Below are 116,712 nucleotides of genomic sequence, written 5' to 3'. Positions count from 1 at the left end.
CTAGTGGTACTTCCTCATTTAAAAATATAACTGAATTCATGTTCACGAACGAGAAAATAAGAGAATGACGGGGGACAAAATGAAAATTCACCCCATCAGCATTTTTCCTCCCACATACATAAAATGGTTATTGAAAAGAATGCTAATTCAGGAACACAAAGCTATTCAAGGCAGCACCTAACTTTGTAATTAGCTTGCATTAAAGTCAATGGCATTCTAAATGTCACGCAAGAAAAAAATCCCTGTTTAGCCTGCTGGAAATAATGACAAGAAAAAATCACTTTATATTTACTGTTGAATGGAAAAAAAATTTTTTTAGGACATATATGTTTAGAAATCAAATGCACTAGTAAAATTTCATTTCCAGAATGTTGGGAAGAGTAAGAATTTGTCCTTCATGGCCCTCAATTCTGACTAGTTTTAGATGAAGACGGATTGCCAGCTTCTAGCTCCATCTACTGTGTCAAACTGAAATAACAGAAAGATTGATCTTTCCTCTTTTTTTAAAAAACCGTATCCCAACCTCCCCCTAAAACAGGAGATCAGGAATCAGCAATATACAGCTGTTGAAAGGAAATGCATTGAAGCGAAGACAAAAAGGCAAATAACCTGAGCCGGTAAGTAGAATAGCACACAGTAAACAAGGTAGGGAAGGTTCTGTTTTGAAAAACAGAGGCTCCACAGGATCCTGGGAGGGTTAGATAATTTTAGACGACTGAGGGCTTTTCGACATTTTTTTCTAGTTATCGCCTGAACTCTGCGAAAAATGTTTTTCTTCCACTTTACATACCTTTTTGAGATACCAAAGAAATTTCTTACATGGCCTTCACTGAAACCAAGGTCTTAAGAAGTTTTACACGGAGATTCTCACCCCCTTTCTTGCCCAGAGATAAACTAGCCCGGTAGTATAAATATTTTCTAGGCACGCTTTGTATGAAGATAGAAAAGCAACAGCTTGAACCTTGTTGTTCTGCATGCCAGCAGAAGGCTGCTTGCATTAAGATCTCCTGAGCCGCACAAAGAGAAGCAATTTCAAGGACTAATTTCAGAATTAATCAATTGTTTACTTAAAAAGTGGTTACTATAGAAATTATCATTATGGACTGGCAGGGCTCAAGCAAAACAGAAAATGTAAGAAATGTTTAACCTCCTAGCTGAATCTTGTGGAGTCCATAGTTGATGCTACCTTAAACATCAGTAATAAAAAAAACCCCAAACAAAAAACCATTACTTTGACAAGTACACTTTGATATTCAAATACAGGTGGTTTTGGCTTGAGAGGTCTCACTCACAGTTTTGGATTACAGATCCGTTATACATAAAATACACAAAACCTTCTCCTTATCTTACGATTTGGCTTGTTTTTAATTTATTTTTATCTTCTACAGCACTTGAAGACAATCAGAAAGAAATCTAGAATCTCAGCCAGATGCTACTTGCCTCAATTTGTCACGGTATTTTTCAATTTTTATACTCACAAAGGGGGAACATTTTGAAAGCATGTGAAGCAAATCAGGAACCTGAAACCTACTTTCAAAAATCATTTATGCATGTAAAAATGTAAGTCTCACAGAGTACTGATAAGTTTTAGGATTGCAAGTGCTTAAGCCATTTCTTTAAATAAGGTACAGACTCCGAAAGTACTAAAGATATTACAGAATAAACGTCTTTCTAGCTTAACACTTTAGGTCAATTGTTAGCTAATCGTCCCTTTAGAATTTCAAGTTCAAAATCCTGTTAAATGCTGGGTAGTACTGGGACTATAGAGAAGGGTATAAAGTAGCGAGTAGTTTGTAAAGCTCCTCATAAAAAATACAAAGTACAAAAATTACATCAGAACCTTAATTTTAATACCAAAGGTATCGCTTCCCTTTGCCTCACCAGGCTTAGGATGCCTGCCTAACGTCTGTCCGGGGCCATCAGTGTTTCAGCTCAGTCTTCTGTCAGAGTCAATCATCTTGTATCACCTACGCTGTACCCAGATTTCTCAAGTGCTATCTTAAATTGTAGTCTTTTGCTTGCAGGACTTTTACAGCAAGACTGTTTCCAAGTCTCATATCTCTAACTAGAACTCTGAATTTCCAGCCCCAAAATAGTAGCGGTGTACTACGCATCACTACTTACTCTTGTGCCATTAATGTATTTTTAACGCTTGCCAGGTTCTTTGAAGAAACGAGGCCAGCATGGCCACAACTAGCTAGCTCACTGTTCTGTTAACATGCATGCCTCTGCCCAAACACTCGAGCTACTGCACCCCAAACTTGGGAGTGCTTTCCCTCAAAACCACACCAGAAGCAGCAGTAGGTCCCACTGAACTATCTGAGCCAACTCCAAGGGTATTGGTAGACACCATCGCCTTCAGACCCAAACCAGAACTACCCCGTGCCATTGAAAGTCTCCAGCACTCCTACTGGCCTCCCAGCAAGTGCCCTGGTATCAAACACCACTCTGGACTTTGATGGCTTGTGGGTGGATGAATGTGACTGGCAACACTCCTTGAGATCTAGCTGATAGCTTCTAGCGATGACATCATGAAGGAACAAGGAGAAGGTTAGTCTTTGTTAGCAAAGACTCAACTGGATGGAATGCCATCATCTCCTGCAGAACAACTGCGCTTTTTCTTTTTTAACAGAACACTTGCATATTTCTTCGGCGAATCAATCTTTGAAAGGTTTTGCTTTCTGGACTTGTTTTTACTTTCCCAGTGCTCCCTGTGAGGAAGTGGTCAAAGCTGGCACGATGTCGCATTAAGGTTTAAGGGCAACTATCAGAACACGTAATACCAGTATCTGAGATGGAATACAAATAATTTTGAAGACACTCAAGCAGGATATATATGTATTTCAAACTGACACCGATGATGGATAAGCGTAGCAAATGGCAAAATCACCTGGCTTACCATGCCGAATGTAGGCAGAAGTCAATCCCAAATGGGCCTTCATACGGGGTGTCTCTGAGTGTTAGCATTAACGTAAATGCTTTACCTTCTGCACGTATAGAGGTGCGGTCCCTTGATGAACGGGGCTGCTGTAACTCTAAGCAGTTCTTCCAGGCTAGCACCGCTCTTGTTAAATTCTGAATCTGTCTGGATTTTCTTTACTTTCTTTACTCACGAGGCCACACCGATTGAGATGCTCACAGGAAACTCGCTGTAATGGAGACAGACAGATATTAAAAAAATGTAATTTCAAGTAAATGCCTCAGCTGCATAAAAACAATTTTTAATCATTCTTTTCCACGTGTAATTTACGGTTATTAAAACTGAGTGTTTTAGACAAACCGTAAAATATATATCACAGAAAACAGTACTTCTCTGAACGTGGGGACATTTGTGTTCTTTTCATTCCTTCTCCCTCTGACTTGGTCAGCAGTAACTGCATAATTGCTGAACTACTTCAATTTTATTATTTCCGTTTAAAATAATTAATGATGGTCTAATTTTAGTTTACCTTGTCTCCCATTTCAGATGGGTCTTCCTTTTTTTTTTTGAGACAATGCTATGCATCAAGGAGTGATGCAAGGAGCGATCAGTGAGCCAGTCCTTTTGGTACGTGTGTTGAAGGAATACAATCCTTTGGGGTTCACAATTCCCGGAATGATAGGAATAAAAACATTGCAGCCCATACAGAAGCTGCAACAACCGCAAAACTGTCTGCATCAAAGATAACCAATGAATTCACTCATTCTATAACCAGTGAGAACGGCACAATTTGGTTTCTGGATTAATTTCACTGCTCGTTTGGATAACCATCTCATCTGGAGATGTATAACTTCTGTGCTCCTCCTATGTTCCTCCTGCTGTGACAAATATTAAAACTAGACATATTCAGTCTTGACGGGAAGAGACAAAAACGTGGTGAGTGTGGTTTTAGCCTGACAGCATTCACCCTTTTTAAAAGGCAGTCGCTCTTTAGCACTTACAGGAGCTCAACTGAAGCAGCCGTGTTCACAAAAAGAGGAAAATTGATACTGAAACTGCTAGAGTGAGACAATGGGCAAAGGCAGCCCGGTGGCAGTTGTAGCAGTCCTGAGTTTGGGTTAAAAATTCAAGAAGTTTTCACAAAAACAAATACAGAGAGAAAATACGTTCACCCTTTCCCGAAAAGAAAACTGTTTCAGCGATTCAGAAGGGCCATTTCAGTGCATTTACAATAAAAGTTATCAAAGTTAAAAGCTAGATTATTTAATCTTTGCACATCAAGAATGAGACATCTTTTTCCACCCTTTTTTCTCTCCAGCCCTCAGGTGATCATTTCAGAAGTTCTGATCGTCGTTCAGGAGCTCCTAGCGTGAAAAAATACCAAAGGAATAAGAGCTGAGTGTGAAGGGAGCGTGTGTAGGACTGCTGGATGGCATGGCACAGAGCACTGGTGGGCTGAAGTAGCTGACCCGTGTACCAGCTGGGAGGGAGAGGGTGCAGATGTGAAATCAAGGCAGACGGGCAGGTGGAGGCAAAAGTCAGACTTACGGGGTGTGAAAATATGCGTGTTAGGTGCGTGTGCGTGTGTTGGAGGGCTTACTAAAACTCAAACCAGGAATAACTTTTTTCAGTTCCTGTACTAGTTATAATCGCAAACAGAACTCAATATCCCTGCTTCCTGACTTTGATGATGGTAGTGCTTCCAGCAGTTATAAACGAAACTGAAAGCAGATCCGTACAGATACTTACACCACAGCATAGGTTTAAAAATGTGAGTTGTCTCATAGAACTTTTGAAAGAATCTGGCACACACGAGACAGTTCCTGAAAGCATTCACTGAATTCAAACCTCGGGTTTTCCCACCATTCATACGGAGTGTTTGGTGGACTGAGCAATAACCGGAAGGGAATTGAATAAATACCGAAGTTGAAGTCGCAGATCAAAGGGATAACGAAGGATTATTATTTTTCTCAAGACTTCCTGCAGCTTTATGCTAGCAACAAACCCAAACGTCCAAAGTTAATCAACCTCTCAGACTCACAAAAGGAAACGTATTTGTTAGGTATTACTTCCCCGATTAGGGCTTATACTGACTTTCCATTGCTATGTGATCCATTACCTAAGAACCCTAAGAACAGGAAACATAGCTTTGGGTCACGCACCCGTATGGAAACTGGGATACAAAAAAAAATTATCTTAATTATTTACTCTTTCATTATAAGCCCACCGTGACGACGATCATGGTATCTACAAGAATGTTTCACTTTGGGTTTCTAAAATAGAAAGCGCTGTTATGCAACCTGGAGAAGTTTCACGCCTTCCCAAGGCGTTATGTCGTTCAAACCGTCACAAGATTGATAGCTGACTTCTGTTAGCAGCTTTTGCCCATGACAAAAACGAAGCTTATAAGCCCAGTGAGTCTAAAGCTAAGGTTCTCTAAGGACCACCAGTGCTTTTATTGCTGTTGCACTCACTAAAGGCTCAGACTAGTAAGGGTGGTAGGGAGAGCAGGTATAAACTGTGTGTTACAAAAATGGAGGAAAATGACTTGCTCTACGCTGCAAGATTAGAAGGAGCAACTCTTTGATCAGAACAGAGGTCACCATCATAAAAGAAACTGAACAAACAGTCTCAGATACGCCATGCCGCCTGTGCCAACAAAAGTAGAGTTTTGTAACTACTCCCATCTGATTCAGGGCTTGAGAATACAACGCAGAGTGATAAAATAATATGGTTGCTTTCATCAGCAAGAAACTGGACCGGATGGCTCAAAATACCCTTTCCAAGCCTAACAAACGGATCCTCAAAGTAAGGCGCCAATGTTGTAGCCCAGTATTAAAACGCAGATTTGTAACACAATCGAACCGAGCATTACTGCAGCCCCGCCTGGTCTAGATCAGGTCAGCGGCGGACCGGCCCTTCGGATGCCATTTCCCAACCTTACGCTGCCCCGGAAGGGGACAGAGAGGGCAACTCCTTGCTAACAGCTCAAAGGGTAAAATCCAGTCCTGCAACCGCCCTTCCTGAATCCACGCGGGGGAACTGGGTGCATTCGGACAACCTGTTCCTCCGCCGGGCTGCTCGTACAGCCAAAGAAATCTAAGCCGCGTTTTGTTTAAAGAAGTCAGTCACCTCTTGGATCAAACGATGAAGACTAGGTCACTTTTCCAGGCTTATCGCTGGAAAAAAGTGACATCCTTTTCACGCGCACACCATGCATCTCAGGTGGTAAGGCTGAGGTTACCTACGTTCACTTGCAATTCTGTTTTCTGCTTGTTGTGACTACAAGTAACAAATGCTTGATGTGTGCTTGCATCTCGATATAAATCAGTAAAAATCAATGCATTTGCCGCGAGAGGACAGAATCGCTATTCTCACTGATCTGCCGTCACCTATCTTGCACTGTGTTGTTTCAGAGATTTTTGTGCAGTCACAGCAGGAAGTAGTAGGTAGGTGGCTGGAACGTTCAGTTTATTCCTCCTGGATCACATCAAACTGTCATCTACAGAGGTATTTATAAATGCATTGTTCAGTTTAGACCTCGTCCCTGAAGATTAGAGGTTAAGAACAACAGTTGTAGCCGGATCACTTAGAAATAATATAACTTAACAGTGGTGCTGTTACCACTAACGCAGTCCTTTTATTAAGAACATATAGAGGCATGTAACAAGAGGTAGGTTTTGGCGGGATGTAAGGAACATGAAGATTTTGGGGGAAACGGTGCAGTCTTGCTTTCGTGATGAGCGTCAGCTCTTTGAGAATTTTTGTTAGAAGCAATGTTTCATTTCAGAGGTGCTGCAGACACGACTGGTGCTTTCCAACGTTATCCAAGTAAGACAAAAGACAACACTTAAGAGTAAAGTAATCAAGTAACAAAGGGCTCTTTACATTTCTGTAAAATGTAACTGGAATAGACACGATTGGCTTGAAACACCAATTCCAAAACATCCGTGGCGTACCAGCGCATTAGACCCATTCCCAATCTTTACAATCGTGTGTTTCTGCGGTTAAAAACATGTTCCTTGTTGATTTCCATCCGGTCTAAAAGGAAAAAAAAAAAGCCCGTTCCTTCAGTGAGCATGCATTGACTGCCTATATTTAACTGCCACAAGACTTTTTGTTACCGCAGGACCTGACCTGCCTCAGTGGAGGCAACAGTGTTTTTCCAGACAAAACCCCAGTTATTAATGTCCCAAGCACATGTTAAGGATGAAAGTCCGGGGTGGGGGGCCCGAGGGAGGAAACAGGATATAGCGACAGAGTTAAAGGATGTAATTAAAGCGTACGGTCAAAGTGACACAGGCATCTCGGTATTTCCTACTTTTTTAGTGGTGCTCCACCAACTTTCTTGTAAAACGGGGCTTAGCAGGTGGCCTTTAAACGTGCAGCGCCCGGTGCGTACGCGCTGCGCGAAGGACCGTGACCTGTAAGTGGGAACACGTGTATTGCGGCTTCACGACGGCGTCGAGCCGAGGCCTCAGCCGCGTGTTCGCTGCTTCCCGAGGAGGTTTACCGCGTACTGCGCCCACTCCCACGCACGCATCGAGGCCGGCACGGCCGAACGGGCGGAACTCCTCCGCAGAGAGCGGTGCTCGACACGGCCCAGTCTCCCCGCTCTCCTGCCCTTGAGTGGGGCTCAACGTTAGGCGACAGCCGCGACAGCGGCCTGGCCGCCGCTTCCCTCCGGCTGCACCTGCCCTGCTCCAAACCACCTCCTCTCTTCGCCGGCGGTCTCTTCCCCTCGCTCTTCCCGCTCGGCGGCGGCGGCGGCAGCCCCGGGGCCGCCTTCACCAACCGCCGCCGCGGGGGCGGAACGAAGCCGGCGGCGGAGAGGAGAGGAGAGGAGGGAAGCGGCCCTCACGGCGCCGCCGCGGCGGGTGATGACGTCGGCGGCACTTCCGGCGCCGGGGCGGTGACTGAGGCACGCACGGAAGGGGTCGCCGCCAGGAGGGTGCCGCGACGGAGCGGGCGCGGGGAGGGGCGGGGGAGCGCGGCGCGGGGCCGAGCCGAGGCCGCGTGAGCCGGGCGGCGGCGGCGGCGGAGGAGGAGGGGGGCGGCGGCGGCGGCGGGCGCGGGGCGGCGGCGGCGGGAGCGGCGCCCGCCGGTGCTGCTGCTGCTGAAGGCGGCGGCGACAAGTATCGCGAGAGGTGGCGCGGCGCCGGCGCTAGAGGTGACCGAGACCGCGGCGGCGGCCCCGGGTGCCTCCTCCTCTTTCTCCCTCACCGGGCGCCGGCGCTGAGCGAGGCGGATCGGCGGCCATGGAGAAGGCGGCCGGCGCGGCGGCGGCGGTGGCGGAGGGAGGCGGTGACGGCGGCGACGCCGGGAGCGCTACGGCGGGGCCCGGTCCCCCGGAGGGGCTGAACGGCGGCGCCGGTACCTCGCCGCCGTCGTGCCCGCCTGGGGCGGCGGCGGCGGCGGCGCCGCGGGGGCTGGTGCGGGTGTGCGACTTGCTGCTGAAGAAGAAGGCGCCGACGAAGGCGAAGCGGAGCGGGCGGGCCGGCCGGCCGGCCAGCAGCAGCGGGAGCGGCGGCGGCGGCAGCGAGAGCAGCAACAACGGCAGCGAGGAGGAGGAGGAGGAGGAAGACGAGGAAGAAGAGGAAGAAGAGGAGGTTTCCGAGGTACTGCGGGGATGGGGAGACGGGTCCCGGGGGCGGGGTGGGGGGGGTGGCTGTAGGGACCGGGCCGCTCCGCCTGGTCGGGGGGGCGGGAGTGGGGGGGGGGGGCGATGCCCGAGGAGGAGAGGCCCCGGGTGGCGGGGCGGCCCCGGGGGTTGCCCTACTGATCCGGTTTCATAATTCCTCCCGTCTCCCGCCCCCGCCTCCCGCGGGGACCTGCCGCAGAGGCAGGAAGGGGGCAGCACCGCGCCGCCCGGGGGCGGCCTCGTGGCGGGGCGGGACCGGCGGGGGGAGCCGCGGCCGAGCCGGGCTTCGCGGGAGACCCCCCCTCCCCTCCGCGCACCTCCCGCCTCGGTAAAGGCGGCGGGAGCGACCGCCAGTGCCCCCCCGCCCCCCTCGACGGTTTGCGTGCGGGGGCGGGGGGGGGTGTGCCGGTGTGTCCCGGGAAGGGGGGGGGGGGGGGGTTCCGGGGTTTCCCCGGGGGTCGGAGGTTCCCTGGAAGCCTCAGCCGGCGGTGGCCGTGCTCTCTGGTTTTGGGCCTGTGTGTGTGTTTTGTTTTTTTTTTTTGTCGGGCGCTGCTGAAGGGAAAGGCCCGAGAAGTGGCGCAGGTGTCTCGTGTCTACACGTGCCATAGCGCAATTCGGATCGGAGCCCCGAGCGGGAGAGGGTAACGGTGGGAATGCTGCTGGTACGCCCCGGGGCTGAGGCTTTGGAGATAGGCCTGAGCTCTGGGTGCGTTGCTGGAAAGCTGTTTGCGCTCCCAGTCGTGGGAATAGATCGTCTTGAGGAGAAGCAGGTGAATGTGCAGCCGGAGCGAAGGCTGCCTTAGAGCCCTGGGCGTTTCGCTCTCATCCGACGCGTTCTCTGAACCTGACGGCAGCCACCGTTTCAATGTAATGCCGAAACAAGCACAAAGAAGCATTATTAACTTGCCCTCCTTTAATGTTAGGTTTTTCACGTAGGTATCGCTGGAAAAGGCCAGGCAAGACCTGCAGCCCCTTTCTTATTTGCATACGTAGTCACCCAGAGTTGCTTTGCTGGGTAGTTTTAATTCTGAAGCTTTCTGAGCCAAACGTTCACTTCCGCTTTTTTTGAATAGCGTCCTCGAAAAAGTCCACTTCAAGTTAGTGAGCTTTTCTTTGAACTTTGTTTCTAAGCGGTTTGGCTTTTAAGTGGTAAATCTACTTTCGTGTTAGAAATTAAAATGAGCAGGAAGAAAGGGAAGGAAGAGTCTGATACGTTTAAGGAAGGGCTGGGCTAAGATACTGATAGGTTTTTCCACGGTTAAGAAGCACTCTGCGTTTTATTTCTGCAGAAGTTGATACAAGAAGCATTTTATCCAACTTGTGTGAGATCAATTGGAGGCAATGAGCGTGTCTCAATTAACAAGTAATTATGCCTGGCATTTTGTTTCTGTAGCGTTTATTTTTAGGAAAGTGAATATTGTCACGTAGGTAGAAGTTTTTGAGGTGTAAAACCTGTAAGAAAGGCAGCCATGGTTAGGTGCTGAACTGTGCTATCGAGCAGTCCTACTACTGATAGATAGATACGTGAAGAATTCTCTTACTCTCTTGAACAGAGTCCACGGAGTTTTGCTGTGGTGGTGTGTGGCGAAGGGATGAAGGCCCCTTAATGGCTTAGCAGATGTATAGGTTGATAGTTAAGCGCTGAGATTAGTTGTACGTGATGGCAGCCTCCAACAGAATTTGTGTAAAGTGAGGCTTACTGGCAAAATCATAGGCAGATTTATTTTGTGGTCCGTAGCCATTCTTCCAAATGGCTCCTTATACTGATAGCTTTCAAATGGTATCGTGTGTACGGCGTGACGAGAAAGGCAGAGGCAACGGAGGCATATATGTCGTCTTAGGTGAGGTGAGCCTTTGGTTGCATGCTGTGCCTTACACAGCCATAGGTACCTATTTAATATGCTTTGAGGTCTGCAGAGAGATAAAAAACCAAATGGTCATTAAAGAATCATGAGGCAGCAGAAGAATACTTCACTTCTTTTTGACAGAATGACATGTGCCGTAGATACCGATAGCTGGGAAGGCAGTTTTGGCATCTGGAAGCTTCCCTGATGTTTTCATCTTATTCATAGTAAGTGAAGGCTTTCCCAGTCTGGGTGGTCTGGGATTAAATATTAAGTGGGTTAAGTAAGTGATGAACGAGTTAATAATACTGAGTTTATTAAGTTCAGGATAGCGTACATTTTATCATCTATCAGCCTCATTTATTATAATTATTTTTCTTGATCATTCAGGTTGCTTGCAAAAAAACTCTTCTAGTCTTTCTCCCGCTGACTTGAGGGTGAAATGATACAGCTTAGTAGAATATGCACAGCTGAAATCACAGTTTTTAGGAATGTGAACATGAGGATGGCCTGATTAATGGAGCAGAGGATCTAACTTCAAAGTAGCTCTCAGCAGCTTCTAGGGAGGAAATGTGTTTTGAGTATTCTCAGCGAAAGGGAGTTTTCCTTGTCTGAAAGCAACCTGATGTTTAATTTTGGCTTGTAGAAGCTTTTTTTTTTTTTTTTAAAGTGTTTCTACTGTGGGATTTTGATTTGTTTGGGGTTTAAATTTTTTTTTTTACTTCAGACTTACTTGAGATGTGCATAGCTTGTGTGGCTTTTAGCAGTTGGATTGTGGTCTTCTGACCACTGGCAGTCTGGAAGGCACATAAAATGAAAAACACAAAGAAATCTAAGTTTATGGTTTTGCTGTAAATGGAAACTATTGTGGAAACACTGCATAAGATGGTGTTCCCTCCCAACCATTCAGTTCATTATCTCTGTAAACTTAACGACAGTTTGTCTTAAGCTATTTTTTGCCCTTCCCATGCTTAATACATTAAGACTTCTCTAATCTCTGAAGCAAAGTTCTGCTAGAATTGACTACTAACGAGACAGCTTCTAAAAATCAGGAGTACAGTAGTAAGAAGTCAAAGGAGTTATAATTGGAAATCTGGCAGATAAAAAAAAAAAAAAAAAAAATCACAAAAACCCCATGAGTGGAAAGACATTGTTTGGCTCGGTTGTTGCTGAGCCGATGGAATGGAATAAAAAGTTGTAATCAGATGTTTTCATCTTAGTCTGTTTCTAAACTCCGTTAGATCTCAGTGTGGAAGCACAGGCACTGGATAGAGCTTTGGGAGAAGTTACGTTGAAATTTCATACCAGCAACTTAATGAGCTCCTACTACAACGTTCACGGCAACCTCCACGGTTGCTTTTTGAAATTGCAGCAAATTGCTGCTTGCCAAAAAACCAAGATTCGAGGTCGCGCGGTCCAGTATTGTCTGCCAATGGCAAATTGCCTTTTTCCTAACCACCAGTGAATAAAAAAGTGGCGACTCTTCAGTACGCAGGAAGAGGAATCTTAAGGTAAGAGAAAAATGACAGTAGAAGTTACATACTGGGGGAGGTCAGCTTGCATGTTTCCTGGCAGAATTCTGGCCTTAGTTTATGAACGATTGTGTACAAGAGGCAAAACTCTTCAGGTTTCATAGAGGGAGTCTCTTAAGCTGTTTAAGGAGCTGTATTGTTGTTAAATGGGACTGCAGTGCCACTTGGATCAGGTGATAACTCCCAGAGAGTGTGCATTCAGGCAAAAGTTGGATAGGTGCAGTGACACATGGAAAATCTAATTGGTTGACATCTTAGATGTTTAAGGGTGAGATGAAGGTGCATCTGCGCTCTCGATCAGAATTGTGTGAGGAGTGTCACTGAAGACGACTGGCTTCTTGGGCCAGTCTGTTCATCGCATCCTGAACGGGAAGCTGCTTTTACTTTTTAGTGGGCCTTTGTACAGTGTACCCTCCACCACCCATTTAGCACAGCTTATTATTGATATGTAAATATGTGAAACACGGAGAAAACTGCCTGTCAGATTTGTGCCTTAGGTCAAGTCAAAGGTCTGTCTTCCGAGCTGCTTAAAAGAATGATTTTCAGGACATGACTCAAAAAAAAAAAAAAAAAAAGAGGGGGGGGGCCAGAGCAGATTAGACGAATTAAAGCTGACATATACGGTGAAGCTTGGGAACTTTATTATTTGCTCTTTTCTTTTTTTTTTTTTTTTTTTTGTTGGGAAAACATGCTTTAGCAGTTCCTCTGAACAGGGTCAGATAAAAACCGTAAATATGCAGGTTTCTTGAAAGTGTTCTTGTATGTACTGATTTTGTTCAACATTTTGTTGTCAATAAATAGCAAAAGAGTGCAAAAAAAAATGAGCAAGTCCTAGTAGCAAGTTGCTACTTAAAAATCGGATGTCCAGCGTGCATTAGAGCTTCTCTTATTAAACACAGAAAGGTTTAATTGTATAATAAAAACTGTTTACAAGCTTATTTCAAGTCTTTGAGCTTACAGGATGTTTGCTGCTGGCGGTGAAGTTTATAACTGGTTTTCCTAATATCATATCCATTTTAAGAGTTTGTAAGTTCAGTTTGCTCCGTGAGGAGAAAGTCTCGTGATGATTAGATGTAGATCACTCTTGGATTTGTGTGTAGTTAATTTCTGCTCTTTCTTTCATTTTTTCTGACTGGTATAGTTTGTTACTGGATTCTCACATGATGTGCAAATTAGCTTTCCTAAAAATAATCCTCAGTTATGTTAGCTATACCTGAAAGCGCTGCCGATGCAAAGGATGTTTTTGAGATGTTCGGGCTGTTTCTTAAGCTTTCTTGTTTTTACTTGGGCCTCATAGCGGCTCTAAACAAAAGTTCGTTTCTGTTTTTTCAGCTGCAATTGAATTAGTAATTGAACTGAACTAGTAAGATGAAGGAAATAAAACAACAAAACACCCCCGGTCCTCTAAAACTTCTTCATGCAGAAGAAGCTACTCTTAACTTCTCTAGCTTCAGACGTAAGATGTTAATCTGAAAACTTGGGCTTACTGGTGTGATTTCAAGAGCGTCACAGGCACACGGTTGTAATACTTCAATTGTAAATGGCTTTAGCGGCTTATGTGTTAAAGTAGGCTGTTGATTTGAAATACAGAATTTATAAAAATTTTTTTTTTTTTTAATCCCAACTGTCTTAATTAGAATCCTGGAATAAGGCCTTTGGATTCTGCAGGGCTGCTAAAGAGTCAGTATGTCTCTCTTGACTGCTGCATGATACGTTCTCTGTAGTACCGTTACATTCATGTCCTTGTGTCTTCACATATGGGACTGAACATGCAACTAATTGGGCTCTGTCCTTGTTAGTGTGTGACATCCTGATGTACAGTTCAGTCTCGTATTCTGCCGCATTGTTTATGCTGTAATTCTTTTCTTTCTGTCTACTTGGGCAGCGTTTTGCCTGTACCGTTTTGTTTCTTCCTTTCAAAAGAAGACATAATAGCGGAGTCCCTTAGGGAAAAAACCAAACTTGTGTAAGACCTAAGGTGATTTTGGCATTTTCCTCATCAGTATAGTTACTACAATGTATAGCTTGGTATAGCAATAGTTGCCTTATATCAGCTGAGCTGATGTGGCTGAAGAAGCAGGGGAGGCACAGCAGGGTCCATGGCAGACTTCTTTTCCATCTCTAGAAGAAACCTTGTCGTGACACTTGAGAAATGCCAGTTCTCACCTGTATGTTATGTACTCCCAACACAAAGCCCCTCTTAGAGAAAATATTTTAGCTGGGTCGGTGCTACGGGTGAGATTTTTGTTTAATCTTGCGTGAGGGATATGGTAAGTATGATGTGATAGAACTATCAAGAGTTAGCATCCATTAATTGTCTCTGAAGATGAGTAGAATTAGAGATGGCCTGGAAGCGTGAAACGATGTTTCTCAAAAATCCCTGAAATAACCGGCTGATAGGGCTCTTGGTAGGTGAATCCCGCAACCAAATTTCACAGTAGTGAAATCGGCTGTTACTTACCCCAGGAAGCATTGGCCAAAAATGTTTAACGTCCCTTCCTTATTGTTCCCTGGACTAGGTTCCAGCAAAATCAGTCTGGAAAACTGGAATAACGATTTGGCTGGTTTCATCATTCCCTGCTAACCACCTTTCAATCATTACTGGCGTCACCCTGTAGATGATGACTAGCACATGACCCCTTATCGAAGGGAGTTACGTTACTAGAATTCATATGCTAGTTAGGAGATTGAGTGTACTGTTAACTGGCTGAGGTGCTAAGCAAAGATTCAGTAGTGTCCTTATGTGCATGGCAAAGAGTCTAGGTACGCAGAGCTGATAAATGGTGTCTGGTTAGACCTAGTGTGTATTTTTAAAAAAAAAAAAAAACCAAAGAATTTTTTTCTCTGCTCTATATAGTTGAAGTTCTTAGTGAATATCTGGGTTTAAAAAGAAGCCCCCTGCAGAAAATGACCGCTGCGGAAGGTGGAGTTAGGTATTGGTGGCGCCACGTGAATTTGTTTACTTCCTCAGATATTCCTCCAGGAAATGTCCGTATAAACATAACTCCGGTGTGCCGCCTGGAGCCAAACACCCCATATTTTAAGGTCGTAATTTCGTTCTTTGAAGAGAATGATTTCTCTGGAAGAGATTAGCTGAGAGAATTTCCCATCTGTCAACTTTGATGGCAAATGGGATTATGTATGTTTGTTTTTTTTCCTCTATCTGTGTTTTAAAACTTATTTAGGATATAGCTGATGTGGAAATTGGTTTTAGGAATTGAAAAATCAATGCTGCAGGTCCAAGATAAGTAAGGAGGCTTTGTTTCTGAGGTTAAAGAAACAAGCTCTTTTAACTTTGAGTTAAAAAAAGAAATTAAACCAATTTGATGTTAGTTTTTTAGGCCATTTGAGGCAGCATCCGTGGCTGCCTCGGTAGACGTTCTGCTTTTTTTCTGGAATGATGATGTGCATCTGGTTTCTTGATGGTGTGGCATTTTAGGTGACCAAGTTGAAATAGCATCTTGAAGGTGTGCTGTATCTGTAGAGCTCCGGTACCTATGTGGGACTTCTTGTCATGTCAATAACTTTTGGTGTTTCGAGAAGGAATACTAGTTGTGTGGGTGGGGAAGGACTTAATGCTAGCAAATGGTTTGGATAAGGTCATTTAACTAACATGTGTACTTAGGGAAAGAAAGTCGTCCTTAACGTGTGGCTAGCCTTACCAGTGAACGTAAATATCTCTTGGTGTTAGTGTGTGAATTCTGGTGACCTCTGTGCAGTCATTGTGCAGTGTCAACAGGAATATTTGGGAAAAAAAAAACAACAAACCACGCTTGACCAATGAAGGGCAGCATTTCCTCTCTGTTTTCACGAAGCAGTTAGTGCTTTGTGTTAATCGGTACTCAGAGAGGTTATCTCAGTATTCCAGATGTTTTTCAGCCGCATTTTTCCCCCTCCGTATGCAATCCTAAGCTTGTAACTATATGAAGAGCTAAAGTCATGTGGAGGTATTACTTAACTGTTGTGTCACCTTATTTTCATGTTAGGTAATAGTTGTATACCAGCCTAAAAATCAGCCACGAAACCAAGCATGTCTTTAATGTATCTTTGTTTGTGCTTGCAGTATTTTCTTTTAGACTGAATCTTGTAATTAGGATGATGTTGTTTGCGTTACCCAAAGCGGTTTTTGACATTCAAATTACTGGTGTTTGATGTGCAGGTGTTTTTCCTCTGCTGTCTTTTAGCTGAATCCTCAAGTCTTAGGAGTATAATGGTGTATTCTAGGAAATTAGGTGAAATAAACCTTGATTTTATTCTTTTTTTTTTTTTTTCCCTGCCCCACCGCAGTGTGTTAGGTCTTTGTGGTGTCAGTCATCGAGAATGGATAACGTGTCCAAATACGCAGCAGTTCAGATGCTATAAAGCAGAGCTAGAAAGAAGTCTGGAGTATTAAGAAATAGGGTGAAATGTTGCTATTTAGAATATCAGTTTGGGGTTTGGCCTCCATTCTCCTCAAGTTCAACTTGAAACAGTCAAAATGTTAAGTGTCTGGATTCTTTTTTTTAGGTTAAACTTGAAGGCATCTTTCACACGGTAATATGACTTCTTTCTACTGCGAAGGAGGCTACCTTGTATTTGAGCTCAGGTTTGTTTCCCCTTGCCCTAATAAAAAAGGAATGATTGTTTCTAAGCCTGTACATTTGTCCTTCTTTGCAGGAACTGTTTTGTGGATTACAGCTTCAGCAGAAGGGGAACATCTGAAACCTCTCTAGGGCAGGGAGTGATTCAGAGATAAGAGGAGGAAGGTCGTTTTTATCCTCCCAGTTTTTCCCACACACAAGAATAGAACTAAACACTTTGTTTAACAAGAAGCTGGAGGTCCCTAGTACATCTGTGGCTGGCAGGTATCTGGTGACTCACGTGTTTTCCTGTCCCTGAGCTTTACCATTTCAAAACTTCAGGTATTTTTTTTCTTTTGTTCAGTCTTGTCCTGAAATGCTTTGCCAGTGGAATTTTCCTTTTTATGCTGTTCTGCAGGTGTGAATTGTTCTCCTCCACAGAATGGTGAACAATGCTTTAATGAAGTTTAAAATTTCAAGTCATGATGTGGCTTAGTTTTTTTTCCTCAAGCGCTCAGTGTTGTTCAGGCTGTGTGTCAGCATGGGTACTAATTCCACTGAAGTCGGGGGAATTGGGCTTGTAGGAAGGTTGCACACTGCTGCCAGGAGGAAAAAAAAAAAAACCGAAACCAGGCATTCATTGCCCCTCCCAGCCACTTGGGAAATGATCTCGTTGAAAATACCTCAGCAACAGAAAAAGCATGTTTACAGTTGATCAGTTCCTTGATCCAGTTTGTCAGGCAGTCGCACAAGAGCTTGTGCTGACACAGCGAAGAGCCAGGAACTTCGGCAGGGAGGAGGGATGAGGACTGTCTTTTTTGGTGGAACTATTCATTTAAGTGCCTGTCAAAGAAACAGTTGCGTTGTCTTTTGAGGACTCGCATTGTTAAGAATGGTACAGGTCTCTGAGAACTTTTGTATTAAAGGGCAAAGTAGTCCTCTTGACGCTTCCTTTGGATCTTCTACGTGAAAGTGGCTGGTACAGTCCTGGAAAGATACACGGCGCGGAAATTTTTTGGTTTTGCTTGCGGCTTTGAAACTTGAAAGCTTCTTGAGATGAAATCAGCTTTGACTTTTTTTTGTTTCTGGTATTTGTTACGGTTCTTGATAGCAGCGTATTAAGGATGGGGGTGAAGAGAGGAACAAAGCAGTGTTTTCTTAAAATGTTGCTGCACTTTTGAGTGTCACCGTCACCGCTTCTATGTCATTTAGTGCAGTGCAGCAAAGGGGACGCTTTGTACGCTGACTGGCATAAAATGGTCACAAAGCACAATTGTGATCAGTATGGTAATCGTGATACAAGTAACCAAGCTAGTTCAAAGAAAAAGAGCACTTTCAACGTAGCAGTCTGCTAGATAGATGAACATATGCCTTCCGTCCATCTCAGTCACTAACAGAAGTGAAAGTTGGCATAACAGTATGCTGGTATTTTTGTGAAGCATCAGCTAGATAAAGGATCTCCTCAGCGATAAATATAGTGGCAAACTTTACGTGTTAAACTTTGAAAAAGGGCTTTTCTGAAGCCTGTGGGGGGGAAATGTTTATGCTTCCACACAACTTCTGTGTAAAATCGCTCTAAAGGTACTTGTGTCTTCGAGTTGAGAAAATGTACTTGTGTCTTTGGGTTGAGGTGGGTTTTTAGAAACACGCTAGCATGTGCGCTGAAGTTGGGTTCTGCAAAAATAGTTAGGATGTGGGATGGCATAATGTGGTGAGTGGATCTAATAGCTTACCTCTGCCAAGAGGAGGGAATCTCTTGCTCTGAGCTGTTCCCAGCTGTGCGTTTACACTGCTTGTGTTTTGCCAGCTATCTCTGTAGCAGGTCACCGGCCTGCGATCCGCCTGAAAGGTGGCGAAGTGGGTACAAAGGGGGAAGGGGGAGAGAGCTGTGTGGAGTTTTTCGTTAGGTTGGTTTTTCTTTTGAGTCTGGAGCTGAGGTGTTATGTCAGCTCAGGACATCGCCTTGTTCACCCGTGTGGGACTTTGCATACCCTCCTTAGCCGAGCCTTGATGAAACAGCTCTGCCAAGCGCAGTGTTTGTTGTGGAAGTTGATGTAGGTGCTAATTCCTCCTGTGCTTTGGAACGGTTCTGTGCTGTTCTGTCCCAGCATGGCTGAGTTATGTCAGTGTATGGCCAAAACCTCGGTTAGGTTGCAAATCTCTTTGCCTTCGGTAACTTTATCAACGTTACGGGTTTTGAAGAAGTGTGTGAAGTAGTGCCACCTAGTAAGCACTTCCTTGAGTGAATTAGACTTGAAATAAGGTTAGTAGTAGTACTCTCAATGAACTTTAATTAAAAAAAACCCTATTTTTACATCTTTTTTTAAAAAAAAAAAAGTTTTCAAGAAAGGCAGATGTCTTTGGTGGTGGCTTTCATTGTAATCCAGAGATGGGTATTGCAGAGTATGCAGTCTTTCCAAACCATTGGAATACTTGTTAATAGAAATAACTTGAGCAATTGATTTTGTAACAACAGTATTGTGCACACAGTCTGGGACATATTTAAATTATTTTTTTAAGTTTTTGTGAACTTCCAATGTATTTATTAAATTTTGTCATAGTAAAATAATTCCTTTAGGCTCTGTGTGTATGATATAATTTAAATGCCAGTGGAGCGGGAGAGGTTCTGTTATGGGAGGGTGGTGCACATAAATTGGGTTGAAAGGGGACCTCAGCTGTCAGGGTGGTGAGTTGTCTAGGTGTGCTGCTGAAGACTGCTGAAGATTTTTTGGTTTTGGGCTCCTGAAAGCCTTTAGGGTTAGTCTTGGGCTAAAATCAGGCTATCGCTGTGAGTGCATCTTGAATTGAGAAGGGCAAAAGTTTGGGAGTTAATTGTTGTATCTTTCTTCTCGTAATCTGAGATAAACTGAACTTGTGGTTTTATTTCTGAAGACCCAACAAAGAGGAGGTGGGGAGCAAGAGGTATTGAACTCCAGTGAACAAGCAGTGTTCAGCTAGAAGTATTTCAATCTGGCAGCTGGTTCAGCTGTACTGATAGTAAATGCTGTGAGTCCTGCTGTGTGGTCCCCAGTCTGTCTTCATCTTCCAAATAACTTCAGATGAAACAAGAAGTGAACAACCATATTAAAAGAATATAGAGTACACAGAAGTCTCTCAGTGTTTTTATTCAGTTTATGTTTTTTTTCCTTCTTCAGCCTTTTCTAACAGCTAGCGTTCTGTTAAATTCCGGGCTTGGTATTGCTGTCAATGAACCGTGTAGGTTTTCTAGCCGGTTGAGTCTGTGAACTTGAAGATGCCAGCTGAGTAACTCTGATTATCAAGAGCTTTGTAAAAGATAGAAACGTTAAGTACGTTGTTACGGGTCCTGCTTGTTTCCATAACAGTTAGGACAGGTCTCAGAATCTGATATTAACCAAGTCCGAATTCATTACGAACAGCCTACCTGAAGGTAGAACAGTTGAAACAACTACCTGGTTCACAGCTGGGAAAAGGGAGACAGGGACGTCCCGATCCAGCAGATCCTGGATTAGAATTTGACACAGAGATATTTTATATCAGTGTTCGATTAATTGGATTGTTATGCGTAGAAGAAAATGATGGACTAGGCCACTTAAAAAGGAGAAGGAGACTTTGTTCTAGAAAGTGGCTTTTTCTGGTTGAAGGTTTCCTGACTCTTTGCAGGGAACGTATTTGAGCTTAAACTATTCAAGAACTTCCCGTGGCTTACAGCTGTTAACTGCAAAAAGTGCTTAGATTTAAAACATTAGGCAAGTTCCAATGTGTATTCACATAAGCTTAATGATTGAAGAATTGGAAATAAGGAACTAGCCTCCTGCATGTTGCATTCAGTCCTTTTTATGGTTACTGAGTCTTGCGTTATTATTTGTTCATTGTGTTCTGCGGGTGCGCAGCCAAAACTGCCAAAAATATATTGTGTTACAGGAGGTATAAAAGAAAGCGTCTATATTTGGGAGCTTGCATACCAATATTAACTGGGGGAAAATAGGAGCAACTTCTCCCAAAGTAGGCATGTTCTCCAACTTGCATATCAAGTGGAGCGCGCAGATAGAGCGTATGTTAAGTGAGGATGGTTTTGACCTTGTACTCAAATTTTCACATACGGCTGTCAAGTTATCTTGGACTGGTACTTATCTTAGAATTCGAGAGGCGTTAGTATGAACGTTGTTGGACTGTGACTCCTACGTGTGAGAAATTATTACTCTGTTTACAGGCTATTCAGATGCTGCTTACATGAGACATAGCTTTCCTGTCACCAATATTTCAGATGTGGAATGGGAAAGGAATGTATTTTAATTTGTTTGAAGAAGGATCCTCCCTGTCCCAGATTGTTGTCTTTTCCGAACATGTTCCCTGTCTGTCTTGTGTTTAGCCCAAACCCAGATTTCATTAGCGCATTGAAAGCTCTCGGACTAAAGGCTTGGAACATAGTATTACCCAGTGAAAACACGGACTACTTAAAGCGGAGAACTTAAAGGAAGTTCTCCTATAGAAAGCTCCCCTTAGACAAAAATTTGTGCCAGTGATCTTACACTTCTGATGAAAAACCCTTTTAAAATGCTTATGTAATGCTATGTAATTTTGTCTGACTTGGGCAGCTTTGTGTCAGTTGCAGGTGAATTTGCGTTGGGCAGTTCCTCCGCAGCAAAACCGTCGGGGCTCCTCTAATAGGGGAGAAAACGCGCTGGACAAATGAGAAGGCAGAACCGCAGGAATGTGTCTTGACACAGCTGCTTTTTCATGATGTTCTAGTTCAGTTCATCTTCAGGGCAGTGCTATGCATGAGTAAAGATGTTTTCTTTCCTCCTTTTTCCATGCTGAGATTTGCCTTATGGAATTGAAATCCAAAATAACAGGGCTGATGTAAGCACTTACTGGGGAAGAAGGCTCTTTGCTGATTAGAAGGGTTTCTCTCCCTCTAAACTATGCCAGAATGCTGTTTACTTGCTAGACTATGAAACTCTTATTTAGATGTCAGTTCCATTTAGGCATAGAGGAAGACTTATTTCAGAAATATCTTTATATTGTGCATCTACCTTCTGTTTAGAGACCGATGGTGTAAGAAGAAGAGGTTGCTAATAGAATTGAAGACTATTAACTTAGCATTCTTGACTTGAGTGTCGCAGTCTCACTGTAGACAGAGCTAGCTTTTGACATCCCTTGTCCTAGAGTTCCTGGAAAAAGTGCTATAAGCTGAATGCTTTTGCTTTGAGCTTGTACGTGCTGTCGGTGAATCCTTATAGTTCCCTTAGCTTCCTGGCATTATGTTGCTAACTTGTTTTCTTCTAGTCGTGGAAGCGATTGCCTTTTTTTACTGACCCTTGAATGAAAAAAATCTTCTGTGAAATGGTAATGTAGCATGAACGCTGAAATCCCCCAACTATTACTGGGAGGAGATAATACCTATTTGAAAAGGGTTCTCTGGATACGGAGTCGTCATCTTCCCTGACCCCGCCAGAACCTGGTAGTTCTTGCAAGCTGCCAAGTACGCTTTGCCAGCGTAGTGCTTCTGTTAAGGGAGAACAGGTCTGAGGAGGGTTGTGTGAAGCGTATCGGGCGGCGTTATTCCATCCGACAGGTCGTAAACATCCGAGTCTGTTGTCAACAGTCAGTCTTTAAACCTTTTTAGTTTTATGCAGTCTTTTAAATTGACATAAAAAGCTCAGGACGTGTTTATCTTGGCACTTTCAAAGGTAGTTAAGTACGGACACCTTTCAAAGATACTAGTTTCCTTGGAGCTGTGGAAAACCTATGTCTTGAGGATACCACGTTAAGGCCCCTTAAGGAATAGAATTCCATCCTCTCCAGCTTTATATGCTTACCGGAATGAGTAACACTAAATGAACAGAAAATACTGAATGTGGCAGAAGGATCTTGAATGCCTTGCTGCTGCCCTAGGCCAAGTGAAGAATATGCTGGACCGAAATGAAAGATCTGTCTTGGGAGAAAGCTTAGTTTTTGAGTGGGAAATACTTGGACATTCAAAGAAGTTGTTACCTAGTTGTTACAGAAGAAAAATATGTGGATTCGTTATGGAAGTTTGCTTATCTGTGGGAGATAACGCAGCTGAAATAAGGGTGGTGTGATAGTAAGGATGGGCAGCAAGGGTCATCTTGTGATTGTAAAAGTCAATGAATGCTCCACTGCAGTTTTTGGCAGACAAGTCTGAAATGCTCAGAAAGAGACACTGAATTATAAGGATAAGAGAATAAAAAAGAAATTAGAGTAAAAGTGTGTGTTGAAAACGGTAGATTTCTATCAGGTTAAAGCCCATCATCATCCCTGCACGCCCCCACCCCCAATAATAAAATTCAAAGGAAGAAAGTATATTTCTTTGATTGGAAATTCACTGAAGCACCTACCTGAAGGATGTTGGAAATTTAGTCAGGCTGACAACTGCAGAGACGTCATTGCTGTAAGAAGGGAAGAAAAAGAAAACAGTATACTATGTGAAAATAGAAAAAGCAGATGAGCGTCATGGCTTCGGATGGTTCCTGAGGTTTGGTTTTGGACTGACTTGATTTTTATCTCATCACTAACCACTGAGGATCAAGAGTAAGGAGTTTGATGAATCTGTCTGGAGAGAGAAGCTGAAACAGTAGGTTTAAAGCTCTTTTTTTTGTATTGACATAGAACTAAGGGACCTTATAAAACGCACCAAGTGATGGCTGATGCAAGCTACTACGAAGTAGAGGTCATGCTTTTGAGGTGTAACAAGGTTTTTGTATTTAAAAAAAAAAAAAGACATGAGAAGTAGCAGAGAAGAACATGTTTAGTGTCTTAGTGGTTATCTGAACTAGGTACTGATATGATAGAGTGATGAAAGGTACAGGCCCAGGTGGGCACGTGGTTCCTCATGAAGGTTGATAAATACTAGTGCATTTATCTGGAGTAGTGTGTACCCTTAGGGGTGTCTGGGGAAACATTCAGTTCTGACTTAGTTGTAGAGGGTTTTGAAAAATTCTATTTTTACTTTAAGAGCAGATAGGAAGAACTTGGCTCAGTCCAGCGAAATGAACGTGGGTAGGAGTATCATCACTCCCTAAAAAAGGAAGAAATGGACCCAACACAAAGCTGAAAGCTAGTATTAGCAGAAGGAGGAGGAGATGTATGTTAGGTGGTGGATAATTGTAGCGTGTCATTTTGAGTTGTTTACCCATTAGTGTGTCTCCCAATTAAGTTAGGTTTCTTGCCTTTTTTTTTTTCCTTTTTCCTGTGCTATCTTTAAGATAATTTTGGTGACTGCATATTCTTTAATACTAAATAGCTTCAGTAACTGCATCTGTTTTTGAGGGACACCGGCTTCCTAGATTTTTATGAGGTTGTTGTGTGTATAGTGCTGTTTTGGTGATCCACTGCTGCAGCCTCTAAGACAGAATACAGTAAGTCCAGACTACAAAAAGTCTTCCCTTCAGTGTGTGATGACTCGTGAAGATACTTGGTTGATTTTTGTTGATTATTCTGTAGGTGATTTCTTGTCTTAGACATGTTTTTTGCTCTCCCCTTAAGCAGTAATAGGAGTGCTCTCCCAGTACCAGCGATAAAGCTCGGGACAGAATCTGTAATGGTTGAGTTCCTAGGTACTGTACCGCAAAATCCACTGCCGTACTCCTGTTAACTTGGATGTGCTTCTCACCCATGTAGTCTTTCAAACACAAGTTAGAAGCAGCCTTTGAAAAAGGTACCTGAATGTTACTCGCACCATTGAATGTTTCTCTTGCATATAAACAACTGCTCATGTATCTTATCGTGGTTTTTTGTTTCGCGTTAGAAGAGGAAACTTGGTCGTTTGACAGTTTTAATGATGGAATTGTCCCCTTTGTGGATTGACTGGGTTTTCTGACTTCATGGATGTTTCTAATCCATGCTAAAAGTCATCTTCTCTTTGCAAGTGTATCCTGTCATGTTCAACATGTTCAAATATATTTTGTTTGTGATACATCCCTCAGTTTTCAAGGTATTGCATGTGACAGCGGTGGGATTTTTGCCTCTTGGCGCTTTACACTTAGCGGAAAATGTGACAAAATTTCAGCTGGAAACCCAGCCTGCTTTTTGGTCTTAACTGTCTCGGGAAGTTTTCGATTCTATCTGAGGTCATCTTCTTAGGACTCTCGACCTACTGCTGGAAAGAGAAATACTTGGGAAAGCCCTGCTGAAGGGGGTGACCGAGTGATAGTTTGTACTGTATTGAAGGGCTATTTTCAACTCTTCCCCCCCCCCCCCATCTCAAAACGATTTGTTTTTTTAGTAATGAATGCACCACATGGTTCTGCTGAATAAGGTGTTGGCATCCGCATGGGACGCGGTTTAAACAACCCAACCTTGACACTGAGCTCTGTGACTCTGAAAACACACAAAAAAGTGTTTTTATATGCTTTGGGACGGTTGGTGACCAGTACTGCTTGATCAGCTGTAAATAGATAACAATGTGCTTTTGTGATATAAGAGTGGGAATTGTCTGATCAATTGTTCAAATGCTTACATTTCTGGGTGCCAGAATCTCTCTCGGATCAATTGTTAAAATGCTTGTGTTTCAGGGTGACGTGATCTGAGCTGTGCCAGTTCAAAATTCGTGGTGGCCTGCGTGGTACGAGAAGACGGAACGAAGAATCTTCTGGAAAACTGTCCGCTAGCTCTTGAGCCTTTATAGCTCTGCCATGTACTTCATCTTGCAAGAACAACTGTGTTCTTGCGGATGCTTTTATTCTCCCTTTGGTCAAATCGTACGCTTTCCACTTAGTTTTAGCTACCGGTGCTGTATGGGGAACATAGCGTAGAATAGACCAACCTTGATTTGTACTCATCCCTGGCTTGGGCTTTCACAGAATACCGTCTCAGGATTCCCTTTGGTCTAACACACTTCAGCGTAGCTGGAAATAGGACTTTTCCCCACCCTGTTTTTAAGCAGTGCCGTGCTAAGTTTGTCTCCTCAAGCTGCGCTTCAAATGTTCACTCTCCCACCTTCTGTGTGGGGAACATGAGGGCTTTTCTGTGTTTTAGGCTTACAGAATGTAAGGGACCGTAATCAGAAAACGTGATGGATGTGCCTGACTTGCATGGCTGCGTTGTTTTAAGGTACCACTTGTTCAGAAGGCTGCTTTTTGGTAGCGGATAGTAATAAATGAGAGTACTGACTAGATCATGCCCTTCTGAGTAAGGCAAAATAAAGATGATAAGCTTTCAGATAGAAGCTGACATGTTTCAAAAAGATAACGGTTTTTTTTTTCTAAAAACAGCTAGTTCAAGTAATTCATAGAGCTGGACTTGAAAGCAAGGAAGAAATGAATTTGTGTTCACCTTTGCAAAACTTCAAGATACGTTTCCTGACCTGTGTTTAAAACTCCAAATCGCACAGCAGAAATATGAAAGAAACTAATAGTGGACATCTAAATAGGGTTGGGTTTTTTTGTTTGGTGGGTTTTTTCCCCCCCTAGATACCTCTTTTTCTTGCAGGAACGGAATGGAAGCCTGCGTTAAAGCCTTTGTGTTTTACTGAAGATCTCATAGTGGTGTCAAGTAAAGTGTTGGGAACGGGCTTTTTGGAATTTGGTACTCCAGACTATGAATTTTTTTGAAGTGCTAAGTGAAGTAGTGGATGGCATTTGGCAAACGAGTGCTTCTTTCGAAGCCTGCACCAGAGGGCTGCAGATGAAGGTGGGCCGGGAGAGGGGAGGAGGTGAGGGAACAGGGGCGCGAAGGGGATCGGAGTATCGAGATTTTGAGTGTGAAAGCAAACAACTGTTGAGTGTGACTTGCTTTCAGTGGAGTATCTAGCTGGTTAGGCTGTTTGCTGCCGTCATTGCTCACATGTAGAACCCGACTCCTTGTGGTGTTTCTGATGGCGTAACACAGCTTGAGCTGCTCTGTATTATCCTTTTGGTTACGGTTTTCTAAATGAAGTTATGTTGTTGCGGACAGAACTCTCTGTTGTCTTCCAGGTGGGACGGGAAATGGTTCAGCTCTTGAGGTGAGCTTGTTTCTCCTTCTCCTGGAAATCTCGCTCTTGTTTTGCAAAAATGGAGAAGGTGATGCTATTCAGTTTGCTTTGTGTGGAGCAGACAACTTCTTTTGTTCCTGTGTTATGCTGTCTTTCCATTTGAAAAATGTTTTCAGTGTTGTCATATGTAAAGTATCTTAATCTCAGCGCTAAGTTGTGTGTTTTATGCTTTTTTGTGTGTGTGTGTGATGTAAGGTATCTGTTAATTCTTTCTGATGCTCAGAAGACTGAATAACGAGTCTGAGACATGACTGTTATGTGGGAGGTGGTGGCTGGTGGGTTGGTTTTTTTATATAAAGGAATCCTTCAAGTTGGCAGGGATAGCTCTGTACTTGGGCTAACATTTGTGTGTAATTGCTAGGTTGCATGTACGTGGGATCAGTTGCAAGGGGCTGCTAAAGATATTAGAAATGCTGACCTAAAAGCACTACTCCAGAGGAACCGTGGAATTTTGTCCTGTGATTCTTTGCGTGGACAACAGTTGCCTACGGAAAGTAGGCTGTGATATGTAGATGCCTGTATGATTCATTTCCCTCAAGGCACCTAAGACTTCTACGAATCTTCTTGACTATCTAACTTGAGATGGCTGAGCTTTTGCTTCCATAGGTACACGTGCCCAATGAAGTTTGATAAGAAGTCAGGAAGGCATTACTAGAAGCGATCCTGCAGCAAGTACTGTTAAGACAGACCTAAGTGGGTTGAAGTCTATGGTAAACGTTGGCAAATGTCTTGTCCTCAGAGTTAACCTCCTATAAGGATAAGTCATTAGATTTTTTTTTTCTTTATATTGTTTAGAACTTAAAAAAAAACCCCAAACTGGCTGAATAGGAGACAAAATAGTAATGGCTGGATTTATCAGTTAACTCTTCCAGTATGGTACCTCTGAAAGGAAACCTGACCAGCTGAACAGGCCAAGTTCAGAGTTCAGTAAGGCGTTTGAATAGCATAAAAATCCTTCTGTGGCATGAATTATGTAGGATGTACTAAGTTCCGACAACAGGCTCAAGACAGGTTATACGGCGTCAAAGGTGAACAGCTCGTAGAGGAGGTGCTCCGTGAATGAATTCTAGTAAAACAGTGTAGGATCTGGGGTGTTCCCTGAAGTGGAGAAAAGAATGGACTGCTGAGCAGGTGTAGAGTTTGTGTAAAATGAGGGACTTTCTGGTAGGCGAGGAGGATGTATTTCCCTTTTTTTTTTTTTTTTTTTTTTTGGTTAAAGACAGAATTTTTAGCAGGAGAACATAGTTGTGCCTGAAATTTAGACGGATCAACTAGAAATTCTCTTTGAGGTGTTAGTAGTCGGCCTGGTCAGCTGTCTAAAACCTGGTAAGAATATTCTTGCGGTTAAGAGAGTATTTGTTACAATTAGAGCATTGTTTCAAAAAAGATAATGTTGATTAAAAAAAAGTGATTACTACTAGCATTTCTTCAAGTCGAAATGTGAATTTAATTCCTTTGGCGATTAGATCATTTTGCGCTCTGCTAAAATGAGTTATCGAGAGAGGAGATTTTTGTGGGGTTGACAGGATTTATTATACTGTATTTTTTGAACTGGAAAATTAAATATTTTGAGAGCTGCAGATACGGTTGCTCAATGATTTTGACCTGCTATGTGCAAAATGGATATCACTGTCACCTAGTGTTTGAAGGAGCGTGTAAAATTTCTTTTGTTTTTGTCCAAGTTAATGCTTGATGTTTTGGGTGAAGGAGAGGAGAAGTGTGGACATGATGATGGCTCTCAAAACTACCTTGTGGAGACCTTGCTTCACGTGGTCAGTACCTTTGTTATTGGAGTCCCAGGCTACTTCTGGAATTCTTGCCACCCTGCATTGCCCTCGAGCAGCGGAGGAGAAAAGGATGGGGTGGTTGGAAATGCAGTAGTTGACAGTGCAGCGCTTAAGACGGGTCAGTTGGGTTTAGGAGGTTTTGCTGTAAGGGGAAGCCAGATCACAGCACAGAAAAAAATGTGGGCCATGCCATAAATCTGCTTAATCTAAGGGCTGGGGTGTTTTTTTACCTTTTTGGAGGAGCGTGCTTTGTGATCAAGAGCGGTTAGGATAGGATGGCAGTAAATAGACGCAAGGAAAACCACCTGAAGCGGTTTTGTGAGCTTTAAACTCGGCGAACTTTTTTTGTGTGCCTTAAAGTGTCCCCAGCCTTGCTGATGTGCACCCCAGTTTGTCAGACCCTCTCAGCCTCGAGAGACTGGTCAGCAGGCCCGTGTACCAGGAGGAGACCTCACGGAGCTCGTGCTGGGAGGAGACCTCGTGGAGGCAGCTGGGTGAGCCAGCGCTCCCAATTTCGGGGGCCACCGGGCAGTTGGTCAAGGCCTTGGCAACACTTGGAAGCTCCTGGTGATGTGGGTGTGTGTGTGTGTTGGGGACGGTGATGGGCAGGCGGGTTGTGCTGGACCTGTGGGGTGGCAGAGGAGGTAGGCGAGGAGAAGCACCAACCGCTGAATTAATGGCTGGGGAAGGGCGGTGAAATGCTTTACGAAGAACATCAAAAGGAGCTGGTTTGGTTAGGATTTTGGTTTGTTTGGGTTTTTTTTTTTAATTTTTTGAAATACTCAGGTGCTCTTTGAGAGACCGGAGCAGAAGAACCCCGCAGGAGGAGCGGGGCGGAGGTGCTGGCCGGGGACTGCCGTCGGGCCGGTCCCTGCACCGGGGGTGGGAGCCGATCGGAGCGTGGCGGCGGTGCCCCGGGGCCGCCGCCGGGCCGCCCCCCCCCGCGCTCGGGTGGTAGGTGCCCGCCTTGCGCTGGGTGGAACAGTCCATTTCCTGTTCCCGTGCTGACAGCGGGGGGGGGGGGGGGGGGGGGAGGGGGGGGGGGGGAGAAGCGAGCGTGCTGCTGCCGGGCGGCCGGCAACCCGTCCGTCCGTCCCGGCGACGGCGGGAAGGAGGGAGGCGGGAGGGAGCATGGCCGGGCGGTGAGGCAGGGCGGAGGCGGCGGCCGCCGCCATGGAGGCGTACGTGTTGGAGGACATCCTGGAGGTAGGGGCGGGAGAGGGCCGCAGAACAAAGGGGTGCGCGGGGTCGGGGGGGGGGGGGAGAGGCGGCGGCGGCGGCCGCCGAGCCCCGGGGAAGCGGCCCGGCCGCGGGGGGCCACGGCGGGGAGCGAGGCTGGAGCCGGGGCTTGGCGTGGAACCCGGTTGCCCGCCTTCCCGCCGTAGGGCAGGCGGGGGCCCCGGCGGCCCCGAGCCCAGCCGGGAGTTGGTTTTGGATGCAGGCGCACACTCGGGGCCTAGGTTGGAGCGCGGCAGCCGCCTCCCCCCCCATCCCCCCGGGCCTCTGGGGCCTTCTGCCGGCACGGTGTCTGTGGGCTGCTGTTAGCTGGGTGGCTGGCGGGGCTGGACACCGGCACTCCGCGAATTAAGTGGTTGGGGGGAGGAAAACAATTAGTGGAGTGGTGCTGGGGGAGGAGAGAGGCCGCCTGCGCGTTGTGGAGTGCTGCATGATCAGTGAGTGTTCTCTGGAGTCCCTGGGTGTGCTTGGAGCTGACATTGCAGTACGATTGCCATAGCTTTCAGCCCTTCTGCAGAACGACTGCTTGTCATAACTCTTTTTTTTTTTTTTTTTTTTTGCCAGTGTTCCTTTTTCTTGCACTGAGTGTGCGTTAGGCCTATGTAATTTCTATTACTGTGTTTCCAGTCGCCTTAAGTATAGTCTGCTTTTACTTTCTCTGCAGAAGTAGATCCCGCATTATGAAATAAATGACATTTTCCCTTCTTGTGAGTGAAACTTGAAAATGCTGTTTCAGCCACATGGAGAGGCCTGCCTGGGAATCATAAAGTGAAACTTCTGTTCAAAGTGACACAGACCTCTATTTGAGATGACATTAGCTGCAATAGTTCAGGGAAATATCTTGTTGTTGTTGTTGTTGTTCCTGTGGTTTTTCTGGTTTTGCAAGCAAAAACATGATTTTGTTGCCAGATGACTTTTCACAATATTTGCATGTATTCTTTATTGTAACAAGAAGCTGCTACCTTATTAGCTGCTGTCAAAATTTAAACAAAACAGTGCTTTCAGTGATGCTTGTCCTGTAGGTTTTTTTTTTCCTTAATGGCCATACTTACGTTGCTCTTGACGTTGCTCTAAAACTTTGAATCAATAGAAACACTTAGTGTTGGTGTTAACTTCCTTGTGAACCTTGGAACTGTTTAACGTAATTACATCCAGAACGTTAACACAGCTGCTCAGTTAGTGCTTAAGAAAGTGGTACGGCTGTATGGACAAGACATTTTTTACCAGTATCTGTCTGTGTGGCTGGGTTTCTGTGGTGAGGTAGGAAGACCAAAAGTGAACTGGGCTTTCTGCCATCAGACAAATATTTCAGTACTTCACTTGTCTCATTGAATACTGAAAGCTTTTTCTTCTTTATTTGAACTGCAGTTGTCCTGTGCAACTCCACAGTATGTCAAATTAATAAAATACTTGGTATTTATTAATAGTCTTGTTCGGAAAGGCAGTTAGCAAATTAATTTTGTCAGTATAACAGTGTTTTGGGTTTGTATGTGTGAACTAAGCAATTATATCTTGCCTCTCGGAGTAGGATGCGGTGACTTTTCTTTGATAATGTCATCGCACCGGTCATGAGTGTGACCTGGTCGTGAGACCAACTGTATCCGGGTAAAACATCTTCAGACACGAAGTATGGCTTGTCTGACTTTAGATGTGTGTAAACTATGACTGAATCAGTTGTTCATGAATCTCTGAAATACTCTGGTAGTAGTGGAGGCTGTTCATGATTTCTTAGTGCCTCAGTAGAAGCAATGTGATTGTCCTGCATTCCCAGTACGTGTTCAGACGTAAAACCTGGTTCCCTCGAAACTTGTTTCTGTTGTGACTTTGAACGGCGTGTTTACGGTGTGTGGTTTATTTTCCCGTTTTGGGGCTTTTTTCCTCCTGCGGAGCAGTTTCTGATGTTCATTCAAAGACAGCAGCGTGAAGACTGAGAGCACTGCTCTTGCTTAGGCAGCAGAATCTATGTCTGGTCTCTGTTGTATTGGACAGACTTGGTACTGCTTAGTATTTAGTTAAATTTGGAGGGATCAGTCCTTGCCTCTTCATAAAATCTTCAAGAATGTTTTCAGTTCTAAGTTGGTTGTAATTTAAAACAGGAAAAAAGGGCATTTTCTGTAGCTTGCTAGTTATGTTGAGTTAGCGTAGAGACCGAGGTCCAAATTGTGTTAGAGGTCCTTACCGCGAGAAGCGAGTGGGTGCTTCTGGGGCACAAATCAGTTTGGAGTTAAAAAGGTAGACGGTAATCAAGTAATTCATAGTTCACATGTTCTAGCTTGCCCTAGTGTGAAGGCTGCTTCCTTGGGGAGAGGAAGAAGCAAGATGAGGTGAAAGCATAGTGTCTGCTTGTTTAACTACTGAAGTTGCAGGACTCTGTTAGAAATAGTTTTTCCCAATACTTCTTTCCTGACAGAGGATAAAACTAAAAAAACTCTTCAGCAAGTTTAATGCAACTGCAGGCAGAAATGGTCGTTAGCCTAGAGGATTTCATGCGGCGTCCCGGCTGCCATGTGCTTATGCCGCCTTCAAAGGAGGTGTACTTAATGCAGAACTTGAGCTGGCTTGGCTACCGTCAGCTGAAGATGAACGTTGTCTTGGCTCGGTTACTTGAGTCTGGTATTGAAAGCGCTCTGTGGGAATACAGTTGAATAAAATTGAAGTACCGTGGGGTTGATCTGCGGGTAGCTTCTGCTCGTTTGGTTCTTCTGATGCGTTTGCCTTGGCCTTACTTCTTCGTTGATATGTGACCTGTCTGACAACAAGGTGCTTCTTGTTGGTATAACCTTTCAGGTTTTGGCTCATATATGCTAGGGAAGGGATAATTATGCTACAGGAGACTTTAGTATGGTATTCAGAGAGAAGCATAAACCCGTAGTCGTGTTTTTGACGCTTGAGTTAGTCAACAGAAACATTTTCTCGCTTGGGATAAAAGGAGGTGATTTTTGTCCTGACAGACGAGTATGCGGTCTGTGGTGTTGTGGGCTGAACTCTGGCAGCACAGAAATCCACTTAGGAAGCTTATGACAGTAGAGGGGTGAATTTATATTCCCTGTGCTGATTTGAGACTTGTCAAGAGAAGCGACCGTGTGTTCTGACCTTCAGGTTCTCTGAAAGCTTGTTTGCGCTTGACTTAAGAGGAGCAGACTGGAGTATAACGCAAGCTCACATGTGGCAGTTTATTTATGTCCTTAGTAAGTGCATTTAAAAAAAAAAATTCCTTTAACTTTCTAGTTTAAGGTAAGTATCTTTCACCTACTTTGAACAAAATCATTGCAAGGAAACCTTCATTTCTTATTGTGATGTTGGGAGTATTTCTGAACTGCAGAATTTTTTTTTTTTTATTTTGTGCTAGAGGCAGGGGGATATTTTGATAACCTCTAAGATCCTACCTCGGTTGCCTTGTATGTAGCTGCCATTGGTGTCAGTAAGAGGCGAGGTAATACGAAAGGATCATGTATTATACCTTCAATTGTCTATTCGAGCCACAGTGAGGACAGTAGAGCATAGCTTATGTGGTGACCAAAAGCTTTGCACAGAGTGGAGACTACCCTGCTTGAGTAAACGGGTGCTTGATTAAACAATAATGGAAGGAAGAACGAACATTAAATAGAAGAGTAATGTCTGTAATGCATGTTCAGAGATCAGGGAGGCCTCTGCAATACAATTTTTTTTTTTTTTTAAACAAGCCAAGGCTTTTAATATTTATAAACGTTGTAGTCTCTTGGTCTGAAGATTAAAATCAAGGTTATATTACAGTATTTCTGTTTTGGGCATTAGTAGCTTTCCCATGTTCCAGCTCTTAAAAAGGCTAATCCTTTCCCTGTTTTCTTTCTCGTAGTTTCTCTTGGTAATCTCGTCTGCTTTACTCTTTGCTGTTTTACCGTCTTCTTAAAGAGTTTGCCTGTATGAAGTCAGCATTGGCTACTCATGTGCTCCAGGATTTCCTAGTGATTCGTTGCAGTTGTTCGTACATTGTCTGTCAGAACGACTTCTTCATGTGTTGTTCTCTAGTAAGTTGAAGCAGTGCTGTACTATTCCTTTTATTAAGGCATCATTACTAAGTCTGGGCCGCATCTAGTCCCAACCCCAGGGGATGAATATCGGAAGCTTACGTTCCTGACTGTGTCCAAGGTAGTGGATTTCTAAGGTTTACTCTTAGGAAATATTGAGCTAATGCTAACGAGAGGACCCCCACTTAAATGCTGTGAGGTCGTCCTCTGCAGTGATGTTTAAAAGGTTTAGTTGAAGCTGGTGGCAAGGCAGCAAGAGTGCTGTAAGTACGTCAAGAGCTGGACTCAACTTGCTGCGGTGCTGTGAAGTTGTGCTGTTGTCTGATAGTCTGAAGTAGAAATGAACTTCCTATCAAGATGCGTGTTTTGCTGAAGAGTAGGTACGACCTGATGTTTTGTTAGTCATTTGCGTCTGGTCAGTGCACTTGTGCCAGTCAATAGCTAGCTGATCGTGCCAGAGTTTTGCGCCAACTTTAAGAAAAGCAGATGGTTTTGGGTGCTGTTTCAGGGGGTTGGACTAAATTGTTCTGAGGTGAACTGCTGTTCCAGGAGCACTCTGGGTGAGTGAGAACGGAACGTAGCTGAACATGCCTTGTCTGAACCATTGTTCAGGGAGGAAAACTGGCCTGAAGGACAGCAAGCTGAACATGCCAACAGAAGAGGCTGGAGTTCATCAGCCGTGTTATATTCAGGAGGTGGCACTAATACCCCTAGTGATGTGCAGTGAAGATGAGTAGGAAGACCAGGATGCTAGAACTTGTACCATATCCTTCTTTGGCTGGTAGTATCACCCGAGTTTTAGGAAATTTTTTGCCCCTCTCTTGAATGAGCTGCAGAAAAGAGGGGCTTTCTGAGCTTACTGGCCGAGATATTTATGCAGCTTACTGACCTACTATGCAACTACTTACGTAGCGAAAAACTCTTTGTGCTGCCGCCTTCTTCCCCTGGCTCGGTGGAATTGTCAGAACGGTGTCGGTCTGAGTGAGTAGCAGCGATGACAGCCACCTAGGCCCTGCGAGCTCGTGTGTTTGCAGCTTCACGAAGGTGAGTGGAAACTAGAATGAAGCTGCCTAGCTGGTTCCCAGGGGCTCTTTCTGTATCGTTGTCTAGTGCTGTCGAACAAAACATAGGAAGGTGATTCCCCTTCCTTTGAAACTGTTCTCTCCCTAATACTGCCTTCTCTGCCCATTTTTCCTGTGGCGTGAGGCAAAGAGCTTAGAACAAGGGTGTATGTTGAGTCTTCTAGAAGAGCACATCCTATATTTGATTTCTGTTACTTTCCCCCTTCCAGTTAATTTGGTAAAACTGTTTTGCAGGGCAAGGAGCTAATTTTGAGCTGCTGGATCTGGGTTCCTTTGTGTGACAAGCAAGAAGTAAAAGCTGGTAGATGTGATTTCTTTGGGTCTTAAGCTGTTTGTCCTTGACTTGCAGGAAGAGATTACGAGCTTGATGGTATAATTGGAAACCATTCTTGTTATTTATGCTTTATTGCTTTATCTTTTCCAGTAACGGTTTGTTGTTGGTACAGTAATATGCAAAGGCAATTACCGCGTGAGAAACCTTTAAAGCGATAAGTAACTTCGTACTTGGGTAACTGCTGTTTAAAAGGTCAACGTTACTCAGTGGCTGTGTCTGCCAGTGAGTGTCTTCCTAATTGGGATAACTGAACCAAGGCCCTGACTAGCAGGTGGGATCAGCGAAGATCTCTTCCAACCCAGGCTCTTCTGTCTTTTAAGTTGTTGGTTCAAATCGGGTACTTAATCAAAAACAGTAAGAGAATTGAGAGGCACGTGTTAGACAGGTGAATTTATTTTTCCCCATACGTCCTGTCTTTAAACTTCTGTAGAAATGTGTAAAAATGTTCTTTTCGTGCCTCAGGTACTTGTCTCTCTTTTTCCTGCACGTGCATAAAATCTCTTCAGATCTTTGCCTTGCTGGAATTTGCTGGCTCTGGTGACTGATAGGAAGTCACATGCTGTAAAGCTGTAACCCACACTCAAAACAACCCGTTACACTGCCTTAGCATCAAAATCGTGCGAGAAGGAAATCTGGATAACTGGCTAGTATAAATAGTGCTTCTCTGTCACTTTACGGCCAGCACCTCCCGTGCTGCACAGTTCTTGCACAGTGTCTTCCATTTCATTGCACTTAAAACAGCAACGTTACTTCTCGTAGGTGATGGACTTGAATATCTTAGATGTTGTTTTAGGGCAGAAATGTGTTGTTCCCGTCTCTGGCTGTGGACAAGCGTGTTGTAATAGGAAAAGGAACTTTGTGCTAGCAGTTTTATCTGGGATCGGAATATAGGTGAACCTAGTTTGTGCTCAGGGGAGCGAAGGAGAGGAAACGAGTCGTGATGCATTTTGTCCTACTGAGAAGCTGATACTGCGGCTGTGTTCATGTAAACATTGAATAAATATGCTGAAATATTGTCGTGGAACAGGTGTGATCAGAAGCATAAAGGGGAGAGTAGAAATCAGAATTGTGGTAGTGATTTGAAGGAACTGGGCACGTGATTTTTATATCTAGCATGCGAAGCCAATAGTGAAAAGCAAGGGCTCCACTTAAAATTTTTGTCTTTGCTCTGCCCTTAAACCTTCATTTATTTTTTTTAATAGGACGTCTTTTTGATAAGAGGGAAAAAAGATATATTTGGATTTAGTCAAATACTTGTGCATTGCTTTAGCTACCTTCACAAGTCTGTTAATTTACCGTATGTAAAAACTGTTCAAATCTGTTCAATGTGCAGAACCTTTCAGTTGGGTGTGCCAAATAGAGCAAAAAAAAAAAATTTGTAATGCATTTATTAGGTATGCCTAACAGTAGTTTGTATTGAAGGAAGAATTCAGTGACTATGAAGCCTGTCAGAATTTTAACCAAATGAGTTGAAATTATTAGAAATAATGCCTTCTGCGCTCAGTTCCCCAGGCGGTAACAGTAGGAATTCTAATCAGATACTGAACTTGACTGTCTCCTTCTGTAACTTTATCCTCTCACTGCTCATCAGAAGAGAAGATTGGTAAACTAGGCCATACCAGCTCCCTTATCGAAAAAAAGACTTCAATTGTAAATGCCAAAAAAGGAAAGGAAAGCCGCATTACGTTTCGGTTGGTTCCGTTTTGCTTTTTTGTTGGGCTCGGTTTTTATGTCTGTAAGCGTGGTCGGTTGTTTTGGGGCAGTTGCATAGCTATTTCTCCATTTAACTTTATAGGACAAGAATATATACCAATAAAAAACGGTGGAATGACTCAAAGTAATTTCAAAGCTCTTGACCTAACTAGTCATATCTTCCCAAACTATTTTTTGTTAACTTCATAAATGTCTCTACTAATACTTTGCGTTGGTTATGCTGCATGAGGAGAGATACTGAAGGGAGATATCAGCAGGATAATTACATGGAGAAAAGTAGGTGTCCTCTAAGCACCTGTGGTTTCTACTTTCCCCTCTCTGATCCTGATGGATTAAATTGGATGCAGGCCGCAGAACTTCTGGAGGCAGGATACTAGCTCGTTCTTAGTTGTCATCTGCGCAGGACAAAAAAAGGGATTTCTATAGTTCGCAGTGCAGTTGAATGGCATGTAGTGTTGGATTTGCTTGGGATGAACCCTTGTCACTGATCTTGACTGAAAGCACTTTCCTTAAGGAGCCATTCCTCAGTCTCCTGGCTCTGCTGTGACGGTGAATTTTAAGCAGTAGCAGCGTGGCTGGTCTCCTTGCTGTTGCCTAGGTTTGGAAGTTAGGGTAGGAGGGAGTGGTAGCTAAACCTGCATATGCTAAACAGCATAGCAATTTTACTTGAACGTTGGGGAGGCTGGAAACAAAACGCAAATGTCTGCTATGTCTCAATCTTTCTCTTTATTAGTAGAGAAATGTTTGAAAACTCTGTGCTTCTAGTAACTATAATTTTCTCCCTCTATTGTATCGTTTTTCTTGTTTCTAATGTGCGTTAGTGTCCACATCTCTTGTCTGTTGGTCACTTGGTGTAGCATGGCTTGACTAAAGGAGCTACCGCCTAGCGTCAAGAAGGATGAGTTGTGGGACATGCATAATGTTTCTTTGGTTTTTTTTTTAGTCCCTGGAATAGCTTATTGCATTAAGACAGTGAAGAGAGGGACGGAGTCGTTTTATACTTGCGTGGTGCCCTGTACATCGCTTTGATGATGGTAAGGGAAAGCTGTGACTAAGCTATGCCTTGCGTTGCTTGAAGAAAATTGTTCTGGCGTTCCTGCATTTGGTTTTACATCTCTGCACACAAGTTGATACTGTATTGCTGTGAACGAGCCCGTGCACACATCAGTGTTTCATTCATGCCAAAGGGAATTCTGAGTTGGACTCAAAAAGAATAGCTGTTTGTGCGTTCATCCTGTCCCTCCTCCACATGTCCTTGTTCCCTTCTGCTGCTTCATCCCTCATTGCAGAGCACTTGCTTGCTATTGTGAAGAACAGCCAACCGAAACTACTTACAGAAGGGAATGATTTCCTGCCAAATTTGTGTAAGAAAACATGTGGGCAGCTTAAAACTATTTCTGTTTCAAACCCAACTGCTGTTATGCAGTTCAGGCCACTTGCTTGCTGCGTTTTATGCTCAGTAGTCACAGTGAATGATAGAATAAGTTTACGTGTCCTTTTGGTGACTGTGGACGTGATGCCTGGAATGCACATGTCAGAGTATGTGCAAGAGTGATCAGAATTGAGAATCTGAGAAGATTTTTTTTTTTTTTTTAACGGGAGCAATGAGGAAGAAATATGGAGCTCAGGTCAAAAGGAGTGGTAGTGCTGCTGAGCATCATTGGTTCATTGAGGACAGTGAAAATACTGTTTATCTAAAATTGTTATCTTCGATTTTTCAATTTTTTTTTCCCCCAAGGCTTTTACTCCCTGGTGTTTTCTTACAGGAGAAAAAAGGGTTCTGGAGGGAGTATAGGTTATACATAGTGGGCAAAACAGGCAGACTGGAGTGGGAGGCAAACAGCTTTTCTTACTTGCTGTGCTGGGAGAGATGGATGTCTGCCATTGACATGCCTTTCCCTCTAAAGGAGATCTTAGTTTTTCTGAGCGCAAGCAAAGAGTCTGCTGCCATGGAGGGGACAGACAGGGAGGGGTTGGGAGTGCGTTGTGCGACAGTATTCTTTTGTAGCGCATGACAGCGTTTCTTCAATCCCTGATGGTATTTTGGACTCTGTGTTTTGATTTGTACCCTTTCCAACCTTGTGGCAGAGAAGGCAGGGAGAGAGCTGGTGGGTGCAGCGGGGTGCGTACCTCACCGGAGGCCGAGAAGGCCTCTGCTATGCTTCGTTTCCCACGCTTCATCAACCTGCTGTGCTGCTACCACAAAATGCAGTTTTGCTGCCCCAGGGTTGGTATATCATCCTTTAAATGGCGAATTTCAAGTTGGCTGTTGTTACTGAAGCTTTATGCTAACCTCCACGTCGGCTTCTACTAAAAAGAGAAAATGGGATGCTTTGGGGGGAGACTTAAGTCTTCTACTGCTCAGTGTGTTCCACTCAAAAATGTAGTTTTTGGTATGCACCTTCATTACTGTGCAAGTGATTGGGTAAAAAGTCTCTGATGGTTATATACCATGGTATCGGTATTACGGCCACAGGCTTCTCTTATGCCTTTTAAGAGCTGATGTAATGGAAGCGTGCAGTTCGTGATCTGTGTTCAGATAAGCCCTAAGCACTTTAAGCAACGTGTTAAAGCGAATAACTGGAGTTCTTGCAACACGGTGCCGCTAGTGCAGGTTTGCAAAAAGCATATCTGAAAAAGCCGACTGCTCCTGTAAACCCTCAGTGCATAGAGCCATTTTGTGCCTCTTCTGGACAGGTAGTCTTGCTGTACTGCTTCTGGTTCTCCTTCTTGAAGTGAAGTTGGTTTCAGGCAGGACACTATTGAAGTACTGGACTCTTGCTATGATTTCTTCAGGAAGCAGTTCATGTAGATGCCTGGTATATCCTGACCAGCAAAAAAAGGGGGGTGGGGGGTGGTGGAAAGCTGAGAGTGACTTGGCTTCTGACTTGATGCTAATCTGATGTTGTACAAGAGTTTTCAGAGCTTTGAGACGCAGCAGTTGGGTGACCCCCCCAGCTGTTCTGACTGAGGAAAGCTCTCCTGGTGGTTTTTAGACGTGAGAGGGAGTTCGGGGTGCCACTACAGAAGTAAAATTGGAGTTGTTTGTGCAACGGGGAAATTGCTTTTCCTTAGTTTTGCTGGTAACTGAACAGCTTTGTGGTTGGCAAGGGGAAGTCTCTTAAGCATCAGGTTTGTGTGCACCCGGGATCCAAATTGTGTAGTAGAGTTTTAAAGTCAATTGGTGTGATGCACAGAGCCTTTTAAGTGTCTCGTTGGATTCGCAAAGGTTGATCATGCTTTCATGGAACCGTAGCGTTGTGGGTTCCTTTTCCCGGGAGAAGAATGCGTTCTATTCATCATCTCTGCGGAGCCGAGGACAGCCGGTCCTGCCGGATGGGCGGTGGTGGGTGCTGGCGGTGGGTTTCCACAAACGCTGTCAGGAGGGCCTCCTTCCAGCACAACACAGGGCTATTGCCTTTGAAGTTTTGGGGAGAGGCAGGAGTTTCCTCGAGATGGGAGACATAGTGTTTGAGTTAATAAAGCAGTGCATTTGGCATCACGAGAGCTGAGGTTTAGTCCTGAGGGTAACAGTAACTTGTTGTGACATAATACAAGCTATTTAATCCTTTATTTCTGTTCCCGTTATTTCTCTTGTCCTGTGATCTGATTGATCTATGTACTCAGCGTCTGTGTTTGGGGATGAAAATACGTGCACAAGCGTGGATCGCTTGCGTTCTGATACCGTTGAAGCAAAATGCTGTTGACTTAATAGCTTGTCTGCATGTCAAAAGTTTCAGGGAGTGGAGGTCTTCCCGTGCGTGTGTATTGCAGCCGGTGCAACAGAGTAGTCTGTCTTCTGTTGGAGGTTTTGTGGTATAAATGAGCATGTGAGGTGCCCTCTGTTTTGGGGTTAAGTTTGGCTTTAAGATCGGAGTTGGGAAACACACAGAAATAAGTCATTTGACAACAGTTAGGGAACAGGAGTAAACTCCTGGTGGGAACTGTAGCTGATTGACCACCGCTGTAGTCCCTTGCAGATGCAGGGAGGAATGAAGCCAAGCTGACTAGGCTAATTGTTGAAAGTCGGGCTGCCTGAGAAATGCTTTCTGGCAGATTTAGCGTAGCAAATCTGAAGCATCTCTTCATGAAGAGTGGGAAAGTCCATGGTTCCCCTCTTCTTAGCCTTATGAAAGCAGCATGCTCTGTCAGTGAAAACTCACCATGTAGCAGTGTTAGTGGAGGCTTTCTTTTTGGAAGTTTATTTTGAATGGACGTAGGATTCTGGTGTTTTATATCACGTGTATTGAGAGATAGGAGGGTGTTCTTGCCTACGATTGACATGAGTAGTTATAAATGCCTGTTCTCTTTTTCTTCTGAATCTGCATAGTTTGCTAAGTCCGGCAGCTTCCTTGGCATGGAGTACAGAGGCGCTGCTTTGGGTCATCTGAGGCCTGGCCTCGTTGCAAGAAATAAGCGTGTGTTCATATCGGAGAGAACTGCCCGTGTATTAGCAGACTTCAGCTATGGTGTTAGAAAATCTGGGTGAAGGCGAGGCCCCACAGCACTGTTTCTGCATAGAGCTTTATTGCTGCTAGCTTTGTCTACATAGAAGTCACGATGTCGTGTTTCCATTGTTCAGCTGTGCTGATCTACAATCCTTAGAATAACAACAACTTGTTTCAGCTGGAAATGGATGGGTGTGCACAGTTCTGAACTGAAACTTCAACAAAGTGCGTCGGGCCAGCGAAATGGAAGAGGTGAAAAATATTCCAGAAAAAGCGCTTGTGAGAAGTTGGGCCACCTTTAGTTGTGCTAAGCTGCGCTAAACTCCCTTCTCAAAGGATTAGTTAAGGGTCTTGATGTGTTACAGCAAAGCCTGAGAGTGACAGAGAAACGGCTGCTTATTGAGCTGTGAAAAGAAAGCTCTGGATGCTTCTCCTTGAAGACTCTGTAGGCAACAAACATGCAGACAAGCCCCCTGAAGTTAACCAGTGATAAAGATAATACATTATCATTGGGATTTCAAGCTTGGCTCTTGTAGAGATAGAAGAATTGAAACAGTGCATTTGTGCTTTTAACAGCTCAGGATTTTATTTTTTTTTTAGTTTTCATTTTTTCCTTAGGTGTCATTTAAAAAAGGAGGATACTTCAAGGTTCTAAATCAGTTGACGTGGATCTGTCAGTGTAGCAAGGCACTTCGTTGTGGGCTTGGAAATGCGTGTATTGAGAATGCATCTGTTAAATCTGTCCTTGGAGTGTGTTGTCAAGGCAAAAGGTGAGTCCAGTGGAGAAGGAACGTGACCAACTGTTAGGGAAGGATTTCCTCTTTCTTGTGAGCTCACCTTCCTTAAACAAGGCTTAAGAGAATAATTAGTCCCTTGAAAGCAGGGCAGTGAGCAATAGGGCGTAACAGCGCCCAGCAGGACCGCTTAGTCCTTCTTCAGTAGAGCACACGTGGTTCAGAGATGCTAGCGTTACTGTGAATCGAGGAGGTGCTCTTCAGGTAGACTTCCAAAGTCTTTTGTTAAGAGTCACGCTTAATGTATTTCCCAATTTTTACATATTGAATGACAAAACTGAGAAGACTTTCATACAGCTACGTTGTTTTGTGCTCCTTATGTTCTCTGCATTCCTTAGTTCTTACTACTAGATCTATCGAAGCTGGCCACGTCATGATTAGGGGTCAGTCTGAGTCTGTGGTGACGGTCCTCAGGATGTGCTTTAAGTGCAAGCTTATCCAGAGAGATTTAGAGTCCTTGAGCTGTCCTTCAGCTGGAGGAGAGGTGGGAAGACTCTAAAATGCCATTTACATAGCTCAGAAGGCTTGTCTTAAAGAGCCTGTGAGAGAGTCTGGGTGGAGAACTGGCTAGGTGGTCAGAGGCAGCGTAACCCCTCTAAGCTTTTTACAGCTGTCATGAGTAGGCTCTGGTTTGTGTGGCCCTATAAGTAACTTGTTAAGTAGCTTAAGTGATGCTTACCTCAGATACTTGAGAGAGAGTCTTAGGGGGCTGCAGTTGTTGTTCAGGTGTGACATTGGGGGATTTCGGCGACGAGGGGAGAGGATGATGCCGGGAAGCTCAGTTGCATCGTCTCTTCGTGGTTGTTGTGTGTGCCCTTTATTGTGTGTCTCAGATCGATAGACTTGTATTGTTATCTATTTGTCGGTGGCTCTGGTGTAGACCACCACATCTCAGGGTTGGTCCAGAGACAGCAGCAGTCTAATGGAGTTATTCCTACGCTGTCAAGAAAGTTTTGCTTCTGTGGTCAATTCTTTCCAAGCCCACTCCAAAAGAGATGGTTTCTGTCAAATGTTCATGTTGAGCTTTTTTTGTGGGGCTTGGGGGGAGAGTGAAGGTGCGTATCTGTGTTCGAGTGATTGGATTGGAAACGTGTCAGCTTTTTTATTGTTAATATAAAAGTATTGTATGAAGCTGAGCTTTCAGAAGCATGATGGCAGGCAGTTTTAGAGTGTTTTGATGATTTTTTTTTTTTTTTTGGGGGGTGATTTTTATATCCTGTTGCTCATGTCAGAGACTAAAACTTGTATTTTTCTCCCCCCCGCATAAATGTGAAACTGGGGCAGGGAACTTAATAAGATAAGGAGTTGAGGTGTGGTTATTTTTACGTTGGCATGAAATTTTCCTTGCACCAACAATTGCAGCTGAATACTAGTTAATGCATAAATTTGCTTAATGTGGAAGTATGCCCAGTGTTTGGAATGAAGATTTGAAATGGGGAAAAAAATACTGAACTGAAGGTTTTTTTCCTTGTAGTTTCACAGCCTTCTTGTAGCTATAGGTATCAGTCTGCCCATCTCTCTATTGTTGTTTATAATGCTGGGGATAGGGACTACAGAGGAGAGGAGGGAATTTTCATGTGAATACATCAGCACCTGTCTCGTCATCAGAAACACAGTAATACTGCAGTAATAATGCAGGTGTCCCTGCAGCAGAAACTCGGTTGGTGCCAGTCATGAGGACGGTGTTATGCCATTTCAGCAGCATGGACTGTTACTCTTCTCACCGTTCTCCCTCCCTCCCCCCTTTTATTATTTTTTTTTTAGCAGCAGCGAGAGAAATGGAGTGTATAGTTGATGGAATAAAATGAAAGACGACACTGTTGAGACGTTCCAGCTGCTGGACTTCAGATTTCTGCTGAACAAGGCATTTAGGTTTGGGGAGGGTCACTGCGTGTTCGAAAGACAGCAGCTCTGATTATGTATCCCCGATAACTGGAAGCAATCCTCACTGTACAGGGAAGAAATGCTGCTGTAAGACTTTGTGTCTGCGGCGACAGTGCTGCTGTAGTAGCTGGGTAGGGCAAGGGAGAATCACACAGCTTGTTCCTGTTTAAAAATAGATTTGAAGAAAAAACACAAAAACTGTGAGGCTGATATGAAGTAGGCAAAATAGTCTGCTTCACTTGGCTTCAGTCTCTGCTTTGCCTTTCAGTAACCAGGAAGCTGATCTTTACCTAAAGAAAATGGTGTCTTGTGTAAATGTCCAGTAAACCGTCACTTTTAATTCAGAGCTATGACATATACTTTAGGGGGTCATGATGTTCTGTTTTGTACCCACAAAAATGGCAAGTGATGCCGGAGGCTTGTCTTAAGTAAAATTTTGAATGGAGTTTTTAATAGAATACATTATTAATGCTGTGAAGATCTACATCTTAAAATGGCTCAAAACTTGTGTTAACTAAGTGGTGATTTCACCTGAAAACGTGTAGCCTTAGGTGAGAAGGCAGAACCATACACTTTGCCTTAATAATTAGTTTGATAAAGTCGAAGTCTGTTCCGCTGCTGTATGTCAAGATGTGTGTAAGTTGATTGCTTTGTCTTGATGCTTCGGATCAGAGTATTTTTTCCAGTAAGCTGACTTTCAACTGAGATGGGTTAATGTATTTTGAAAGTGTAAGAGGTGATATTCTGAGGGCTAAAAGGTAGCAGGGTAAGGGAGAGCAGGCATGAATTTCTTGTTTTAATATGGGACATGTGAGGGGTTGAAGAACTTTCCTACCCTTTCTTAGACTGAGCTGACCTGTGACTAAGATGAACAGAAAATGCAGTGCATGTACGTTGTATGGGCATTATGAAGTACCTTTGGAATAACGAGTGTTTTGGCTTTGTAAGGCTCCAAATGATTTCTTGACGCTTAGAATTGAAAGCTGCATATAAAGACTTTGGTAGCCCATTAAGGTTAAAAACATGATGGAATTACGCATCGTAATTTGTGGATTTTTTGGGTTGCCTATTTGTATGTTAGGTTTTGGATGCCTAAGTGAAAAATTGGTGCTTGAAATACTTGGCCCGGTTTGCCACGCTCCAAATATATCATTGCTTTGTTTTGATTCACTCTTACCTCACGGATCCCTTGATGAGTGTTGAATGTTTCGATCTAAGACATTAAAAATACCTAGCGCTGTCATGCAAAGAAAAGTTAACTAGCTATTAGTCAGAGTTGGACTTTGTTCTTGCACTGGGAACGTTGTTTTATTTCCTCTTGTGTGTTCCAGTTGCAAGGTAATAGCATAAAAGTTGCTATTTCGTGTAAAACAGACTCGTAGGGTATTTTCACGAAGTGAACAGTGGAAAATATTTTATTTTAAAGAAATGCTCATGAAAGTTGTATGAGACACAGATTTTTTTTTTTTGGTCCAGTGTCTTGCAATAACCTGGAACAATTTTGTGGTAATCCCTAAGGCTGTAGGAAGTGATCAGCAGGTGCTCAGTGGAACTGATCAGCAGCCAAAGAATACTTGGGGACCCTTTGTCATACGAGAACGGGAGGAAGAAGATCCTGACGGGGGTCCTGATCCCAGATTCCGGGGGAATTCATAGATTTGTCTGTGATACTCAAGAAAAGGTTTGTTGTGTGTGCTGGCCTGGTGCCCCCTTCCTGCCTGTCCAGTACTGCACGTTCACTTTGTGAGGTGGAAGTGCTGTAGGTCCAGCTCTAAATAAGTAAATGACACTGGCTGTAAAAACAATCTGCTGTCTTAGTGAGATGCAGGACAGGGACGGAAATCATTAGCTCTCTGCCATTGGAGGTGTGAGAGCTAAAACTGTTCTGGAGCGAAAGCTGAGATGATCTTGGATATGAGTTGCTAGAGTGCAAGGGGAAGGTAGCGTAACTGTAGGTCAGGCTCTGCTGTTTACTCGAGGAGTTCCTCATCTAGGTCGGGATTAAAACTGCTCGCTGTCTAAGAGTCATTTTAGCTGTGACAGAGAAGAATCGGAAGCTTCCTTGCTCTTCAAGGTGGTAACTTGTCAATGCAGTGGGACTAAAGTTTATTAAATGATGTGGTAATGGTTGCCGTTTTGGTCTGAAGGTGGCTTTGCAATACCTGACAGACTTGAAAATCCTTGTTAAATTGTGTTATGTCTTTAAAAATGTTTTGCTGCTCTCCGAAAATTTTGGAGCTGGGAAAAATCAACTGTTAGAGCGCTTGCAAATTGGCAGTAAGTCCTTGTGTACCTCAATAAGAAATAATAGAAAAGGACTGTTGGTTAAGGTCTACGTGGCAATAGCCACTACCTGTTCCTCGTACGCTAGGTTCTTCGGAAAGGCTTTGTGCTAGGTCTCGGTGCTCATAGGATCCATTTGGCACCCTCTGGGTATCAAACACCAAAGGCCCAAGTGCCAAGGTAAAAATCCAGCACGTTCTAAAATTGTAATCCGTGCCTAATAGGAGGCAAAAGTTATGGGAGTCATCTGACAAAAGTTGAGGAACGTATCTGCTGTTGGATTGTAAGCCTAGAAAATAGGGTCCAGCCCCAAGAATAAGAAAAAAAAAAAAAAAACAACCTGCAGAGAAAATATTTTGTTATGAAAGGTGGTTTTGGGCCTTAGATACTTAAAAATACTTTAAGTACTTGTCTGGGCTAGTGTGGTTCATCCAAATCAGGTTTCAGATGCAGTTGTTTATGGAGCTTAAAAACACTGAATCTTAAAAAGGTTTCATCCTGTTATGTTAACGAGTACGACTTGCTACTTCACAGCCTTCGAGACCTGTTGTTTGCAACCTAACTGCTAGACACTTAAACTGGATTTCACTGTTTACTTGATACTTTTTAAAGAACTGTTTACTACTGGTTTTGAGCATGTCTTCATGTAAGGCTTCGAGATAGAGAAACATTTCATTGTCTATTTTTCTTATTATAAACAATGGCTAAAACACGCCTGGGAACTTGCCTTGCTTCCAGGAAGATGTTGCTGGATGTTTGGCCGAGGGTGCTATTCGTGTTCTTACAAGCAAGTGTTTTGGCTGGGTTGATGACGCTGTGTGCCTAAAGGTACCTTACAATTAAGCAACTGTTTGCTGCCCTCAGTCTCTGTGCATCTGCTTTCAGATGGCACTTAACAGTAATACAATGTTTATTTTGTAATTTATATGGAAGTTAGGGTCTTGAATGTTTACTCCGTGTTAGTTTCTGACTAAGTGCTGGAAAGCAGTAGCACATAAATACTGTGTGCATGCAGGATGGCCTTAAAGAGAATGGGTAGGGAATGGAATCAGCAAAATGGGCTCTTGAAATCGGGCGGGGAGCCTGAGGTAAGAAGGAGAAAATGACTTTTACGGCCTTTTCTTAATACCTCTAGGTTGTCCTTATAGCACAGCTGGGACTGAGGAAAAACTGTAAAACAGTGATAAACAAATGCTAGAGATGCTGTGTAAATTAATGACCAGAGCTATTCGTGGCAGCGATGTACTGATTAGATGGATAAATAATGGGCTTCTGTCATTCTGCGGCGAGGGCTTTAGTAGGTAGTGGATGCTGGAAACTGTTTTCTGCCGTTGCTCATAAATGAAATTTTAAGTAGTTGCTTTTATTGTTCTCTACCATGGATAAAGTTTAGCTAATCATAAAGCTCTCTGGTAATGCTTTGTGGGCGACTATATTGATGTAAAGTGTAACTGTTACAAAGTGCTAGATATACGTGAAAAGAGGGAGTTCAGACACCAAAGCAAGTGACATTTTAAAGGTACCAAAGTCACTAGCGTAACAAAAAGGCTTAGCTTTGCTCTTGGGTTCTTTCACTGCGCGGCATCAGACAAGATTAGAACTCCGTATCGGTGAAGTTGTGCAGTAGCTTCGGAGTCGAATCGTGTTGTGGTCGGATGTGTAGTAGTGGTTTTTATGTTTTAATGTGTATGAAGAGTTTTCATACTAAATTGCCAATATGTGGCAGGTACTTCTGCCGAGAGTAAGGTTAAAGTTGCTGTCATTTTAGGCTTATAATATTAATTTAGGTGTTATATACCAATTTTGGTAGTAAAGAGACTTGATTAGCTCGATACCTTAGTTGATGATGTGGTTCTAGAGGAGTTCTTTGGTGTTGAGTATTGCCTATCTATCTCATAAGTGTAAAAGATGCGAAGAGGCAGTTGTTTGTAGGCGGAACATATCTTCACTCCTCCCTCCCTCCCTGGCTTGACATGAAATTAGGAAGATGCTAATCTGTCTTTAGCCTTATAAGTAATAAAATTGAAATCGATAGGTGACTGACTCCTCCTCTTCAAATCCTTAATGCGTGGGGTTTTTTTTGCGTGGTGGGGTTTGGGGTTTTTTTGTCAGGGAAAATAGGGGCGGAAGGTTATTGTTTGACCTTAGTTTACATCTGTGTGAGACCATGTGGAGGCATATGTATGCACTTGGAAGATACTGGTATAGAGGTATGGGGGGATGTTACATCAGTGAGTCCACCGTGGGATCTATGCTGATGGCAGTTATACGTGCGTATGGCTTGATGGTGAGAGATTGATGAAGTTTGAGTTAGCGTCAAGAGCTGAATTATGTCTCTAGTTGATCTAGCATCATGTCGTGGCAAGAGCCATGCCAGTTAGAGCAAAGTAACTCACCTGTGCTTTTTTTTTCCTGCTCTAACCTGGCATTTATTAAACTGTATGTTCAGTAGCTGGTATTTGGCAGTCCAAACGTGAAAGTACTGACATCTTGCAGGGCTGTCTTCAGGGTGTATAGACATGAGTCCTGGTGGATCAGCTTGTACCTGGTTGCGATGTCTGTATGTCCGTGTACCAGATGGCAAAACAGTACTAAAACTGCAGAAGTACTGTTCTTAACGAACGAAAAGATACAGCCCCGCCCATAGAATAGTTTTTGTGAAAAGTTAGACCTTCTGGTTATGGTCTAGTGAAGAGGAAATGCCTTGATGTTATGTTTCCTACTTGATGGGGACAACAAATGGAGCAAACAGATCACCCCAAGGTTGGAGGAGGAAAGAACAGGTGGGGTTTTGAGTCTGTACTTCAGAAAACAGAGAAAACGAAAGGTGTAGGTCTGTGTGAGTGCATGCACACAGTGGTGTGCCTTGTGGGAGCCTGGGAGCGTGCACGGGGAGCAGGACAAAGAGGTCACTGAGGGAGAGGACGAGTGTGTAGAACCCAGTCTGATGTTGTTGCAAAGCTTTGCTAAGCGGGGAAGAACTCGTCTTTCTAATAAGAGGTGGTAAAAGCACGTAACGTTGAAAATTTAAGTTTAGTCTAGCACTACAATACTTGGGAAGTTTAGAATGACTTTTTTGCCTAGAAAAATAGGACTCGGAACATATGCTAAGGTACTTGTGGCATGAAGTTTCCTTGAGGTTTGGATTTATATACCTGTTAACACAGTGCTTTTCTAAGCCATTTTTAAATTTCTCTTTAGACTTGTATTCAGTACATCGAAACTGTAGGCTGTTCTGTTGGACGGTAGTCAGAACTTGGTAGTTTTGTTCTCTTAGCATCTTTTTTGATTGTAGAAGCATCAAATACACTGGATGTGATTACGGGCCAAGTGAACTTGGGCAAGTACAGAACATGAGATTTTTATTGCAGGATGAGAGAAGAGGAGAAATCTTGTAAAGGCCTTCTGTTGGAGACTGTCTGAACAATTGGATTATGTCAGAGTATTGTTCGATCAGAGAAACGCTGACTGAGAACCCAGATAAGATATTCTGATATGTAAGGTGGAGCATTTGTGTACTATTCTACATGGGTTTTTTTAGTTAAGGGAAATAAAATACATCTGAAGATCATTAAAGGCAATGTCTGTTTACTTGGCATGGTAAATGGAAATGCTTTGTCTTTAGTTTGTAGCTTCTGTAGAGAAGGCAGTATTTTCTGAGAAACGAAAACGGAATTTTCACTTCTACCAAAATACAGTTCTACTCACCACTGTTAGACACTGTCTTTTATCACGATCGCCCTGTGTGGTGTTCTGTGTCACGTTGAACCGGCTGAAGAGACAAGACTGTAGATCTAATGAAACTCTTACGCTAAAAGGCAACCGTGAGAATACGGAAGAGTGTAACTGTAGGCTTGATGAAAAGGTCTGCAAGCCGCAGGTTGAAGATGTATCTTTTCTGCCTTAGAAAAGGAAAACCAGCTATATAGCTAGGCTTAAAATAGTCGCAGTTGGTTATTTAATAAGTTAATTTCTTGAGATGTTGCTCTGGAATGGTTTAAATGACAGCACATAATATAAACATTTTCAAAAGTGTATTTCAGGGGAGGTTTTCTCTCGATAACTTGTGGTTGTCTTGGTGCTGTATTGTTTGTAGGTGGATTGCTTTTTCTCCCCATTCTCCTTGTGTTATAGTTGTGGTTTTTTAATCATACCACGCTCATGTTCTTAGCTGGAAGGAAAATAGGAAGATTTTTCCATTTGAAACTTAAACTGCATGAAAGACCTTATTTGAGGGGAGAGGATGTGAGCGGGGGAGAGACGTTTTCCTATTTTGACTTTTTTCTTAGCAAATATTTCATAGTGTTAGGAAGAACTGCGACCAGCTGTTAAAGATCTCACTCGGATGAGATTTTTTTCAGTTAGTCTAAGTAGTAGGGATTTTGCTTGAGTTGGGTGAGCCAAGAATCCTTCCGACTGCTCAGTAGTTTGCCTTTCCAGTGGTGAAGTCTGTCACTTGGCTCCTGAACAGCGTAGTTCCTTTCTCTTGCTGCTTGCTGCAGCAGGCTTAGTCCTCTGGAAGAAGACAAATGGCAAGTCCTCAGATGAACCAAAACCGGCCTAAAAACGGCGTTGTAGATGCACGGAGCAGAGCTGGCAGCGACCAGCTAAGGACCCTGGCGAGGCACGAGTGAACTGTTCCTTAGGACTGGGGAGGAAACTAGGAGTTGCCTGCTCTGGTTTGCCAAATTGGAAAGCTGCAGCCTGCGTGAGTATCGCTTGGAAAAAGTAGTGCTGAGGAGCAACATGCGACACTGCAGGACTGTCCTGTTGTCGGCAGTTGTTGACAGCAGAGCCGCTTTCGTCAGGAGTTGGAAGTCATCGCCTTCAGCTTGCTGTGTTCCCAGGTTTGAAGAAGGAGGGCAAAGAGGCTCCAAAGGAATGGAAGGAGGCTTCAGAGATGCCCTCGAGATGTATACTTGTGTATTGCCAAAAGCTGTCTGACAGGAGATTTTGTTTCTCAATAGTATCGTTGAAGTGATAAATTGAAGTCATTTTGAAAGTAGTTCTCAAGCCTACCTTCCTAAACAAATAAGGTGTTTAGGTTCAAGCTGTGTGCTAGTACCATATCCTAGTAAATTTTGAGCTGGAGGCAGACTGCAGAAGGAAAAGTTGTTGTGTCAGCTCTTCACTTGTGACAAGAGAATAGATGGTAGGGTGGAGGGAGACCTTTCAGAAGTCCTGAGATGAATCGGTCGCTCTTATGGTTTGTCTGCTCACTTAGATTTTTAGGGCATTTATCTGCAGGAAGCTGAACTTGTGATGCTCATGAGACTGCTTTTAAACTTTGGAGACACACATGAATCTGAAGAACAAAATAAATTGTATTTCTATCTTGATGAACTCTATTCCATGTGGAAATAGATCACTGCTGTACTACAGACAGTAGCTGCTTGTGTTCAAAGATGATTGAAGTTTTGAATCATGATGTAGGACTGGCTGGCCCATGTGGTTTGTTTGTCTGGCAGACTTGCATTTAGGTTGATTTTGATTTTTGGATTGGGATTGTTTTTTATTTTTTGATTTCTTTCATTTTTTTGAAGGGGTGGATTTTTGAGGCTGTTGAGCTTTGTACAGGGGTGTTTAAACTTGGTCGTTATAATCTAATAAATGGTTCGATGGCTAGTTCATAGGCTTACGGGTGTGTTCATGGAACTCGTGGAGGAGTGTCTTCTCTAAACTACTTGACCCAGTCCTCCTTCAACAGGTAGTAAAACACAAATGGATACTAGGGGCTTTTCTCTCTAATACACTGATCTCTTGCTTAAATTCTACGTGTTTCACAACCAAAACAAATGGACAGTACAGGAAAGTAGGACCTTCAGAAGAATTTAGACCACTCAGCATCTGTTTTCTGAAAAAGGCAGATATAATGGGTTGCATATTCTATAGGTAATGTTTTAAATAAATGTTTTCTTGAGAGAGATTCTGTGAAACCCTTGTATGTTGCATTTGAGTTTATTATATCTGGAACACGTTGCTGGTCCTTTTGTTTCTTCAAATGCTGGATTAGGAGACATCAGACTTGAAAGAAGTGAGATAGCTGAGAGAATTCTTCTGCAAGTCAGAAGAAAACGGTCGACGCTAAAACGGTGATGACTTGGTTTTTCTAGTTTTGTGTGCTAGTAGAGTTTAATGCTGTTTGAGGGTAGGTTACTTCTTTGAAAGATGACTGGGTTGTGTGAAATGGAATAATTCTGTCTTTGTTATATGTATCTTTGATGCTTTGGGGAGAAGAAAAAAACCAAACCAACAGCTTGCATAGAAACTCACGGCAGCCACTACCTTGAGGGCTTCTGGAGCGATACCTATTCTTCCACTTTTCCCTCCCTGTGTTAAGTTGGACTTGCAAACTTGTAGAGTGCAGTGTGGAGACGTGAAGTCCATCTTAAACTTGTCTAGTATATCATGTGGCTTCTAGTCACAGAGCAAATGGATAAGGTGATAAAAGGTACGTTCTTTGTATGTGATAATGGAAGAATCTCATTGCTTCCATTGATGAAATAATACGCTTTTGAGTCAACTGAGGATAGTTTGGCTAACAAAGTCCTTAAAAAGCAAATGCTTCAGTGATAAGTACAACTGTGGGTTTTTTGTGTTTTTAAGTATATTTCGGCCAGTTATATAATTCTTAAAGCAGATCTGTTATTTTTTCAGGTGGAATCGTTTATCTTGGATCAGGATGATCTCGAAAACCCTATGTTGGAAACAGCTTCTAAATTGCTGTTGTCAAGTACTGCCGATGGTGCTGACCTGAGAACAGTAGATCCAGAAACCCAGGCAAGATTAGAAGCTTTACTTGAAGCTGCAGGTAAGTACTCGTGTCCCATACAGGTTTAACCCCGAAGCCCTTACACATGAGACCATACTGGAACTGCTTGCACAAGTCTGTTCCATATGAGCGTGATACAAATGCAGAATGTAAGGTGGTGTGAAGTTGGCAAGGTTGTGCAAGTCATTGAAGAGGAAGAAGTTCATTAAAGCATTCCAAATTTTGGAAAATCAAAGTTTCATGTGAAGGCCATGTTTCTAATCGGGTTCCTCCAATGTTGGATTTCTGAAAGCCAGAGTAAAAATTGACACCCGACCTTGGCTTGCAGACTTATATCAAAACCTAAATTGCTCAATGAGGCTTTGTTTTGTAACGATTACTGTATGAAAAGCTTTACTAGTTGCTTATACTAAGTAGTTGTCCAGAGTTGAAAAATAACGCCTTTTGTGGATTGGAGGGTTTCGTTCATGCGCATCGCATCTGAATGCAGCTTTTAAATTAGTGTTGTAAACAGTTAATCCCTTCATTTTGGAAGCTGTAGTTCATTATGGAATGTTTCTGCCAACAGATCTCATAGGCTCAATTTCAACTTCTCTGTTTTCTCCTTTTCTGGCATGCGTACCAATTTGTTGTAAATTGGAATGAAAGGAATAGGTAAGCTGTCTACAGCTGATGGTAAAGCATTTGCAGATCCTGAGGTGCTTCGCAGACTGACTTCTTCGGTCAGTTGCGCGTTGGATGAAGCTGCCGCTGCACTTACCCGGATGAGAGCAGAAAGCACAGCAAATGCAGGGCAGACGGACAAGTAAGCCAACTTTTATACTGGATTTTTTCAGTCGTTCGCTACTTTTAGAAGCGGTTTTTCTTGTTGTATCACTTCTGATTCCAGGATGGTGAAACTCTTTCTCCAGTGGAATTAGTGCCAAGTTGTCACCTGTGATTCTCCTGTTAAATATTCCTGGACTGTCAGGTCTTGCAGTCGGGAGTGAAGCAAGTAATACTGCTTAGAATTCAGAAATCACGCTTCAAGTAATTTAATGTGACCAAGTATAGAAACAAAATTTCTAAGCTCTTAAATGGTACGGGCCTTAGAACGGTACCAAAAAATAGCAAATCCTGAAACGGGTAGTTCAGTGATAGCACAAAACTAGCTTTGGGACCAAAAAAACCCCCAATCTGTTGTTTTAGAGAACTTCAGAGTGCCTTTTTTAATTGAGGAAGGAAAGCAGTCGTGAGGGACTGGAGCTTCATGGCGGTCGGCGGCTTTCTCACGTCGGGTAGGACCTTGGACAGAGCCTTGGCCAGAGAGTCGCTGCTTTTTAACTGGACTTTCTGACTTGATTTGTGGGGTTTTTGTCTTACTGGGATGTTTATGAGGGGAAGAAAAATAAAGTTCCCTTCTAGGCTGTCATTAAGCTTCAATACAACAGAAGCAGAGTGTTAGTAGGAACAATCAAGTGCTGCTGTGCTAGTTGGCAGTTTGTTCCTTGTATGCTGAGTAACTCCAAAGGAACATTTCTTGGTGTGTTGATTGGGACATAGGAAGAAGAGCAGAATAGTTTGGGGTTATGTCTGCTTCTATTCTGTGTGCATCCCTCCCTGCCCCCAGCTGCCTCTGTTCTTGTGAACAGTGGCTGTTGCCAAAGTTTCTACCGGGACAGAAGATGCGGGAAATAAAAATAAATGTGGAAAATGCAGTGAACAGACATATTTGAGAAATAATTCTCCATATATTAAGATTGTGTCTGGTGGCACAAATTAGGTAGGAGTCCTGGGTACGATATACAGGTATAAGTTAGTCCTTGCTGCACCAATACCCGCTCTTACTTCTTGAGCATTTTAGGAATCGCTTGTATTCACATTGAGTTATAGGGTTTACAAAAGTCTTCTGTGAACTACCTTATTTTTCCATTCCCTTTTGAGTTAGTTCTGTCTTGGTGGAACTTCCTGAATGGAGAAGAGATGAAAGGGCAGTGGGTGGGGTGAGGCTGGTGGTCTTGCATTTATTATTATTGATCCAATTATTCGGAGCGGAATAGAGAAACATGTCACACTTGAATTGTTATTGTCACAAAGCAATAACTGTTTTGGAATGAAGGCAATGTAGACAGAAGACAGAATAGGCGGGACTGAAAATATGCTTCCAGTAGACCCTTTTTTGACTGAAACGGAATTGGAGTGACGGAAGCGGAGGACTCGTGGAGTGACACGAGAACCACAAGTACTCTGATGTAGGGCTTACCAAACCAGGAGAGTTCTACACTTTTCTGCTTAGTTGAGTTAGGGCCACAACTGAAACATCAGATAGCGTTACAAGATTCTGGGGTTTTCAGCACAGGACGGAGGGAAGGGGTTAATTTTGTTATAGGAGAAGAGTGATGCGGGTGGTTTGTTTTAGTTCAGTTAACAGTTACAGTGCTGAAGAAAAGTTAGTTTTGTTAAGATGGACAGGCGATTTCCGTGTCCTCTGGTCCTGGGGTAAAAGACAGTACAAATACAACTCTGAGTAGGGGTTGCTGGTTTGGAAAGGAATACTCATGGTGTTGTGCTTACCGTGATTTAATCAGCTCTCCTTTTCTTTGAACCTTACTTCAGAAAACGAGTGGGACAAAACCTGTATTTTCCAACTGGAACTACAAAGCAGGAATAGGCTGAGACTGTATTTTGTAATTAGTAATATAAACCGATAGTGATTTGTTTGCAATGCTATGTGATGAGCCTTTCAAAAGGGAAAATTATTACTTATTTCTCAGATTCTTAAAGGATTAGCAAAAAAGGTTTTGTACTTCCGTAGGACATAACATCGTGCTGCACGTATAGTGCTGAGACAGTAAATCAGGTCCACGGTCGTGTCTTCTCTGAACGTGTTTTCTGCTTCAGTTGTACATAATGCAGAATTTGGTAACCTAAATGGTCATCCTGCAGATGTTTCTCTTGTAAACTTCTGTTAAAAATTACAAACGGGAGTGGCTGAGTATGCACATCACTCAATTTTCGGAAAAGTGGAAAACCTCAAGTGTAGAAATGGCACCTCTTTAATTAGCGGTTGGCGCTTTTTTAGGTTGTGTTTCCTTTTTTGTTGACTGCATCCTCATGGCACGTTGGATTTTTACTCTGCACGTAGAGCGAGCATTTCAAGCATAGTCCATTTTCACTTTCAAATGTTTTCTGTCTTACTAGCCGCAGCTTGGCAGAGGCTTGTTCGGAAGGAGATGTAAATGCTGTGCGGAAGTTGCTAATTGAAGGACGAAGTGTGAACGAGCACACAGAAGAAGGGGAAAGCCTCCTTTGTTTAGCCTGCTCAGCAGGATATTATGAGCTTGCGCAGGTTGGTTTCCTAGCTGTTTTTAGTATGGGTGTCTTGTACAAAAATAAGTGTTGCATTAATATATTCCAGTCTTCTGCACCTGGAAGGCGGCATTAAGGTAGTGGAAAATGTCAGTTAACTGGCAAATGAAGACTTACACGTAAATTGAATGTTCCTAATGCATTCTTTGTGCTTACTTGCTCTAAGTGTTTCTAAGCCAAAACTGTGTGTTGGTGAAGGTGGGGGCTTTGTGTAGCGTTTCAGCCGTTTTGACGTGCTAGTTTGTCGCTTGCCGGTGTTGTTGATCACCCTTCTGTTCGCAGGTTCTTCTGGCAATGCATGCTAATGTAGAGGACCGGGGTATTAAAGGAGACATAACACCTTTAATGGCTGCTGCTAATGGCGGACATGTCAAAATTGTCAAGTTGCTGCTAGCTCATGGTGCTGATGTGAATGCACAGTCATCAACAGGTAAATAAGTGTGTTGGAGCTTGTTGAAAACGACAGCAAAGCTGAGATTTGCTGTGTGCGGGAAACTTTGTGTGGAAATTTGGGAGGAATGGCTCTCAGCCAAGCAACGCAGAATGCTTCCTTGTGGTTTTACTATTTAGCTCCAGCTTTTTTTTTTTTTTTTTTAATGAAGCTATAAAACTTTAGTTGGTTGCGGACATGCGAAGGTGGATAACATCAATTAATAACTGAAAGGTATTTGAGTACGTAGGATTTGTTGTCACACAGTATTTTAAGCACAGTTTGGGAAGATTGTGTGTACATTGAAAACGATTTGGTGTCAGGTCTAGGAAACCAAGGGAAGATGTTAAACGTAAGAAGCTGGCCCCCTTCCCCCTCTCTTTCCCATGGCAGTTTGGTAGGCGTTTGTGTTGAAGTGATCAAGTTGGGAAATCTTATTAGTTTGTGCGCCCCTGAAAGCGGCGAGATTGTGAAGTCAACAGTCATTGACAAATGGAGTACTGACCCTGAATGATGAGGAAAGTTGGGGTACCAGAAGACACCTTATTTTTTTATTTATTTTTTTATTTCCCAGTGAAGTAGTTCTGAGTAGTAATACTGCTTTGACCTTGAACTTTTTTCAAGGTACCTTTCATAAAGGCAGATTCTTTGACTGTTCTGTTCAGATACGTATTTCTGTAGGTTTTTCCATGGAGGTTGTTTTCATCTCCTTGTGAAGACTATGGGCGTTTCTGAACTAGCCCTTTAGAGGCGTTTCAGACTTGATTTAGAAGCAGCAGTTCATTCTGCTCCTTGTTTTGAGCTTTCCTTTTTACAGCATAGTACGTCCCTGCTGATTAACAGGAAAAGGGATGGGTTTCTGTGACGGAAGCTGGGATTAGCTGGGATAGAAATGGGAAGCAGAGTGCATCAATACAGTCACCAGGCACATGGAGATCTTCAGTCTGTCAGCGCTGAGCTACTTTGTGCAGTTACTTGCTGTTTTTCCCCTCCCTGTAGTTCTTGGTCTGTAGCCTGAAGAAAACCTGTTCTGTGAGGTAGCCAGGTAAAAGGGATGAAACGGAGCATAAGATGAAGTTCCCAGTGTAGAAATGCTATCGAATTCTGTTTTCAAACCTTTTTTTCTCTTCTGGCTTTAGGCAATACAGCCCTTACATATGCCTGTGCTGGAGGCTATGTCGATGTTGTGAAAGTACTGCTGGAATCGGGCGCTAGTATTGAGGACCATAATGAGAACGGTCACACTCCTCTGATGGAAGCGGGAAGTGCCGGCCATGTGGAAGTGGCCAGAGTGCTGTTAGAAAACGGAGCGGGCATAAATACGCATTCCAATGAATTCAAGGAGAGCGCACTTACGCTGGCTTGCTACAAAGGTATAGTACCAAATACCGTACTTGTTACAAAGGTGTGGCAGGTGTGAAAAGTCTTCTCGAACATGTATTTATTCAGACTTGCTGTCCAGACCAAAATGAATTTAAAGGCTACGAACGGGCGCTTTCTGATGCTTTTATCCTGGCTGTGATACCACATAGCGTGTAGGCGCCGTATGTAAAATGATGATCAGTGTGGAGAGTGTAAGTATCAAGATCGAAACCTTTTGTCTGAGTCGGTACGATGGCTTAAAATAGTCTCTATTAAATGAATTAGGAGACAAGGAGCTAATACGCTTTATCACAGAGTAAGTATGGTAAACTTTCTGTATTGTAGCTATATTATACAAGATATCTCTGCTTACATACAGAAATTACTTCTTTTTAAAGGACTTAGCGCTTGGAAAACATGCAAAATCTAGGACCTTGCCTTTTAGGTGTTAGTGCTTAGGCAACAGGCCTTTCTTGCCTCCCCTAGAGTATTAGGCAGCTATCTTGCATCACCCAAACGAGGGATGAAGATGTTTAATTAAGAGGCCAAATGTGTTCACGCAGCTGAGCAGTTGCTGTTACGGTCGCTTAGGACACGTTTTATTAGAGCTATTAGAGTGGCTCTTGGCATCAGAGAGTAATTGATGTCGGTAGCAGAGGTACTTCTGTGGCACCTCAGTAGAAGACGGTCTTAGTTTTTCATTTAGGTTTCTTTTATCTGCCTCGATAAATTCTTGGTTCACTGCTGCTGAACACCCTCATAAGCCATGGTAATTTTCTTTTGTGGTGGCTGTCAGAGCAAAAGCTGTGTTTTGAGAGAAGGGAGTGGGACCCCAAAACGTTTCCTCCCTGGGAAAATGTGCTTGGGCTCTGAATCATCAAGTGAGGTTGGAAAGCAGAGATGAAAAATTAAAAGTCTGTGCTTAGCCACTTGTTCACTGTGATATGTGGGGCAGAAGTGAAGATATTCAGGCTTTTATGTTTTTCACCGTATCCATATATGATTTGTCTATCTTTTGTGCATTTCAGTGTTGCTCCAAATCTCATGTTAAGGGCATAAAAATAAGCTCTTAATTTTCTCATGTTGCTTGCTTCCTGTAGTAGAATGACATGTGGTATTTGGGACCAAGAAGGTGGGTAACTTCTCCCAAACAAAGGGGGAAGGGTGAAAAGGCAATGTAGCCTCATATTGGGCAGTATCTGTGCCATTCATGGTGTTGCTAGGTGTAGTTGTAGTTTTAAGGTTTAGCCATGGTTGTGTTGAGTTACGAAATGACAATATTTTTTTTTTTCTTCGACTTGGTTTTATATGCTTGCGTATTGTGTTGGTCGTGACTGTGTAGCGAAGTTGACTGGGCTTGGCACATGTACAGGACTTGGTGGACTATAGCCAAGAATTAATGGAGTGGTTGAGAGCAAATACTTTCAAAAAGCTGCTAGGTGTCCTTATCTTTGGAGGATTCCTCTAGATAGTTGAATTCCTGAGAGGATGCTTGGAAGCGTGAAGGTCCATCCGCTTCATATATTTTATGGTCTGAGGGTCGGTGTGAGCTCAGGGACTGGTTACGATGCCACTTATAAAAACAGTAACCCTAAATCCTTTATGTCGAGCAAGTAGAGGGGAAACCCCGACCCCCAACAAAAAAACAACATTCTGTAGGTGAAAAAAAATCCAAATGTCTTCGCACAGAATAAATCACCCTGGTAAAGCTTCTGGAGCGTGCACTACTCTGCTCTAACGTCACCTCAAGGAACGCATGTAGTGCAAACATGATTTTAGAAACTCAGTGAATTGGCTTGTATTTATAGTAACTACGCTGTTAAGCTTCTGTGCGCATTGAATGCATAGATATGAACATGCCTTTCAAGAGCGTTTCATGGGATTATTTTTTTATGCTGTAACGTGGCCTTCTCTTACCTTCATTATGTACGTTAGACCCTTTCTACAACTTGCGAAATGTGCTTTCTAAAGTAGTTTTTATCTGTTAAATATTTTCTCCGTACAGGCCATCTAGAAATGGTGAGATTTCTGCTGGAAGCTGGTGCAGACCAGGAACACAAGACAGATGAAATGCATACTGCTCTTATGGAGGCTTGCATGGTAAGAGATATATGGCTTGAGCAGCGAGCCATACTCGCTGTACTCTCTCTTCACTACACGAAGATGAACAAAGTGATTCCTTTTGGTCTCCTTTTGGTACAGAACCTAACCATGTGATGTTTCCTTTCTCCTGTGTACCTGATGGCCCTTTGGCAGAAGAAATCGGGGGGGCGGGGAATACCTGGTTGAAAAACAGTGCTTGCTCAAACAGCAAAATTGAACTCGTTCCCCTCGTGGCTGACCAAGCAGTTGAATTCTTAAGAGACATCAGCTAAAACTTGCATCACATAAGCGTTAGCAGGAGAGCTCTATTAACCCATCCTTTGAATAAGTAGGTTTCCATAGGTCCAACTGCACGTTATTTTTTTTTTTTCTCTGAAGTGGCAGAAGTCAGTGAGTAAGGTTGTGCTCATAAGCTGCCCAAAGCAGCTTCTGTAGGTTGTGTCTTTCCTTGTGTTGTTATATGTCACTTGCTCTTTGCTTTTTGCCCTTCCGATAATCATGGAGGCCTGGTTTGAAACAGATATTTTTGGACTTCGGTTCAGAGAAATTAATGACTTCAAGAGATGGCCAAAAGTAAATAATAGCAATTTATTTGAACAGAACCTTTTTTTTTTTTCTTCGTCTAATTTTGCAGGCTTGTGGGTCAGCAACTTTCAGCTTACGATGGGAAAATCTTTTATACAGGAATCTCCATGTTAAATACCTTAAAGTGGAAGATTCTCAGTGATTGCTGAAATGCTTTTAACAATTCTAATGTGTGCTAAACATCGGCAGTGAATGTGGTCATAACCTGGCTGTTGGAGGCATTCAGCATACCTATGGTTCACATAGCCACGTAGCCACGTGCTCCTTGAAAACACAGGGTCAGAAGCTGTTTGGGAAGCAACTAGGAGATGGAAGGGGAAATTAACTTCTGACTAATAAGAGTACTTTCATGTTGCTGCTTTGCCCGTCTGAGGCAATTGTAAAATGACAGTATAGAATAGATTACCTTTTCATAAAATTTAGTAAGATTCTGACAACAACTCTGATTTTTGGGTAATAGTTTTTTTGCCGTAGAACACAAATACATGTGAAGCTTTCGCTTGATAAGGTTGTCTGTGGGTACGTTTTAATGCTGGAATGGTATAATTGGTGCCGGACTGAAGATTCTTCCAGGCTTTCGTGGCGAAGAAGACTTGCTAAATCGATGTCTTTAGATAGTTTTTCTGTTTGAAGTACTGTTAGGCTTGAACGGCTATGTAGGTCTCATAGACCCGCATTTTCTTTAAAGCAGATAGCCTATTTGAAATCTATTTCCTACATACTGCTTGAGGTAATAGGAATCAATTGCTTCGGCCTTTTCCTTTGGAGACTTCTTTTGATGATGGAGTGAATGTGCCCCTTTATTCCCTTTATTTCTCCTCCAGGAGTTGTTTAGACTTCGGTACCCCCTCTCAGAGAAGTGAATACACCGCCATGAGTTTATTAACCCTGCACCATACCAAGGGTTGGCAGGGGTAAGCTAGCTGGATGAAAAATCTAGCAGGTGTCAGTTTGTGTTCCTGGAGCTGAGAATGTTTTGAAACTTATCCTGGTGGAGAAATGAAAATGAAACAAAATGGAGCAGAATTAGGCTCCTTTTTTAGACCCCTCCAGTTTTCTTTGTGACCCTGAATTTCAGTGGGCTGTTGTGCAACACTTCCTGCGGAGGTTTTCTCTGCTGTTAAGGATGCATAGCTGCAGCGTGCTTAGGTGGGCCGGTAGGTTGTTTATGCCTTATGCCAACATATTTCAAATCCTTCATCTGAATGTGGAACTTGAACGTAAAACTGAAAACTTGTCTGTTAGGTTTCCTTTTTACCCTCCTCTCTAAATAGATTTTTCATGGGTTGGGTTTTTCATGTCATTAGCCTTGTGTAGTGTCACGTTGTGAATCTTTGGCCGTAAAGGAGTGCCGCAAAACCTTATTTAGTCTTCCCTTCCCTGAAATAACTGTAATGGTTCTAAAATCAGCCAGTTAATGTCTATTGAAGGAAGTTAATGGCTTCAGATAGGGGAATCATTAACAGAAACCATTATGCTTCTCGAGAAGTCGTTAGAAAGAAAGGCATGTAGACTAACAGGACTTCAGCTATTGTTTATCTCACTTGGAAATCTTAGTAGATTGGCCATATAAATATCACGGGCGCTGTCCTTGCAGCGAGTTCCCTGGAAGGTGACGATAAAATTATCTTGTTTAATGTTGCAGTAGCCTTTTCGTCACGATGGCTTCTTGACAGATCAGAAGTTTACAGAGAAGGCTGCTATTTCATGGAGCTATGGAGCAAGCCGCCTTTTCCTTGCCACCCCTCTCCCTCCCTTTTCCCTCCACCGACAGACTGAACAAAGGTCCATAGGACTAGCAGGAATGTTGAGACCCATTTTTTTGTTAAGACTTACTGAGCAATAGGGAGAAAATCTGTCTCCCTTGATGCTGCAGGAAACTGTTCCTAAGTAGGCATATCCACACTGCTGCTCAGAATTGACAGACAGTTGAGAGACTCAGTATCTTCAGCTCTGCCTAAGAGAGGGAGCAGCTTTCTATAGCAGTACTTAAAAAGCTTGCAGTCTGAAATAAAGCAGTGCAGGGGCTTCTCATCTCGGCGTGTTTTTTCTGCAGAAACAGTTGTCGCTCTTCAGGAGCAGAAGAAAACTACCTTCTCTAGAATAGCATTGAATTTGAATATATGTTACGGAATTGTTTGTATGTGGCATAGCACTTACAAGGCAGTGAGACTGTTTAAACCTTGTCCTACGAGGCATTCAGGAAGACTTCTGACGGAGAGCTTTTTTATAGACAGCAGTTAACATTGGTTTAATGCAAATGAGTTGTTGGGCCATGTGACTTGCCTTGTGGGAGCAAAAAGCAAGTTTGTCTAGTTTGCGCTTCCTCTTACTGAAGTAACCTAATTTTCCGCAGTGAGGGCTGAGTACTGATGGCCCACAGTGGTTGATGTTTAAAATACACCTGGTGGGCTTGTGCGGATCGGTCAGACGACTTTCCGTGATCTAATAGCAGTTATGAGGCTTTTTCTAGCTGTTGTAGAAGAGCTGATCAGCACCGCCCGATTGCAAGGTTTGTTAAAGCACAGATAAAAATTTCCTTGTGTGGTTCAACACCAGCAGTTACTCTCAAGGCTGCTTGGCCCATATAAGAGGCTCTGAAGCATACCATTGTACTGCTGTTTGCCATACTTGTCGTGAATCGGGGATGATTAGTGAGCTGTCTCGCCAGAGCCTGATGGTTGAGGCACCGTCTCTGCATTCCCTGAGGAAAGATTCTTTACGGAGTCTTGGAGTTTTTCCCTAAAATAGTATTGTCATTTCATATAAGAGGTGAATATGTCCTAGTTAATGTCCTAGATATTTTTCTGAGAGGAAATCACGTTTGGCTCCCTGGATATCAGAAGAAGGTATAAAACACTTAAGAAAATGAAGTGTAAAACTGTCAGATGCGGTTTCGTATTTTGTCTGGAAAAGAGCTTTTTGGGGTTGTGTTTTCTAGCTTGGCGAGGATGGCAGTGGCTGCGATTTGCTGCTGCTTATTAATTAATCTGAGATCAAGGTGTGCTTACCTTGTTCAGTGACGACCTTGGGATAGCCTTGTGTTCCTGGTAAGCTGCTGTTTTTTCTATGCAGCCCTCCTGTGTTTTGCGTGTCAGACCTTTTCCCGTTATGGTTACTCCAGTTTTGAATGATGGCAACTTCCTCATGGAGAAAACCAGCTTGGAGAGTTTGTGCTGTTGTTGGACCGCAGTGACCAAGCCGGTCTCTGCTTCTGTCTGAACGAAAGCAGAATTGAATGGCAGTTGGCTATGTCACTGTCAGGCCTCCAGTGTAAACATATAGCTGAAAAGCCACTTCAAATAGTTCCTGAATTTATGGCATACTGAAAACATGACGTAGATCGTATGCTCAAGTATTTTCTTTGTTTCTAAAGGAAGAAAGCAAACTTAGGAGCTGTGTTTTGGTAAAACGAGTTTGACAGCATGATAATGGTATCTGGGAAATCCTGCCAAGATCCTGCCAAAGCAAGGCTGTAGTTCAGGTGGCTCCTGTGATGTATGAGAAACCCCTGACAGATGGTCGTGTTCTGGCTTTTCTCTTGGAGGGAGAAAGTAAGTCCTGACTCTGCTATTAAATTGAGCAGTGAAATAGTTTTGCAGGAGCCAAGAGGCAAGCAATGTCATTGTGCACGGCTTCTTTTTAATAAAGGAAGGAAGCAAAATGGTTAAACCCTCTCCTCTCTTCCGCCTCCCTCCCCAAAAGCTGGGAGTCTGTAATGTAAGTACTCCGAGACACTAACAGTCTGCATGGATGTGAGGATGAACTGTGTTCCTGACGTGCGTTGTTTTTATAACTAAAATACACTGTATTTAACAAATAATGCAACTGCATGTTGAATTTAAAACAAAATTCTCTCTGTTTGGCAGTGGGGAGCATTGGCATTGAGTGACTTGTTTGCGACGTAAAGGTTTTGTAGTCTTTAGGAAGAACATCAAAACATGTTCTTACATCCGAGAGAAGACATTTTTTTTTGACTGAAATTCTCTTAATAGTCCTTTATTTATTAGACTGCTTGTGGTGTTAGTAGTAAATATGTTGGCAGCAAGCGAGAAGAAATACACTTGAGTGGTAACTTCTTAGAATTTGTGTTCCTTAGATAATTTTGCCCGGACGGTTCTGTGTCTACAGTCTTTAACAAAGAGGAGTATTGGGTGTTAGAGGATTTTGGTATTGTTCCTGTGGAGGAGGCAAGCTTCTAAAACAGTGTCGAGCTCCCTCTCAACTGTTTGGTTTTGGTGTCCCCCCTCCCCAAACTAAGCTGATAGCAAACACTTGAATCTGCAGTGAAGAAGTTGACCAGCTTGTTACTTAATGCTATAGGCAGCAAAGTTTGAAGTGTGGGTCACAATATTTTAGTTTTGAATTGAACATATTCAGTAAAATGTGCTTAAGTTTCTTCAGGTGCCTATTTAATAGTAGCTCTTTAGCCTTTATCCAAATGATTAGGGAAAACATTTAGGAAAACTATTAAGCAGGTTTCATTATATTTTTGGACTTCTTTAACTCACTTGTTGCTTTCTGTGTCTTCTGAGGGAATTTGAGTCGGTGACTACTTAAAGCTTTGGAGAAGAAGAGCAATTTTTCTGTTTTGACGGTCTTTTGATCTTGTTTTTTTTTAATTCCTAGGATGGCCATGTGGAAGTAGCAAGATTACTTCTTGACAGCGGAGCTCAGGTGAACATGCCTGCTGACTCTTTTGAGTCTCCACTGACTTTGGCAGCCTGTGGCGGGCATGTGGAACTGGCAGCTTTGTTAATTGAACGTGGAGCTAACTTGGAAGAGGTAAACGATGAAGGGTACACACCACTAATGGAAGCAGCTAGAGAAGGCCATGAAGAGATGGTGGCACTGTTACTTGGTCAAGGTAACTATTGCGGTGCCTTGCGTGAACTGTAATTCAATAGGCATCTGCATATGTTGGGGGGGGGGGGGGGAAGCTAAGTTACTGTAATTTTTGTTTCCTTCAGCAGCTTTGGAACTTCCCCCTCTCCTGCCCTTTTTGACCAGTTGGTGGGGTTTGTTGTTTGGGGTGGGTTTTGTTTTTTTTTTTTTTTTTGTTTTTTATTTTTAGTAAAATGTCCTTTGCTCTACTCGTTTACTTGGTAAGTGGGCATTCTGAATTGTTCTTCACAACAGGTTTGCATTTTTCAGACAGACATCAAATAGTGAACGGTTAATGTGGGTAACTTGCACCCTGCACAATGGCCTTGGCCGATCTTGAGATAGTGTTATTGCTGAAAAGCTGTAGAGTAGTGCTTTGAGGTCCTCAGAGGGGTTTCCAAAGTAGTTGAATAAATTTGAAATCTTTTTGTCTGATACGCTGTGATTTTAGAAGAAAATTTCTGCAGCTCTAGAAATGAGATAGGTAACAAGAAGATGCCTTGTGCATCAGGAAATGACTTTGCTGATACTGGTTTCAGTAACTAGTGTTTTCTGATGCGCGTGTGGTTTTGGTGTTTTGTTTTCAGGAGCCAACATCAATGCTCAAACGGAGGAGACGCAAGAAACCGCATTAACTCTGGCTTGCTGTGGAGGTTTTTTGGAGGTTGCCGATTTTCTTATTAAAGCAGGAGCTGACATAGAACTTGGTTGTTCCACACCTTTGATGGAGGCTGCTCAAGAGGGTCATTTGGAGCTGGTTAAATATTTATTAGCTGCAGGTATGGAGTAATTTTGTTAACAGTTTTGTAGAGATTTAACGTAACCTTAAAAGAAAAATATCTTTTTCCATGTTCATTGCATTTTCATTAAGAGCTTCTTGAAGTTGACTGCAAAGGTTTGTGGAACCTGAAGTGATGTATTAGTTGGACCCTAATTTAGCTGTTGAAGATGAAGTTGATGTAAACTCGCTTGGAACAGAACTTCTAGTTTATGTTTAGTTTTTCTATTCCTCTAGAGTATGATAAGGTTGTCAGTTTCATAGATGTTGGATTGGAAGGGGGAAGTTAAAAATCAGCTATCTGATCTTGTAAACGTTATGAAGAGACTTGCATATTTTCTGTAATGAACTTCCTGAGGCTTACATGCTCGTTATTACTGCTTCAGGGGCTAATGTGCATGCAACAACAGCAACAGGTGACACAGCACTGACATACGCCTGTGAAAATGGCCATACTGATGTAGCAGATGTCTTACTTCAAGCAGGTGCAGATCTGGTAAGTCGTTACCTTCTTCAAAAATGTAATTAGGAAATGAAATTATAAACAGCTACTTTTTTCTTTAGTTACCTTTTTTTTTGGTCCCCATATTCATTGCTGAAAACTTACCGAGTTTGCTGTTAATTGTTATAGTTGGATTCAAATTATCTTTTAACCTTTTTCTTTTAACTAAGTGAGAATTGGTGATGCTTTTCTAATGGATTTTGGGCTGTTTAATTACCTGAAAGCGCTTAGGTCCGTTACAGTACTTTGGCGATTGATGTCTAAAGCATTTCCAAGCCGTTCAGGGTTGCTTGTACAGAAGAACGGGGGATTTTGTTCTTTTGTCGCGTGCAGTCCTGAACGGTATTCAGCTTTGAATTGTTGAGGTGATTATGGGTTAGTACTTGTACCTGCAAATGTGTTCTATTCCTTATGTAGCGAACAGTTGATAGTTCTGTTCTCATGTGATCTGTTTGGTGTACCGTAATGGAATTAAGATGACGGAGGTAAATTGATTTTTACGTTTCAGTAGGCTTGTACACCAGTATGTTATCAAAAAGTGAAGTTAAGCACGACAGAACACATTTTGTTTAACTAAAATCCCCACCGTGTGCTTGAGTGCTTCTTGTCCAGGAGTCTCAGACCGGTACAAAGGTAGGTAGATAGTTTTCATCTGTCTGCAAGATACACTCAGTTCAAATGTTACGTAAATTTTTATGTCTGTAGTTTGTGAAACACTAAAAAGGGATCTTCCGTGTCTGGTGTCTTTCTATTCAAAAAACCAAAAGGCTGCATTGCATCCTTTCACATGTGCTACTTTTGAATTGTAAGCCTTTCTTTATTTGCTCTAGGAGCATGAATCAGAAGGTGGAAGAACTCCTCTCATGAAAGCTGCAAGGGCAGGTCATGTTTGCACTGTTCAGTTCTTGATTAGCAAAGGTAAGAGTGTGAAAAGGTTTTGGTTTTCCTACTGTTAGAAATACTCGAAGTTAAGAACATGTCAGTACTAGTGTAAGTTCCTTGGATTTGTTTCAAGTACTTTAACTCAAGTAGGTCATTGATTCTCAAACTAGGCACGTAATGGTCGCCTCTGGTTTCTGGTGAGATTAGTGGGAACTGCAACTACTTCTAAAAATAGTTATATACCAGTCTCTAATTCCTGGTAAAAGCAGTAACAGTAGTAGTGGTTACTGGGTGTCTCCGTGCTCCTGGTGCAGCTTTTGAGCACTGTCTTCTCAGAAGTTTACCTTCAGGTGCCCATTTGTTTCAAGAGTTTTGACTATAACTTGCTTGATGTTGTCAGAACTATCAGCTCCAGCCTGACGTCACTGTTGAACGCATAGAGTTAATACAGAGCTCGGAATTGCCGTTTTCTCTCTCTTGAGCTGATACTGACGGCTTTTTCTTGTACCTTCCTTCTATGGAGCAGGACTGGCCTAAAGCTTCCAGCGTGGTGTAATTTTCCCTATGTAGATTGTAGAGGAAAGAAGCAGAGCTGCAATTAATCATCTGCTTGCTGGCGCTGAGATGCGTGGATCCGTGTGCTGGATCCTAGTTTGTTTTGGGTTTGGTTGTTCTTTTTTTGGTTTTTTTAAAAAAAAGGCATAGCCCTGGCACAATTGCTGGCAAATTTAAAAGCGATAGGTTCACCTGGTATGTGACGGTCCATACTGACAAGGTAGCCATTTGAACGATGAGTTTGGAGTGCTAGTCCAGGTAGAGTTGCATTTATTTTTCTGACATGTTAAATGGTCTTCTGATGACAGTAATAATTGACTGTTCAATTTAATTTATCAGTTGTAAGACTGCATCCATGGAGAACTAAGTTTTCATATTTAAGAGAACAGTTAACTTGCTGTCACTTTTGGTAGAGGAGAACCGGTTTAAGTCTTTTTAATTAAATAATCTTACTCTCTCTGTTTTTGAAGGAGCAAATGTGAATAGGACCACAGCTAACAACGATCATACAGTATTGTCGCTGGCCTGTGCTGGAGGTCATTTGGCAGTTGTGGAGTTACTGCTAGCTCATGGTGCTGATCCTACGCACAGATTGAAGGTTTGTCGCTCAACTACCTTACTTTCCTCTGAGGTAGTCTTTGATAGATCTTAAAACTAACGATACCCAAGCGAGTTTGCTCTTTTCGTATTCTCTGCAACTGACCCGACACGTCATGATTTAAATAGGAGTACGAGGCAAGAGCTGGTATTTCCCCGAACAGGTATTATGCTCGTGAACGTATTTATACAAGTCAGTTAGGCGTGCAGGTCTGCCGATTACCATGAATGTAACGGTTGCACTCCAGTTGTAAGGTCGTAACTGTGGAAGAGGAAGGAAAACTTTAAAAAGTACTAGTTTTTTTGAAAGTACTTAAGAGTCCTTAAGTTTAGATGTGGGCTTACTGCAGGTTGAACGAATATTTATTAAAGCGGTCCTAATATGTGCTGTGTCGTGTCTCCCAAAATGCTTCAGTGTTGTCATGTTTTGATGATGCTGTTTTCTAATACTGTGATCTTTCCCTCTTTAGGATGGTTCAACTATGTTAATAGAGGCAGCGAAAGGTGGTCATACCAGTGTGGTTTGTTACCTTCTAGATTACCCAAACAACTTGCTTTCTGCTCCTCCACCTGATGCTACTCAGCTGACCCCACCATCCCATGATTTAAATAGGGTAAGATTTAAGGGCTGGTTGTCCGTGGATTTGTGGGGCACTTTTGCGCTTCTTCTTGCAGCTTACTCGGAGTTTAAAGATGCTAAGAGTGTCGTATCATTTCATGAATTACTGAACTGTAGGTGAATGCACTAAAAATAATTTTGAGCTGTTGTGAAAACGGTGAAGACTCTTTGAGCATCACTGTGTAGTGCTTTCATCGTTGTTCTTATTGCTCTATAAATATTATTGGAAAAAACGATGAGGAAAAAAAACCCGGCAAGTGAAAAGGTCTGTTTTAATGAGGCTCTTCTTCAGAATTACATTTGTAGCCCCTTGTGGCTTGTATTTGCTTTACCATAGTATAGCACTGTACCATGCCGAGACGAGTATTGTTTGGCAAGTAATTTCTTAGGTTAAAAATGCCAAGTATCTAGAAGTCAGATGATCTCAAATGGTTAACTATTTGAACTCAGCATTTAAAAAACCGTATTAAATGTTATTAGTCACCGTTAAAGTCTGCTTTTCTAACAGGTTTTGTTTACCTTCTATTGAATTATAACTAGATTAGAGTATGAGAAAAGTAATCTGTTAGTATCCAACATTTTAGGCTCCTCGTGTACCAGTGCAGGCGCTGCCCATGGTCGTCCCACCCCAGGAGCCTGACAAACCCCCTGCTAATGTCGCCACAACCCTTCCCATCAGAAATAAAGGTCAGTCTTAGTTCTGGAGCTTATTTTCTAAATATCCTTCCTAGGTAGAAGATAGAGGGTTGCACTTCTAGCAGAGTAGTTCCTATGAAGAGTGTTTACGGATTCAGTCGAGGAAACTGCAATTTCTTTTTTTTTTTTTTTTTTTTTTTTTTAAGGATTGCTTGTCCGCCAAATATGAACTATCAGTCATCTAACCCTGTAATCATAAAGCGTCAAGAAATCTGCCTAAGTAAATATGTTAAAAAATATATTAGTCTGACATACTGGACTAATGCAAAATGTCACCCAGAAGCCTATATAAATTTGATAATGGAAGTTGTAAAAACGATGTTAATCTCCATATCGTAGTGGATTTGATCACTTGCGTTTACGTAGGATAGCAGTCTTGGAGTGGATTTGACTAATTTGATTGAAGGCGGAATTTCTTGTGCTATAAAATATTTAGTCTGATGTGGCTCAGGTCCTCCTAGGACTAAATTTGCATCTATTTTGATATCGCCATTTTGACACTTAACGCTTTCTGTACTTAAGAATTCTCTTCCAAAACAATTTTTGTCAAGCATCAGCAATAGTGCAAATACAGGCGTGCATGTCATAAAATTAATACTGTGTGTGCACTTGTATTGTTCTGGAAATACAGCGAGGATGACTGGAAGAAACTGGGCACCTCCACTGACTCAGATCCTGAGTTTTGATTTGCCTTTCGCCCTTCAAAATTAACCGATTGTTCCTTCTCCAACCGGTATGGCAGACCATGTCAGCTGTGTTACTGTGGACTTCTTCATAAAAGATGAATTGGATTAGTCCATCATCGCTCGTTCTTGCAGGAAGGCTGAAATATTTGCCTTGCCTGGGCAGAGAGCTGAGTTTTGACACAGGCAAAATCATGTCTGCTATGGATAAAATGTAGTGGCTAAACATACCCTGTTAGATCACGTTAAATATAAATGACTATCCTGGGTTCTAGCGCTGTTTGTCAACTGAGCAAAGCTGGATACCTGTAGCGAAAGGATTCAGTAGTCCTAGAAAGTGTAGTGCTTCCTAAAATGTACCGAGTTACTCACAAAACCGGTGGCCTAGAACAAGTCACCTGTCCCTCGAGATGTTTTTGCATCGCTTTTGCTGTGCTTTCAGGGCTGTAACCGTACCTTTATGTCTTAACACGATACCAGACGCAAAACATGACGTAAAGAGACAGCGTATCCTTTCTTTTTGTTTCCATTTATCTTGTAGCACCACTTGATAACAGCGGCTCTCGAGACAATCGCTTCATTTGGCAAAAGTGTAACAATTGTTGGAGTAAATATGTCAACGTAGCGCAGGGTTATTTGGAATGTAGGCGCAGTAATCCGTACTGTTAAATTGCAATCTGACTGCTGTATTAAAATTGATAGCGAAAGATACGGTTTTCTTTGAGGGCCTTACAGTACACGCTGACCTTCTGTGGGTGCTGTGTCTTGGTGCATAACCGGCCATTTAGCATCCCAACAGTAGCTCTATAATGAGGATGCCATTCGTATGCACTTCCATTGGTTCTGAGGGGGTTTCTTTTTCACACAGCTGCTTCTAAACAAAAGTCCAGCAGTCATTTGCCAGCAAACAACCAGGATGTTCAGGGTTACATCACCAATCAATCGCCAGAGAGCATTGTAGAAGAGGCTCAGGGCAAGTTGACAGAGCTGGAGCAGAGGATAAAAGAAGCCATAGAGAAGAACGCTCAGCTGCAGTCCCTGGAATTGGCGCACGCTGACCAGCTCACCAAAGAGAAGATTGAGGAGCTGAACAAAACGAGAGAGGAACAAATTCAGAAGAAACAAAAGATTTTGGAGGAACTGCAGAAAGTGGAGCGAGAGTTACAGCTGAAAACTCAGCAGCAGCTAAAAAAGCAATATCTAGAGGTAAAAGCGCAAAGAATTCAGCTCCAGCAGCAGCAGCAGCAACAGTCTTGCCAGCATCTGGGACTACTGACTCCTGTTGGGGTAGGAGAACAACTCTCAGAGGGAGACTATGCACGATTACAGCAAGTGGACCCCATCTTGCTTAAAGATGATCCTCAGCAAGCTGCTGCGCAGACGGGTTTTGCACCAATTCAGCCTCTGGCGATGCCACAAGCTTTGCCTCTGGCAGCAGGTTCCTTACCTCCAGGGTCCATCGCAAATCTTACAGAACTGCAAGGTGTTATAGTTGGACAGCCAGTATTGGGCCAAGCACAACTAGCAGGGCTGGGGCAAGGAATACTGACAGAAACACAGCAAGGGTTAATGGTAGCCAGCCCTGCTCAGACGCTCAATGACACGCTGGATGACATCATGGCAGGTGGGTTTATATTGTTATGAGCAGGTATAATATTTGCTTGACGAGTTGAGGGTATGTCCACTTCTTTGTGTGTGTGTGTGTGTGTTTGTGTATTCCCGCTAGCTCTACGGCAAGTACCACTAGCCTACCGATCCCTGTCTTGAGCACTTCAGAAAACTAGTTTTAACTTTTCAATTTGCAGGGTTGCCTTTCCTTTTGTTGAGCTAACTGGTGCCTGTTTGTCAGGTTGGTATGTTGGAAGTGGCATTTTTAACTCTTCGTAGTTTGGGAGGGGACGTGCTAGGGTCTAACGGTTCTGTTTCGGCCTGTTTGTAGCTCAGGAACAACGTCTTGACGACACCGGTTAGTACTTTGGGCTAGCTAACTGCGAACTGACTTGGAGCACTGGGAATAGGCTTTGAGCAACTGTAGCACCACATCAAGCCTATGATGCGTAAGGAACCTGTAGGCTTGTCTTTAGAATGAGAGCTGCTCGAGTTGGCCTTGAATGGTCTACCTACTGGAAGCTTTTACTTCTGTTTGGAAAAAAAGATGATAATCCTATGGCTTTTAAAAACGTCTACTCAAAAATGGCTGCTTTGCCAGCAAAAAACAAATTTAGCCTCACCAAATTCTTTTTAATCGCTTCGGAGAATTCTTTACCCGGTGACATCAGTGCTTTAAGGCCTTAAGTAGTGAAATAAAAGAATGAAACGGGTTTAAAATACCGTAGGAAATGTGAGTTGTTAGTGTTGCTTTCCTTGACGCCCGCTTCAGTTGCACTTAATCCCCTTCCCATGTTAAAGTGGTCACTGAAATGCTAATTTTGACTACTTAGCTGAATACAGGTGAACTGTATTGGGACACAGTATTAAAAAAATCATATCACTCGATGAAAACTTGCTGAGGTGCTCTTGGTTAAGCTGATGAACTTTGATTTTTCCAAGTGCTGCCTGTTTAGACAAGTCTGCTTTGTAAAGCATGTTAGGATGAGGGGCACGTGCCAGAGGAGAGGCAGGCCTCCGAGAACGTTTTAGCCCAGAGGTGCAGAGATGTGGAGCTGGTCCTGCGTATGCTGCAGGAGTTATTGGAGTGCAATAATGGTGCACAGTGAATAGAAGATGCGTTAATGGTTAAAAATACCAGGTGGCGATTGTTCAAAATACTTGGAACGATGCTTTTCAAATTAGGCACCTAATGAGTCACCTGATGTTCAGGCAGAGCCTCATTAAAGATTACTGGAACTTATGGGAGCTACAGAGATATATTTCTGAAAATCTGGTGTTAGAATTGAAGTCTAGACATACAGATTGGAAGCTGTCAGTGGATAAAAAACAAACTGGATGCATGAGAAAGTACATCAAACTATGTCCATCATGCATTGATAGTGAAGATTTCTCTCACGTGGAGCTGCTGGGATACATAAAAATACCAGCTACTCAATTCAAGAGATGGGGTAATGACAGTTCTTGGTTACTTGCGAAGAATCTGTGCCATGCACTTGAATTGTGTTTATATGTAACGTAAACTTTGAGTTAGGACATCTGTTAGGTGTTTACTGCATATAACATCTTGAGAATCTACGCTTTTAGGTCATCTGCCACATACCCAAGTGCCGTTGCATGCCTTTTTGGAAAGGTCAGGTATTTCCAGTGTGCATTTGAGTGAATGTTTTTGTACTACTTAGTCCCAGTTCTTAGTACGTGCGTGCACACGTGCAGTTGGGAATGAGGTCTAAACTCATAGAATCGTAGAATAGTTTGGGTTGGAAGGGACCTTGAAAGGCCATGTAGTCCAACCCCCTGCAATGAGCAGGGACATCTTCAACTAGATCAGGTTGCTCAGAGCCCCCTCCAACCTGACCTTGAAGGTTTCCAGGGATGGGGCATTCACCACCTCTCCGGGCAACCTGTGCCAGTGTTTCACCACCATCATCGTAAAAAATGTCTTCCTTATATCTAGTCTAAATCTACTCTCTTTTAGGTTAAAACCGTTACCCCGTGTCCTATCGCAACAGGCTCTGCTAAAAAGTCTGTCCCCATCTTTCTTACAAGCCCCCTTTAAGTACTGAAGGCTGCAATAAGGTCTGCCCGGAGCCTTCTCTTCTCCAGGCTGAACAACCCCAACTCTCTCAGCCTTTCCTCACGGGAGAGGTGTTCTATTCTCTGACCATTTCTGTGGTCTCCTCTGGACCCGCTCCAACAGCTCCACGTCTTTCCTGTGCTGAAGGCCCAGAGCTGGACACGGTACTCCAGGTGGGGTCTCACAAGAATGGAGCGGAGGGGCAGAATCCCCTCCCTCGACCTGCTAGCCACGCTGCTTTGGATGCAGCCCAGGATACAGTTGGCTTTCGGGGCTGCGAGCGCACGTTGCCGGGTCACATCCAGCTTTTTGTGCACTGCTACCCCCAAGTCCTTCTCGGCAGGGCTGCTCTCCGTCCCTTCATCCCCCAGCAAATTGTGCTCTGGAAGGCATTTGTGACAAGTCTGTTAAAAGCTGTACAGATGCAATTCCATCTTTGCTTTTCTGTGAAGCGGCTAATTTTAGGGTGTGGTGTTTTTTTTTTTAAGCGAGACGAGACACAGACGTGAGTATACAACTTAAATGCCAGCTTGAATCCACACATCAGAATTGACTGTGGAGGCAAAATGGGCTCAATGTAACACAAAACACTTAAGCAGCAGCAGCAGCTAAATATTTGATCAGTAGCTTTGTGTATTGCTTTAATAGGAACTCTCTAGAGTATTCCCATGGATTTAAATCTCTGTTCCTGAGATGACTTGAGTTTAGTTCCGTCACAGACCTGTGGCTTAAAGCACCGGTTACAAAAGCAAAGCTTCACCTTGACTGTGCAAACTTTATCTAATGTTCATCTCTGTGCTTAATTAGTTGCAAACAATGAGTTTAATTTTCCCATTTTAAGTACTTGTTTAAAACAGGGCCGGGTGTGCAAATGCCGGTATTTGTCAGAGGCGAGTATCGGACGTGGCTGGTGCTGTAGAGGTCAAGTGTTGTGCTAGATCAACTCTGGGAGTTCAAAGTAGGATTCCTTGCTCTTAGAGAAGCTAATGGGTGTTAGCAGAGCTCTACGCAATTTGCCTGGAAGCACAGTGAGAGAATGTACCAGGTGAAGGGCTTTGGGGTTTTTCTAAAGAAAGTGATAGGGTAGGTGAAGAAATAGTAAATCATCTTTCAGTTTTAACTTTGGGCTCCTTTCTGATCCTGCTGGAAGTGATGACAAGCAAAAGCTTTGCTCTTGAGCTTCCGATGCTGGACAAGTTCTTTGCTTGCTGTGAGGCTAGTGAAGAGAAGTATTTTTTTAGGGTTAGTTATGTAACTCTTGAATGAAACCGTTGCATGTGTTAAATGGTGTGTTAAGGATATAAAGAAAAAATGTATCCCTGTTTTTAATAGCAGGCTTTTCTTAAAGTAGTTACTGGACATAATCCTTTGAATAGTAACAGAGCCTCCCAAAGAACTTTAGGAATCTTGAAGCACTTGATAAGATTAATTCCTGGAAGCTACCTTGTGGGATGAGTCAGTTCGAACTGTAACTGTTTAAATTAGTATGTAACAAAGAATATGCATTGTTTGTAAGTTCTTCACAGAAACCCAATACTGAAAAAATAACTGTAGAGCGCCAGCATCACAGAAAAGTCGGGAAGTTCTGTCCCGCTTGCGACCCGTGCAGGAGCCGCAGAAAACTGAGGACGCAAGCTTTTAGGCACTGGCGTAACTACAGTGGGTTGCTGGCAAGGGTTACGCTGTTCTTGCAAATGGATGTTAAATGCACGTAGACCTTTGTCCTTGCAATATTAAGAGATTTCCTTCTATTGCTAGGCAGCTGGTTTTGTGGGGGACTGAGCCTGTGATAGTCCACCTCTCAGACTATGGCTAATAATCATCAAGACTACAAGTGTGGCGTGGTTTTCAGGCTGCGTCCGTGGAGCTGTTAGCGCGTAGAAGCAACGCTGTGTGTTCGTGTTTGAATTCAGAACGTAACGTTGACTCTTGTAATTCAAGGCATATTATACGTCTGAAGTGTTCTGTATTGATTTGACGCACGTGTGGCAGAAACATAGCTTTTAATAACTTAAGATACTACAGAGAAATTGGGGGCAGAGGAGAAGAAACTGATATGGAACAAGCCTGTTGAGTTGGCTTGAAACAAGTTGGAGAAAGCTGAGGTATCCAATATATTGCTTGTAACGTATTTTTTTTCAGTCCCTCATCTTGGCTTATTGCAATGTAATGTGAAACAGTTCTTTTCTACGTATACTGTTGACATTACAGCAGATAAGGAATAAATGCGTAAGAACAACGCTGTGCCCGCAATCAGATGACCCTAGTAAGAAACTTAATGGTCGATATAAAGAGGATACGGGATTATAAAGGTGCTTGGTTTCTGTAACATCTTGCACTTAGTGAAAATACAAAGTATTCAAGAAAGCAGCAAACTTGAACTGCGTGAACAACCCCACGTTCCTTTCAAAATGTCAGGCTTTTTTCCAGACATACGTTTTGATTTAGGACATGTACATCAGTGAGGAAAAAATCCTGTTGGCTCAAACGCTAATTAACTTGTGTTAGTTTTCAGGGCTTTTAATTTGTCAGCTTGGCTGTTTTCTTTCTTCCTCTGATCCTGGGGCTGCGTTTGTAAGCCAAATGCTTCTCTGGATGGTGAGGCTGTTGGGCATGGGGGAGAAGGTAGCAGCTGTGAGGATGTCCTTTTTTTTAATTTAAGCTTAGAGAAAGTTGAGATGTCCAGAGAGAAATCAATATGAAGAGCAGCTATGCTCCTAGTATCAGTAAGCACAAAACTGGTTGTCTAATATCCAAACGAAGGTAAAAGACTTTGACTAGAGCAGCCAAATGGTGCTTGGAGTGACGTATTCTGACAAAGAAGCTTGACCTTGTTTCGTAACGTGATTAAGACTGGTAGCTGGTCCCGTACCAAGGCATGTATATACTAAAATACTCTAATAGTGTACTAGCTTTGGAGACTTTGTTATCCCAGGGATGAAGTAATGATGTTTTAATGTTGAAGTACAGACGTGTAGTTAAATTTTGCCACTGGTCCATCAGAGTAGATGGAGGGGCGGAGGGGAAAGGTGAACCTTTGACTGTCAGTGCATTTAGATTTGATGATCAGGCTAGTTGGTTACTCCCTTCACTGCTCAAGACTGTTGTGAAAACCTTTTGACTTATGGAAAACTTTTACTATTTTTGTTTGGACATGGTAAAGATTCTGTTCGTTGCCCTTGGCCTGTTCCTTATGAATTTGAACTCTGCACAGGTGATGTTGAAATAAATATAATCCAAGTCGTTACCCATAAAAATGACTATCTTGTCTCAGTGAAATGTGCTGTAGGGATATGAACTACATTTGTCTGTGAATTATTGCTGAAGCGCACTTGAAATATATTTAATACGAGAACTGTAAGTCAACATGCATATTCTCCTCTAGCCTGCCTAAAACCATTTATATATGGGTTGTACAACCAAGGTTTCCTTCCTTATGGAAAGAGGGGTGTTAGCTTTTAAACATGTCTCTCTTGGTTTTTTTGTGTTGTTCTGTTTTGCTTCCCCCTCAGTGTAACACCGTTGGTGTGAAAAACAGAATTTACCTGAAATGAGACCTTCCTAACTACCTTGATAATTTTTTTTTTTTTTAAAGTCTCAGAACTTCAGTAGGGCCTCCTGTAAGATAGTAGATGCTCCCCAGCCCCCGTCTTGGGACTACAGCGGTAATTCTTAGCACGTATTTAAAATGCATGTGCTACTGTAGCAGGGTTAACTTTTTTCATGTGTGGATTATTTGGTGATTGTGCTTTTATGTCGTCCGAGTTAAGCATATTTGGTTAGTTTCCAGTCCTTTTTACCATCTTTATCAGGTTCTTTCGGAGTAGATGTGAGACTCAAGAATCATGGTCCTTTAGAATTCCATTACTGTTCTATGCTGCTTGAACTTTGAACTTCTAGAAAGAAGGTAGATGTGCTAGTCTTTCAAAATAACTTGGTAGGACTGCAGATGTAAGGAGGGGAGCAGGAGCTGAAACTGACAACTGCTTATGCGTCTATGTGAAACCAATTTGAGGTTGTGTTTTTCGGCTGTATCTCTAATTTACAGTCAGAATAAGGCATGAGACGAGTTTAAATTAGATGCTCCACTGAATGATACTTAGTTAGGATCTTTGGTTAGTTCTCCTCTGTACAGAACTCCCTTAGGCCACAGTGTTTGACCTTATGTCGGAGTATTTTTGGCTTAGCTTCTGTATGTTTCTTTGAATCCATACCTAGCGTGATTTGTCTCGTAAGATGAGAAGAGATTTCAAAAGGCACTCTAATATAAAGATCAAGGGAGTTTGAATCTTGATTTACTCTTAAATATAAGGTTAATCATACTTTTTATGTTATAAGTTGGGGGTTCTTTGTTTCTCTCAGTGACATTTATTAGCTTCTCTGCTGGGATTTGGTGTAGGAGGTCTAGAAAATAAATGAGTAATGGATGAGAAACATAGCTGCCTTGCAGAGGAGGGAGTACCCAAATTGGCATGTTAGGGTACAAGTTTTGTGGCATCTGTTGAAAAACTTACCACTTCAAATTAAATGTAGGAGCTAATTATCGATGGCTGGCAGTTAGGGACACGGCTGAGTATTAAACCCGTTCGACAAATGAACAGGACTTGAAAAGCTGGGGCTGAAGGGGCGTTATTTTGATGTTCCGTAAGGTTGCTCGCTGGTGTGTACTAGACGAACACCGATAATATGTGGAAACTGCATTTCTTTCATGTTGCAGTTAAAGGTGCTTTTGTCGACTTGACAGGAGGAGTGTACGGTACTTTACTTTCTCCTTTGCTGATCGCACCTGATAAAGACCTGTAGAAATACTGGAGAAAAGTGAGGGAGAAGAACGTTTGAGTTCTTTTAAGGAAAAAACCAAAAAGTAGGAAAAGGGGAGTTTTTCCCCACAGGCTGTTTTAGATGCAAGTCTGCTCTGTACTTTTAAACATTATATGTATGAAATGAATTTCAGGGAAGTGTGGCATTCGGTGCTATTTTGTGTCATGTTGATACACTGTCATCAACTGTAAAACGGTATTACCTTTTTGATTATCCTAACCACCTTGACCAAAGTTTCTGCCAAATGGCTCTTAAGAAGCTTCCACTTCTCTGGTTTCAACAGATTCTGCCATGTGAGCATCCTGACACTAGCGCTGTTGCTTTTTTTGTTGTGTTTATGGGGGCTGGGGGGTGGGGGGGTGAAGGTTGGACAGACTTTTATATGAGAATCTCTAAACTGTTTTAAGAAAAATTGCATAGATACCCATTGATTGGACTTGTTCTGCAGTCATGCTTCTAAAGGTATGGAACTTCTGGTCCAAATAATGTCTGACGTTGTAGGAAAGGTCTTTGGTTTAAAAAAAAAATAAAAAATTTTTTTTTTTGCGGTGGACTTCTAGAAAATATGCCAATCTGATACTTACCTATTTCTTTGATCTAATACAGTTAACCTTTTTCGTAGTTTTTAAATTCCAAGAGTTAAAGGTTCAAAGATTGGGTTAAATGTGTAGAAAATACGTATTTGTGGAAAATAAAAGTTCTTGGGGAGTTCTGTCTGTCGGTGGGAGTTCTGTCCCGCTGTCCATTTATTGTCACATAAAATTCTGAAGTGAAGTGTTTTGCTTTTACTAAGTGTAATTATTCTGTTCAACAGCAGTGAGCGGAAGAGCATCTGCAATGTCAAACACTCCTACCCACAGCATTGCAACTTCTGTCTCCCAACCTCAGACGCCAACTCCGAGTCCTATCATTTCTCCTTCAGCCATGCTACCAATCTACCCTGCTATAGATATCGATGCACAGGTAAGCCTGCAATTGTCACTGCAGCCCAGATGTGTGAAGTGATTTTGCTTCTGCATCCTGAATAATTCAACGATAGTAAACAGCTCTGTTGTATAACGAATTGGGTTCCAGACGCTTGATTTGCTGCTTTGGAAAGCCTGTACAACTCCCCGGAGAGTTGCAACCCACTTCACTCTGTGCTCTCACTGAACAAAAGAGAAGGTCTTAGAATAACTAAACACTTGTATTTCTTATTTCTTTGTTGTCAGAGTGATGATGAGAAACAGCAAAGTTGGCTTCTGACAGAAATTAAATATTTTTTTGGCCTGATCTCCTCAGGCAAAAATAAGCCTTAAAATGTTGTGCACAGTTTTTTTCTGGTTGTACTTGGAGTTGTTGGCCAGTGGATCACCCAGCTTGACACAGAAGTGTGAAAGTATTGAAACTAATAATTCCTGTAATCTTTTTAACAAGAGGAAAAAATACAAGTTCTCACTCCCGCTAAAGAAAAGGCATTTCTGTATTGAAAGTAATTTTAAAAAGGGCTACTTTATGTTGACTTGCAGCTAGCTGGCTGTCACAAAGAAAAAGCATGCATATACTTACTAGCGTACGTATATGCATGGCTCCAGACTATACATAAAGTGGCTAAGATGTGGGCAGCGTGGAGAAGAGGAAAGGCATGAGATTGTTGTGGAGAAAGGGAGAGAAACCTCTGGAAAACCAGGCTTGGCTGTATCAGCTGCTTGTGGCACTTGCCTTGGTTTCTGCTGTGACCGTGTCCAGGATCTCGTACCGTAACCTGACCGGCCTCGTTGTTAGCTGCTAGACACTACTGCAGATCAACGTTACGATAAGTTGCCAACTAGCCTGGGGCATAATAGAGTAAAGTAAAACTAAGTTCTCGTAGTAGCTAAGAAATGCGTGTGGGTTTGTGGGGTTTGGGTGGTTTGTGTTGTTTTGGTGTGTGGTGGTGTTTAAGAAGAGAAAGATGTCATTTTAGCCAGTCCCTGTGCTGTAACTAACAGTGCCAGTAGCGGTCCGAGTTTCTCAGTGGCTCTTTCAAATGGGATGGTGGTCATTTACGTGGGCCCTGGCAACACTGAGAAATTAAATGCACGTTGTTTCATTGCGAGTGTCTCATAGGCAGAATCAAGGTTGATAAGGGCTCTGTGCTGTTACCGAGAACGACCTACTAGAAATGCTCGCTTGGAGACGCTGTGTGAGCGCTCTAAAGGGAAAAAACTTGAAAGCAGAGCGTAAGCTCAAAGACTTCTGTGTATTTTCAGTTGTTTTGTTCCTTTCTGTTACTGTGATTTGTGGACTCGCTGTAGCTGATATCTACTGTTCAGAGGCTTCAGCGACAGTAGTGGTGAGACGGGGAATTTTTCCCCCTTGGGTATAGCCGGAGGGTTCAGAATTAAAGATACGATTCTTATCTTCATTATACCATCTAAAGGTCACAGTCAAGCAGTGGTAAAGAAGTCAATCTAGTTAGCAAAGCACAGATGAGATCTCAGTTGTTGAAGAATCTCGGTTCTCGTCAGGAGTTGTTCTCAAATCTCCCAACAGAGCTGCCTTGGGAAGTAGGATCCCGTTACGAATTTGAACACAAAAGATAACTGTGAGGTAATCAGTAGGCATGGCTTAAGCTTATAGAAGCTTTTTATTTTGTCACAGGTATAGTTGTACTTGGGCTAACATGCAATATAACGGGTTGTACTTGAAAAAGGAGATATTTATCTTGTGTATACGATATCTTTCTTTTAGACTGAGAGTAATCATGACACAGCATTGACACTTGCTTGTGCTGGTGGCCACGAAGAACTAGTACAAACACTGCTAGAGAGAGGAGCTAATATTGAACACAGGGACAAGAAAGGTAGGTATCTTACTATGGCAGTACAGACCCTCTCTGGTTTTCCGTGTATCACACTAAGTAAATACACAATAAGCATAGTCTTTATGTGAAGCTTTTAGGCTTGCTTTTCTGTTGGTTTAACTTAAAGTCACTTCAACTGAAGCTACTAATGTGGACTCTTCAAACATCCTTTTTCATTTCAGGGTTTACTCCGCTTATTTTGGCTGCTACAGCTGGCCACGTGGGTGTTGTTGAAATCTTACTGGATAACGGAGCTGATATTGAAGCCCAGTCTGAGAGAACCAAGGACACTCCCTTGTCTTTGGCTTGCTCAGGAGGGAGACAAGAGGTGAAGTACAACTTAAGTCTTCAAAAGCAATGTGTAGATTACATATAGTGTCAATATACTAAAGCAATCTTCCAGAAAAGTTACAGTAACTTAATTCACCATTCTATTTCAGGATGGTGTGTTTTAAAAACGGATGCAAAGAGCTTCATATTTTCCAAGTTATGTTTTGCAGCGCGTCTCGTATAGATTGCTTTTTCTCTTTTTATAAGCTGAACCGGTGCTGTGCAGATGACCTCATGACTGCAATGATTAGTAGCTCATTATGGGACTTCTACCAGCATAATTAGATGTAGATATGAAAGTGAATGTCATGAGTTGAGAACCTGGAGTTAGACACGAATCAGTTCCATGTATGAGCCAAGAGGGTTTTCTAACGAATTCTGTATAGGCCATAGGATATCGGAGTACTGCAGATGACTCCGGTGTCTCTGGCTAAAACCACAAAAAACATTCTTCAAATGATTGATCAAAAGTAAATGTAGGGGAAGTTCTTTTGAAAGTTACGTAAAATACTGTATTCTGTGACTTAATGATGAAATCAGGGTTTTGTTTTTTTTTTTTTTTTTTCTAACGGTTGTTGCAAATCTGAAGTGTATAATTCTGTTAATGCTTCTACCGGTTGGATTGCCAAAGCCACGGTGGAAGCTGTGTAAATCTGGTGCAGGATCACCTTCTTCTGTGGCCGTCTGGAAATTAAGGAGGTTGGAGACATCTCTCCCACTTCCGCAGGCTGTCTTAACAGTAACCCTGTGGCATTTAGAAGGTGATTACTTCCCTAGACAAAGTCTTACTGAAAACTTGTAGCTCTTCCGGCCTGTTTTTCGTGCCATCGGGAAGATACCAGACATGGGGGGATTAGCTGCAGTGGCAGTCGCATGCTCTCTGGTGAAGGGAAAGGCCTGCCTTTTACCAGGTCTGTCATAGCAGCCTTTGTGGCCAGCAGCCTCATACTGCAAAGGTGAATTTATGCTTGCCTTTTTAGGGATTTGATTGATCTGTGTTTCGCAAACAGTGTTTCTGGGAGGAACAGATCATGTTTTCTTTGATGCTTTTTGGGAAAGAAGGTGGGAAAACACTGGGCTTTGGGCAGTAGAGATGATGTCGGGATGCTCTCCTGCCCCATTTTTGTATTTGGCAGTATGTTTGTCCTGCGATTTCACGGGCAAATATTCTGATTGAAAAGCCCTTGGCTTTAGTTGTGCGGGTCTAATCTAAACATGTTTTACGCTTAAAAGCTGAATGTGGAGCAAATTAAACATTGCACTGGAGATGACACACAGTGGGTTTTTATCTCAGCGTTCATTCTGATTTTACGTTGCTAGACAGTTTAGTTTCTTGTCAAGTCTTCTGCAGAAACGTCATTACAGAATGTACACTTCATGTAGACTATAGGAAGCTGTGAACTGTTTGGGTTGTAAATGAATCTGTAAGGAAGGAATAATGTAAGAAGTATTTGTGTTGTTTTTGTTAACGTACAGAGAAAACGAGCAAGGGATGCCAACGTTAATTTTTCTCGTGGCTCTTGCATGAGATTTCTGTGTACAATCTACACGCTGTTCGATGTAGTAGTGTAAATAGATAACATCAGATAAAAGCATGCAACTGCTTTCTTGTTTGCTCCACAGCTTCGGTTTGAGGATGAGTTTTTAACTTGATAGTGAACTGAGCATTAAAATGGGAGAGGCAAAAAGCAAGAGTACTTTGTATACCGTATTCAAACTAAATCTCTGTTTTTGGCAGTCTTTAAAGACGGCTGAAATAATCATAAGAACGTCTCCGTTTTTTCTCGCTATGTTATACAGTTTGGTACGAACGGTTTAAGCATGCTAATGAATGATCATGACCGATTTTTGAAGGAAGTTTTACAGTGGCTTTGGGACCATAGTTGCAGCCTCATGTGTTCATGGAGGCGAGGAGGATAGGGAAGCAACCAAGAAAAATCGCTTTCTTACTGTTGGAAGATGTCAATGGTATATTTAGGCTTCAAAAACATTTGCCCTGGATAGATTTGCAAGTTCGGGAGAAAACCAGATGTTATTTCTTAAAACACTGCAGGTGGTGGAGTTGCTGCTAGCTCGAGGGGCAAACAAAGAGCACAGGAATGTTTCTGATTACACACCTTTAAGCCTCGCCGCTTCTGGTGGCTACGTGAACATTATCAAGATTCTGCTAAATGCTGGGGCAGAAATAAATTCCAGGCAAGTTCCCTTTTCACCCCTTCTCTCACGGTGTCTGTAGTGTTCTGAGTTTTCACCCTTTCCGGAAGGATTTCTTGCCAACTTGACAACTATGTGGAGCAAAATGTTACTATTCTAACGTGATCACAACCAATGTATTGTTTAATTTGTAGTAGGCTTCTTTCCTCTTAAGTTAGAAACAAAAGGTTTTTGACTGTGCTTTTCTAATGCTCTTTTAACTTCCGTCTCCCTCTATGTATTTTGTTAACTTCTTTCCTATATCATACGATCGATCGTCTTTGGTTGGCCTGCTGGGTTGAAATTAGTTCTGGGTTACGTGAAGAAAGTGTGTGTGTGTGTTTGTTATCCCTTTGTTTTCCCTGTGTAGTTTAATGAAAGCTTTTTCTGTGTGTATATGCATGTATGTAATACTTGTGCATCCATTGGGAGGTAGAAAGTAACTCAGCCGTGCACTGCACAAGTCAAACGAAAGGTCCGAGCAAAACTTAGGCTCCTTATAAGAGGTGCCTTTAAATTTACAGCAATTAGAAGGTAACGTGCATAGTATTTCTAAGTAGAAATATTTGTCCTAAGCAATGCGACTGTGGAGAACCTCTTGTAGTTTCAGTAATAGTTGCTGTATAGCTGATTTTTTCGGTCTTGGATAAGTACTCTGCCTTAACTAGTTTGGTTAAAGTCATTTCAGAAATGTGATTGTGATTTCAAGAGTTTTTTGGTGTGTCGTCTTTCTCTTTCAGAACTGGTAGCAAATTGGGCATTTCTCCCTTAATGTTGGCAGCCATGAATGGGCACACTGCTGCTGTCAAGCTATTACTGGACATGGGCTCTGATATAAATGCCCAGATAGAGACCAACAGGAATACGGCACTGACTCTGGCTTGTTTCCAAGGGAGAACTGAGGTGGTTAGCCTGCTGCTTGATAGAAAAGCTAATGTGGAACATAGAGCTAAGGTAAGGAGCAACTAGCTCAATAAATCTCCAAAAAGAGATGCTTCTAAGTCGTCGCTTCTCTCTGGTTACCTGATTTTTTTACGTTTTGTGCAAGTTAACTTCTCTAGTTTGGTTAACTGAACTGAACCGTATATTGTAAAGAAAAAGAATGGCTGCACTTAAGGACTAGTGTTTTGGTGGTTACACAGTTCATAAAAAAAAAAAAATAAGTGTTTCTTCTGAAGCCTTAATTCATCTTCAGGTGCTTACAAGCGTAAGAATAGTAATCCATTAACTTAATAAAAATGGAAGGTTTTAGCGTATTCAAAAATAGCTAGTGTCTTGGCCTAGGTATGCTCATGGTGTCATCTCTTCTGTCTGGCCAGCTGCTTATATGCGCAGTGGTGATGTAGAATGGAAAGGAGATGTGTGTGCTTGAGAGTCTGTCAGGTGACCCCAGCTCTTTAAATGGGAGGAAAGGCTGTCCGCTAGAAAAACGGCTAGAATATTGAGGGGGAGAAAAAAGAGATTTCCTACAAATGTGGCATTCTGTTCTCCTTTTCTGCTGTACTTAATGGTTGCCACAGAGGAGCTCAAAAGGACCTCCACGGTACTGATTGCTGCTAGGTATTCTTCTTGCTGAAGTTATGTGTCCCCTTGACCTAGGCAGGTGCTTTCTGGATGTTGCTATTTAGGATCTCGTAATGAAGGTAGGAAATGTGATTTGCATCCTCTGTGCCATAACATGGGCACTTTATGGGACTTCATGCTGGTGATCCTCATCAGTTCAAGGTTGGTTGGGTTAGTTTTGAGAGACTGACAGCAGCGGGCTTTGAATCCCTCTTAGCACCGCGCAGCAGCAGAGGGCCGCTGTGCACTGTGCTGCTCAGTGAAAGCTCTTCTCGAGCCAGCTGAAGATGAGCTCGCCTTCAAAATGTTGCTAAGCTCTTGTAAAATTGGCCAGGTAACTATTGGAATCCGTACGCCACAACTAGAAATACAGTGCTGGAAGTTGAAATAAATCCTGGCTCTCAAGTAAAACCCTCCCCACCTCCCAACTAATTGCTTATTTTTCCTGCTTGCATGTCTTAGACTGGTCTCACACCGTTAATGGAAGCAGCTTCTGGTGGATATGCAGAAGTGGGCAGAGTTCTGCTGGACAAAGGTGCAGATGTAAATGCTCCTCCAGTACCTTCCTCAAGAGATACAGCTTTAACCATTGCAGCAGACAAAGGGCACTACAAATTCTGTGAGCTTCTCATTAGCAGGTACTGTATTTGCAAGTGTACTGCTTGAAGAAAAACATCTTGAGTATGGCCTTCCTAAGACTAATCGTTCCCAATATACAATAATATTTCCCAGTGTACACTACAGGGTAGGAAATAGGAAAGATTCTGTGTCTGTTGACCATTAGTATGTATTTTTGTTTATCAAAAGTGATCAAACAAAGTTCTCTTTGGTGTTTGAGTGCTTGCTTTTGCCCAAATGGAGTAGTTCAGTTTTTCCTGTCTCACTGAATCATCAATGTAAGAAATAAGCGATTTCTTGTAAGGTTTACACATGTGGTACTCGGAATCATGACACACAGCCATTTTAGATGGTAGTGTTAAGTCCTTAAACAACAGAAGATGTGCACAAAAGATATGTCTTCATGATTTCTTTTTTTTTTTTTTGGGGGGGGGGGGGATTGATCATGGTGCACATTCAGTGTAATTATGTTTCCTGGGTAGCTTTTGGATAAGTCATTTTCCAAGTAGTAGCACTGGTTGTTGGCTTGCACTTGAAATGTTGTGAGTTGTTCTAAGTAAGCTAATGAAGAATACAGTGTACTGATGGATGGGAGTTAATGAAGTAATTAGAGAAGCTTCAGAGACAGCTGACAAACAGCATGATTTAGAGGATTAAAAATGTTTTTAGGCTGAGTTGAAGCGCTTGACAGCATCAGAAGAAACAAAAATAGAATTTTGGAAACTGAAGCACTCTGTGAATGCGTATGTTTGATGTGAAAACGAGTATTGAATTCTAACCTATTGTTCTTGAGTTGCAAGTCCAGTTTGCCAGTCCAGTTGATAAATGAAACGAAAATCTGCTCCAGAGTTTTGATTGAATGTGTTTGTTTTTGTAGAGGAGCTCACATCGACGTGCGTAACAAGAAGGGGAATACTCCGCTGTGGCTGGCAGCAAATGGAGGGCATCTAGATGTTGTCCAACTGCTAGTTCAAGCGGGAGCTGATGTGGACGCTGCTGATAACAGGAAAATAACTCCTCTTATGGCAGCCTTTCGAAAGGTAGAGTATGAAGTTCAGCTTTGGTCTTAGCTAGTATTGTCTCCATCATCCCTACACAGTTGTTATAAATAGAACGTAGCTGACAGAAACAATGTATTTAAAAATATGTCAACTAATTTTAATACTTGGCATTGAATCTTCAAAAATAGGTATGTGTGTCACCTGTATAATATCTGTGTTAAATTCTAGTAGAAATTTGCTTTGTAGGCACTTTACTGGGGCTGGTTCTCATGGGTCGGTTGAGAGGTGAAAATTGCAGTCTATTTGTGCAGAGGGGGGGAATATGTAATAGAACTGGGGGGAAACAGGATTGGGTTCTTCAAGAGAGGATGAGCGCTTCTGCCAAAAAAAAAAAGTGCGCTTTAGCCTGACTCGACTCTGGAGATAATTGTTGTTAGCAAGGGACTGTAGTTCAGGTGCTGCAGTACTTGAAAAATTGCAAAAGACTGTAGGACCCTGCAACTGTTAAGTTGCCAGAGCTGGGCGTTTGAAAACTACCAAAATAAAAGGCAGAAGTATGTTAAAGTATGGCTGGAGTGAGGGCAACTTGACAACAGGTACTGTAATTGCTTGCCTTCTCTTCCATCATAAATGTGAAGAAACATCCCTCGCTAGTTTAGGAGGTGATAAAGATTCAAAAAAAAAAAAAAAAAGAAAAAAGAAAAAAAAAGTGAGTGTTGAGAGCATCATTTGAAGGAGTTGAAAATAAATATTTTTGCGATGAGTGCTTGGACTAAAGTGTTTCTTAGCAAACCAGAAGCAGCTGGCCTGATATAAAATGTCGTCCTTGAAATTTCTTTTTCAGGGTCATGTAAAAGTGGTGCGCTACCTAGTGAAAGAAGTAAACCAGTTTCCATCGGACTCGGAATGCATGAGATACATAGCAACAATTACTGATAAGGTAAGACTGTAAGAAAGAAAATATTTGAGAAGGAGTAGTACTGTGATTCAGCTTTAGAGTCGATGTTATGAATGGTCTTTAGCTTCCCGGCACACCAGATTGCAGCCAAATGATAAGTCCCGCTGGAATTTTTGAGAAAAAAAAATGCAAAAAAAAGGGAACACGTGGCCACAGTACCTTGTGTGCCTTAGTGCTGTCCGAATAGTAGTAAAGGTGGGGTTATTAATTATCCGTGCTTGTTTTCAAGTCGTCTCCCAGTCATCACCTCACTCTGCTCTGCATTCCTCCCTGTTGAGCAAGTTTGCACTGAATTTATGACGGCTTTTGTAGTGGGGTGGAGGTAACAGAATGAACTTCTGCTAAGAGTGTGTGTGAGCTGAAGTGTGAAAATTCACAATCTTGTAAAAAAAAGTTTGTACTAGAAAGAAGATTGAAAACATAATGACAGTAAATGAAGCGGACTGCTGCTCTTCCCTGTGGAGGTTCAGTTTTATTCGGTTTATCGTCAGTCCAGACGAACAGGACAAAAACTATTTTGTAGTAAAAGAAACGAGAACAGCAGCTGGTGCAGAAACATGGTCCTAATGCTTCTGTCTCTTCACTGATCCACTGCGCTGCAATTGAGTTGTCTTCTTTCTGGGCATCAGGTTGCGGTGAGCATGTTGAGGCTGAAGAGGTGCTGATGTTGAAATCAGGATGTGTTTTATTGCCGGTGGCTGTGACCACTGTCCGCTTCCGTGATGCTAGGCACCCTATGCGTTCAAATATTTTTCACTGCTGTGAAGCCAGTATGGATTTGAGTAGTACTAGAATACTATAATATTAATGTATTTCCCAAGTGTCTTTGGAAAAAAAAAAAAAAAAAAGCCTTGCTTTATGATGTATTTTTATTTCTGCAGTTGCTTCACCTTTCAGACCCTTTGTCTTTTATTTCATAAAATTTTTTGGTCTTGATAACGGGCATAGGTTATGAACTGTGTTTGTACCTTTTATAGCACACTGAGACATAGGTTACTGATGGCACGTCACACCAGTGACTGGAATATCAGTGAGCAAGGTTGGGCACAAAGAGGAGCTTCCTGGAGGGAATGTAAAGTTCTCCCTTAAAAACCTCCTGTGCAAGTAACGCAGCAGTTATTAAATTACAAGTGTAAGCTTGAGCTCGTACATTCAAACACATGTAGTGTTACTTTCTCAAACAGAGGGTTGATGTGCTTATTCATTTTAGGAGATGCTGAAGAAGTGCCACCTGTGTATGGAATCAATTGTTCAAGCCAAAGATAGACAGGCTGCTGAAGCCAACAAAAATGCAAGCATTCTTTTAGAGGAACTGGACTTGGAGAAGGCAAGTTGAAAGAGTTTGGAGCTGTGAATATTTATTTGATAAAATTCCTATTTCACGTTCCTTCAAGATCGTAAGATCGGTGAAAGTACGCATTAAAGTATAGGAGTATGTGTAATTACTCTCATTGGAATGCCTAGAGCTGAGCATCTTGTTCAGGTAATCTTTGAACTTTACTTTGACTATTATTCAGAGAAGACGGATCAAGAAACTCCGATACGACTGTTTCCTCTGGAATAATATTGTACCAGAAGAAGGACTTTTGAGTATAATTTTTTGTCAAGAGCATGATAGATGGGCATTTTCCAGTCACATTGGTATGGATTTTAGGTCTAAACCCTGTTTTGTGTCATAAATATTGCAAAAAATACTAAAAATGTTACTAGAAACCAAAGTACTGTGGTAGAAATCTTAAGAGAAAAATCGAAGTACAAGTATACTGTCAAATGAGTGCATGTTTTATATTCAAGCTACGTGAAACCATTGCATATTCTAACCTTAGGAAGGGAGATGGGTGGTGTTTGGACTGTACAGCTGAGACACACAGGGTTACACAAAGAGTCCTGAAAATGCGTCTTGGAAAACTGACTTAAGTTTATATGGCGTCTGTCCTCTGTTTCTACACTAACCTTCTGTTAACACGAGTGAACAGTCTGTTTGGGAGAAGTGAATACGTAAAAATATGGATCATAGAGAATTTAGCTTCTATTTTGTAAATATGTTAGCCTAAAACGCAAGTTCAGCTTCCTAGGAAATAGAAAGCATTTGCGTTTCTTGAAACGCATGGGATATGTTGTAATACTGTTCCACGTGCTTGACTTGTAGCTACGGGAAGAAAGCAGGAGACTGGCTTTGGCTGCCAAAAGAGAGAAAAGAAAGGAGAAAAGGAGGAAGAAAAAAGAAGAACAAAGACGAAAACTAGAAGAGATAGAAGCAAAAAATAAAGAGAATTTTGAACTTCAAGCTGCTCAGGAGAAAGAGAAGCTAAAAGCTGAAGGTGATTTAAAATATTTGCCTTATTTTTGAAACAGGGCCTTGATTTCATTCCCAGTATTATAAATTGCTTTTCTTGTCAAAACTGGAATACAGGCTTTTCTTCCGACTTGCTGAGCTTTCCTTTTGTTTACCTTTTCTATTAAGCCCATAGATGAGCATGATGGCTTTTTTGGTGTCTTGCTGTGGCAAGGAACTGCTGCCAGCAGCTTCGGTGAGAGTTGTGGGTTAACTTTACCACGGGGATGGTGTTGGCTTGGTTTTTTTTTCTTCCAGGTCCCAATACTTAAAGCCAGGTAAATTATTTTTTTTTTCGGCTCACAAATAGAATGATAATGATTAGCTGAAAAAACTGGCAATATGGAAATTCCAAATATATATCTTTCTCTTCTTACCCATCGAAAGCTGGCTCTTTTGTATCTTACGGCAATGAGTTTCACGTGGTGTACTGAGAAATGGTTTTCACGGATTGTTCCCTCACTCTGATACGCTGCAAGGAAGGGAAGACGTGACAATTTTCTTCTGTTGTTTCATATGCTTGTTTATGTCCCCTCATTGCTTGCATCTGTCTTTCCATGCCTGAATTCGATTTCACGTTTGCTAAATTGCTGCTGCATTTGTTCGGAGGAAAGAATGAAATTCTATATGAGTTAGCATAAACAAGGGAAGAGGCTCCACGGTATGGCATCTATAATAGTTTTACGGATGTCCGCACCGGCTTTCTCAAGCCAGCTAAATTAGCACTGTGTTTTCGCTCTTCCATCAGATGATCCAGAGGTCCCAATGGAGCCTCCTAGTGCTACCACTACAACCACCATAGGTATATCTGCAACTTGGACAACATTAGCAGGTTCCCATGGGAAGAGGAATAATACCATCACCACAACAAGCTCCAAAAGGAAAAACAGGAAAAACAAAGTAACCCCTGATAACGTTCAGATTATATTTGATGATCAACTCCCAATTTCCTATAGCCAACCAGAAAAAGTGAATGGTGAATCTAAGAGCAGCAGTACTAGTGAAAGTGGTGACAGTGACAATATGAGGATTTCCAGCTGTAGCGATGAAAGCAGCAATAGCAACAGCAGCCACAAAAGTGACAATCATTCTTCCACAGCTGTTACTAGCACACAGAGCAACAAAAAGCAACCGTCGGTTCTTGTCACTTGTCCAAAGGATGAGAGGAAAGCAGTTACTGGCAAGTCATCCATCAAGTAAGTTGCTGTGACCGTGCGTGCCGTTTCAAGGTGGTGGTTGCCCTACGTTTGGGCGCTGCGCCCTTGTCTTCGTGGACTTGCATTCTTAAATCAGTTGTTAGGAAGCGGATGAGGCAGCGTGTCCTCGCTGTAGTGTGTATAAGGAGTATAAACATTGTTGCGGTATGAACTTGAACTCGGTAGGAGGTTCTGAAGCAAGAAACGTCATTGTGGATCTGGAATTTAGGGAATTGTTGGGGTGTGTTGAGATGTCAGCATGTCAATTCAAGCAGCTTATTAATAACGCAGTGCGTTCGTGCTAAAAAGAGAAAAACGGGTTGGGGGGCTGAAGAATGGGCAAAATGCAAGTCACCCTTCCATTTTTTTTCTGACTGCATGATGACAGCATTTGATTTCTTTTAAAGGTTGTCTGAAGTTATTAGTGAAGTGACGAGTAATTCCTTGTCTACTTGCACAAAATCTGGTCCCTCTCCCCTTTCTTCTCCAAACGGAAAGCTAACCATTGCTAGTCCTAAACGTGGTCAGAAAAGGGAAGAAGGATGGAAGGAAGTTGTGAGAAGGTAAGCAAAACGTTCCCCTAACCTTTCTGGGGTTACTGAATGACCTTGTTCTCAGCGGGCCTGATAGCTTTCACAAAATGACTGCTACGTAGGTTGAATGATGAATTATAACATTGTTTTGACCAACCTGCCCACTGCTTCATGCCGTGGAAGCGTTTGCCAGTTAATATTGTTTCTTTTTCGTATAGATCCAAGAAGGTTTCTGTTCCATCGACTGTAATTTCCAGAGTCATTGGCAGAGGAGGATGTAACATCAATGCGATACGTGAGTGCACGGGAGCGCACATAGACATTGACAAACAGAAGGACAAAACTGGAGATAGAATAATAACGATAAGGTAAGCAGGCTGCTTGATTTGCTCGTTCCCGTGGGGATTTTTTCATCGTGGAACACTTTTCTGTGTAGAACAATGAAAAGGCTTGACCTGGTTGTCCCTTGAAAGATCACTTTGAAACAGTCAGGTCTTTGAGGCAGGGGAGACGAATGGGGTGAGGAAACCGAGAGCAACTGCCTATCGGTACCATCGCGTTGGTACAAAAAGACTTGTGAGATAAGGTGGAGCATAAACGTTAGGATTCTGTGTTTAGACTTGTTTAGACGTGGCTAAATACGTAGGTGTATTTAGGGAAGTAAACGTTTTAACCGTTTGGGTTTTTGGGGAGTTAGAGTTTTCAACTTGAGTTTCTTAAATAATTGTCGGCAGCAAGAACAATGCCAAGCTCAGTCTTCAGATAGAGAGTTATTTTTCTGTCTGTGTTAGCATGACGGAAGACAGGCTGGATCTCGTGTCGGAGGTACTTCGCTATAATGTCTGTAAATGCTTTAGATGCATTTTCCCTTTTCCCTTCCTTCCTTTTTATAGGGGTGGCACAGAATCAACAAGACAGGCCACGCAGTTGATCAATGCTCTGATTAAGGATCCAGATAAGGAAATTGATGAACTTATTCCAAAGAACCGTTTGAAAAGTTCGGCTGCAAACTCCAAAATAGGGTCGTCGACACCTGCCACCACTACAGCTGCTAACAGTTCTCTCGTGGGCATCAAAGTGACCACCGTAGCTGCTTCGTCGACGTCTCAGACTGCCTCCGCGCTCACCGTGCCTGCAATTTCTTCAGCATCCGCTCACAAAACCATTAAGAACCCAGTGAATAACGTGCGGCCTGGTTTCCAAGTTTCTCTTCCATTAGCGTATCCTCCTCCGCAGTTTGCACACGCTTTACTCGCTGCTCAGACTTTCCAGCAAATCCGTCCGCCTCGGTTGCCCATGACACACTTTGGAGGTACTTTCCCACCAGCTCAGTCCACGTGGGGTCCGTTTCCTGTTAGGCCATTGAGCCCTGCAAGAGCTACCAACTCACCGAAACCTCACATGGTGCCTCGCCATAACAGCCAGAACAGCAGCGGTTCTCAGGTGAATTCAGCAAGTTCTTTGACAACTAGTCCGACAGCTACAACGAGCTCGGTGGCTTCTACTGTGCCTGGTTCTTCTGCAAACGGCAGTCCAAGTTCACCTTCAGTCAGAAGACAGCTTTTCGTCACGGTCGTGAAGACATCGAATGCCACAACGACCACGGTGACGACCACGGCGAGTAACACGAGCACGGCGCCTACAAATGCCACGTATCCGATTCCTACTGCCAAAGAACACTACCCTGCATCTTCCCCCTCATCTCCTTCTCCTCCAGCGCAGCCAGCAGGTGTTTCCAGAAGCAGTCCTTCCGACTGCGCGGCAACCTCTCCGAATAAAGGTGCGCCTTCGTCTGATCCAGAGGTGGGTAGTCCGCCAGCAGTGGAAACGAGCAGCTCGACCAGCAGTAGGCAGCCCAGTTCTGGTACCGGCAGCTCGTCTGTGCACCCTGCTCATCAGCAGCCTCCGGGAGCTCCTCTGCAAGAGGCGAGACCCCCTCTTCAGCAGCCTCAGGTTCCTGCACCAGATCCTCGAATGGTTGTGCCTCCAAATTTAGCAGCGACGAGCTCATCCGCTCCTGTGGCAGGTCCAACAAACGCCCTGATGACCTATCCCATGTCTCAGACATCGATGGGGTCTTCTCAGCCTGCAGCTAAGATGGAAACCCCGGCCATCCGACCGCCTGTCCATGGAACCGGTAGTGTCCATAAGAATCCAGCTCCTGTGCAAAATTCTTCTGTCGCAGTCCTCAACGTTAATCACATCAAAAGGCCCCACAGTGTTCCTTCTTCAGTGCAGCTTCCTTCTACCTTAAGTACACAAAGTGCTTCTCAGAATTCAGCCCATCCAGCGAACAAGTCTATGGGTAACAATTTCAGTGCTACTTTACCATTTGGGCCCTTTAGTACGTTGTTTGAAAACAGTCCTACGTCTGCTCATGCCTTCTGGGGTGGTTCCGTCGTTTCATCTCAGACAACGCCAGAATCTATGCTATCAGGAAAGTCTTCATTTTTGCCAAACTCAGATCCTTTACATCAGTCTGATACTTCCAAAGCCCCGGGTTTCAGGCCACCGTTACAGAGGCCAGCTCCAAGTCCCTCAGGTAAGTCTGTGTTTTGTGTTCATACCTTAATAATACACTTAAATAGTAACTGCTGCGTGTTTTGATTTTGAACACGTAATACTTTCTGCCTCAGCTTTTGTGGTCATTTACGGTGAATCGCTGTCTGCCCTGCAACGAAAGGGCGCTGTAGTGTAGTTTATTGTTGTTTCTGTAAGCAAAGTTGAGTTAGTTTTCCTTTCAAGTGCTGCCTGTCGAATCTAGTAACTATTCTGCAGCTGATGAACTTGATAAAAGTCGAGCTGAGGCATTCTTTTTGCCATTCCAGTCTACTCTTCTGCTCTGGCTGAGAAAATAAAACACTTTCCTGTTGTCTCCACCTCCCTCTCCTACCACCAGCTACTAACTACTCTAATTTGTGATAACTTGCTTCTTGTCCTGAGGCTGCAGAAAAATATGCAGCATCTTCAAAGTGTTAGGACGATGAAAAAGTTTGTGTTTTGTTGTGAACTTGTAATAAGAGCTGTGTTCCCTCAACTACTAAATTTGATCAAGAAAACTTGATTTTGTTGACTTCTTTAATTTCGTAGCGAGACGTTTAGCCTTCTGCACAAACAGAGGCTGAGGGGTTGTCAGAGAACTTGTTCTGTAGCTTCCAGAAAGTACACGTGCAGTTTGTACCATCTGTGCCTGTTTTAGTAGGACCTGTGAGTTGTTTATGTAGCTTTGTTTATGAATCGAGTGGTACAACAGCTAGTTTTTTCATATTTTGTGAATATCATGGTGTTGAGTAGCTTTTGAGGTGCGCTCTGTGGATTTTGTCAACTTAATACGCTTCTTAGCGTTTTGACTTTGGCACGCTCGTACACTGTGTATCACTTGAGTATGCCTGTCGGTTCCTGAGTAAAAGCAGTGCTGTAACCGCAGTCCTAGCGTTATCTCAGCAGTTTCTCTTCTGGAGGGCTGCAGGCACACTAGGTTAAGTTGGAGGTGTCTATGGAGTCAGGAAGCGTTACGTTAGTTTGTAGGAAGGTAGCCCCTGAGAGCCTGAAGAATTTGACAAAGAATAGAGGTTGGATCTCGATAGCGGATGATGCAGAGGAGGCAGGTGCTGTGCTGCTTTATTCTTCTGCCTATCACTGGTGAAGGGATTTCCACCCCCCCCAACTAAAACTAAAAATTTAAATCTTTTTTTCGGGTGCTTTATGAGTAGGAGAAAGATGCAAGTGCCACAGCAGTTGGGTGGTAACAAGCTTCCTCGACAGTTTTGGAAAGTTAAAATCCGAGGATTTTATTTTTCCCTTTCTTCATTGAGGAGAATATTAAGGGGGTAGTAATTCTTGTATTTGGAATACCTTGGCTAATTGGTACCATTTGATCTTCATAAATTATCATTTTCCTAAGCAAGTGAAAATAGATCCCTGGGTTGGAAAAAAACCACTTCAGTGTTGATCATGGTGTGTATAGACATCGTTCTGTACAGTAAAAAAGGAATGGAGAAAGCCTTCAAATCTTCAGTATTGTTTCCGCTGTTCTTGGTACAAAACCATACTTTCTAAACCTACAAAAGAATTTAAATTACAGGTTAAGAAAATGCTCAGTTACTTTTCCGATGTCCAGTTACATCAGAACATGTATTATGTTCCCTTAATTTATTTGCATTCAAGGTACCTGCATGATAACGTAAGAATCATTCTTGGTTTATATATATACAGCACAACTGCCACGTACTGTTAAGACTTGCAGAGTATGAAGCTTATGATTCCCAGTTCTCTTTGGAAAATAGTAACACGCACCTTCCCCCCCCCCCCCCCCCCCCCCCAACAATTGATTGGATAAAAGTTTTCTTTCTTCTCTACTTCCATTTATTATTTCCATGATACGGGCGAGCTCTTCACAGAGATCTTGGAGCGCTGGGAGTCACTTGCCAATTTCTCTCATAGGTATTGTCAGTATGGATTCACCCTACGCTTCTGTAACCCCTTCTTCTACACACCTGGGTAATTTTGCCTCGAACCTCTCGGGAGGTCAGATATACGCGCCTGGGACACCTCTCGGCGGAGCGCCTGCAGCTGCTAATTTTAACAGACAGCATTTTTCCCCACTTAGTTTATTGCCTCCATGTTCATCAGCATCAAATGGTGAGTACTAGTCAGGGGGAAACTAGTTGAGAAGCTGTTGTACAAATGAAGTGGCCTCATGCGCTGCCTGTTTTAGGTAGGCTTTTCTAGTTTCGTTCATTTTGAACTTCAGGGTTTTAGGTATGTTTTAAACCTTTATGCAATCACAGATTTTGAGATAGAATTTGCTTGTGCAAGTTCTGATCTCTAGTACCGTTTTTTTAGCAGCTAAGGTCATGCTATTGCGGAGTTCCTTGTTCTTGCTGCGATTAACTTTGGCCTGTTAACGTATATGACACTCTTGTAGTCTTCTTGCAAAGAAAAGGTTGGTTTTTTGGTTTGTGAAGGTGATGCTCCAAGCGTGAGTTGCGTAAGCCTTGTAATGATGTTTTACTAAAGCTAGCTCGACAGTGGTGATGGCTTAGTTTTTCTGATGTTCTTAAAACAGAACTGTGCAATGTATTTGAGGAGAAAATACTTAGGCCAAGTTCTGGTACCTTCCTCCACGTTTCGCCCCTGCAGTTTTGGCTATGCAGCGGAGTTTTTTGGACAGAAAAGAAATAAACTGTTGAGCGCTGGCTTATTCAGGGAACAAGTTAGTCTGTGTTACTGGCAAAAATAATGACAAACAAAACCCACAGAGAACCCTCACAGAGAACAAATCAGGATGAAAAATAAACAAAACCCAAAAAGAAACAAACCCAACCTAAAAAGAAACAAACCCAACCCAACAACAACATGGGTTTATTTCAGCTATGCTTTTGGATATAATCCTCAAATCCTCTGTTGCTGATACACAGTAATGCTTAGTTAAGATTTTGAACTGTCTGTTGTCATCGGTTGTGTATGTCCAGTAGCTGAGCTGACAGGGCCTGATAATCGTTTCATGTAGGAGACTAAATCAATGGTGAATGTCTCTCTGATCTGAGAGTAAAACCGTTAAAATTATCCTGAAGTGTTTACTGGATGAATCTGGCATGAACAAACTACCCATTTTCAGTTGTTTGATGTATGGCTTGACGTTAAAGGATGGGTTTGTGGTGACTTGAGAGGATCTGGCTGCCATTACTAAGTGCTCTCGTTGCTCTTCTTGCAGAATCTCCTGCTCAGTCGGTGTCTTCTGGAGTAAGAGCACCATCTCCCACCCCTTCGGCAGTGTCCTTGGGATCAGAAAAACCCACTAATGTTTCTCAGGACAGAAAAGTTCCTGTTCCGATTGGGACTGAACGGTCTGCGCGTATTAGACAAACTGGAACGTCTACTCCGTCTGTTATCGGGAGCAACTTAGCTGCTCCAGTGGGACATAGCGGGATCTGGTCCTTCGAAGGTATAGGTGGCAATCAAGGTACTTAGTGTTAATAGATGTCCCTGCGCGCGCTCGCAGTTGACCACAGTGTTGTGTTTTCCTAACTTGCCTTGGGAGCTGAGGGATGATGCAGAAGTGAGTGCTTCAAAACGTAGGAGTGCTCTTTCCAAAGGAGTTGGAGCAGGGACTTCTGTTCGCCCTCCTATCTCACTTAATTGTGCTTTAACGAGGTCTCGGAAAACCTCTGGGGTTCTGAAACGCCCTGGCTGTGAAGATTTGTTACTCGAAGCAAGCAATAACAGGGAAAATAAAACCACAGGGTTTTACAGGGGTGAATGGGGTGAGGATCATCGGATTTAGGAAGAGGGGAAATGAACATGTTTCAAGATAACTGTATATTTTCTTTCTGTTGACTAAACAGATTATTTTCTACAATCGGAGTTAACATTTAACTTTACATAGTAGCCAAGATGGAGCTTTTTGTGCTGAGGATCGTGCAATATCTATTTTTATGAATTGGTAGTATTCCACATTGGAGACTTCTTTGTTCTTTCCAGTCATGCCGTTGGCGTTTTACTAACGTGCGGCTCTTGGCTCTGTGTCTCTCCTGTAGTCACGTAGAATTCAGTATTTCAGAATTGATTAAAATCTTAAGTTACTGATGGGACAGCTTTTCTCACCAAACACTTCCGGAGCCTTGGATGCAATTTATAGGAGACTGCTGAATTTTTTTCAAGTTGTTTTTTTCGGGGGGGGTGGGGTGGGGGTGGGGGGTTGTTTGTTTGTTTTGTTTGGGGTTTTTTTTTGCTTAGGATGAGGGGGAGGGAATCATGAGACCATGTTGGCTGGGACCTCTGGAGGTCGTGTCAGCCTCCTGCACAAAATGGGATTTGCCATGAGGTCGGACCGGGTTGCTCAGGGCTTTATCCCACCTGATCTTGAAAACCTCCAAGGGTGGAAACGGCTCGACCTCTCGGAACAACCTGTTTCACTGCTTGACTGAGGAGTCCAAACAGGTTAAGGTTTTATTAGACTGACTGTGCACATGCTCTGCATGTGATGAGTATACTGTCCTGGGTTTTTTTCCCCCCAAATACAAAATAGATAGGATGCATCCAAACCTTTTTTTACTTAGTGGTCTTTTTTACTTTACCTTTTTTTTTTTTACTTTACCTCTTACCCTTTTTTACTTTAGTGGTCTTTTCCACATCTGTGTAGCGAGAGGCTATTCATCATTAAGGCTTTAAAAACTGAGTATTTTTGGTTGCATTGTCTAGGTGTAAAAGTTCCCCTTTATGTCTGTCTGTGCTTTTGGAATGCTGCTTGCTTTGTACTTTGTTCAATTACTTCAACAGTTTGATTTTCAGTTCAGAATGGGATTGGCTCTTCTCTTGTTGAGTATTAGGATGGCTTCAGAAATGTTTCTGTGTTCCTTCTCCGCCCCTCCAAATGTCATTTCCTTACATTTTACTTTGAAAAATTGGCTTTCTGGATGTCTGAGGTTTGAACTGTCGTAACAACACCAAGCTGCCTCTAGTGAGTTCATGTAATTAGCACGTGAGCACACGTCTCCAGCTGGTCATTTTCTGGTTTTGTTTTTCAAAAGTACTTGTCTGTCTCTTAATTCATCAAATAATTCACAAAAGAACGGTAATGAAGTGGAGCAAATAGTCTTCGTAGTGTACATACCCCTTTCACAGCACCAAACGTGCAAGGAATTTCGGGTTTTGGAGGAGGAAGAGTCAGCACAAATGCCAGCTTTCCCTTTCAAATGAAGGAAGATTGCAGAGGTGATGCTTTGGTTGCGTATAACTGCTCAAAACTCCTTGCGCTGGCTCCGGGTTCCTGCCGTGGAGTGTGCAGGTACCGTTTCTGATGCTCTCCATCCCACGTGCACCTAAGTTGTAATGCAAGTAGATGGACAGCAACTGCAAGCTGAGGAAATGCGACTTCTAGAAACGTTACAGTGTGCAAACATTTAGGCTGGAAAACGGATGATTAGCGGGTGCCGTGGATAATGCTGTTGCTTGTGTCTTCTGTGTTGCTAGATAAAGTGGACTGGTGTCACAGCGGAATGGGGAGCCACATGATCCACAGGCCCATGTCTGATCCTGGGGTGTTCTCGCACCAAGCCATGGAGAGGGACAGCACGGGAATCGTAACGCCTTCCGGTACATTCCATCAGCCCGTTCCTGCAGGATACATGGACTTCCCAAAAGTCGGGGTAATGACCTTCTTGGATTTGACATGCGCGGTACCGCTCGATTCCCGTGTCGGTGCGTCAGGCAGATGAACAAGACGGAGGTATCGTTCACTGTGCAGTTGAGTGTGCATAAGCTAAAACGCTAACTAGCCCTCACAGTATTGCAGAAGCCTACATCTACTAAAAAGTAACTTGTCCGTGATATATTAAAAATATGCATAGAAAGGTTTTCCTTAAAATCAGGCGTTTCATTACTGCTTTAAAAGAAATTCTCTGTCTAACACGAATCCCCTTTTGTCATTCTGTGTGTGCAGTAGTAGCAGCGTGTATGAATACATACTGATTCTTGCTTTTTCCTCCCCCTAAGGGTATGCCTTTTTCTGTGTATGGGAACGCAATGATTCCTCCTGTAGCCCCCATCACAGATGGTACTGGAGGCCCTATATTTAATGGGCCTCATGCTGCTGACCCATCTTGGAACTCGCTGATAAAGATGGTTTCAAATTCCACAGAAAATAACGGGCCTCAGACGGTAATTTTTCAATTTTTGTATTCGCAGCTTTGTTTTAACTTAAGAAACGGTGTGGTGAAGATAAGATCCTAGCTGTTAGGAAGTATGCAAATACAGCGTAGCATTTCTTTTTGCTCGTGTCTCTAAGGAGCTGATACAGCCCCCCTACTCACTACAGCACTGGATGCTGTACGTGCTTACTGACAACTTCTAAACATTAGTCATCTCTCCAAAAACAAGTGCAAGTTGTCCCGATAAAAATCAGCATCGCTAAGTTAGCGCAGTTCAAAGGAGCGTGCTGTTGTTACTTCTGTGAACATTATTTGTGCTTGAGAATTGGGAAGCTTGCTTCCAGCTGAGCTTAGAGAAGCTGCCTGTTTAATCAAAGTAGACACCTGGTTAATTACCGCAGATCAGCTTTTTTTGATGATGTGTTGTAGGCAAGTCTGGATGGAAGAGATAGATTTGCGCTGTATACTTTAATCAAAGCCATCGTGAGTTCTGTCTGTGCAGTTCTGCATTTGGGAACACACAATCAATTTGCTTTTGTGAGAGAAGCCATTTATTTGCTGTTACGTAAGCTTTCCCTTCCCAAAAAGGGAAAACAGCGTTAGGTCTAAAGGATTGGTGCTGGGCTCTGAAAGGTACGATGTTTTCACTGTGTTAGGACTTCACATAGGTAGGGAGTAAGTAGCTCTTCTGTCTGCTGCTCTGATCTTGCCTGCGTTACAAGCTTTTGTCCGCTAAATGTAATTTAGGTATAGGGATTATGTTCCCCTAAACCTTTTGTTCGTACTCAGCCAGCAACTAATATTGCAGTCGATCATCAGTAGCTCTTGTTATATTATATACTGTGTTTATTTTTAATTACACAGTGAGCTCTGTTATACTGTTACTAAATAAAGATATTTCTGGACTTAATTTGCTTGGGAATCATCGAAGGTGCAAACAGCAGCTCCCAGCTCTGGCAGACCGTAGGTGTGCAGAAGAAGAGGCGGTCTGTTGTTCGGCCACAGTTCATGTATTGCTCTGAAGCGGCTCGTGACCGTTATGAGGCGACTTCTGGTTTAGTGAGAAAACTTTGTCCCGCAGAGAAGGCTTTACTTTGCTAGACTTGGATTTCTCCAGAGCTGAGGGTGTTGGTATACATTGGGGGGGAAGATAATTCAAGGTGCCAGATATCAAGTTCTTGATTGTCTGAACTTCCTAAGGTGAAGAGGAAAGATAGTCTCTTCCTCTGAAAGCTGGAAGTCTTCAGGCGCTGTCCTTGCAAATAATTTTGCACATACGCAGAGTCCTGTTAATTCTTCTTGACGGCGGACCTGGCACGTTTAGAGGGAGTACTTAACTTCCCTGGGTCTAAAGGGATATATTTTTCCTGTGAAACGGTAAAATACCTATGACATCGGTGTTGCTATGATGGAGGAACTAGTGGGCATAAACAATGTTGGTTTCTCTCTTCAGTTTTGCTATGACAGAACGCAGTCAGGCTGAGCAAAAGTATTTTTTTGCACTAAGTAGAAAGGAAGAGGAAGATGGACCCTTTGGCCAAGGTGAAAAAGCACAGGCGGAAAGATTAAAACCCCATTTCCCTCTCTTTCTCAGCTGAATTACAGCAGGATGAAACAAGTGCTGAAAGGAACTCGGTGTAGTTTGATGATTGATTGCCATGTTGTCTGATGTTGGGCTTTACTTGGGTGCAGTGAAAACCGTAAGCACTGCAGTGTAATTTTGACTCCTGAAGTGTTTCGAGCAGCCCCGAAGCATGGTGTTAAACAAAGCTTTCTCTTTCAGGTGTGGACTGGAACTTGGACACCTCACATGAACAGTGTGCATATGAACCAACTTGGCTGAGTGGGATCAACTTGCTAGCCTTGAGATTCCTTTTTTGCAGAGGAAACCACAAATGGCAGAAACAGTTTATGTGCTCCCAGATCATTCTACTGATGTGCTTGACTGAAGTGTGTAGGCTTTTTGCAGAAGAACTTACTAACTGACCTTTTTCTGTGAACATTGTGACCGCCCATTCCCCACCATCATTAGTTAGCCTTTATTCTTTCCTTTCCTTTTTTTTTTTTTTTTTTTTTGACATAACTTTCTGTTGAAGCTGTTCTTTGGCTGGTTGGTTTTAGTACTGTAAACTGCTTCTGAGCAAACACAGAAATTTAGCAAAATTATGTAAACTTGATCCTGAAGTTTTAGAATGGCAAATAAATGTACAATTGTTTACATAACAAATGGCTAAGCAGAAAGTAAATTTCAATATGTCAGTATAGAGGCTCTACTTTATGTAGACTTAAATTAATGTGAGATATGTACCTTCATATTCAGAAATCTGGATGTTTCCTTCATACATTAAACTATTAATAAGCATAACTTTTCTACTTGTGTAATTTAAGTACATTATAAAAAACCCGGGCATTATCAGAGGGCTTTTTCCAAATGTGTGTTGGATTTTTTTGAGAAGGCATACGTCGGTTGTAGCCAGATACTAAGAGTTTCCATTGTCCTTCCGTGAAAGGCTTTTCAGCAAAAAGCGCCTGAGAAAACAGCCTTTTGGCACATTCAGAGTGCTCTCCATGCTGAACTCCCCTACTTGCCTGGTAGGCAGGGTAAACGTATCACGCTGCAGCATCTATTAAAAATTATTCTAACAGTTGGGTTGATGCAGCGAGGCCTGTTCTGCTCCACGAGTGCCCCCAGAGCTGCTGTTGCTCTCGTTCCTTCCTTTGCCTGCGAAAGTCATGTCAGAACATACATCCGTGGTGTGTGTTAGTTCAAGAAGCAGACTCTTAACTGGCAGTTTTAGCAGAGCTTCGCTGATGAAAACCGGCTCCAAAGGAAGGCTTATTTTAGAGTAAGTGGCTTTGTTCTAGCAGACTGTGTCTTGCTCCAGACTGGGTCACTGCCCCGTGAAGGTTTATTTGGAAAAGCCCAAGTGAGAATTTCCTTACAGTCATGGTCAGGAGCTGTCCCCTTCTTCACTTACAGTTGCTCGGAGTGAACAGCAGTACTGGGAGGCGAGGTCTCGGGGGCTCTGTGAGGCAGGACTCAGCAGTGACACACAGCTCCCGTCAGGATCCCCGTTCAGTTTGCGTACGTATGGTTGAAAGTACATCTGCAAGTCGAATGTATTTTTGCGCAGGACAAGCGAGGCCAAGACTGATCTGTTGCTGGTTATTCTGCGTGGAGGAGGGCTGAAGGAAAGCTTGTTTTTTCCTTGCCGTGTCACGTGGAGTCAACCCTTCTGTTGTAAGTTACTATCTGGAGAGATACAATCTGGGGAGGAAATATCCCGGATGAGTTAAACGGGCTGCTGTTAAGGCTGCAACTGAAGAAGCGCTCTTTTGTATTATTATGGTACTCCTTTGAAAGCCCGAAGAAAAAAAAAAAAACCCACTTGTCCAAAGAAACCTACTGCCTTTTAAATGTTGTGCTATTTCTGAGGTGTCCGGAAGGTTTGTGCATACTGATGTCCATATACATGCCCTTAGGCGGTGTTCTAAATACAAGTAAGCTCCTTTTTCCAGCTGTCTGATCTCCTGACATACATTGTGTAAAGAACTGGTGGTAGCAAAATGGATACAAGACTGAAAAACTGCTGAGAAAAAGGATTGAAAATCCCTTTCAGCACCTTGCTGTGAGTGGGGAATAGTGCCCTTCCAGCCTTCGGCATGACTTTTAGCCGGGCACTAGCGCTTTTAGCTTAGGGCTTCAGTCCCGTTTAGGATTATATGCATTCTTACTCTGAAATACTCCTACTGAGAAATACTGCTCAGTGTTTACTACAACCATCAATCCCGTGGGTCAAAAGAACAGAGTGTCTGAGGGTGTGGTTTCTTACCTGTATTTTGTTGACTTGAAAAATCAAACTGTGGCGAGGGGAGCATAGGCTGGATGCTTCCTTTACGGCATCGGGCTTGTTAAATGAAATCCGGGGTGGGGGGGGCGGGGAGTTGGAAGTCTGTTTGAGCAACATGGGGGTTTTTTGTTTGTTTTTCTCGTTTCAAATACAATTTTTTTTTTTTAATACTTTGACTGTAATGCTTCTTATTTGACCAATAAAAAGAAAGAACATACTCTGGTGGGACCTGGCAGCTCTTCTTTATTTAAGAAAACGCAACAAAACCGTAGTTAAAGGTTGGTACTGTGTACAGCCAGCATTCTTAACGCTGAAGGCCAAGGGACGGTGGTGCAGCTAGCAGTGTGGCCTAAGCCGTTTCTCTCCCTCTCCGTGCCGGGGCAGAGGTAAGCAGGCCCAGTTCCGAACCGGGCTGCGTGCAATCTCCCCGCCGCAGGCGCCCAGCAACTCCTTAGCAGCCGTTAATCGCGTTAATTACTCTGCCCTTCCTCTTGCCCTCATTCGGCATGGCCGCCGGGAGGCCGCGCTCCGCCCGCGGCGCCGGCGCATGCGCGGGGCTGGGAGCGGGGGTTGGGAAGCCGTTAAGCCATGTGGCGGCTGGCGCGGGCGCTGCCGCCGGGCGCGCGGGCCTGGGGGCTGGGGGCGGGCGGGCGGTTAACGGTCGCGGCGGCATCGGCGGCGAACGGCGGCCCCGGCGCCTGGTACGAATGGCTGTCGCAGTCGGCGCCCGTGCACTGGGCGGAGGACGGGTTGGTGGCGTTGCAGGCGGCCGCGGGGTTGCCGTGGTGGGCCGCCATCGTCTGCGGCGCCGCCCTGCTCCGTACCGCCGTCACCTTGCCGCTGGCCGCCCACCAGAGCCGTCTCCTGGCCAAGGTGGGTTACCGGCCGCCGGTTTGGTGTCGTGAGGGCGGCCTGTGATGGCCGCCCTGGCGCGCAGCGCCCTCGCTGTGGGAGGGAGGGACTGAGGGGCACTGCCAGCGGGCCCTCAGCGTGCTCTGGGCGCGTTTCCTTGCGGGCTTTGCGGCCGGCAGGGCTGTCGTTGCCGGTGAGGGTGGTCTTGTGCACGGGAGGCGGGGGTAGCGGGTTTTGTGCGGTGCTGGTCCCGTTCCACAAAGCCGCTGTTGCGTGGGGATGGCCGCAGTTTGCCCCCTTTCCCCGGGGTCTGCGTGCGCGGCCTTTCGGCCTCGTGTGGCGGAGGGCACGGCGGCCCGCGGGAGGTTTTTCTGTGGTTATAAACCTGCCTTGGTCCTTCCTCGGGCGCGTGAAGCCTGAATAAAAGTGAAAAACGGGAATGTGCTGCTTCGCGGTAACTGCGTGGAAACGGAGTTGGTTTAGTGTGGGAGTCAGGTGGTGCTTTAAAGGTGCGTTCTGTGGTTTGCTGTGTTAACTTCAAGCTCTTGCTAAAGCTGCTGCAACAAAAACTCCAAGCAAACCAGTCTTCAGCAGTTTCTAAATACCTGTTTTTCCTCAGAAGTGAGGAGAGCGGTTGAAGTTATGAAAGAGGTCCCATGCTGTGCCTGCAGTGCTCAGGGAGCCCTTGCAGTGCTGTGGTGCGAAGCAGGGTGTCTCTCCTCTTCTGTGCTGTTTCTTTACCTGCTGAGGAGGACTGGAGGGTGCTGCTTCACAGCTGCCAGGGCTCAGGCCTCACCTGGAATCAGTTGCAGCTGTGTTCTTCACCTGTGTAAAGGCCAGCCTGGTGAATGCAGCTGTGTTTCTTGGACCGGGTTCTTCAGTGACCGTCATTCAGAGTGCTACTGCAGAAAAAGCATAACTTAGTTCTTTTATTGCAGTGTATTTGGGGTGGGGGGCATTGTTTGGGTTTTTTGTTTTGTTTTTTACAGTAATGCTTGTTCATTTTTCCTTTTGATTGCAAAGGTGAGTATTGTATTGTACTGTTGCATAACGAGGTCTCTTCTTATTCCTCAGGATAGTGACTTCGGTGATTGCAAAGTTCTGTGTCCTGCTGGGCTTTAAATCTTTTTGAAGTGGCATTAAAGGTTTCTTCGTTAAGTAAAGTAGCCGGTCATAATTCCTGAAAGAAGACAAAAAGATGCTTATTAAGAACAAAATATAAAATCTAATTCTGTGTTTACTTCATTTAGTAGTAAGGTCGTATCTTTGATGGTTACTGTAAATACTTCTCACTAATATCTTCACATGTTCGTTTTGTTTAAAGATAAAAGGTGTTTGCAGATGTGTGCCTTGTCCTTCACAGTCGTTTTTAATGTCTGTACAGTATCAGGTGGGGAGAGGAAGTGATTGTTACATGGAACTGTGCATAAACGTTTTTCCTTTTCTTTAGCTAGTTGGAAAATTTGCAGCCTGAGATTAAAAAACTAGCTGAGCGTCTTCACTATGAAGTTTCTGTTCGTGGAAAGCAACTGGGTTGGTCTGAAAAGGTGGCCAGGTAAGATGGTGATTGCATGTACCTTAAAAATCCATTCTAGATTGAGGGGTAGCAGGAGGGAAAGTCCTACAAACAACAGTCTTGCAGAAGGATTCTGCCTTTGACCGAAGCTTGGATTTTCTTACTGCTTCTGCAACTTATTTGTGTTTGTTACATAGCCCTTCAGAGTATATCCGTTTTAAAGCTCTGAACTTGTGATAGGCTTATGATTACAGGGCCAAATCCAGGATTGTTTTTGTTGACTTTACTTGTGGCTAAAGTTTTCTTAGCTGTTACGGTATCTAAATATTGCTGGAACTTGAGGCTTGAATGGTTGTGGTCCTGTTAGTTTGTTAGTGTAGTACTGCACCCTGTGCAGTAGCAGTGGATCTAAGCTGGGATACTGAGGATCACGTAACTGGCTGATTGCCTCTGTATTGAGAAAGTTATACCCTAGTTCAGACAAAAAGCACCACGAAATAAAGTATCAGACAAGTTGCTGGTACCTGCTTATGACGGTGGGAAATTTTGTTGTGAAAAACTGCTTATAGTAACAGGGCTAAAAGTTGTGAGGGAAGGGGATTGGCAAGGGAGAGAGGCGTGTTTGAAGAGCAAAGACTTTCAGGTTTTCCAGAGTTGCACCTAAATAAGCCAATTTGAGGTGCACAGCCTGTAGAAGTGTTACTTCAGAATTTGAGAAGTTACTCTGTAACAGGTTTGGTGAGAGCTTTTTTTTTCCCCTTTTCTAAAAGGTTCCACTTTAAGAAAAACCTACAGAGGATTATTACAGAACTGTACGTTCGAGACAACTGCCATCCCTTCAAGGCCACTTTGCTGGTGTGGGTACAGATTCCAATGTGGGTTTGCGTGTCCCTCGCTTTGCGCAACTGCAGTGTTGGTGCCATGGACTCGGAAGGTGATTAATCTGAACAGACACACTCTGAACAGTCATTTTTCTTTCAGTTACTGTTTTTACAGACGCTTCGTTGGTTAAAGAACACAATCTCCTGAGCTTGACATATAAGCTCATATAAAAACTACTCCACTACTAAGTTTTTTAACTTAATATAGTTTAAGCATAGATAAATATCTGATCTAAAAAAAAAAAAAAGGAATTTCAAAGACTTTGATTAGGTACATTGTACATGCTGTACTAGATTAAACCACAGTTCATATAACCAAGGAACTCGCATCTGGACCACACCTAAATTTTTCTTTGCTTTGAACTCTTCCAGCAGGTATTCGCAGCGTCCAGAGCGTCCCTGATCTCTGCTTATATGCTCTCATTATTTGTAATAGTGTTGCGAGCTTTGTGGCATGCATCTTTAAAAGCAGTATCAGGGGCTGAGCCCTGGGAGCCAAGTGAGGTGTTTTGTTAGGCCGTGTGAGCGTGGCATTTTTGAATTGGTTTGTGGTCTTCTGAAGACGGGGTTACTAGGGAAAAAAAAAATTGTCTTGGGATTTTTCTGGTTCACAAGCATATTTAGCAAGTAATATTACCCATGCCACAGCACATTCATTATTAATCTGTGTTTTTTTTCTTCCATGTGAAGTTTCACGTGAAGTACTGTAGACAAGGTGAATGCGTGAGGGTTTTTTAAATAAGCATACTGATATTTTGATTTTTTAGCAAAGAGTTTATAGTTTGTTGTTCTAAACAAAAATGTAGCAAGTTATATAGTTCTTAAGAAAAACATAATTATTTCAAAAACACAAAATATGTAGTCACTGTAGGCTACTCCATAGCATATTTTCCTCATTGGCTTGTGTCGTGGTTTAACCCCAGCCGGCAAGTCAGCACCACGCAGCTGCTCACTCACTCCCCCCCCCCCCCCCCCGACCCCTGGGATGGGGAACAGAATCAGGAAAAAAACCTCGTGAGTTGAGATAAAGACAGTTTAATAGGACAGAAAGGAATGAAAAACAATGATAATGATAATAATAATATGACAATAGTAATACTAAAAGAATTAAACTATACAAAGCAAGTGGTGCACAATGCAATTGCTCACCACTCGTTGACCGATGCCCAGTTAGTTCCCGAGCCGCGATCCGCCCCTCCCAGCCAGCTCCCCCAGTTTATATACTGGGCATGATGTCATATGGTATGGAATATCCCTTTGGCCAGTTGGGGTCAGCTGTCCTGGCTGTGCCCCTCCCAGCTTCTTGTGCCCCTCCAGCCTTCTTGCTGGCTGGGCACGAGAAGCTGAAAAATCCTTGACTTTAGTATAAACACTACTTAGCAACAACTAAAAACATCAGTGTGTTATCAACATTATTCTCATGCTAAATCCAAAACACAGCCCTGCACCAGCTACTAGGAAGAAAATGAACTCTATCCCAGCGGAAACCAGGACAGTTGGTAAAATGGCGGTGGAGATCAAGCTAGTTTTTATCGTAGGTTTACCTGAATCAGTGGCTGTCATGAGCGAAGCTGGATCTCAGCTTGTATCTCCCACCATTTTTTACTTGTACTGATAGCAGACTGCCTTGACATGTCATCTGTTAAACCAAAGATTTCTGCTTTATTAGTATTTATCGTGTAGGTAAAATGTACCTAGAAACTTGGATGATTTCATTGTAATACGTGGTACAGTTCTGACTAACTGGAGGTAGCAAATCATACTTAATTTTGTATTTTCTTTAAACTTTTCTTGTAGTTCAAGAACAGTTTTCATCAGGCGGAGCGTTATGGTTTACAGACCTCACGGCACCAGATTCTACATGGATTTTGCCAGTTTCGCTTGGGCTCGTGAATTTGCTGATAGTGGAGGTACGTGGGTGGAATAAATAGGATGGTTGCAAAAGGATAATTCTTTTTGTAGAATTGTAAGACAGTATTACCCAGTTGTAAAACATGGTAACAAAAGGGTAGTTTCAGATTATCACTGCTTTAAATGCATTGGGCAGAACTGAAAAATAGGCTAATTGTTCTATGCATTTGAATATGTGGGTCTTGTTTAGAGATAACAAATTCTGACGTGACGTGTCTCAGATACTTTATAGGCTTTACTTGAGCCTCAGTGAAATTTAGTCTTGGCTCTGAAGTTTCTCTTAGAGTGACGTTCTGATGAGCTTCCTGGGTGTTAAGCGTCCAAAAGCACATGTGGGTTTTCTTGACTTGTTCTACCCCCACCCCCTACCCCCAATTATTTGTTACTGCCTTGTGGTCAAAACTAACAATATTATGTGTTCTTAAAAAATTGAAAAAATCCAGAACTTTTTAAGATTGCTGGGGAGATCAATCAGCAGAAACAGAAAAAAGAAGACAAGTCTTCATTTCCCATTTTTGGGGGTCATTTAATGGAAATGTTTTTCTTCTTGATTTTTCTGTTAGGTGTTCTCGTCAAACTCTAACACTCTGGATTTCGTTCTTGCTCCATTTTCTTCCATGTCATGCGGACTGAGACTGTCTTAGAGAAAAAAAATCAGTATGTGACTGTAGACCTGATTCTGCTTTCGTTCAGTTATCTGTCAGCCGTGTTTGGTCTGTTTGCTGTTCGCAGCCTTTTCTCAGAGGGCTGCGCTTTGGGCTGAGACGTTGGAACTTTTGAATGTGCAAAAGCGACTACGTAAAGTTATGTTACCTTGAAATGATCGTTAGGTACTCTGCTAGGTTGGTAAGGTGTTTTCTAGAAAGGAGTGAACGTGTAAAACACCAAACCAGTTAAATGAAAGATCGTAGCAATACGTTAATTGAAATGGAGGATGCAGAACAAAAGTCATACGTGAACAAGAGTGCTGGCTTACAGGAAACCCCACTGGTGCTTTTTTCCTCATTTTAGTCGTTTCAAAAAGAACTTGTTTATAACTGTGGGTTTCTCTCCTTTCAGATCTTTGCTTCACAAAAAATGGAAGTTTCCAGGTTCCAGAAGTTTGCTACGAATTTCTTTCGAGTGGTGTCAGTAGTAATGATCCCTGTTGCTGCAACAGTCCCCTCTGTAAGTACAGAGTCTTAATGGTGCGTCCGTTAACCTGTGACTCTGATATGTTCCTCGTGCTTAAAGAGCAGCCCAAATGCCTGGTGTATTTAATAGACCGTACTCTTTAATACGGCGTGCCCTAAAACAGATAAGATGTTTTGTCTGTGTATACATTTAAATTCTTAACACATTTGGAATACTTTTGTCCAAGAGGGAAGAATCTCTAAACTTACTGTTTCTAAACATCATTTTTGCAAACTAGGGCTTGGAAGGACATTGAGAGCGGGCTAGCATCCTTTTTGTGATCTCAAAAATGAGAGGAAGACTTTATATAAGGATGTATAGACAAAGGTTTGCTAAGTGTTTGCTTAGTGTAAGAGGAAAACAGCGTAGTTTCTAGATTAGGAAATTCTCCACGATCTTCTTGAAACACTGCTCATTTTTATCAGGTGTTCTACTTCTTAATATTTTTGCAGTGGTTAGGGAAAACAAAGTATCTAGTTCTTTGGCTCATTGACTTACAGCCTGAAATATAGAAGTTCAAGCAAGTTTCATATGAATTAATTTATGAACTGTTGTCAAACTTCAGTGTAGATGACTTTTTTTTTCCCCAGAAGAGTTGAGAAAGAGTGCAAAATACATTTGAAATGGAAGTCATTATTGTTATTGAGAGGAGAGCTTTTAGGTGAGTTATTTTTCTCGATAACTGGGAGTAACCAGTGGTCGTGGTTCGTGAAGAGCTGCCTAAAATCGCAGTGTTTTCATTGCACCTAGGGAGGCTGAACTCGGTATTTTTCTTGTTGCAGTCCATGGCGTTGTACTGGCTGTCCTCGAGCTTCGTGGGACTCTCGCACAACCTCTTGCTGCGTTCTCCCACCTTTCGTCGACTGTGTTGCATACCAAGGACCAAATCTGACTCGGATACTCCTTACAGGGATATTGTGACTGCCTTGACTACCAAATACAGTTTTAAGAAATGATGTCATTTGAACTGTCGGAAGAGCTCTCCCACAAATGTTGCATGGGTAATTAAGTAGTGCTATTTTATTGAGAGGTACTTATTTACTGTAAAATGCTGCGGCTGGAATTATATTTATTTTCCAAATAAAGCATTGACTGGGCATAAACGCTGTTTGTACAAATGTATGTTTCTTGGGAAGTTTTGTTTCGTGTGTGGTCATTTTGCAGTTAGAATAGTCCACTAATACAGGCTTGTCTCCTGAATTACTGTAAGGAATCGTACAGATGAATATTAAGTAAAAGTGTGACTCATCTAGGCTGCTGCCTTGTAGTGAAGCTGATCTGACGTGTGGGCTAGCGAACAACGACTTTTGGGGTGAGGGAAAAGGCTAGATGGACTGATGCTGTAGTTATTGCTTAATTAAGACACTGGTAATCAGGTACAGTCGTTCGATGTCCAGGTGGTTCACGTGATAGTCTTCATAACAGTTCTGATAGCTGATTTCCTGTAACTGCAAAGTAAAGTAGGTCGTTGTCGGTCTCTTGTGCATTAGATTTGGAGTTAGGAGGACAAGTTTCTTGTATCGTTTCTGGTGATCACCTGTTGAGTGACGGCACTCTCTTTCTTCCTGATCTCTTTTTCCATCAATAAAATAGAGTAGCAGCTGTTTGTTGTATATACTAAAAATGAGGCAAGTAGCACCTTGAAAAAGAATGAATGATGGTAAGAAACCAAATACTTCAACTATATATTAAATCTCTTTTTAAATGCAAGTCCTAAAGGTAAAGTGCAAATATTTTATACCTTAAAGCACCTGCGTACGATATTTTTTCATGTAAACATCAGTGTAATTACACGGAGACGCTTCCTGTGAGGGTGTTCAGATTCATATCTCTCCTTGCTCTGCATACATCTTAAGTCAGCAGACATAGGTTGTTGTGAACTCTGCACGCCAATGTCCCTTTGCACAGAAGTCTGCGCGAGCCTGGTCTCGTAAAAGGTCGTCCGTTTTTCTTATAGAAGCCGAAATCAGGATAGAGGGCAAAGCATTGCTTGTATTCTTTGCTCTCAGATGGTTGTCATGCTGCAGAGTCAGGATGATTCGTGTTTTAACAGTTAAAGTTAGTGCTCATTAATCTTTGATAGTAGGAGGTGATTTTTAAAATAACTGGGATTTTTTCATCATGAGAGAAGACTGTTTAGCACTGGGAAAGGGAAGCAGGTGGAATATCGGGCAGATGTAGACAACAGTAATAAGCCAACAGTCACGTGCCTTGGTTGTGGTGGAAAGAATCTGTAGTCTTTTGTTTTATTTCTTTTGTTAGTTTGTTTCGTGTTGCCCTGACCCCTGAGCAAAAGGTGGAGTTGAAGGAGTTTATCAAGGTTTGGCGTGTAGATAGGGCAGGGAGGTTTTTTCAGAAATGTCGTCTGAAACTAAATGTTCCTAGTTTTCGGTCCTGATACCGCACTTCAAATTGTCTTTTAGCGGATGTATTTTCGCTAGGGAAATGCGTGGTATATTCTCTCGCTCTTGCTTCAGAAGCGTAAAAAAATCCCTATTAAATTCTATTTCCTTACTGCATTTTATTTGAATTGAGTATTGCCATACGGTTTTTCAGACTGCCGTCTACCCGTTAGACAGGACTGGATGACGGCAGTAGCAGTTGGGCTTGGTTTCTCGCTGTAGCATTACATAGTCCGCTGGTGGCGGGATAAAAGCAGGTCGGTATCCTGATCTGGCGGTGTTTCTTTGAAGAGTCGGGTCCTGGCAATGGCCTGATAAGGTGATCAGGTGAAAGTGAAATTCTGCCTTCTCCTGAGGCGCCTGGTTGTAGGAGGGGAGTAACTACCTACTGGGCTGTATGAGCAAGAGCGCAGCCGGCAGGTGAAGGGAAGTTGTTATTCCCTGGCAGTTCTTGAGGCCGCATCTGGACGCTCTGTCCAGTTCTGGGCTCCCCAGTTACAAGCCATTAATGTACTTGAGCAGATCCAGTGGAGAGCTGCTGAGAGGGTCTGGAGGCTGGAGCCCGTGACGTGTTGAGAACTGGGGGTTTTTTTCAGCCCCTGAAGAGATGGCCTTGCAAAGAGAGAGGGGAGGCTGATCGCTGTCTACAAGCAGTTAGTGGGAGGTGGCAAAGGAGATGGAGCCAAACTCTGCTCGGAAGTGCGTAGAGGAACGGCGAGAGGCAACGGGGAGAAGTTGGAAGACAAAACATTTCAGAATTTATATAAAAAGGTGTTTTTTACCTTGAGGATGGTCCAGCACCTGGTTTCCTGGAAGAACTGTGGGATGCGCGTCATCGGAGGTGCTTGAAATGCCAACTGGACGAGGCCCTGAGTAACCTGCTTTAATGGGCCCTGCACTGAGCAGGGGGTTGGACTAGAGACCTCTGGAATTCCCTTTCCAGCTGCGTGATTCTGTGATTATATTAGTGTCTTAGCTGGAGAAAAATCACAAATTCTTTAAAACAACATTTTTCAAGCATACAACTGGGAGCCTATTCAGTATTATGGATGGTGTATTGCCAGTTACTGTACAGATCAAGACGAGAAGGCAGTTTGCTGTTCCTACACGGGTAATGCTGAATTTCTAGCAGCATCCCATCCTAAGAAGCAATGGACTGATTGTAGCCCCCTGTGACATCAGGGGCTCGGTGATCCTTTTATCTACCTATTTCTTCGTATGAATCGCTGACTTGCACATTTTCTTCCATTTGTGTGTGCAGTTTGTTTAATAATATACTGCATTAATTTCTGTAATTTTTAGAGAGGAGCGGCAATTGAAATTTTAAGTTGTGCTGTTCAAAAATACGTAGTTCTGAATTCTAACTGTTGCTCAATATTGATTACTGTTTCCTTAAGAGTAATGGCAAGCTTGCTGCTCTGTAATAAGGTTTTTTTCCCTAAAAGATATTTCCTTCCCTTTTGAGACTGCACTTAGAGGTTGTAGTCGCATTTGCAAACATGTATGCAATTCTTTAAGTACGGGAAAATAGGTTGGTCATTATAGTAAGGAGGTGCATGTGCAAGATTTGGAATGTTGGTATTTGAACTTGTGTTTTGTCTTTAGTGTTGTGGAATGACTCGCTTCACAATGTTGATACCAGGTCTGGCTTCGTGGAAAATCGAGGCAATGAACCTCAGCGAGATATAGTGCTCTTGATGTTGCTCACGGAATTACAGAAAGAGTGACTTCGTATTCTTTGTCATCTCAAATAGCAGAGCAGGATTTAGTGAGGTAGGTGGTGATGTGTTCAGGTGCTAAGTTTAGCAGGTGATAAATACACCACAAAATAATCAAAGTTAATAAAAACTCAAAAGTGTTTACAGAAGGCCTATAAGGTGTTAGATTTAGTGGGAGTTGGCTACAGATAAATGTATGTAGAGTTAATGTAAGGGTAAGAAAGGTCTGGGATTTTTTCAAATCTAACAAAAACCTACTAAACTAAACCCAAACTCAACTATTAGGACTAATAGTAAAGTGCTCAGGAGGTGAGTTACTCCACACTTGTGTTTTACTTGTTTCTTGCACTTTCCTCTGAACTACTTGTTGCTGGGTGCTGGTAGAGGCACTGGGGAGGATGACGGGACCCGGTTTGGGTAGAGCTGGAGCCATTTGTGACAATTTTGGCATGGAAACCTGGTGACTTTATGCCACGCTGGCGGCTTTGGAAGTTGGAATTCTGCATGCTCATTCTGACCGGCTCCCGTGCTCTCTGTGACGAGTTAGTCGCTTTTGGCTCGTTTATTCCATCAGTTACATTGCCAAGAACACCTTATCACATTTAGAAGATATTTGTGTTTGTTGGGCTGAACTTCTGAGTTTGGAAAATATTAATGAACTGGTTCTTGCCCTTGCTCCTTACTTTGATAAGTAGTCAGAGTCTGAGATACAAGGCTGGCATGGAAGTTTCTCTCACTTGTGCATCCTTGATCCCCCATCTACGTGGTAGGAGTCCAGGAAGACTGAAGCTATTTTATGGTGGTGATATCATTATTCTTCCTCTCTGGAAAGGAGTTCAAACACTGCTCTGGTGTTTACTATTG

At 43.0% G+C, this 116,712-nt stretch overlaps 2 protein-coding genes and 1 long non-coding RNA gene across 3 annotated transcripts; 2 read left to right on the top strand and 1 right to left on the bottom strand.

Moving 5' to 3' along the window:
* Positions 1–3,032: 3,032 nt before the first annotated feature.
* Positions 3,033–7,655, bottom strand: LOC127015806 (uncharacterized). Its single transcript, XR_007766384.1, has 3 exons — positions 7,434–7,655; positions 7,242–7,344; positions 3,033–3,149 (listed from the first exon to the last, which is right to left on the bottom strand). It is a non-coding gene; the product is annotated as an uncharacterized LOC127015806 (long non-coding RNA).
* Positions 7,656–8,178: 523 nt separating this feature from the next.
* ANKRD17 (ankyrin repeat domain 17) lies at positions 8,179–103,594 on the top strand. Its single transcript, XM_050896424.1, has 34 exons — positions 8,179–8,538; positions 52,698–52,851; positions 53,461–53,617; positions 55,993–56,140; positions 56,443–56,590; positions 57,730–57,963; positions 59,958–60,052; positions 65,270–65,507; positions 66,112–66,303; positions 66,689–66,798; positions 67,635–67,722; positions 68,712–68,839; positions 69,309–69,452; positions 70,042–70,144; positions 71,705–72,460; positions 80,160–80,305; positions 82,055–82,166; positions 82,349–82,494; positions 84,550–84,692; positions 85,430–85,643; positions 86,715–86,890; positions 87,748–87,910; positions 88,716–88,811; positions 90,040–90,156; positions 90,979–91,150; positions 91,913–92,360; positions 92,768–92,923; positions 93,112–93,261; positions 93,787–95,435; positions 97,337–97,534; positions 98,610–98,858; positions 100,868–101,043; positions 101,390–101,554; positions 103,328–103,594. The coding sequence occupies exons 1-34, from the start codon at positions 8,179–8,181 to the stop codon at positions 103,385–103,387; spliced, it is 7,791 nt and encodes a 2,596-aa protein (XP_050752381.1). The 3' UTR covers positions 103,388–103,594.
* Positions 103,595–105,983: 2,389 nt separating this feature from the next.
* LOC127015720 (cytochrome c oxidase assembly protein COX18, mitochondrial) lies at positions 105,984–112,825 on the top strand. Its single transcript, XM_050895853.1, has 6 exons — positions 105,984–106,268; positions 107,702–107,802; positions 108,534–108,697; positions 110,442–110,554; positions 111,615–111,722; positions 112,511–112,825. Exons 1-6 carry the CDS (start codon positions 105,984–105,986, stop codon positions 112,682–112,684), a joined length of 945 nt encoding a protein of 314 aa, XP_050751810.1. The 3' UTR covers positions 112,685–112,825.
* The last annotated feature ends 3,887 nt before the right edge of the window (positions 112,826–116,712 follow it).

The sequence above is a fragment of the Gymnogyps californianus genome, chromosome 4 (assembly GCF_018139145.2).
Source record: "Gymnogyps californianus isolate 813 chromosome 4, ASM1813914v2, whole genome shotgun sequence".
Classification (NCBI taxonomy): domain Eukaryota; kingdom Metazoa; phylum Chordata; class Aves; order Accipitriformes; family Cathartidae; genus Gymnogyps; species Gymnogyps californianus.
The sequence above is the reverse complement of the archived record's forward strand: the minus strand, read 5'-3'. Positions and strand labels throughout refer to the sequence as shown.

Excerpts from the sequence above, each read along its gene's own strand:
- ANKRD17 (XM_050896424.1), top strand. The coding sequence starts at position 8,179 with ATGGAGAAGGCGGCCGGCGCGGCGGCGGCGGTGGCGGAGGGAGGCGGT. Across the intron at positions 66,799-67,634 it reads TTCAAGCAGGTGCAGATCTG|GAGCATGAATCAGAAGGTGG; the intron begins GTAAGTCGTTAC and ends TATTTGCTCTAG. Across the intron at positions 87,911-88,715 it reads TTATGGCAGCCTTTCGAAAG|GGTCATGTAAAAGTGGTGCG; the intron begins GTAGAGTATGAA and ends TTTCTTTTTCAG.
- LOC127015720 (XM_050895853.1), top strand. The coding sequence starts at position 105,984 with ATGTGGCGGCTGGCGCGGGCGCTGCCGCCGGGCGCGCGGGCCTGGGGG. Across the intron at positions 107,803-108,533 it reads TGGTCTGAAAAGGTGGCCAG|GTTCCACTTTAAGAAAAACC; the intron begins GTAAGATGGTGA and ends CTTTTCTAAAAG. Across the intron at positions 111,723-112,510 it reads TTGCTGCAACAGTCCCCTCT|TCCATGGCGTTGTACTGGCT; the intron begins GTAAGTACAGAG and ends TTCTTGTTGCAG.